A 144,179-nucleotide genomic window follows, 5' to 3' on the forward strand; every position below is an offset into this window, starting at 1 on the left:
TAAAGAAAACCCTAGGGACCTTTGCAACAGACCATACCCCATGTCTCACTCTGCTCAATCCCGCCACATTTTATATGCATGTTTTTAGTGTTGGCTGTCATTTGGGATTTCATTTCATTGGTTTTGCAACAGTTTGAACTCTGTGGGTTGTAGATAACCACAAGTTTAAGTCCCCATGTCTTACAACCAACTGGTTGCCATTCCCACGGTGTATTTCTGTTTTGTCAAAGCTACAGGCGTCACATTGCTCTGCATCAGTTGTTCTTGGCCATCTTTTCTGTGATGTACCAGGTCTGCAAGTGACGCGTTAACCCACCCACAGCGGTATTGCACCGAGTGGACATGTTTTAGCGATATTTAGGAAGGTCTGAAACAGTGAGTCATTAGTTCCGGGACATTCATGTCTTGTGTGTGACTTTTTTCTTTCCAAAGAAAACTTCTCATTGCCTGAAAACGAGCAGCTGGGATAGCACAGAATGTCTTACTTAAGGAGTCGGGTTTAGTTGCAGATCACTGGATTCAATGCTCTTTGCAATAGCGGCCGCTTTGACAAAATGGCAATATTTATTGCTCTGGAATGAGAGCAGACTCATACTTTTCTACATAATGGGTTTTAATAAGGCCAGAAGAGAATATAAAATATTTCAAGAGGAAAAAAATGGTTAATTTTGCAATTTATATGATTTGCACACAGAGCTGTGGGCAAGGTGAGACCTTACATAAGTGAGTTAAGTCGGTGTCAAGAAAACACGACGGTAAACCTTTAATAATGTCGTGTTTGTTTGAAATAAATATGAGTAGCCTTGGGTTAACTGGGAAAATAATTACAGGTTAATCACAGGCTTTGCCAATAACTAAGCAACCATCGCTTTTTCCAAACATTATTGAGGAACGAATTAAACAGGCACCCTGCTGTTGCTGAAAGGATGTGGAGACATAGATTTACTGGTAATAACAACATGAAATATTGCATGTTCCTTCCCTGCATCATAATCTAAATAAATGCCTGTACAGAGGCCAGTTACGATGATGCTAATTTAAAGTCAATGCAGCAGTTGATGTACCTGTACAGTACCTGTGGTGCAGTTATACTGTTTTGTAGGCAAGTGGTGAGGGCATGTTTCAAATCAAGTGTGGGGTAAACTTCCTGATGCAGCATTCAGCCCCCGCTGCGCAGACAGAGCATGCTTATCATAGCGGCTGAGGTGGGAAGCAGCTGCTGGATAAAAAATAATAGAAATCCAAAGGAGAGCTGCCAGTCAAGGCACAAAAGATGTTACACAAGCCGGTGAGATTTAAATGAGAGGAGATGTACTGTCGCTGCCCCGGCTTTCAGATTATGCATGGAAAGCATTAACCTGGCTTTTAGCGTGCCACAATGGGCCCCTTAGCCTGTGTCAACCCACACACAGCTGAGTCCTGACGACAACCACTGCTCTGCTAAAAAACACGCACGCACACACAACAAGCACACATGCACACTGAGCCAGACAAGATAATGAATCAGAGACGAGTGATAAAGCCTTTCTGAAAGCATTTTATTTAACTTTTACTGCGCGCATTTGCATTTTTTTTTTTTTCAGTGGCATTATATGGCGTCAAGTAAAAAAGAATGCCATAGATATTCATATACATTCCTTTCTGTGGGGCTGAGATTATTGCCTTCGTCTAGTTTAAAGTATGTCAGACGAACACACATGGCAAACAAAAGTCAGCTCCCCTATTAATTTATTCCAGCATAAAGAAACGGCGAGCTTGCCCCTCAAGGCCTTGATTTGTTCTTACATCAAGCTCGGATGGGCACAATCAGTGGCAAGGCGGCAGTGCAGCTGAACTGCAACAGCACTGACTGCAACAGCACTGACTGCGCCAGCTACGACGAGGAAAAGCTGAACGGTGCATATGTGACTGATCAAACTGGGGGGCAGACACTTTGCACTTTTGCTTTTTTTTCCAGGATGGCTACCTTTTGACGTATTTTGCAATGACGACCATGAACCCCTTTAAAGCCAGGAAGGCCTGATGGTGCGTCCACAGTAAATTAAATCCTTGTTTGCAAAGTATCTCAACAATTACTGACTGATTGGGATCCATCCTCCATGTACCATGAATATCTGTCCCAAATTTAAATGTAAACATAGGTTCCTTTAGGGACGTTTTCAACCTGCTCCTAGTGTTTGACCAGGTCAAATTTTTCACTTATATCTCCGACCCTATGAGTTAAATTGGACAAAAAGTTTTCTTGATCAAATTTTAGCTTTTAATATGTCTCCACATCGAGCATTGCCATTCATTTTGTATCAGACGTTCATGTCCCTAAAAGGAAAAAGCACTACGTGATTGCTAACCCCAACACTTTTAACACACGTCCAATACTTGCAACATTCGCACTCCTACCACTACCAACTATGGTGCCATTAGCATGCTAATATACCAAACTAAATAACATGCTTATGTGGTTTGACTAAAACACCTCTGCGCCAGCACAACTTTACATAGGCAGCTGCTAGCATATCCATAGCATCTCAGTCTTGACCAATATACCATATCAAGACTCTCACCCAATCTGCGTTGGACCATGAAGACTCAACTGGTATCAGGTTGGCTCTTGACTACTAGGACCTTAGTGGAGCTAAAGTGACCTGTCCTTGTGTTTGCAATCCCAATGGTGCAAGAAGATACTGCAGTTATGACTATATCAGTAAAACTACCATGCTTTTGCCTCCCATGGGACAACATTCAGTATTCACGATGGTGCCCCTAATTTAATACAATGCCTGCTTTTCCATTCCAGCTTATTTTGCATTTTATTATTTTGTATACAATCATTTTGCCAGACCTGGCAACTATTATGCATGCATTGTATGTGAGACTGGCATTACATTTTCCAAATAGCGCATGCTGCCCAATTGGTAACCCATAAACACACGATAGCAAATATGTGCACAACATTTATGCTGTAAGGCAAAGGCAGAAAGAGATGCAGGTAATGGCTAATTTACTCCTCATTTAAACGAGGTGATAAATGCATTCACTGCGCCCTTCTTCCCAATACCAGTGACTCATTACCCGTGTCACACGTGGGATTAAGTGAGCAGTTTAGCTTAAATTGCTTTATCGATTACCTCCCTTAATAAAGCCCCCCTCCCCTCAAGAGACTTGATTACCATATTTAAATGTATGGAGCCCTGCTGAAAGCTGCTAATCTAAGGAGTGATTATCTGTCGCAGTAACAATCGCAATTAAAACGGTATTTGCATGTGCAGCAGGGGAGTTGACGCGGCGATGTGCAGCTGCGGCTGTATCAATTAGGTCCAACCTAATGTTAACCACCGACTTCCTGCCAAGGCACTTTTTTATGAAACCCCTAATTGATGGTGGCGTCACTTTTAATGATTAAAACGGCAACATGTTCATCAGGGGCCTTTGTCATTTAGCAAGGTTAGGTTGACTCAGCCCAGCTGTTATTCTAGCTTCACTTAAAAGTGAGATTATTAGATTTTGGAGAGACGAGCTAATACTCTTACGGTTGAGGTGATGCAACCTTCCTTTAGCCCTTTATCGCATGCACTGCAGTCCTGACACAGTGCAAGCAAACTTTGTACCGCCATGTGCAAAATCTTTGTCATGTTTGATCGAGGCATGTGTCAATGGTTGTAGAATTCAGATCAAGCAAGTGGAAATGTTGACAGCACTGCAGGAGTGTAGCTGCTTCGCACTCCTTGCTGCTGGTCTGTATATTGCTTTCTGCTCTTTCATTAATAATGAGGAGACGTCCAAATGCATGTAGTATTGATGTCGACATCAACACAGCAGTCATTTTTATGGACAGGTTTCTTCCTTCACTCTCTGCACCTAAACTAATGTCAGATGCATTCTCATCTACTGGAAATGCCATGTGTAAAACAGATTTGAGTCTGATGTTGTCAAATTTTTCAGCACTTTCACAGAAAACTATTCCACATCTGCTTGGTTATATAATCAAAAGGTAATACTGTAAAATAGTACGTCCTTTTGGTCTGTGGGAGCCATGTTTTCACGCTACGTACGACACTTGGTCTTTGCTTGGTTGATTTTTCCCGGGATGGAGTGTGATTCCTATGGTCACACTAGTCCAAATGGACTGACACGGCGGGAAGGGATGCTCCTGGTTTTGGAGCAACAACCTCGGCGTAAGTCACCCTTAGAAAATAGCGCAGGACCACACAAGTTAGCATTCATCAAATATGACACAGTCTCACGACTATAATCCTTAGGAATCCCTGCTGGGGTTTCATGTACAATATTTAACACGTAGCTGCTAGTTCCCATAGTCGTCATGCACGACACAGCGTAGAGCCTTGATCAGGAGCACACTGGGGTTATTTTTAAGGCAAGAGAGAGACATGAGAAAATCCCAATCCTCAAAAGTACAGTAAGCGCTCCTCAAGTCAAGGGATTCAAACACTTAGTTTTTCAATCAGAAAGTATCTCCTTAAAGCGCCTGCTTCTCAAGATACTTTTTGGTGCTGATCAAAAGATTTAGAATCCTTCTCCCAAAAATTTTAACACCACTCTAACCTTGGCCTGTGAAGGGAGCTGTCGGCATTCATATGAAACGCTGCTGTTTCTCTCCCACTTCTTGCTGAACATGGCAACACCACCAGATCCAGAACAGAGAGCTCATTTGGAGCTGTGGTTTAAAGCCGTAGCCTTGATGTGGGAAGCTGTCAGCCAGCTGTCTTTGCTTCGCTGTTTTATACACAGCGTTTCTTCAGCTTATTTCCCCGCTCGCAAACATACAGTACATACCTTCCACTGTGATGTTCCTAAACACTGCGATGTGCATAATGCGACTGATCAAAGCCAGCGACGGAGGCAGATAATGAAGTAAGAGAAAACTGCTTACGGGACAGGTATGACTTGTCTAGATGCCAATTCATTTAGAAGTGAAGTGCAGAGCAGGAATTCATTCTCATTTAGATGATAATTCAGCGGCTGCAGAAGTGTTAAGAAGTCACACTGTGCTTGGCTACTGTAAGAGCCAACACATACCCAGAGTTTTCCGCTAAATAGGCATAAACTCAAGTACAGAAAAGTGCACGCTCACATATAGTCTAAAGGATTAGGGGGGTAATACAGTAAGTTGAATTGGACATGCTGTCACAACAGGAATAGATTAGCTAAAGGACGGGTTTACTCAAGGAAACGAATCTCAAATTGGGGTCAAGCCATGATAGATCAAGGTACCTTGCTGAAGGTGATGATAGCGGTGGTCTTTCCTCAATGCTAATACAATGTCTTCCAGAAGATGCACTGCTTTTACAGCAAACTCTCAAGCGGGCAGCAGGAAGTTACGCTTAATCTTGATGTGGTTGGTGATCTTCCACCACAATCAGACGTGCTTATAAAGTGTCTGGAACAACAGAGGAATTGCTGTTTGCTAACGAACCGTTGAATGTTTCCTGTGGGCTTGCGGTAATCCAGAAAAAGTAGAAAACGTTTCAGGATGGCTTGAAAAATTAACCAAGCCGCTTGGAGACAAAGGTATACGTCAGGCACTTCCCCGCTTTCCATCAGGCTGTATCCATGTCCCTCATAAAGTTTTCATGTCGGAAAAATGCTCCTGTGCGTTTCTTTTCTCGTGCATGACGTATGTCATGAGGTACATGAAATCAGCTGCTTTTATTCTTGGAATATGGAGATCCTCATCTATGTCAAGATGCTTTGTACTTTCATGTTATTTACTTTCCCAAGGTGGTCCTCGTGTATGGGGTTTTTGGGATAAATTGAGTCACCTTGAAGCATTGCCACAGGCGTGAAGCCTGCAGGGGCTCTCGTTAGGAGCTATGCTGAAGGATCCACATCACCTGTCTTCTCTGACAAAAGCGGCCTCTCCTGCTGACTCGCATCCTCCTTCCCTCCTCTCTGCCGGGAGACATCCCCGCATGCGAGCAGGATGTGGAGGCAAAGTTTTCCCCCCTGCACCCATTATGTTCCTCCCAGTGAAGAACCTTTAGTTCTTTGCGTAGTTTTGAAACAGTATGGAGAAGTTATGCATTCACCCACTTTTCTAGGATATAGACAGCCATTAAGAACAAAAAAAACTGTTTCAAAAACCATTGTGGAAAGTATTTTTGTCTTGCAGCCAAAAGATTAAAAAAGACAGACCAAAATGACATATATAATAATACGGCCTAGCCTGATATGTAATTTCTTTATTATACAATTATGTATGGAGAAATCAAGCTATTTCCAGCTCGGGAGAAAAAAAAAAAGCTACTGCCAAAGGCAACAGACAGTTTCCGCTCTAATGGATGGAAGTGAAATATATATTTTTTTTCACATGCACTTAAAGAGAGACTTAACATCAGGCTGGAAAGCAATGATTCATTGTCCTATCTGACTGAAAGCTTTAACTGTGAAAGAGCTTAGAGGAGGAAGGGCAGTGACAGAGGTTAATGGCATTAAAATGTTAGTTAAAACACTGTGTAATCTACAAGAGAGGTACAAAAAAAAAGAAAGAAAAAAAAACAGTCCCCCAACAATGCTAGTTCCTGTGCAAACAGCGTTGTACATTACGGTGAAATCTGTTACTACACAATGTTGTGACGGTTCTAAGGTATAGAGTTGACAAAAGAGTCAAAGTAATCAACTAGGACTGTCCTTCACATTCATCTGCAAGATGGAGAAACTGAGCGTTAATGGTTTTACTTGTTATTTTTGAATGTCAAATTGCACAAGTGAAACCAAAATACGACGATACACCACGAGGCAGATTAGCCGTTAGCTGCAACTGTCATACTGAGGAAGTAAAGCTTCTCATGTTTTGCCTTGTGTTTTATTTTTTCTGTTATTTCTGCTTTTATTTTGCTAACCGTTTCCTTTTTGTGTTATCGTTAGCTTGTTCTTCCTGTTTGTTCCCGCCTTTGTGATTGTCTTCCTCGTCCTGATTGCTTTCACCTGTGCCTAGTTGCCCCAGCATGTATATATTGTCTGTGTTTCCCTTAGTCCTTTGCCAGTTTGTCCTGTCCAATGCAGTGGATGTTCAGATCAGGTTTTAGTATTCCTCGACCTCTTGAAGAGTGATTTTTAGTTTTGTCCCTCAAGAAATAAAGACTGAATTCATTTGAACACCTTCTACGAGTCGTGCATTTGGGTTCAAACCTTGTACAGTCATGATAGCAACGGGATCACATGAACTCTGTTGCAGCATTCCCACAAATAAAAAGTTGGATGGAACCTTTTGTACGACTAAATCAACCAGACAAAACCAGACTTAAGTGCGGCGTATTTCAATAGCCTTGCTAGGCCTGTGTAGGCGTGGGGCGGCCAACTTGGATTTTGAGGTCGGTGAGGTTCGTCTGGCTGCACAACCTCTGAGGGTGTTCCATTTTTGGTGGAACACACACCATTAACCTTCAGAATTATAATTGAGCAACTTAACATATTTTGTACACCGGTGGCAAGATCGTGTATGGGATCTGGGCAGTTCATGAGCAAAGGGCTAGATTTTTTTGGCAACTTGCAATTTATGCCATCTTCCCTTAGGACAGTTCAGGGGCAGGACGTCAAGGCTGCCACATCAGTGCTGGAAAATCGGACAGATGCATCTCCATGCAATGCCAAAAAATCAAAATAAAACATTTAGGCGTGGATCATCCACATGATAAGCTTTGCGCTGTGCTTCAGTTTCAACTTTTAACCATGGAGCGATATGAACTGATCACTGTATAAAAGATAACTAGCATGAAGACAGACTGTTTGCAGTGCCTGTATATCAGCAGTATAGGGCTTCACTTCTTTTTATTTTCATTTTATATTTCAGTTTGTTGAGCCCTCTAGCAATCTATCAGCAGTGAAACCCAAGAGTCGGTGCGTTCTCAAAAACAAATGGGAGTTCATGCAACTCCTCAATGCTACTATCCAGACGTCGGTGTATGCTTACGCTAGCTGTCTGCCTACTGTTTAAAAATGTGTCAGCATTTAGTGCCGGAGCCTTGTTTATGTCAGTATACATTATTGATATTTGAAAGTGGAGCTTATGTAAACCGTAGCTCACTGTGGTAAAACTACTAGCCCAGAATTATTCTTCTCTTGTAAAGCATCATGGGGAATTTATAGCTCCGTTACCGTTGGCTTAGTAGCGTAAAATACAACTGAAATTCAACACGGGGATCTTTCGAAAGGCTGCGGCGCGTTCGATTTGTACGTCTGAACAATCGCCACCTTCTGCAGCATACCTGAGGTAATAGATAAAATGCGACGCCGCAGAACCCCACTGCATTTTGTTAGACCACTGAGACTACAACTGCATCGCTGGTGTAGAGAAGACAAGTTTTATCACCCTGTGCTATAGGAAACAATACATAAGCACCAGACTCCATTACAGACACTTCAACCATTTTTCTTTTTTTTTTTTTTTCAACCCAGGTCAAGTGTACCTAACAAACAGATTACTCTGCCTCCTAGAGGCAAGAGTGAATACACAGATTAACAGAAAAAGCAAAGTAAACAGCAAAGCAGGGCAATAGCTTCCATAAAAGCACACCCATCCACTAGGTGCTACATGGCTTTGGTTTTGGCATACCCAGATGCAAATTATTTTACTTTTAGATTAAATCACTCTTATATTTGATTTTTTACAGGGTGTACTTTCATTTATCAAGTCATTGCACTGTCAGCAGTTACTAGAAGTTACAAGGCCAACCCTGTGAATTTGGTGGGCGGCAATAACTGGTTTACAACCTGGACCTTATTTCTGGCATAAAATACGATCGTTTACTCACCCATATAACTTTGGCATCATTTGGAGTCATTCGGAAGATATTTAGATCCAGCGGAGCGCCGCATATATCCATATAGTGGGAGTGACTGGGGCACCGAAACACAGCCTCCAAATAACGCATTATTACTCAACGGGGAATAGCACTAGCGTATCATAACAAAATATTGGTGAAATGAATGAGTTTCACGGCAGATAATGCGTTATTTAGAGGCTGCGTTTCGGTGCCCCAGTCACTCCCATTGTATGGATATACGCGCCACTAATATCTCAATATCTAAATATCTTCCAAACGACTCCAAAGTCACATGGGTGAGTAAACGATCGTATTTTATGCCAGAAATAAGGTCCAGGTTGTAAAAAACAGTAATTCCCCTTTAAGTATTGATAGTTTGATAGTGTGGATGGATTTTATTGTACCAACATTTACGTATTTGCATAGTTTGTATGTACACAGACTGTATCACTGATAAAAAATGTATGCTTAAGGAGTTCACTGTAAATATCAGAATATAACAGTGTACAAAGAACAGTACTACCTTGGCTTGCCTTTGTAGTGCTGCCTTTGTTCTGAATATGATAACATGAACATGAATGCATCTATTATATTACTATCCCTTCTTTCTTTAAGGTTCAGCCTTTATGTGAGTCACTGTCATCTTAAGTTACCTTGCAAGGCAGCTAGAGTGTCGCTAGATTTATGAGATTATGAAATCACAAAACCATACATCTTTGAAGCTGTTAGCTTGTGGTCGATCCTCAGAGGTGTGGACCACAGGTGAGGAACATATAATTTGGGTGTGACAACGGTCCTAAGGGTTCAGATAGATTTTTATTACAAAGACAAGAATTGTCTACAGGAACATGGTGACTGTGTAGGTAGCTACATTGACTGCTTCTGAAGTTCCTCAGACTGTGGCTTGTGTTTAGCTCACAGTGGAGGGTTAAGGATAGATGATTTGTCCAAAGAAATGCCAAGTATTTTTTTTTAAATATTTTTTAAGAAAGTTCAGTTTCCTTGGACAAATTCTCCGAGGTGTAACTAACCAATCTGGTGCAGAATATACGCAATAACTGCTGACTTTGCTGAACTGGCCTTGAAAACGATCGAAACTGATTTCAAGACATAAAAGAGCCCTTCAGCTTTTCACTTCCCGATGATATGATTTGTTCAGTCTGATTTTTTCCGCGCTGAGCCGTTTCAGTTCAGAGAGCTCCGAATGAAATTATCTCCAAACTGAGCCAAAACAATTTGGACCCGTCTTCATCTTCTCGCGAGTGCATTTGCGTTGAAGATGAAAACAATGCAAATGGGAAGAGCGATGCATGAAATACACAATGGCTTCTTGTAACAAAGACGATAACACCTGGCTTCATTTTCCGTCCATTTAATCTATCTCACATAGATTTTATCTGACATCAAAGCCATCCAAATGATCTTTTTTTTTTTTTTTGTAATACAACACTGGCCTCTACCCCTGCTCATTCTAGTGGAACTAATAAGAAACAATAGGGACTTGCTCTACTTCACAATGGTCTGTACACATCTTTAAAAGAGCTACTTGTTCTTACTGTCTCTGGCTGTTTCTGTACAGAGCAATGAATGTTTCATGCACAGTGTGAGTGACACAAGCCTTGGGAATTGAGATTAAGATGAGCGGATATTCCAAAAGAAAAAGTGTTGTGCACTTTTGAGCAGCTTCTCTTATTCTGGTTCACTGTAGCAGTGAATACAAGGTCAGGCTTCCTGAGTGTTGCCAGTTTCCTTTCCTACCAGCTAGTTAATTGCAGTTAATGGCATCCACCTCAGTCCCATATGTGCCTCATTAGAAGGCTACAGTGAAAGCAACTCAGCTCCCTAGGCGTTGGTAACCACAGACTGCGAAGTGATATAACAAAGCCTCTGGTAGACACATCGGAGGTCCTCAGCCTTTGGGCAAGAACAGCTGTGAGTGAGTTTGGGCCAAACAGACTGCAGACACAGCAGCAGTTCGGTGACAGGAATGTATTGGCACACCAACATCAACGCAAAAGTCGTATTTCCCCCTGTGTTTATATTTAGAAGCACACGGCTGGCACCTCCATATTGGCACCTGATGTGTTTTCCTGCAGCCTGCTAAACTTCACTTCTGCTTCATTTTCTGAGTACACTCTAATCTCTTTCCTGATTCTCCCGTGTCTTTTGGTTTTCGCTCAAACCTTCACCCAGTTCGTGTTTTGCCTTGGCGCCACATTCAGTATTTTTATTTATTTATTTTGCTATAAGGAGGAGGGTAATAAACAACCCCAACAACCTTCAGCGCACACATTCTTGTGGTTTAAAACTCGACTGCGGGATCCTTTGACTCTTATCTCCCCAATATGTGCGACGCCATAAACCAAAAGCTGCGCGCCCCAAACGCGTCAGTGTAAGAGAAATTTAAAACACATAATCTAAAGCAGGGTTTTTTTATTTGCCCCTGGAATGACCCCCATTTAGGAGTGGACTCCAAGTCATATTTTACTTTGGTGAAGACGTTTGTAGTTTGTTATAGAATAGATTTAAGAGGTTCCTTAATCACAGTGTGCAAAGCCTTGGGGACCAAAAAAAAAAAAAAGATAACGGCACCATGCTGGGACTTTTGGACGTTTTTCAGCTAAATGTTATAATATGAATCATCCGTTTAACAGTCTTTTATTTCCTTTTTGTCCATGACCAGCGCATGGAGTGCCCTTCTTTCAGCATTCTTCCCTCCTTCCTTATTTAAAAGGCGTCTTGGTAACTGACTGGCTTATCTCATACGGTGCTGAATCATACACACACTGTTACTGCCAAAATAGAGGACACACCTCAACAGCTTATAGATATGATTCATGAAAGTAGGCGAAGTGCATTTTTCAACCCCTCTTAGGGGCAAGGTAAGAACGGCCGAATAATGATTGGCTTCCGCCTATAATGTTTTTTTTATATATTCTCCCAGACGCAAGTGCTTTCTGGCAGGAAGACAGCGCTGTCAACGGCGGGGTGCGCACGGCCATTCACTAGCTTGATGAACATGAAAACCATATCAAACAAATGCCACAGCTGTCTAAACTGCCAGATCTGCACCCGACTGAACACTCCAGGGAAGGGATTTGCTAGATGTTGTTGTTTTTTTTTTTGTCAGCAGCACCCTGCTTCTTGTGTATAAAACTACTTACAGGCTCACATGGGAGCTGCTCGTTATAAGAAGAGCCTCATTTAATCAAAGCAGCTTGGTACCAAATGCTTTTTTGAATTGAACTTGGGGAAGGAGCTGGAATGGTCTGGCTTATTGGCTTTGAGCTAGTTGTTCAACTACCACTCAAACGTGGGTCAAATCTGGTGATGGTCTGGTGGCACTAGTTGGACCCCTTTCTGCAGCTTTTCAGTGTACACCATGCACTGTATGAACAGGGATTTGACCAGCTGATCCAGCAAACTAACTCCGGCCACTGCATTTTGAGGTAGGGGAGAGAGGGACAACTTGACCCACCTCCTGTGCCGTGCAACCCTAAAATCTCCAATCATCATTTCTCCTTGTCAGTAAAGAAGAGAAGCTCGAGGAGGTGATGCTAAGGTCAAGAGAGGAAAAAACACAAGATCAGTCTCAAAAGAAAGATTGGCAGGTCAACCCTTTGCCGATTCATAAAAAAAGGAAGTTAGAAAAACTCAGATGGGGACAGCACAGGGAAAGAGAGTCTTCACAGACTCCACTGTGGCATATAAAAGCAGCAGATCGAGAAAAGAGAGCTTGCAGGCCATGTCAAAATAACTGTCTGGCCAGTCACATGGGCTTACACCAAAATAATTGGAAAGAGAATGGTTTTGTGGGTAGGTAGGGTGTGTAAGAGATTGCATTCGGTACGTCCGCTAGAGCTACCTGATGTTGACGTATGGCTAAATGCAGGAGGTCCATCTCCAAAGACTGAACTGTGTTCTTTTAGCTTGAGTTTTGTTCAGCAGCCTTAAGGCCCACCACCGTTTCTCCTGCAGCATGCCTGAATTATGCTTTATTTACTTTTGCAGGACGTTACAAAGGCTTTCAGTTCCAAATCTGCCTTTAATCTGAACCATAAAAGCAGGAGGGACAGAAAGTGCACTTGAAAGTATGCAAATTGTTAGCTTCTTACACCCTAACTATGCCAGTCGGTTAATGTATCTCCTGCCCAACAGGTATGACTTGCTGATCACTCCTCTGATTCACATGTGCTGTAGCTGTAGCGTGCCAGCCAATGCGGGAATGTCTGAGACTCCACAGTGCAACTTTAATTCCTCACCGAAGTAAATGTGCAGCAAATGTAGGTCACGTCACGCCTCCAGACGCTGGCAATCTCCCTCCAGACTCATAGAACAATGCAACGAGAAAAGTGAACTCAGTGTGTAAAATAAATCGATAAAGTGTCCTTTACACAGCAGCCTAAACACCCCTACATCCACTCTGACCTTCTTTCTTTGTCAGAACATTGCTGAACTACGGACAGCAATTAAAATTTCGGCAAAACATATTTGCTAAAGCAATTTATATGTATTTTGTAGGAGGCTGGTTTGTTCACTGAAGCCCCTAATGCCGTTCAGCTCCAGATCCTGTTACTGCGTTGGAAGCCACAGCGCTACCCAAATAGCTAAAAAGTTTTGAACAATGCCAAATCATGATCAATTAGGAAAAAAGTGTTTGATAGGTGAGAAGAGAGGCTTTGCCCTTTTCTCAGGCAGACAATGTGGATTAAAGGTGGGGTGAGGTGAGCTGGGGATTTGTTACCGCATCAGGGGACACTTAATCATAGCGTTCATAATAGGAACCTCATTTAGTTGCCCCAGGCAATTTCTGGGCTCTGTTGCCTTAGAACAATAATGCGTGAGCAAGGAGCTCTCTTTGAAGGTGACATTTGGAGGAAAAAAAGGTTGCCGCAATGCCACCACAGACTTTGATAAATTATTTTTCATCAGCGAAGAGCACGCTCTGCACCTGTGCCTGGGCCTAATGAAAGAAGAGAGGGCACTTTTGTTCACCAAACCCCGGCGTGCTCGTGTGCCAGTGTCCGTGCGTGTGCGCCCGAGCGGAGCATTGTGTGTTCCGGTATTGTGTAACCCGGGGGACGTTGTGTTTGTCCTTTTGGCTTTCTACAAATGAGGAGAAGTTATTGAGTCAGCATGGGAAACAAAGGCTAAACATGAAATATGAGAGGAGGAAATAAACAACGAACGAGATTTAATCATTTTAATCATGAATTCCTTTGTTTTTAACAAATCCAAATATCCACACATCTGAAGTAAAAATGGTAAGAGAAATCCACATGAATACACTAAAACTAAAGCTTCCTCTATCCTGAAATGTAAGAAAAATCCAACAAGGCAATCACTGTCTCTTGAAAGCTGTCAGCGCTTAAGGCATCTACCCATCAACCAAACTCCTGCTGTGTTGTTTGCTTTTTTTTTTTTTTTTTTCTTGCTGCAGGCATTTATTTTCTCACAGCTTTTTCTTTTAGTCATGCGGCCCCCTCTTGGAAATGATGTTTGCGCGTCGGCCCGCGCTCCTCGCCGAGGCGTTAAATGACAACCCGGCAGCCCAGCGACAGATTTGATCGCGGGGCGCAGCGGGGACGGGGCCGGGCGCCTGCAGAATGTGCTGATGCTCAGCTCCGCGTCGTAAAGGTGCTGCGGAACAAACGTCGAGGGATGAAGGTTGGTGTGATTGCCGCCTCGGGGTACGAGCTTCTTGGTGGGGATCACATGCAAAGCTCCCCTGTGAGGTGTATTACCCCCACCAGCTGCTGTATGAATGCTGAGTATGTGGTAAATTGTAGACAAAGAAAGTGGATTCTTTTTATTGATTTAATTTTTAGCTAAAGCAGAGAATGACCTAACTTGCTTACCTAAAGCAGCATTGTTTTTTTCTTTAAACCCTTTAACCCCCAGAATGCACAAAAAAAATACAACAAGCTGATTAGCCGTACATAGGTAGGTAACATGCTAGCATCAGCTACTTCCTGCATATGACAACATGAAGTAAAATGCTAATAGTCAGTCTCCTTTCAACTTTTGGTCTCCACCAATGCCTGACAAAAAAATTACCAGTTCTTTAGGTGCTAAATGTACAGTGCCGTTTTGAACACTGACATAAAATGCTAAGAATGTTAGCATCCAGTAGCTAAAGACGAAGAACAAAATTAGCTTTAATTCTGGAGTTGTGTTTGTGTCCACATAAATTAATGTTAATCCATTGTCCATCGCCCTTCCACCTCTGTTTTAAATTGCACCAACTCCTGAGGTAAATATATAGTTTATGAACTTGCTACTAACTCGTTAATATGCTCCTTAGTTAGCACTAGCTATTTTTTTCCCCCCACATTTGTCTAGTGTTACTTGTTGCTTTTAAAAGCACACTTTTTATTTTTTTAAAGTTTCACTCATGCTTCACATCTTTGGCCAGTTTCTGAAATAGGCACAGATTTAGCCATTCAGGAGAGTTATGGGTTTGTCCATGCAAAATTGCATCCATTGTTAATGGAAAACTATTGATTAGAGCAGTAGAGCAGCTTTAAATTTAGTTTGAATCAGCTACTTGTTTCACTTTTATATAAGAAGTATGTTACAGTATGTTTGTATACTTACCAATTACATAATGTTATCTTACCTTATCCAGTTCTATGGTCCAGCATAAAAGATGTCCATGATATTGTCTGGCTGCAAGATACCACTGATGGCTGAATCCCTGTGTGAGCAATAGCTCAGGCTTCTGCCTGGATGTCTCTGGCATGTAATGATAGTAAATAAATGTCTCTGGAAAGCTTTTGAGACGCATATTCAATGTGATGGCCAAATTAGTCCTCTGGTCCCACAGCAAATGAGCACTCCGGGAGGAGCCGTGTGTGCGGAGCTCACATGAGTTTCTGGGATGTTGATTCCTTTTGTCCAATCTCCTTACAAGTCCTATACATAACATATTCACCGGATATTTCTTTAAAATATGCATAAGCCGGGTGCTTAAAACAACCAAGGGGCTATTAATTATGTATAATGGGCCCCGTTGTTCCTTCCGGTGTCTCCCAAACAGTTGGAAGCAGTGTCTCGGAATAATAGGGCTGTTATTTATTTTATATATTTTATTGTTGAGAGAGCCTTAGAGTAAAGGAAGAAAAAAGACTGGATGACAGCTTTCAGGTGCAATGACATGTGTTTTATTCCCCAATTTGTGTGAAGAACGTCGAACAAATAGGTGAAGAATGCCACTTTGAATCTGAAGTCTTGCTGCAGAGACAAAAAGCTTTCTTCAGGCAGCTGTACTGTATATAGAAAAGAGCTGCCTTATTTTTCTGATCAAGATTTAACATGTGACTGTGCAATTTTTGACACCAAACTCAAGTATGACAAAGCATTTCTGCTCAAGGTAATATAATTTCCTACATCAGGAAGTCAGTTTTTGACGTGTGCTCTTAACTGAGAACGTAGGCTACAGGCCACATGCACACATTTCAAATATATATATGTTAATGACAAAAAATGCATTGCATAATGTTTGCTATAACATTTGGGTTACTGATACTTATGGTGCCATGTTTGCAAGTTGTGTGCCAACATTTTCACCAACCTTCTGAGTTGTTTGTTCAGCCGAGAACTACTTCCAGCGCCACACGACCGCATTATTAGCATGTATATGTTGCTGTGTATTCGTAGTTATGCGCAGGTTATGCTTCTGCGTCAATTTGACATGGTAGCTACAGTGACAGCCCAGATCCTATGCGGACCCTAGGGCCGTAGCCTGAAGTGCACCTCCCTAGAAATGTAACTACGCATCACGGCGATGCAGATCGCAAGAGCTGCAATTGACCCGCTTGGTAGTTGCGTATTTCTGCTTCAGTATTTCCAGCTGCTTCTCCATCTCCGCAGTTTTCGTACTGATTGCGGTCAATAAAGATCCAAAACAAACACCCCAAAGAAAGATCGACTGAGAAGGTTCAAAAGTACGACTCAAAAGTTTCACTTGCCATTGTTGAATGCGAAGCAGGAAGTGGAAACAAAAGTTAACCTGACTAGTGTTTGGATGGTGTTTTTGCAGAGCGAACCAGAATGATGAGCGTACAAGTATGGCTCGCACCGGCGTAGGCCAGTAGGTTACGGCCTCTAGTCCCGTAGAGGTATAAACCACACTTTATTGAGTCACAAAGCTGGAACTATATTTCAGCATGATTATGGCAAAAGTAAGGAGCCATGTTTGTAGGTTCTATGCTCGTGGCTCCATTCCCCTCAGGCCAATTAATGGGGACGCCTTCAAAAATCAACTGACTCCAGAGACCCATCGTAAATTAACATATTTCATGGCAGACATTTTGAATTGTCACACTGAGGAAAAGAGCATGGCTGTATTAATGATGGCTCCGTTCCATTACGTGTCCCAGTAAACTATGAAACTGTGACAGTGGAATTAATACACCTGTGACGAGTCAAAATGTCCACAGCAAAAAATAAAATAAAAGGTCCACAGAGGCAGCACTGTTCAGTAGCCTGGGTGTTCCCATACTGCTTTGCGCGCGATTTCATTCTCGCTGCAAAAGCAGTCTGGAAACCATCGCCCATATTTTCTCCTGAGATAGGGAACCAATCACAGAACGGGGGGGGGGCGGCGGCAGCAAGACGATGACGACGTCTATGCGCGACACCGAAGCTTGTAGTGTGTTAATCCAACATGGCAGCGGACCTAACGTTACCGTTCGATGCAGCCTTAGACAGTGTTTTAAGTAGCTTAGAACGCAAGTTTATTTTAAAAAAAGAGCAACGTTTGGCGTTGAAAGACTTCATTGCCAAGAAGGATGTGTTTGCTCTGCTACCAACAGGCTTTGGCTATGAATCGCGCGCAAGGCAGCATGGGAATTACCAGGCGCATTTGATAGACATTCGTAGCGCCCAATAAACGGCTCTAGGCATTTGTAAAACCACGCCTCAAATACGAGAAAATAAACACGTAGTTTCCAGACCAGCATCTCATTGAGATGTGCAGTCGCGTCAGCCAGGCTAACTGTTCAGTGGAACTTAACAGAACTAAATAGTACATTTCTTGTTATTTTTAAAATCTAATAGTGACAGAACACTTCATAAACTTTCTCTGGCCTTTGACTGCAAAAAAAATAAAAAAATAATTCTCATTTCTTTATTTCTCATTTTGGCCCGAGTGCTCATTAAAATATATTACCTCGATGCACTATTTAAAGACCAAATCCATAGTTTGAGATGCCTTGCCCCAGAGGAAATCCTCTTTCTGAAACTGGTGAACCGCGCTCGTTCTTCACTGTCAAACTGCTCTGTGCTGACTGTGATAAAACCCCTGCCTGAGTCTACTGCTATGTGTATGTGTGCGGGGGAAGGGAGAGAGGGCGAAAAAAAAAAAAAAAAAAAAAGAGTGTTGCAGTCTTTCAGTTTCCACACCGCACTATATGTGGCGGGAGGGTCGTAAAAACGTGGAGGGATGTGACGGAATGGACAGGCAAATGAAAAATGAAAAAGGCAAGGGGTAACGATGGAGGAGAAGACAACAGCAAGAAAAAAGGAATAATGGACGGATCAGTGAGGAAGGGAGGCAGGTATATTAGGACACTTCAAGGGAGGGACTACCTCGGCAAAGTCGTGCATTGCCGAAGAACACTTAGTGACAACTTGACCCCAGAGTCGCGTTTATGTGCAAGCTAGTAAAACGGCGCCAGAGTGGTCTGTGCTTGGTCATGTTCATATTCCCCTAGCATTAAACGGCCGGTGGGCCTTGAATGCTTAATTTACTCCGCCTTTATACTTTGCAGAGGAAAGCGGTGCTAATGTACGCAATGCTCAAGAAGCAAAGCAGGGGAAAAAAACCCTGCCAATGGTTGCATCAAACGTGATTCTTCCTTAAAAATAAATATGCAGAACAACCAGGATCGCCTCATGGTCAGGCATCTCGGAGTGACTGATCAAATAAGCTATTATTCCACACCCCTTGTGCTAAATATAGTCGTTACTTGTCATGTCCGGGATTTGATTCTAAACCCCTTATGATCAGGACTAGAGCCTGACAAGGAATTTGAATAAAGCCCAGAGAGGCGTTTTCAATAATACCCCTTCAAACAGCTGCTCCTATTTGAAGATTCTCTTTTTTTTTTGTATTTGTTTGTCTTTTCACCCCCCCTCGCTGCCGCCGCCGCTGCAGTCGACGAGCTGCCGCGTTCATCATTTCTCATATTTGTGTCATGTCACTCGGAGGTGAGCGGCGTGGATAATCAAGCGAATCGCAGCGCTGGAGGAGAGCCATTTTTGGCGCGCCGGGTCCGACGCTTCGCCGTGGGTTCTCATGTCGTTGTTTCTTTTTCCTCCTGTGGGCCATTTCTGGACCGCGAGCGCGCCGCAGGGGGGCAATGAAATTACACACTCTCATGCATAACGTACACGCAGAGACACGGAGACAAAAACACGTTTCATCTGTCATCTGCTCTTGTCAGTTTCCCGTTGCTGTCGTACGTCAGTGCCCGCCGAGAGCGTGACTAATGAATAGGTAACGTCCTAAAGTGGGCGATTGCATCATGTTCATTGTCAGCGTTGCAGCCGTGAGAAAGACTTGGTTGTCGTCGTGTAGGCGGCGGCACTCTCATTACATACAAATATAATTTATAGGCTCTAATTCCTAAGCGGCCCCAAGAGTCACTTGTGACATTGCGGACATTTCCGGATCTGCTGATGTGAGAGCAAAACGAGAGGAGGGATCAACCTGTAAGTGGCCACTTGGGCTTGTTTAACAAATGCAAGCTATGTAATAAATTGAGGTTTGCTAAATTCCTCCACTGTCCAGTAGTAGCTTAGCAACTGTAACTGGACGTAGCAGGCCTGTTAAACTTTGGATTGCCCCACATGCCAAAGTGGCCAGGGTAAAGAAGATGTCTTTTATTAGTCTTTCCAAAATCAGAAGTACAAGGATAACCCTTACAACAACTGGTAAACCCTACCTCTGGTTAACTATAGTTCTGTGAATACTCCCCAGTCTTAAAAGACTGTAATCCTTGGGCTGGGGTGGGCAAACCTTTTGGCTCAAGGGCCACACTGGGCCTTAAAATTTGACAGATAGGGTGGGTCGGAAGCAGATTGGGGGCGAACCACATAAATTACATGTGAGTAAAGATGATAAACTCGACTTTAGCGAAGGTATTGCAAGATAAAGGCAAAATTTATGCGGTCATTAGGACACTTTTATAGCAGCACAACAGGCTGTATGTGCCCCCTGGGCCATAGTTTGCTCACCATTGTCCTAGAGCCACAAAATGCCATGCAATATAATAGCACCCGGAGAGATATGGGCACCATCTGGCAGTCTAAGAAAAACGAAACGCCTTAATAACCTCAAGGCCTTAGGCTCACCTCGAGGCTTTGGGCTCAGACTTCCGGTACGTAGGGCATTCACAGTCAAGTGTTCGCCTTCAGCCACTACAGTCTCTTGACGTTGGCCTTATGGCATTCTCAAGATCACTGCACTTAACTGTTTTTTCAGAGTTCTCAGCCATAAACACAAGGAGGAACTTTTCCCAGAATCCTACGAATGTATCAACATGTCCAACAGTCCACACCTCTCCCAGTGCCTGATAGCCAGTATCAGTGCTGTGACACTACCTACAGCAATGCTTTGTGTTACTTCCAAGGTCAAGAAGCAGCCCATACTGCATTATTTTGGGCTTTACAGCCACGGTTGTGTGGTTTTGCAATTATTATTCGATACGTGAAAGCAAACAAGGACAAATTACACGGTTTTGTTCACCAAGCAAACCGATTAGCCATCATGTAGCAGCCTTTCCCTCATAACGTGAGCTAAATAAGAGTCTAACAATATTCTTTAGGGTGACACGACCCATGCATCATGAATAATGATACACTACATTGACCCATAGCTTGTATTAGCTTGTATTTACTTTTTAGCTTTTCGGCTACAGCTGATAAACTCAGCTGAAGACTGTATTTTTATGCCAACAAGAATGGAAAGTGGAAATTAGTCACTGTAACTCTGTGTGCACCTGTCTTAAGCACAGAACAACATCGGCAGTTAAATTCTGACTGGTCCTGCCATGGTGTTGGGGATAATTAATAATTAGAACTAATTACTCACCTCTGTTGTGTCAAGCAACTCGCTAATTCAGGAGAAGCAAGGAGGAGTCTAGAAGCAAGGCCTCCTGCTGTTATATAAAGCTGCAGGTATTTAATTAACATGGTTGTGAGCCTCCTACAAACAGCCGTAAGCAATAAACAGAACTTCAGCTCATATTAACATTCTGTAGAGGGTTAGACGTTGGGGTAGACGTTTCAGTGTGGAACAGACATGCAAATGCATAGTGAAAGAGGCAAAACTTATACGCAAGGTGTCCTTTTGATCCATGTGTGCACACCTCCGGTGACTCTGGATCCACCGGATGTGGAACAAAGCCAGAGAAAAGCCTGTTTAACCTCCAGAACTACATGTTTTTCATGAAGGAGAGCCCGGAGGCTTTGTCCTGTTTGCCGTGAGATCTGTTCGTGCGGTGGGAGACGGAGCCTGAAAGTGGGTGTTTCGGCAAGAAACTCCTTTTTGTCTACGTCTGTCTGAAACCAATAACCTGTGGAAAAAGGATGATACATTTTCCACCATGCATTGGTGCAGTCTATAAGGAAAAGCAGTAAATAAAAAAAGCTTGTCTGTGTGTCCTCTACAAAGAAACATTTGAATGATCTTAACGCTCATGTCCCCAATTTAAACCCTGTGCTATGCGACCAAAAATACAGGGTGTGAAACACAGCCCCTGGATCACAAGGTTAATTCTCCGATTAGCTCTTTTGCCCGTTCATTAATCTGTTTATTCATTCCCAGCATGTTTCCTAATGCAGTCCTCGGGTTCCACCTGCCTCGCATGTTCTCGTGTTGAAAATATGCGCCGCGAAAGTAAATTTCCCTTAATTGGGGTCTGCTGCGAGAGAGCAGGGAAGCCGCCTTGCGAGACCGGTGGAACTTGAGGAGTTGGTTAAGTGGTTTCATCGGGCCTGGAAGAGGGCGAAATTCAGTTTCTGTGGGTTTAAGAAAGCCAGCGAAATGGCACGGCTCGGTGTGCTCAAGGCGTGTCCTCACTATGTTCAAGCTTTTCAGGAGGTAAGGATCCTCGTTTTCAGCTTGACTTGACATGTCCCCTTCCTAGGGGAAGGTTTCATAGGAGTGGTAAGAGTTTCTCGACTCACACAGAAACAGCTAAAGTCAGAAAAATGATCAAAGTGTAGTTTAAAATCACAGCTAAATAAAAGCCAATCCTTTATTTTCAATAATTATGTAATACTCTGAAAATAAGTGTAAAATTGCATCACTTCAGAACCTAAATATTGCCATGAGAAAGCAATTACAGCTACAGTCCAACTCCAAGTGCCTCTGATTGTTGAAACTTTGAAGAGCCTGAGCTACAGGAGCTAATAGGGCTTGTAGACACAAATACAGTGCAACCGAGCAGAACGGCCCTCGCTGTCAAAAAGAAATTGGGCAGATAAGTTGCACGGATTTCAAAAACAACCACTCCCAGGCCTAAACCCTTTTTTTATACCCGCTCAAATACCCCTGCTTCACCCGCTGCACATCCCTTCCCCCACTGTTTCTTCATTTCACGCAACACTATCCAAAAAGGTGTCGGTGGAGACGAGGTCCAATTTTACACACTCCCTGACCAGACTCCGCTCATGTGATAATCAGTTCTTCCAGGGGATGACCAGAATAAGATAGATGAGAAACACAGGTGCACACACATCTGTGATACCCTTACCAGCACAGACAAAAGGGTATTAAGAGGCGCACAGGGGGCTAATGCTTGGGGGCTTCTTCGCTCAGCCTTATTCTTAAGTGGCATGCATCACGCAGCCCATGAATGCTCCTTTCCCTCAGGGCTGAGCGGGCTGTGCCGGAGCGAAAAGTGCTTCCTGTCACCTTCTTTTCAGCCGCAACAAGACCTAAAATGTTTAAGTGCTTAATCCCAATTAATCTGGAGTTTACCGAAATCCTTTATTACTCTCCTGAATTAGCTTAGTGGTCTTAATCCCCGGACAATGAGCGGAGGCGTTGGCGTGCAAACCACATACGCATGCATGCATTTGTGCTTGCACACACCTGGTTTTACAGTACATAAAGCAGTGTTTAAAACGAAGCGATGCAGAGAATTAGCATAATCTGATCAGGAAGAGCCACGTTTACCGTTTCTAATTAAAGTGGACCACATCTTAAATAAAACAAATGCACAAGAATTATCTAAACTGGAACATTTAACTAGATGAAGTGACAGTTCTCACTAGAAAAACAGCAGGTTTGATCATTTGTTGAAACACATAAGCAGCCTTCCATTAACTCTGTTTTTGTCGTTCTACAAATGGAGACATGTTTCATTTCACCTAAAATGAAACTGTACTAACGAACAATTATTTAAGCGCTACGCATTATGAGTCCACTTGATACCAATTTTATGCTGCAGTTATTTGCACAAACTATATAAAAGAAATGGACAAAGCCTCCAAGGCCTCAGTTCCGTTGTCTTTGGCGGAACCTGTGGCGATAAATGGAATTGCAGGAGTGTCTCTTAACGTTGCTTCCGCGGGTGATGGACCATATGTCTCAAGAAATACCCCAAAATGTTGCACAGACATGTCTCCACAGACACTCAGTTCTGAATACAGTAGATGCATTGACTTTCATTTATTTCAATCACTGGGCCATGAGCTCATTCGCCGTTTTGTTACACACAGATAGTGACTAATGAATGCTCTCTTCATTACGACTTTGTGCAATCATTTCCTTGTCTTGTAAGCAGAGATTGGATGCATTTTATTTCCCTGCACAAAGAGACACACATAGGTTTTGTAGGTTTTACTATGCCTAGAAGAAAATATTTAATTACTTTTCATGGTGACGTCTCTATAAATCTTTCAGTTAATCAGGTTAACAGATACAGGTTGGGTCAATGTTGAGTGAAGATTCTATCTTGAGGCGGTTATCTCTGCTGTCGGGTCTCCTTTCCCTGGTGTTCAGGCCAAATGAGTCCCCAGCAGGCCTGTTCACATTTGAAAGGTTCCAAGAGACGCCAAGTGTTTGATTTAGCCGGGGGGCCAGCATGTGCTTTAAATTCCAAACTCATCTTGAATGAGATGTAGCAACTTTGAATGGTGTAAATGTGCCAAGGAATGAAAGTAAATGTAACGTATGTAATTAGTTTGGTCGTATTTTATTGGTTTGATGGATGTGTCTTCCTGTAGGGTTTATTAGCAGCAGCCCTAAAAAGGAAACCAAGTAAAACTCGAAGTGGTCAACAAGTGTGATTGACAAGTTGCTAGCATGTGGGCGAGCATGTTTTTCTGGTTCTGAGCCAGATCTACCCCTCACTCTTCTGTAGCGCCACCCTCTTGTCCTAATATGGCCACAGCTGGCGCCACAAAAAACAAGATGGCGGCAGCAAAGATGGCAATATTTAGGCTTCTAAAAAAGTAGTCCACAAACTAATGAGTGATGACTAATTTCCTTCAAGCCACTGGAATCCAATTCCCCACAATACAAATCAATAGCATAAATCACTGGACCTTAAAATTAGTTTGTAAACCAACCACAGTGGTGGCAGCAGTCATGAGTCATTTGAGGATGAAACCAGCACAGAAATGAATCTTTATCCATATTTATATTAAAATGGATTTAATATAATGTTAATATACTGGTTTAGATTGGTGAAAAATTAACCCGAAACAAATACAGCTGACTAAGCTTTGAATCGCATTTAAAAACAAAATAAAAATCAATACATACATTTTCTTCCAGGTTATAAAATAACCTCCTCAGCCCTGGATGGTGCATACACATCCACAAAAGAACACCCCTCCAGTATAATTTTCTGCTACCAAACGATAATTAACAATATTATGTCATGGCTTATAATTGCCGATGAGGGAAATTAATCACATTATCTTAATTTCATAGTGGCTCAGAAACAAAGACGGGCTTCCTCGTGCGACAGAGCACGTCTATTTAAGTTGGTTTATAAGAAACTTGCTCTCTATGACAAGAGCGCTCATTCGGCCAACCACCATTTATTTAACCTTGTTTACTGTACGGTCCATTTGAATAATCGCCAACTTATGTTTCACGCCGCGGACAGTTTGACATTAGCCGAGGCATTAAGGATGAATTGATGCCGTTATGGTGACATTAATTTCCACCCACCTGCCTCGACCACCCCACCCAACCTGTCTGGATGTTCAAACTGGTGATCAGTCTCTGATTTGATGAAATATATCCGAAGATGGGAAGAGGATCAGCGGGGTACGGTTGAAGATGAACACTTATTTTTTTTGAGCAATAAAACAAAACAACAGATTTAAAGTGACAATCCCATTTTTTTATAGGAAATTAAAATGATATAGTTCACATATGTACATCATCAGGAGGCAATATTTCTTCTCCTAGGCCCGAGACTTGTCAATGACCTTTACGACAAGCAAAAACCACTCAGGTAATGAGTGAGTCCCACAGTTGCTACTTCAAAAAGGAAGCCACAAAGAGTCTGCATGTGCACACACGTCCGAACCATGAGTGTTTTCATAAGATTGAGATTTTTCAAAATGTGCCATGAGACATAGCTTTATGTCTGGTTTTACTAATAGTGACAGTATACCTCTGTAAAACATAAAGACAACAGGACAAAAGAGGTTGATTGGGTAGTCCTTGCAATTTCCATGGGGTCCAAATTAACAAGAACATGTACAGGCAAAACAAGCAGTGGGCTCCCGAAACATCACAATTAAAAAGGTAGGAGCTAGTGACAAAAAGACAAAGACAATGTTAGGGTTTAAAGCCACACAAAACGTGGGACCTTATGGCCGAACATCTCCCATAAGGCTGAAACTATAACCTGGCAATGAGATGGAGGGGAAGCCTGGTAAAGGTTGATTGAACCACTTGGCGCACCACTCCCCACAGCTGACTCAACTCCTGTAATTAAGCACAAGAAAGCATAAAGGAGAGAAGAAGAGGAGCCTCCAGACTAAGAGGCAGAGGGCGTGAAAAGAACACCTCATGTAGAGGAGGCGGAAGGTTGTGCGTTTGTGCCGTTGACGGGTCCGTTGCACGGCTAATGCAGAGTGACAAGCGACAATTTACGCTCACGTAGCAACATACAAATTGCCAATTAACCCTACATGCATGACTTTAGACTGTGGGAGGACGTCGGAGCATACTTTACGTTGTGTTCAGTTCTGATCCTGTCAATGTTCAGTTTGACAAGGTTGGAAACCATCACCCTGGTATCCTCTGACAGCATGAGTAAAGTCTTGTTACATGCTATCAGAAGGCATCCCTAACTATTGCATGGTTCAATTATTGGCACAAAAAGATACAAGAAAAGGTTCAAATGCAAGTGGCAAGGTTTTTATCTGCAATGCCGTGATATCACATAGTGCAGTCTTTGCTTTGCTTTATAAGAACGGCACCTGTTCCCTCAAACTCTAGGAATTGCGACAAAATTCCCTCTACTGACTCTAAAAGCATTAGAGGACAGAAAACTGACAACCTGAATAATACTCCTGTACAAACCAGCCTTGTATCGTCAATGGCGTATGAGTAACGAGTCATGTTGCATGCTCTGAGTAGGTATTTTTGTGTTTTTGGTGTGTTATTTCACACCCTGTAATCTTGACGAATGTCAGCCCATTTCCGCCCTTCGCCCCAATCCTAACCACTTTTCATGCCATGCTCTTACGTGCACAAAAGCTGGCATAAAGGCCTTATCTCACTGTAGAGATGAGTTAGGTATTTATTTAGACACACCTACATGAGTTCCTCTTTACTGAGGTTGTCTGGCACTTGTTATAGTTACTTCCTAAGTGGTTGGGGCAGGAGTTAGCTGGTGCTGGAAGCCTTTAGACTTGTGATGAAAAGCTAACGTTGACTGGAGTCTTTACTAGGATTTTGCTGCTGGAAACATTGCCGTTGTCTCCATGACAACTGTCTCCACAACAGCTGTGCAGCCTACGTCCCTCCCAGTATTTGACTTTGGCCTTTATATTTTGAATGCCCACGCATTGGACGACGAGCAAGAACTAGCGAGCTGAAGTCGCCACGGTTGGAGGCACCTAAGCAGAGCTGCACAAACACACGTGACCTGGCAAAAGTTTCTGCTCACAATGAAATAGCCACCCCTTTTCATCATTCAGGACTGCAGAATATTAAACTGAGGGTGCAATGCATGCTCTTCCACCCCGTCTGGAGCGGCTGCAACATTTCATTTTCTCCACTAAACAGGATTTGGTGTCACATTTTAAAGTAAATCTCCTCAGAGCGGCGAAAGCGTAAAGATAAGGTCATGTGCAGAGTTGGTTCGGCACCTCTCAACCGGAGCTATTGTGTGTGTGTGTGTGTTATGTCTACTGTGAACACAAATATTCCAGAGGATGGTAAAAATATTAAAAGTCCAAAGATGAAGTGCTAATCTGGAATGTCCAGATGTCTCGGGCTGTGTAATCATGTGATTTGCTACAGCGGGGGGAAAAAAATGCTTTAATGCACTTTGAATAAATTACCTGGGCTCAGTTTTTAGAGATTAAACATGCACTTACAAGTAGAGAAAGTTACGTCTGAGACAATGGTTTCGATATTATAAGTTATGATGGACTAGCCTGCACATTTTCAGCGTGCAGAATCATCTGTAATGTGACATCCTCTGTTTTTTGTTTTTTTACAAATAACTCAAATGAACCGAATCACATCTGAGTCAAAAAACAAAGGCCTGTAGGCTTCCTGTTGGCTCAGCTGGCAACCGCACGTGGCATTAGGAGTTTTAAACGCAGCCAGCAACTGGGAAGCCCGTGGTCAGTGCAAACAGGAAAGTAGGACATAATACCGCAGATCTGCAAGCTTTGCACAGCACAACATAAAAGGCTCGAAAATGGTGGTGGTGTCTCCAGCGCTCCATTAAGCCTTTTCCGAAAACAGTGCTTTTTGCACTGGGATTAACGAGCAATTGGGTTGTTGTTGTTGTTTTTTTTTTTTGTTTTTTCTCATTCCATAACCGGATATGGCTGCAGCTCTGAAGTCAAACATATAATGACTACATAATCACAGCTTGGTGAGCACCAGGAAAACAGCAACAACAACAAAAAAGTTGATTCATCTCTGGAACACGCCCCTCATTACCCGAGCAATCCGCGAACACGTCTTTAGAGCGAGAGGGAGCGCGCCACATTATCTGTTTTGTGGTGTCTTGGGAAATAATAGGAGGAGAGGTGTTTTTTTTTCTTCTTCATTTTGGTGCAAAAGGGCACATTTTGTCTTAGTCAAGGTCGGCCCTCATTAACTGATTAAGGTTTTCTTTTTAACGCCCACGCTTTTCTTCAAGGGCGCCAAACAGCTGCTAATTTGCAAATCAACTAACAAATTGGCAGTGATGGAAATAAAATACAATAATTAGCATATTTGCAAATTGAAATACTTATGCTCGACTTGAATATTTACAACTGACTGCATTTTTTATAATACAATATTTTAACATACAAAATAACTACTACTAGAAATAATAATAACAATGAAATACAGAAAAAATATCCAAAATAATATGATAAAATTATAAAAAAATATATGTAAAAATATTAAACATGAAAAATAATACAAATAATAATTACAACATATTATGCATCACTAATTTATCTGAAAAATTTAATCAGAGTTGTAGATACTGTAAGAAATATTTTCTGCCTAAAAATGAAATTGAAAAATGACTTGAGCCATGTGTACATACTGGTTTCCAGACATAAATTAAACATTTTGGAACATTTTTCAATTTTATTAATTCATTTTTGGTTGTTTTTTTTTTTTTTGCTTCCGTCAATGCACTTTTGACTACTTTTGACCACCATACCTGCAAAACGTGGCTTCTGGTAAACTGTGTATCCGGGCCTGGGACATACTGCCAGATGGTTTTCAGGCAAACTGGCAGTCACATTAATTTGTGGTTCCAGTATTCGCAGCAGTGTATCTAACTTGACAAATCAGGACAATTGTGCAGGTGAAACTCTCCTTGCTCGGAGGATCCTCGACATGCCTTATTTAGTCCCTTCATCTATTCTTGCATTGACAACTTTTGCATCAAACAAAATAAGAAAAATGTTCATGTGAAAGAGTGTGTGCAAGATTTGTGCACATAACTGGTGACAAAAAAAAATGCATTTACACGTATTATGTTGAATTAATATAACTTATTTATTTAAGTCCATACATGGCATCGTGCTGACCTTTATGTCGCTAAAATTAAGCTATGATATGTGATTCGTAGCGTGCCCTGTCAAGTAAAGGATCTCAACTATAATCAGATTAATCATTTCTGCTCTCATTCATTCAAAAGTCGGTCACATACTTTTTTAAAAAAATGGGTTATTGACTGTAAATGACAAAAAGAAGTGTAAAACTTTTTACAGATGAGTTGGACTGAAGTCAGCTGAAAGGCTGTAATTTAGACTTGATGCGTTATCAACTGTCAGCTCAGACCAGGAGGAGGAAAAGTCTTAGGAGGCCAATACAAAGGCTCATAATTCAGCATTCACGAGAAGGTTCTGTGCTCTCGGTGAATGTGGGTCCCTATTCACATCATATTGCATTCGATGATTTTCTACCCTTACTGTATGGTTTGACATTCAAAATCTAGACATAGCTGTGACTCCGTAATGCCCCCTCGCACAAAAAATATCTGGCGCAATCACAGGCTCTGCTCTACACAGTGAATACACAAATAGCTCTTTTGTTTGGCGCGGGAACATGCAGTACTAGAAGCAATTACAATACTATTTGGAGCGGTTACAAGATTATTTATAACTCTCATTACGTCCATCGGGAGACGTCTATAGCCAGGTCTGCGTTTCTTTTTAGCCGTGAATGAGGAGCAGAGATATCCAAAACATGGCGTGCTGCACAGAGCTGGCGAGGAGGCAGCGGTTCAAGGCTGGGAGCAGCTTATTGAGCATCCTCCAGGTGCCGCGGCCCTAATTCAGTGTGATGTGTGTTCGCTGTGGCCATCTGCTATGGGAGGCGCGAGTGCGTTCACAGAATCCATTAGAAAAAGCACAGGTACTCCAAGCATGCTCTCGCTGGTTTCTGATTTCATGATGGGTTTTTATTCAGTTTAGTAGTAATTTAAAGGAGATGGTAAAATGACAGTAATACACTGAGACTTGATGGCAAGTAGATGATTAACAAGGGTCTGACCTGGCTCTCCCCTTTGTGTTTAGTTCAAGTCATCACAGAACAGGGATTAAACCCAGTTTACTGCTTTAGTAACTGTCACGGTGTTTACAGCTGAAGCTTTCACTGCACTCTCCTCTTAATCCCCTCTCCTCCTCTCTGCAAAGAGCATACAGAGCGTTGTCAGTCTCGAGCAATAAAAGTGACCCAACTTTCACTTTGATGTTAAAAAGAAATAAAAAAATAAAAAAGCAAGGATCTCCCTTCTCTCATAACCCCAACAGAATCGGGTGCAGTTTTGCCGTGCGCCTGGCGCTATAATAACTCATCAGTGATGTTTATGGCTTGTAAAAGGCTCTGTCTGGGCTGGAATCTGAAAAACAGCCCGCATATAAACCTCATTATCGAGCCATTCGGAGGGAATTTAGAAGGTGATTTTTGACACAGGTTCGCTTTCAGGTTGACAGAAATCCGCTTTAGGGATATCATTTGGCTGGATGCGTTGTGTAACCGTAGCACAACATTAAAGAGTCGGTAAATATGAGTTTCACGGCATTTCCAAGATTCGCTAACATCACAAGTCACTGGCAATACCACACCACATATGATAATGTTTATATCAGTATATGCATCAAGATTGAATATTTTCAGGCTACGGTTCGGTTCATATATGTTCAGACACTGACACATTTGTTACTGTTACTGTTACAAGCGTTTTTATCCACAGTCACCTTTTTTCAGGGGCTCAAAAAGTGATTGTACACTTGACCAAAAAGCTTTCTCCATGGACATGTGTGGGGTATTCTTGGCAAATGTGAGCAGGCCTCGAGTTGATTGCAAGTGTGGTATTTTCATTTGCTGTGAACCCACAACAGGCACTCGAAAGACCTTTCAATGCAAGCGAAACAGTGCTGTCCTTAGGCTACGGAAACAAAACAAATCTGTCAGAGATTGCATAAACATTACGGGGTGGTCAAAAGACTAAAACCATAAAAGGCCTGGATATCTAAAGAAGACTACAGACAGTGATGTATGATGTCAGCATCCTTTCTATGGTAAAGAAAAACCCCTTCACAACATCCATGAAAAAGAAAAACACTCTACAGGAGGTATGCATATCACTACCCGAACGACTACATGAAAGCATACGTCAAAAATAGAAAGTCTACTAGATGAGACAAAACCAAGGACTTCTGCAAGAATTCTGCAATTCATAATCAAGCATTCATTTGACTTGTTTTAGACAAAACTGAAAGCAGAAATACCCTCGGACAAACAGCAATTGAAGAGTGTAACAGGCCGCCCTAAGGCTGCAGGAAAAAAAAAAAAAATCCGTTGGACAGAATGCAAGAACATTATGAGATGCCAACAAACCAAAATCTTAAAAAGGGCATTTATATCCAGGCAACAGTGGTCCATGATCTCAGGATCCTTTCACACCAAAGAAACCCTTTCAGAAAATCCATGCAAACGAAAAACACCCTACAGAAGTTAGGCATACCTTTACCCTTGCCTACCTTTGAGAGAAGACTACACCAGGGCATGAATTTTCTTGAAGGTGAAGAACAGGAATTCTGCATTGGCTGAAGACACCTGTTCTTAACCCGATCAAGCATCCATTCCACTTGTTTTGGATAAAAACAAAAAGCAGAAGGGGCCAGGAACAAATTGGCAAACTGGCAAACTTGCGTCACAAACCGATTCCTTGGGCTCCAGACTTCCGGCAGCCATGGCAAATGAGTGTCTACAAAATGTTAGAAATTAGTAGTTTTTATGATTAGGATCATTTGTCCACTCATATATTAGCCCCTGAACATAGAGATCTGTGTATATACGTGACTGTAATTCCTATGCCTTAGCTTTAATTCTCTCAAGGGACGAAATTGGCCCATAATCATTACATATCTGTAACTACTGTATGCTTTGGTAAACGTAAAATTTTGAAAATTGTGCCAGTACCCGAACACATACGGACTTACCTGTATGTAAAACTCTATGATAATGGTGGAACACAATCAGGTTCTTCTTTTTACCTTTCCCAATACTTAAGACCAGAGGGAAGGCAACTATAAATGCACCTGCACACACAAAGACACAACTAAACACACAGTCAGAGTCACTTTAATTGCCTCTGAATGCTTCACGCAAAATTAAAACTTAAAGCAATCCTCTCCTCGGATAAGGTTAATTATCTGAATTCCTAAAATGTAGTTCAATGAAAGCTAATTATCTTGAGTGACACTTTTTCCCCTTACTTTTTTTTTTTTTATCTCACCTTTTAAAAGCTCCACTCTGCTGGAGGAGCCTCGGTTCTGGCAGAAACCACAGCGGAGCTCTTTCTCCATCTTGTGGCGTCGCCCTAGCATCGCGCTGACCTCAAAAAAAAAATAAAAAATCTATTTCATGCATCATTAACGTGCATCAGCTACTGACAATAATGAGGATAATTGGATTTTAAATGAACACAGTTTATAATTTTCTCTGGAGATTGATGAGGATTATTGATGTGTGCAGCTCCCCACCAGCCCAGGGTTCATCTACCCTCGAAGCTCGTCACTGTTTCCTTGCAGCTGTCCTCAAATCAACCCGACACCTGTGTATTTAGCAAAAAAGACAACTGCAGCTTTAATACTTTGCACTTTTTTTTTTTTTTTTTTTTAGTTTGCAGTGCAGGTGTTGCAATAAAGTAGTCCCTGCAGTGTGGTGATGGTGCAGGTGACCCGTTTAGACGCTAAATAAAATGAACTGTGAGGACGTACCTATGTGTCTACCCAAACCCCAATCAGAAAAGAACTTTGTTGAGCAACTTTGTCGGTCCTGCCGGCTGTGGTGCATGAAATCTGCTGGGAATATCACAGAAGAGGAGGAAAGGAAGTTTGTCTCCAGAACTTCTCTGACTGAATTCGTTCAACAGTCCACCAACCCTTGACAAGTCATTGTTTCGCTTCCGCCACGATTTGATTGATGATTGCCCAAAACTCGCCATGTCACCTAGCGTTTACCCCACGTTCGGGCAACTATGCACAGAAAGGAGCAGAGAGAAACGATCTGATCAGGGGTTAACAAGGGTATAAGACATGAATATATTCACCACCTCTGTCAATACGCCTTTCTGAAAAGGCCGGTCAACAAAGGTGATTCAGTAGGTCAGGCTTTGACTAAATTACATTAAATTATCATAACTTAAGTTCAGGAACTAAACCACACCCCTTGCTAATATATAAAGGTGTCACTTAACCCTCTCTGTTCTCCTTCCATTTCCGGAACCAGGGGTACAAGGAGCCAAAGCTTCTTGATTTTCACTCCCTTGGGTTCCTCTGTGTCTGAAGATCCATCTATGCATTCCACACTTCTCATCCTACCACATCCAAGGTGTGGTCCATATCATGTCCATTCACATTCTGTCCCCCCCTTTAGGGGAAAGTAGGCTGTCGTTCTTTTTCTCTCCAATTTTCCCATGCTGTCAAAGTCCGTCCGTCCCCAACCTGCTACATCCCTGCCCGTCTTCGCCCAGCCAATCATTGCCTCGTCCCTGGGCTTTAAAGTCAACATCATTCTGTCACTCCGTCTTCATTCTGTCCGTTGCACAACAGTCCCCCACCTCTCCATGATCGACCCAGAAGGTCTTCACCAGAGGACTCCTTCAGCCACCTGCCAACTTTATCTTCTTCTCCACCACCAAGAGCATCTAAACTCCAAGGGTCCTATCTCTAAATACCTCGATCATTTAGGATTCCGCTCTTGGGGTCTAACCATCAAACTATTAATTTGCAGTCATTAGCTTAGTAAATGTTCTTAAACACTTGATCTTTTCTTATTGAACCTGCAGTACATGTTGCTGGTTCTGGTCTTTTTTTGAGACTCAACTGCTCGCATCCCTCCATAACTAGTGCAAACGGTAGTGTCCGGTTAAGATGATTTGTTGAACATACCTTGCATTTTGAATCATATACATCTACCTTTTCACTTTTTCCACACAGTGCACCTGCCCTCACAAAGTACAGCCGCTACTGTTGCATGCAGTGTGTGTGAATCGGGATATACTACTGTGTGTATATATCTACATCACGTCAAGTAATTTTGCAAACAATATGGGAAAGAGGTTGTGTTGTGAAAGCACATAAAACAGATCCAAGTCAGTCTTCAGTTGTGAAAGCATTATGATTCCTGTTCTCAATAATAAAAAATGATAGGACAGTGATATATTACGCTGGATTTCTGCTGTAATTAGCAGGCCGAGTATGAAAAAGGCCTTGGCCGTTCAGGTCAGAGAAAGCTACCGGCAATGTTGGTATGAACCACATACTTGGAGGTAATAAATCAATAATGAGGCAGAAAATGTTTCTGGAAAATTTCCACACAAATTAGAAGGTGAGAGCTCATTTATTTTGTGACAATATTACCCTGCTACTCGTGTTGAACCCACATTTTGTGCCTTCTGTTCGGCTGCTGTAAATTTTAACAGACATCCAAAATAATGCTGATCTCAGGCCGTTTTCTGCAACCTTGCAGATTACAGGTGAACACCTCAACCACAACCCGGCTCCCTGCGTTCACCTGATGACGCGGTTTGCTTTGTTTGGTGCTGGAGCGCCCACGTGCATCCTGCAGACCTGCAAACCTTTCCACAGAAAGTGTTCAATCGAAAATAACTACTGGAATTTGTTTCACCGTGTTGCATAGCACCACTCCCGATGCTACTCTGCTATCAGTGCTGTGGCTGATCATAATTACAGAACAAAAAGGCCTTTCAGGGGAACCGAGCTGTGGAGGCCGTCAGAACATCAGTGGGTACAAAGTTATTGGCAAGTGAAAATGAGCCTTGGAAAGAAAACTGTTTATAAAATGACCTCTGCAAAATTGAGAGTGCATTTCTTAGATTGCAAGATGAGAGCAAAGATATTTCACCCACAACATGCGGCGGCTGTTGCATCTCCTCACCTACCTGTCCTTTTGCCAGACTTGGAAGCAGCTTCCAAGTCGAAGCAAACGCTGCTTTCGTTTCTGACCTCGACGCCTTAATGGCCAGTCAGCACTCACTCGCCTCTGTGTGGTGCGCTCAAGATCGAGCCCACGCACATCCTTGAGAAGACGCCGGTGCTTTTTTTTATGCTGGAGAAAGTCTTCCCGCAAGTCTCCCACTTCCTATATCTCCAAGGAGATTTGACGTTGATACGGATCATTTTAACACCTCAGTGATAGACAGAAACTGTGACTGCATAACCTTCTTCTTCATATTCATCTCTGATTTAAAAAAAAAAAAAAAAAAAGGTGTCTTGCAGTGATAGAATGCAGAGATGAGGATTCTGCCTGGTGGTGTTTGATAGTGTGGCTCGACAGCCTGCATAATGGAGTGGTTTGAAATGATAAAGTGCAGCAAATAAGAAAGAAATTGAGGAGGAAAGTCTTTTGCAGAGAAACTCCAGATTAAGCCTGAGAGGGACTATGTTTCTGCTTTGCTCGAAGGTGACCTCTTGTGGTCAGAGACGATGGGGATGACAAAGCAGAGCATTTTTATGCAGGTTTTGTTATGGGCAAAAAAATGTATTAGAGACTTATGTTAGAAAGTGATAGCAAGTAATCATGTTATTGTGTGATAGCAAAATTATTAACATGAAACTTATCACATTATAACGTGATACTGCTTTTTTTTCTGGTGTGGCAGCTGTGCGCTTCCGTATCTCCCATCTCAGATAATTGGCAATTTGTGTAGGATTTTCTGAACATAGATTTCCCCCAAAAATGTGAGAAAATATAAATAAATTTAAAATGAAAATCATTTTTATAATAATTGCTAAGAGTGAGTGGCTTATATTAACTGAAAATGGATTAAGTTAGAGCTTTAAAATTTTAAACAACAACAAACATGCACTGGTCAGGTTGGAGATTTTGGATTATATGTGTTTTAGATGTAATAATATATTTAAAATACACGATAAGGTATTTTTTTATTGTATAGTTTATGCCTATTGTGTTTTTTATGAGATAAATACAACATTTGCATATTTAACTTTAACCATATTTTCTTAACTTTTTATGTATTTTTTTTAAAATTTTAACCATAACTAGTCGTTTCCAGTTACAATGTATGGCACTTTAGTTTAATACACTGGTCTCTGTATTCTAGAGGTTTTTACAAATGTTTTTCATGTTATTTATATCCCAAATTAACTTATTGCTAAAAACGTGGCAAAAGTTATTTTTTTCTTTTAGGCTATTGATAGTATTCTCAGAGTATTTATTCATTTATTCATTTTGAGTGACAAAAAAGATATCCAAAAATCAGTTCCTTAAAAAACTCGTCTTACTCGTGGACTCAGTTTTGAAGCTCAGAGCTGCAGCTCTGGTTGTTGCCATCTTGGCCGCACCTGATTCCGCCCAATTCCTGGCGAAGGTGGATTTGAGGCAGGCAAGCAGACCCCTAGCAACCCACCTGTGACGGCAGCCGCCTGTCCCTCAAAGCTGCCACGCTTTGAATTATGAATTACTTTAATTGTCGAGATAGTTTATGTGGTTGAGCTGCATTTAACATTTAAATAAATTTAACATTTTAAACTGAGAGCTGACTCACTTTTGGAGCCTGCCTCAAGTGTCCATTTGAGGAACTGCAGATTTTTGGCACTTTAATCTGTACACTTATTAGCCATTATAGCTACCTTACAGAATACTTTAGAGCTTTAAACTATATTTTGAATGCCGAATAAACTGCATATGAATGCACAAGCCATGTATTTGATATATATGCATTCTATTTTTTTTTTTTGCTACATTTCAGTGAATTGCAGTATTACTCTTGGTACAGTTGGTAAAATGACACATTATTCCACTTTTTATCTTTAGATGACCCCTCTGACCTGATCTCAATTGCTCTAATGATTAGATTCAATGTAAGTGTCCCCTCTAAAAGAACATCTGGCCCCGACATGTCTGGATCTGCCACTGCTTTACATTCATCTGAATCAAAGCTGCGGATTTGACATCACTTTTCCCATGATTCAATGCAGCAACAGACGTACTAAACACAAGGTTTCTGGCCTACATGCTAATCATAATTCATCCAAGCTCTGTAGATAGAGAAATAAATGACACAATCTATTATGCGAAAATAAAGTCCTGTTTGTGTCTGCGCTGTTTTTTTTTTCCTCTAACCATACTCCAAATGTCTAATTCCTTCCTGATCTGCTAACTGCTGAACAAGACTATAAACTGTAGCTGCTCGCTGTGTGAGCATGTGTGCTGTAAAAGAGATAGAGACAGATGGGGAGTAAAGTTCTCTCAGATCCGAGCTTTCCCACCCACTCCGGCGTGTGGGAGGAATGAGAGGAAGAGGAACAGATTGATAATGACTTGCGAGGGGAATGGCGAGGGGAATGGCGAGTGCTTCTGCGCGCCACGCAAAGCAGATTTTCCTCGGTTGGGGGAGAGAGGAGGCTGGTTTTAGTCAGGGAGAGAATTTTCACAGGTTACGGGTATTAAGGGGGAGAATCGCACTCATAATGAGGGGCGCCCGCAAATAAATTTGAAATGGCTTTGGGTGTCGGAGAAGCTCAGGATTCACTTGGCTTAAGAAGCAACTTAAATGTAATTTGCCATATCGCTGCACCTCTGTTGGTTTAGATTTATCCTCTCCATACTATAAACAAATAGGATTTTCTTGACACTCATGGTTGATGCACAGTTTTTTGAACAAAGCACTCATTTACAAGTCAATATAGTGTGGATTCAAGCTTTAAAACTTATATTGAAAGAGGAGAAATAGCTTTAAAAAACACCAGCCAAATCTCTTGTTATTTACCACAATTATGCTTCTGTGTAGAACCTATACGCTGCTGCTCTGAGCCACATGCCTTCGCTCCATATACACCTCCCCAGAAATGTACCTACATGTCCAGGCAACCATGACCCAACAAAGGTCAGACTCCTAGTAGCTGGAAAAATACCGAAAATAACCCCCTCCTACTGCAGTGATTTGAGTAAAAGCTCAGACTCCAACTCCAAAGAGAAATTGATCACTGCTGACGAGAGAACAGAGCCATGCCGTAAACACTAGCAACGTTGCGTGTAGCAGCGTAGGCTACAATGTGGTTCCCTGCAAAGATCTGTTCCTGGAGTAAATCACATCTTGTCTGGATGAGTCGCGTTTGATCTTAAACTGGATGCACGTGCCAGCCATTTGCAATAAGGGTGTGGAGTATTTCATCATATGAACACATATGAGCAGCAGACTTCACTTTAGGATTGAAAAAAAAAAAGAAAATGCCACCTACAACTACCAAAAAATAAGTGTTTCTTCTGCAGAGGTACAAAATCTGCTTCATAAAGTTCAGCTGCAAAGAAAAGGGCAAAGATTAATCCTGTATTTGCAGGAAACAAACTAACCAGCTAACGGTTTAATCTAAAAACAGTCATGGTGATTTATGCATGCAAATAAAGTTAGATGCCATCAAATAGCTTGTAGTGTTTTCATAGTGCGACACTATTTAAGAATAATTAGATGAAACTGGCCTCTTTTAAAATGTATAAATGAAAGATCAGTGGAGTGCCGATCCAGTACTCACAGCTGAATATAACAAAATGTACAGCCTTGATGATTTAATACAGCTTGAGATATGCATTTACTTTAACCTTGCCTGCTAACTTTACTCTTGCACGTTACATCTTGCTTGTCAACATTGATTTTCTTTTGGATCTTTCATCCGCCTGAAAATCTGCATTGTTTTTCTCCTCTCTATCTGAACCCGCTGTGCCGCGTTTGTTTCCCAGACCGTGATGTAACATTTCAATCTCAGATTGGCTCCAACATCAGAGGGAGAGCTGGACGCCACGCAGGATAAGCTACATTCGAAAACTTTTGGAAGACGGACTTAAATGCAAATGATCCGAACGGTGCGTGGACACGGCGCAGGCTTTAATACGGAGAATATTCCGCTGCTTTTTTTTCTCTAACGCAAACAAGCTTCAGCTTGATATACTGTAGCTTCAAGTAAGCTGCATGAGGATTATACTGCACTGTTTTATTCATAGGATCTTCCCCGGCTCACATTGACACGAGAAGCACTGATCAATCATTATAGACACCATTAATAAGAACAGAACAGCACAGAATTTATATTTAAATAGCTGCTTGTTGAGATGGTGCTTCACTAAGTGTACAAGAGGAAATAAAATACAGACTTGGAGGATCTCTCATACCCCCCACCAGAGGTCTTGGGGGGTGGCATGTCTCTAATGTGGACTGATATATTTAATAAAATGGAAATGTATCTGTCCCGTGAATAAGGTGAGAGAGACAGATACGTAAACGATTTATGATTTCACGGAGACTAGCCGTCTTAAACGGATCACAATTTGAAAACTTTATGGAAAAAGCAACGTAAATAAAACCTTAACATGCTGAATTTCTCACACAAATATTAAATCCTGCACCGCCGCCTTCTAAAAATACGCAGCCTATTTTATTGGCTCCAAACCGGCTAGGAAGTGCAGGAACTGCAGTTCCACTGCTGGCCACTAGAGGTACAAAAGTGCGAACAATAACAAAAAAAAAGGGTTTGGCCTCTTTAGCTAATTTTTCCATTCATAACAATTATAGTGTTTAAAGATTTTAGTGTTGCAGATTTCTTGTACAGATGTTGTTTATACCGTACCAGAGCTTAAAGGTTTGCATTATTTAGGCCGTGGCTACAATTTGAGTAAATAACTGCCTGTCTGTCTTGGCTTCACCAGCACGCCTATGCTCCGCCCCTTTGCCCATTTTTGAATTCGTGAGCATTTGATTAATCTGTTAATGGAGACAAAAAAATAAATAAATCATCAAAATAATGACATTGAATGAAAATGGATGAAGCGGTTAAACGGTGCAATTAATTCGGGATCACTGCCCACTGAAAATGCAACTCTGTGGGCTACCACTCTAAATGATCTAGTATGATTGCACAAGGTAATTTTACAGAACTGGTTCATTTCTCAAAGCAGGACATCTTAACCCTAAAAGAATACCATATTCATTATTGTTAGAATTTTACATATAACTGTGCATCCACCTGCACCAGAAATTAGCTAAAGTTTAAGACTAAACAGAAGAAACCCTGTTTCCTCAGAGCAATATTTTGTTTGCAGGAGACCTTTCTTGGAATCTATTTCTATGACTACAGCATAAAATAAGCAGAGGGCTGCAGGTAAATTAGCATGAAATTGCTGTTTAGGAGCATCCTCCCACTGCTAAATCGAATGAGAATGTGCCTGGTCTCGGAGACGGGCACAATTAACAGACGCTTCTTTTCCGAGATGGACAAAAATAAAAAGTTTTCAGGCGTTCAGGAGTCTTTTTTTTTTTATAGAAACCAGACTCAAGGGTAGAGGGGGAATCTCCGGGACCAATCTGGAAGCCGAAAGAAGCGAAGAGTGAGAACTCGAAGTATGTTGTAACGCTGGTGGCAGACAGTTCCCCGAGAGACTCCTCTTGACCGCTCCCTGTCTGGATCGACACCACCTTTGTTCGGCTGTGAAGCATCATGGGTAGACAACTTGGGACTCCGCTCACGTTCTCAGGGCCACTAGAGAAATGTCAGACCGAGTGCCACACACACACACACACACACACACACACACAAATAACTTGTGTTGGATGTTGGATTGGCACCGGCATTGTCGGGCAGTGAAACTTGCCGGGACTGCAAAGGACTTGGAACGCAGCTGGGACATGCGACATAAATCCAGAGCAACGGAGACGACAACGCCACACGTGTATGTACAGCTGCCAGACGGCAAATGAAAAGCATTAGTTTTGAGGAATGAAGAGGCAGCGGCTGAAACACTGGGACCCACTAGAGTTGACACCAAGAACAACTCTTTCAAAGCATTACGCCAAGACTCTGTTACTTCTCAATCAGCCTGAGGTTGCTGTACGCTTTGCCCCAGCTTCTTCGGCTGACAAATTACTTGGAGATTTATTATAATTAAATGAAATCTTCTTAAAATAGATCTTCTTCTTTGTGTTATTTATTTTGTGATTTGTTATGCTGGTAAATTATGCTGCTTTGCCGAGCTGAACGCATCGGTGGGGGAGACCAAAAATACACAACAGAGAAAATTAAATGTAGTCACCCAACAGACATAGTGCAGATATGTTATTTACTCATTATATCAGAGAAGAAACTGTGGGGGGGGAAAAGCCATTTAATCTCCAAACCACACAGAATCCAATGCAACCACGAGACATTATGAAGGAGATCTACCAAGGAGCCACCAACCTGGCTGAAGTCAGTCACCGCTCGTGATGATGAAGCTAACAAGTTCATATTTTCTTGCCTATTTCTGCTATTTTATTTAATAAATATGGAGATAACCCCTTACCAAACTCTGGCGGGTCATAACACTGCGCTTATAAGCCGTAAAACCGCACCGAGGTGCTAATGAAATGTGAGATGAGGTGTTTGTTCCTGTGTAGATCCACAAAATATGTGCTGTTGCTGCATCAGATGCATTGGACGTGTCACCTCAGACTAATCTATGTGGCAGAGGAAACTGTGACTGACATGTAATGTCACAAAAGTAGGTGTAGAATCCGTAATAATGCTCCTCTGTCAACAGTATGCAGCATATTTAAATCAGACCCATGTGTACGTATCGTTTTTTCCAACTTTGGTACATTGGTCCAAAGGTTTAAAATATACATCAGTATCTATTTCCAGTGCAATGCCAAAACACGAAACACATGTAAGACCAAACATATTAGACTGCACACGCAACATCTACGCCACACCTTAACGTCATGATTCAGAGTTTAATTTCATCGTGATATTCTCGTCAGTCACCGGAACCACAGGAGAGTTCGTGACAAAGGCGCGGTTGCATATATAACCGTTCGGATCTTCATACATATGAAACCAGTGTTTCATCCTAAGTGGCGACTCGGCCTGCTTGTCTCTCACCTGGGGACGCCTCGACGGAAGCCGGCGTCTCTAATAAACACATTTAACCAGCGGAATGCCACCTCGGTTCCCCTCTCTGGGGACTCTAAGAGCCCTCGTGGGAAATGCGCGAGATCACAAACTGCAATTACAAATAGATGATGCAGGTTGAGGGGGGAACGGGCGCAGCACAAACTGTATTACAGCGCCTCATCACGAAACGCCTCTGAGGGACCGCTGATGATGGATACCGTGTATTACAGCGGCAGAGTGCAATGGTTGAATTTTTCCTTTAAGGGTTGGCGTGTTGGAACGGTTCCTCACACGAATTACAGAGCAAAGCTAAACGCCGTTTAGTACTGGTTCAGTCCTGTCATTGTACCGTCAGGTGATTCATGGCACCAAAGGGCCCCTTAGCCAGACGTATCCATTCATTATTTGGTAAAGTTTGAGACCACTGTCCCTATGTCTAACTGGACAAGCCACGGGACCCTGACTACATCATACTCTTTGATTTATCCAGTTGTCCTCAACATGCAAACCATCACAACTCTCCTGTTGCCTTTAACACATTCTCTGCCTTTGATGCATCCAACATCTCATGAAAGAACAGTATACAGGTTCAAGAGAAGAGTCCCAGGCTGTCGTGAACAGTCTTGTCTGAGCCATCTGCAGCAAAACAAAGCAGCTAGTGGTGAACTTCCGAAGACTGAGGAGTACAGTACTCATCTTTCCGTTGGGGAGAAATAGTGGAGGTGGATTAACGATTCCTGAAAGTTAACTTGGACAACAGAGTAGACTGGACCCCGAAAGTCTGCAGGCGAAGTGGGCAGACCTGAGGCTTTGGTCCTCAATTATGTTGCACCATGCTGAGAGTGTTTTTATGAGTCCGTGGTGAACGTCTACCACCCTCGAGAGAGAGTTCTTGTCAACCCGGGGGGAAATTTTCAGATATGGAACAACAAAAAGCTACGCTAACCATCATAGGAGGCTCTTCCTTCCTTCCGTCCTTCCTTCCTTCCTTCGGCCACCAAGTTGTACAACAGCCTCTCTTTTTTCATACATATCTTCTTAATCAGAACCCAGAAAATCAATGCATCCTATTCTGACTATTAGGAAAGGCTATTGGCTCTAAATAGCAATAAATAAACACCACAGGTTAGCTAAATTAAGACCTCAGATCATCACAGAAATTGCAGCATTTATCCAGATAATGCATAATAAATCTATTACGTGTTGCTATAGAACTCAAATTACTTAAGCAAATTGACAAAGTGTCATACATTGAGCATGGGAAATTGTAGCTACAGGCTTACGTCTCATGAACCCTGTGGATTTTCTTCATAATTTCTTGTTTAGCCCATAAATGATTGTTAATAGACGTATATATACATACATGCTTCAGACCAAGTGCTGGAGAATTAGTCTGAGAGAAGCAGTGTCAATTTACATCTCAAATTAAATTGATTAAGAGTAAGTTGACCCTCGGCCCAGCTGCACATACACACACACACACAAGCTCTGTGATGAAACCTAGTAGTGCTGAAGGGGAGTCTGAAGAGAATGAAATTCATCAGCAACCCTTCAATATATATTTTTTTACGTTATGCAAAATGATCTGCCAAGGTGTGTAATTCATGGTTTATTTGAGTACCCTGCTTTCTCTCTCAGTGAGGCCAGGTACGAAGGGAAATGGTCCTGATAAAGGCCAGAGGGTAAAACTGAGAGGTGATGGTCGCGGAGAGTCACTGACAGATTCGAATGAGCAAAAGAAGAAGTAAATGCACTTTGGGTTTGTTGCAAACCGGCCTAAATGACCCTAAACTGGCCCAAATTGTGGGTGGGGTTAGCTTAATTTAGCTAGTCAATGTAGCTGTAAAAGCTGTAAAAAGGGGAATGCATTATGTGCTTTGTTCTATTTCTATTAAATGTTGCATGTTTTAGGTGATTGATTTTAATGGGATGCACGGTACAAGTTGATTGCTTAGGTTGTACCTGCTGTTGGCCAGAAGGTGGCAGTGCTGCATAGTAATAATGTAACAACACCCAAATTCCACCATTTTGGTTTTCGTTCTCTTTGCGTTTTTGACCAAATTAGAGGTGCGTGGCAGACGTGAGACAGTGTCACTATTAAATGGCTCAAAAACTGTACATTTACCTTTTTATTTAGCCATTCAGTTGGGTATTCATGCGTTCTTTTAGCTGGATTATAGTCCGATCCCACTGATTATTTTGCTTTTATTGTGTTGCTAACTTTCCATCAAAAAAACACAGATTACAACATGTCGGGACTTTTAGCCCAAAAATAAAATTCAAAACCGTCCAACTGAGCGTGAAACTGCCCGATTTGGCAACACTGGATGTTACTAAGCCAAGATTAAATTTGTAGTTAGTTGACACTGTTGCACACGTGAGATCTTTGCTATTAGCGAAACTGCAAAGAGTCGGTGTTGCTGCAGCATTTACCCGTGCGTGGTATTATAACTTGATTTCTTTCCTGACCAGCTTGTTTGAGTCTCTTCTTGTCTGCGAATGAGATGCTAAAGCTAGCTAACGTTCCTTGAGAGTGTTGCACTGCGAAGGACCTGCGTGTCCTCAACAGATAGCATCTGCTCTGTCCTTTCTTGAATAGTGCGTCATTGTCCGGTGCAGCTTATGGTCCAGGTGAACACCCAGAGAACTTGTTCACCATCTTAATGTCTATTCCCTGGACTGCCTGGCCCCCAGGCAACACAAATGATACTGAAGTTAACCTCATTGTTTTTAATGACACACTTGCCGGCCTTCTGTTTACTCTTAGCTTTATGCATCCGACAACAAGCCATCATCCTGACGAGAGGATCTCATTTTACACTCATAAAAAAAACCCCCAAAAAACTGTGTCATAGTGCCACAGCCTAGAAGGCAGCTCAAACAGAAAGGCCTGATCAATTAATCAAACTTGTTATGGTGGCCACGCGCATAAATCATTAATACGCGGGCAAAAGCTGACATCAATAAAAATCCAGCAGCCTTAATGAGTGAGAGGAGGAGGAAAAATGAGATGTGAGCAGATGTTCAAAAAGAAAACCTCATCAACAACGGTTATGTAAAAGCGCCGCTCCGGGGCCGAGGCACCGGGTGGCGCTGTTGAACCGGGGAAAGGAGAGCGGAGAGAGTGAGCGAGAGGGGTTCTGTGTGTGAAACGCAGAGGAGAGATGTGAGAGAGAGAGACAGAGAGAGAGACAGAGAGGGGGTGAAGGGCGACAGAGATGCAAAGAAAAGGAGCTGAGAAAGTAGAAGGTAGGGGTGGAGGGGTGGAGGGAGAGGTGGCAGAGAGGCACAACCAGGAGCCTCGGTTTGAGGCATTGGTAGCGAGAGAAGGGTTAAAGACGGGAAAGGCAGCAGTGGGCGGAGGGTAAATGTGGTATAAACATCATATCGGCTTTCCCGCTGCGTTAATTACATCCATTATTGCCCCGCTCGTTTCTGGGTCAGGCGAATTTTTATTCTCGACAACATCCTGGGAGGAGAGATTACAGAAAATCATACCGAATACCTAAGACCTCATTGAGGAAGGCCCCGGCCCTTGTTTGTGGGTAATTGTGAAAAGCAATATAGCACTCTGCAAGGACGGAAAAAAAAAACCCAATAATAATGTGTTTACCACTTGAGTTCTCCCCAAGGGCCCGAGCCACGCAGTGAGACAGGCAGCGAGCATTTGTTTTGGTTTCTTAGCTTCTCTTCCCTTCTGACTACCCTTCTTTCTCTGATGCTCCACACTGCACCCAGACAGGCTAATGAAATTGTGCCCTGCGCATCTGACAACTCGGCGAATTGCATTTAATTACCAGAGGAGAAAGATGTCGTTACTTTCAAGCCGCCGCCGCCGCCACCGCGTGTTCCCACTACCTGAGTGTGCCTGTGTTGGTGTGCGCCCTCGCTTTCTGATGAGCGGACATCTGAACGCCAACAGCTTGTCTGCCGCGCGCGCGGGATTTGCAGGCTGAGCAGACCACCGAGCGGATGATGTAACTCGAGAGGGCGAGGGAACAGGAGGAGAGGGATCCGCACGTGCGGGCGAGGGCAGAACAGACCGCGCAACAGATCAGCTCGCCGTCGATTCGGCGAGACTGACAGGAGTGATGCAGCAAATCTGTAATGACTGCACACCCTTCGACGGGCATGAATCATTTATTTGTGGCCGAATAAATCAAGCGGCGAGGCGAGATAAACAGTAAAGAGGGGGGTGGGGGTGGTCTGTCGGTAACACGGTTCTGCAAACAAAAAGCACAGAAACAGGATCATAGATAAGGCGGCCGTGAATATCTGACACCAGCCTGTTGTTGTTGTTATTGTTGTTGCGCCTCTGTCTGAGGGGCTCTCTTTTTGTTCACCCGGCCTCCGCCGAAGAATATTAAAAACATGCAGCAGATGCTTGCAAATGTCCTGCGTGGGATGGAGAAAGGCAATTACCTGGAGCTCCTCGTCGAAATGGGAATATTCATGCCTCTCCGAAGTGGATCTGAACGCGGCTGTTATCACGTATTCACCTCACCGACTGAGAGGCACGTGCAAACGGGAGCGCATGTAAACATGTCTTTAAATGTTGAGGAAGAAAGGTCGCGCGGAACGCAAGAGTCAAGGCAGCGAATCCGCCTTCTTCCTTTATCGTGTATCCTTGCACTGTTATATTTTGAAAGTTAGAGGTGCTTCCACTGGATAGCTGCACGGAGCTCAGAAGCCAAGAGTGCAGAATATGTCTTCTTCTGGATTCTTTATTCAGTTTCATCACTTAAAAAATAAAGTCTAGAAGTCTTTTCAGTCTGGAAGAAGGTATCAAAGAAAGGAGGTTGGATAATTATGCATTAAGGTAGGAATGGATCACTATAAGCCATGAAGACGAGGCCAGGACCACAAATGAGAAACACACAGCTCCAGGCATTGATAATAATGACCAATATTACACACATTAAAAATTCAAGAGAACACATTTAATGCCTTACTTTAATGTACTCTACTACTCTATTCGTGGTTTTCTGCATAGAAATGCTGCACATATAGCGAGGTACCATGTGGTTAATATTATGTGGAATTCAATGGTCCATACAGTTCAATATACTCAAAAGGATACACCCACCACCATCGCGTGGAGCGGCATCGTCCGCGCTTTACATGAAGGCTGTGTAGAGGAGCAACAACATAGAAAGTCAACCGTATTGATTTTCGTGTTGGCAGTTAAATGTACTCAAAAAAGGACATCCACATTCTGATGCGCCTTTGTAACGAGGACTGCTTTGATTTAAATACATTTGCAGATGAAACATGGAGGCAAGAATCAAAGCTGAAAAATCTACAGAAATTTGTTGCAATGACTAATATTCTCACTCAACTTCCACCGAGATGTTACGAAAGGGAAAGAGCGAGGGATACGTCCTCTCATGCCTGTCCTTACATGGATTTGGATGGGTCACTTTGAGGAAAAGGATTCGTATTCGGTCGACAGTGTCTCTCTTTCTCTGTGCACATTCGTTTGTTACATTGCACGCCGCACAGTAATTTCCCGTTGGCCGAGATGGGCGTTCGGACACCCTTCACACTTGATGTGTCGCTGCTGTTCTCTTGTCCAGGAATCCGAGATTTTAGGACTGAGCGGGGCTTGTCTGGCTCAGCACTGACTGCAAAGGGGAAGGACGTTTGACCATTTTCTTTAACGTAATGGCCAAAACTTCAGTATTGCCGCAGCATGTTATTGTTAGCAGAGTGGAAAGGCATCTGCAACACTATGGTCCTGCATTAAAATCCAGCGTAAGGTTGGTTGGCACCTTACCAATTTTGTGACTTCAGTGTGCGTTCACTAACGGACTAATGGAGTGCTCTTACTGAGGTTCCTTTGAACGAGTTTGAATGTTACCTCCTGAACCTTGGCACGCACTAAATAACCAATTGAAAGGTAAACCCAACATGGACCAAAGTGCTGGGCAGAATACCCGAGCATACCCTGTTCTTCTCATCATAGGAGATTTGTCACGTTGACTCCTTTACATATTTTACAAGCTCTTCATGAGCTCTCAGTTGGTATTTAAACACCATAAAGTGTAGCCTAGCACGTGACTTATATTTTGTGACGTAAGTTACTGAACTTCCAAAACAACATCAACGTTGTCCAGTCAACAACGGTTAGCTTGATGTATTCCGATGAACAAACACCATACGCCTGTTTGTTTTACGTCTTTTGATTTGGCGTTAAAACCATGAAGCAAACCAGAAACCAGACGTTTCCACTATGGTATGGACCAAATGTAATATTTTCTGCATCGGTTCAAAGAAATGGTTGGTATTCCTGGCGCGACTTCACATTCCACCAAGGTGCATGGTGGAGAAAAAGAAATTGTAGAAAGGTCAAAGCAAGTATAAGGAACAACTTTATTAGACCGCCAAGTTTCGGGTCGTGGCCTTCTTCTGGGTCATTCATTGGCCCAAGGTAAATATAACATTTCTGCATTGGGCCAGATCAAAAGAATCAAGAATAAAGAGAAAAAAAAGGTACACAATTGGTGCAACAGGTTGTTTTAATGTGTTCAAACACGGCAAGCATATATTTTAAAAGTGAATCACGCAAACTTCCTTTGTGAGAGACATGTCGGGCGAAGGGGGAACTGTAAGTGCCTGACTGATTGGCAAGTGCCCCATATTCAACAAAGCATTTCAATAAACGAGCCTGCATCGAAGCATTTCTGAGGATAAAGTGGACAAACTGCAGCTAACACGTCGGTAAACACACGCACACAAACTGCCAGAAAACCTGAACTTCTTTGATTTCCCCGCTGACCTGACAATGGGAAGTTTGACCATAGCTGGAGGCGTATTCCGTCAACATCTGTAGACTTGCAGACATAATTGCGGGGAGCATTTGATCAAGCCTCAGCAATGCCCAGCAAATAATCAAGTAATGTGGTAGCTACAGGTGTGGCAAGTAACAACGACGAATTATTGAATACAAGCACATACCAATAAGAGAAAGGAGTCGAATAGAGGCACACGAACAGTTTCATCAGCGATTTACGGCTCCCAAAGTAGCCAGCAATGTAAGCCGTTATGAAAAAATCCCTGGCATGAGACAGATTTGTGTGGAACAGTAGAGCTGTTTTCCTCCATAAAAGAAGTGCTCACATAATGCACTGCGGTACTTTATTGGCGCGGTTCATAAGACATAATGACTCAAAAAGACCCTTTTAAGTCGAGCACCATGATATGTAATGATTCAAATAACTCCCTCTTAAGCAACAAGAAATATAAAACGATCCTAACGGGTCGTTCTTTTCATGTAGCATGGGATAATTGGAGCTCGGCCGCTTTGTTTTTTTTCCGACGCATTGTTCGGCGGCTCGGACAGCTTCGTCTGTGTTCACATAAAGAGCATGTCATGCGCGCCGCACTTTAAGTGTTCGCCGCGCCACGTTGATTGCAGTAATTGACGGATTGACACAAGGGGATGATCTAAATTGTCCATCCACATCCTCAGTCCAAGGGGGGGAGCTAATAACTGGCATTTACTGGTGCAATCCAGGTTAAAAAGTGGTGCGTCTCCGTGTGCTGATAGCTGGGGGAGTGATGACTGTGTTTATATCTGTATTGAAGCTGATTAGAAACCGTCTCCTGGGGTGGATTTGTCATTTAGACAGCCGCCTTTTTATTAAGAATATGCCCCTTTTAGACATTCTAGTTAACTGCAATTCACCCATCCATGTCTTAAATATTAATTTTCAAACAAGCTTGCTTAAACAGGAATATGCTATCTTTTGGTTCCATTTTATAGGGATCTTGAAAAAGGATTACAGAGCAAGTGGCATTTTTAACCCTCAAATGCATCTTTGTAACACGCCCAGGTGGCTATTTTGGGTAACGAAGATCGGACTGCTGTCTAAATGAACAGGGAGGGAGCCATAACGGTAATTTCAGTGGTGACCAGGATGTGAAACCTTCAGTCACGGCTAAATCCAGACCCCTGTAACCAGACCAGCATCTCCGGCTCATCCTGTCCCAGCACTTAAACAAATGTTACATTACATAATTCATGTTATGGATTCAGTAATACAAGAAAATAAGTAAACTTCCACTTAGCCTGTCTGTACTTACTCCCGCCACTACAGATCTGCATCAGTGCAACAGCACAGTTAGCTTGATGTATTCCGGTTTGGCTGTTTTAAAGCAGACAATTGGCTGCTGGATTTCTACTCTGGGTTCTTTGAGTGGTTCATTGCTCCTTTATTATTTGCAGCTTGATCTATGTTACAAAAGTAAATGGACACTCCAATCAGATATGTTAAAAAGATCGTAATGTCTAACAACATCAGTGAATACAAATAGAGATAATTGGGGAAATTGAAATGTTGACCTGATGTTGAATATCAAATCTAAAGCCCTGTCCACATATAAAGTGATTACCCATCACAGTTGGTCACTGGTGGACCTTCCAGGTTCTGGTTGGCTAGATAACCCTCTTGTAATGTTCCAGAATGAAACACTAAAACAAATGTTGAGTTTATGGATGGAGCTAGCTGTCCTTGTGGTCACCGCTCTCAGTTTTAGCAGAAAATGGTTCAAGTCCCCTATGGATGAATTTGGTGGTAGGACCAAAGGTTCTGGATGAAGTTTCCTTGTGGTTTAAGTTTCGAGGGACTTGTCTTTGTGTCACATGTCATTATTGTCAGTATTAGTTGCTCCTATTGGTTGTCGCTTCAGTCGCATTGCCTCAAAGATGGTTGCAGGCCAAGTGTGTCATTGCGTTAGGTCGGTTGGTTTCTCTTGATGGCATACAATCGCAGCACTTGGGCAAGTTACAGGAGTTTGGTTTCTTTTGAAGTGGCTTGATCCATTGTTATTCATGTTCCCACATTCAATATGCAGCAGGAAATAAAGGACAAATCTAAAACAATACGGTACACTGCTCAAAGATATCAGTTTTCATGTTTACAGATGGCTTCAAAGATCTGTATACATGGCATGCAGGTGCAGCAGTATGTATCCCAGAGAAAGGAGAGCTACCGATCATTTATCTGTTTATTCCACAGAACTTTTGGCAGATGGAGGAGAACGAAACAAGAAACACTGCGATTCCATCTGATTCCTTTTGGGTCCCTGCTCATGTTGGGGGTTGAGAGGAACGAGCGGGGAGATATCTCGGCTGAGCGAGCAGCGAGGCGTGAGGACGCAGACCTTCAAGTTCCGATAAGCAAAAGCGAAGCTGAGTCGGTAATCAAATCATATTCGGCGTGGCAGGAGTACCAGGGTAATAGTGAAACAGGGAGGCATCTATACGGTGTATAGGAACAGGCTGGGAGGAAAGAGAAACAGTTGGACATGTAATGCATCAATGCACCAAGCACAGTATAAAGAGAGATCGTCTTTTTGCAGTCGTTGAGGATGATTAGGTGGAGGGGGTTTTCACTCAGACAGATATCATGAAGTTATATCTCAACATTTTTAAAAGAACCAAATTTAGGTAAAAGATTACTTTTCTGTGTAATCTCTTGCGTGACACTCCAGTCCAGTTGGTGGCAGTAATGCACCTCTAAGCTGGTTTGTCAACCACCATTAAAAACAAAAGAAGACGTTCATTTCCTAAATGTCCTTTTGTTACACAGTTGAGCGTAGTTATATTTCGTTGACCTCTTGTATAAGCCTCTTTAAGTTTATAGTTTGGCTGTTTTTTGGCATTTGGCGGATAAATAAAACCCGCCTCCCCCGTCACATGAAGAAACTCTTATGTATTCTGGGAGATGACAGCTTTGTGGGAAACCCTTGCTTTATGGAAGCATAATCGGCCCTCTGTGAAAATTACAACGCATGCAAAACACACTGTAAATCATTTAACACTTTAATGTGCATCTCAAAGACGTAAAGTACATGTATTATACAGGTGAAGCAAATAAAAACGCGTGTACACTTTTTTTTGTTTCTTTGTTCGCTCGTTTGTTTGAAGGATTCATTTCCCCGGCGAGCATCACGCAGTTCAAGGCTATCAATAGCAAACAACCAACAGTCAATGCCAGGGAGCATTAGCTTATTACTTTGGCAGGATGGAGTAGCAGCTCCGTGTCAATTAGGAGGGAATAAATGAGTTGGTGAAAAACTGCCGTTTGATGCTTCGTCGCTGTGGAACACTTACATTTGGCTTTCAGTACAACAGAAGGCTGCTTGAAGGCAAACCTTTTTTTTTACATGGTTTGGTCCTGTGCAAAGGAAAACAGAAAAACCACAACAATAAGAGCTTATCAGATGCACTCTTTCCCAACCAAATGTTCCAAGCTTCAAAGAATGTTTTTCTGCCGTCTGATTGTGGGTCAAGGACTTTTGCCTTCGGTGCCGAGCTCTTGACTGACATGAAGGAAAATATCAAGGGTGGGCTGAGGCCCGCACACACAAACACACTCGGCAGCGTGTTCTGTCGCTGCTGTGCTCTGTTTAGTAACTAGGCAAATGACATTCTTTGAATCGAGCGCGCGGAGGTCTCACACATTGGCCCCCCCGAGCAAAATATTCTCTGCCGAACGCCATCTGTGAGTCTCTTTCTTGTCTCTTCTTTGTCTGACTAAACAATCTGCGTTTTTTGTTTTTGTTTTTTTTTAATACGAGGATCTAAAACTGTGCCTCTTTGTGGAGATAATGAACATTTCTACATGTTGTACACACGCGATAAAGAACCTAAATTAGTCAGGCTAACTAGCAGGGGTGAGTAGCGTCACGCCAGTTAACATAACATGGGTTGTTGCACAAGGACTTCATATTTACATTGCCCACAGCTACTCGTGTGATTATCCGCACAGCTGAGTGTGTTTTGGGTGCAGTGCTGTGTTCTGAACCGTGCCGGCTGGGGTCATTCATTGGGGTTTTATCCCGTTTGATTGTTTGTTGAAACGTTGCTGCGCCACTGAGCAGGGTGCTACGTCGCTACAGTAGCTTATGAAGGTTAAGTTTTTGGTTGTTTTTTTTGCTTTGGCCCTTGGCTCGTCACTTGTTGCTTGTGTTAATGTGTGTTTGTTTGTGTGTCGGTGTCCGGGTAACGGAGGAGTTGCACATGTTGTGCAAAAAGGTTGTGGGTAAAGAGAAAAGGTTTTTTGAGACACAAAATGCTCTGGTGCTACATACAAAGCACATTTAGAACACATTTTGAAACATAGACCTACAAGTGTATGCCAACAGTTGGAGGAATGAATCCAAAGCCAATGTACTAAGAGTGTTTTAAACATTACACCTAGCCTAGAATTGCTGCCAGCTCCTCCCTCCACCCTTTCCCGGATCCATATCCCCCACCGGTGACGTTGTGAATGCACTTGTGACTTGTAACGCCTCCTGAACAGGATGTGTGTAGTGCTTCATCTCTCCACTGGGAATCGCAGTGAACGGGCTCTAGAAACCTAAACGGTTTACTGCCACCAAAGTGCCAAAAGATGCTACCGTTCAACAGAGGCGCTTGAAAAATGTGCATGCAGCATCTGTGCAGCTCATGTTTTGTTAAAAGTGCGAAAGTGTAGGAAACTATGTCTTATGTAATTGAATCACTTATGCACGGGTAAAGCCATCTATATATAGAATCCAGTTGGCAGTCTGCCTCCACGATTACAAGTTTAGAACACAAAACTTTTCAGAAATGAGAAAAACTAGCGGCTTGAGTAAAGTTTACTAAACAATTAAAATGTGCATTAGTTCTAATCTCGCATTTTAGTAAGTGTCTTTTATGTGAAGAATATCTCACATCAATAATCAAAAGGTTTTGAATAGGAGGTGGCAACATGTGTTTGACTGTTCATGTGCAACACATCATTTGCATTACATTGTCTGCAATTAGAGGGCGATTGTGTAGATCTACTTAAGACGACAATAACTGGCCATGTACGTTTTTAAATCCCAATACCGTGAAGATAATTATTGCCAATTATCACACTGATGAAATGTGCACTGTTTGTGAGTGACAGTAATAGCACTGTAAGAAAAATAATGTCCCAAATATACCATCTCTCTTACATCCATTAGTAAAAATCCTTAGTATTTGAACGTACGCTCCATTTGTTGTTGTCTAATGTAGCGGGTTGCTTCTACTGTAGCAGGGTAAATTGCAGTTTTATTTTTCCAACACTGCTGAATTACCATGGCTTGCTGGATTTCAAAAAACTTAAATTGCAATAACTTAAGTTTGGTAAGGAAGCTGGCGCAGTAAAGTACAATAGTGGCAACCGTTTTGCTTGCATGAATGTAGGATTTACTGTAACATCACTGACTAGACTTCCTATCTCAGTACTGTTGATAATAAATAAAATTAAAGTTTTGAATTGTCACTTTTAGGGTATGTAACCTCTGGACCGAAAAATGAAGCCAAAACTGAAAAAACAAAGGATGCAGTTCCTCACATGGCCACTTGAGGCAAGTCCCAAAAGCGAGGCGGCCTGCCAAAATGGCGACGGCCTGAGCCGCTGCACTGAGCTTCTAAACTGATCCACTGGGCGTACAGCTGGTCATGTCACAAAGGGTTCATCTATCTTTATTTACAGTTGATAATTTGGATGGACGGGTCACTAAATGGACTGATGGTTGACAATAACCATTCTACACACAATCATTCATGGCCACGTCGTTTTCAGCTGGACTCATTGCTCCTTAATCGCCATGGAACATTCAAAATAATTCTCAGAGATGTGTTTCTTAAACATTTGAAGTGATAAATATTATAAACCTTTCTTCATTTTCGGCGAAGGCAGTAGTTAGTTAAGTTTTTCAGAAGTTTCCTGAGCTGAAAAGTCTTGCCGGACACGTCTGGTTTGCACAAGCTCAACTTTTGACATGATGCCCGCATGACGCAACCTCTTCCCAAATGCCATGCACCACTACCAGAATGTGCTGGGTGGCTGCGTACCAAGACAATCTGTGGGAAGCACTGAAATGACAGATCCCATGGATACGCACCATTATAGATTATGCAGAATACTGACTTAATCTTATTTAAACTCCTGTTTCACATTGTTATTTTTAAAGCAATACACGTACTGACAAGACTTTCTGTTGTTTATATATTCCAACATTTAGTCTTTTCTACTGACATACTGTAGGTTCATATCTTTTTTGGAATTGTACATCAGCCTGTGTACCGCAGCTACATGAAGCCCTTACCCAGCTGAGCCTCGGCGCTGACTATCGCTCACCTGTCACCTTGCTTTGCTGTTTGCTGTTCTCTAATCGGGTAGACAGTAACGGCAGATACAGAGTGCTTTCCTGGGACTGAGCAAAAGTTGCAGAGGATAACACACTGAAAGCCTTTTTGGCTCCCATTGAGCATCGCGGGTGTGTTTGCTTGTTTGAGGTCCGCGTCTGCACCCCGACAAAACAGCAGTCAATACAGCAAACTAAACTGGCACAGATGAGTTTCATTCAACAACAAATGGGCTGCACGGCACCGGCACGAATGTCAAATGTAAGAAAAAAAATATTTTACAATGTAATAGGGTTTTCTATGAAAGCAGTTTATGCTCAATAGTTCCTCATTCCATATATATTTTTTAAAACATATATTATATATATATTTTGTATTTAAAATGTATTTTGAATGTGTTATGGACAAAAAAATATGATGATGCAACATTTTCAAGCTTCGGTCTCTTGTTTCCTGAAATAAATCTCTGTAGCGAATTAAAAACCCAGGTCAGTGAGCTCCCCCTTGTGGTCGGAGAAGGTGCAGCAGCTGCAAATTCAGTGTAACTCCAGCACAAACCGCAAATATGTTATATATGCACTTATTTCCATGTTCATTAGCTACAATAATGACAACAGATGCATTCTAATATGACAATCCTGCACTAAATTCCCCTCTGTTACTGGTGTAACCGTTTTGGAGTATGGAGTTTGTGTAGCTGTTAAACTGGTTTCGAGTTCTGAATGTTTTCTGTGTTTCCTGCTTTATTTTGTAATCAGTTTACTTGTTGGATTTCAGCTTTACTTCCTGTCTTTGTCTGTTCCTGTTGCTGTGATTTCACTCACCTGTCACCTCATCTCTTTTGCTCCGCCCCTCATTGGTCTCACCTGTCTCTCGTTATCGTATCAGCCCGTGTGAGCGTATATATAACCCCGCATTTGCCTTTCTTAGATGGCATGTGATGTTACCCCTGTTCATCTCACTGTTTGTTTCCTTGTGCTTTCTGGTGTTTCTGTGTTCTTTTCCTGGCTTTGGTCTCTGTTTTTGAATTTGTGTTTTTGGTTTTTACCTGCACACTCTGCAGCGCCTTTGGTTAAAGATTTTGTGAGTTTTTATTAAAGTCTTTTTGTTTCCTGGTTCTGCCTCCCTCTATGTCCTGTGTTTGGGTTATACCACCTTCTCCCCCACTTTAAATCAATGAAAGAAAAGAAACAAATATTTTTGCTGGTTGAGAGCATCCTGTACAAAAATAGGATTACTAGCAGGTACAATGTACCTACAGTGGGGCCATTTCCTTTTCCCAAACTGCAGTGCAGTATGACATCAACACCTCTTTTGTCTTTGGCTTTCTTCCACCCATAAAACTTATTCTTTGAGTCATTTTTAGCAAATGAGCGGTTGAATTTCCCACCTGCAACACTCTTAATATAGTAATATTACGGAGCCCAAAACATATTGATAAAAATAAATAGTTTCATATTGTTGTGCACCATGCATAAAAGCATTAAATTAAAAAGAATGTGACTTTTAAAACTAACTTGACCCGAAATTATATTCAGAAGTATGTTTGGAAAATGCACTGTGAGAAATATAACTTGCATATTTAATTAAATCCATCTGCAATATGTACGTAATTGGAGTTTAAAAAAAAAAATAAAAAATCCGTCTGCCTCCAAATTCATGCTTGAATGCCACCTGTACCTTCTCCCTCAGACATTTCTTCTTTTTTTTTTTTATCAGATCAGCGGCCTCACTGGAAACCGTGAGACAATATTGTGTCGCAGCATCCCCAAAGCCCAGAACACACACGGTTCTGCTGTGTCCTGGCTGTGGCCGCTGTTTGCAGCCGGCGCAGTCTTTGTCTCCGTCCTTATGATGACAGATAAAGCGCTGCGACGCCTCCCTCGGAGGGAGGCACACACACAAACTTAGATTCTTTTGTAAGCTCTCACATCCTTGTTCTGTATCCCCCTGGACGTGTGATCGGTGAGATTGTGTGTGAGTGTACATTTGTTTCCCAAAGCACAAACATGCCCCTGGAATCTTAAAGGAGGATTTTGCATTCATTAATGTTCATTTGTATGTATATAATCTGTATACATTCATCTAACACGAGTCTATCATGGGGTTTCTCGTGTTTGTGTGACCATTATTGACCAAATACTGCACCTGTAGTGAGGGATTTCTAGCATATCACAGCATACTGATACAGATATCTATCAAAACAGCTGAGGCTCGAGAGACGTTGTCCTTTTGACATGAAGTTTTCTGATCCCAGCGTTTGTTCTGCACACAGACATGCTAAGTACCAACCCTGCCATTTTTACATAAAAGGTCCTGGAACAAAAAAAACCCCCAAAAAATCAAATACCTTTCATTACAATGGTGACCGGACATCTCCGCCAAACAAAGCCGCGAATATGCTGTGCAACAAAGGCTTCGCGCAGGTTCAGGCGGGGAGCGTTTGAGAAGATACCGTAGGATTAATGAATTCGGCAGAGCCACAATGGCGCTGTGAGTCAGACGGGGAGGTTGCAGAGAGCTGAGATCTTCACAGGGGTTTCAGTGCAGAGGAAAGAAGAAAAGAAATCCTTCTTGTGAAGTGCTTTTCATGAGAACACAAAAAGAAAAAGGGGGAGTAAAGAGACGTACAGCAGAGCATATAGACATATAGTGTGAGAATTAAAAGAATTGCTGATTTAAGTCATAGCGGTTTCATTTTTGTCTTTGGTTGGCACAGCCTTCCCTCATTAATGGTAGACATCAAGGTTTTTCTTTTTTTAATATCCTGTCTTCCTGAGCTTGTTCTGGCGCCTTTTCTCTGCGTGTGGATTAACGTTGCACCTCCATCAAAGTGTTGACCTTGACCGTGATCTCAAATCTGTTGGTTCTTTGAAACAACGGTTGGATCGGTTGTCACAGCAACACATTTGCGAGATCAATCCGGCAGGTTTCTACAGTGGAAACAAGATTAGATGATGGACTAGCAGCAACGACGCATGACGTGCAAGTGGGAGTAGAAGCAGTAAATCGGGTTACCTCAAAAGTTTCCTGCAGGTTTTCCTTTCTTCAGTTCACTGTGTGAGCACCTTCTTGTTCAGTGTAGATGCACTGACCCTTAACCATGGCCATGAATACATTTTTGTTTGTCTTTCCTATAAATACCAACCTACAACAAAGATAGTTTGCACTGAACACGCACATTGTTTCCTAAGAAGGTAATGTGATTCCAGTGAGAGGAATGTGGACTGAAAACTGTATTTAAATACATTTAATAATTACATTTCAAAACTGTTTTTTTCCCATATCTTTTCAAAAGCTAAGGAACAATTTCTCTTAATTAAGAAGATATGGGGATTAATGATTTGCCCTAATTGTGTGCTCACTGATTTTTGCTGACCATACTATGTACGCATCACTGGCTCGAGGCGCGCTATTAGGTTTATTGCTTTTTATTTGTTATCCATTTTAAATGATTGGAGGCAACATGTGGTTTATAGGTAATTTCTCCAACTGTTTCACCATGTTCTAGTTTTCTGTGTATTTCTATTGTTTCGTCATTATATAGAAATGACTATAAATGCCAACTATTAAATGTTACACCATGGTAACTGAAGCCGTGCAGCATGGTAGTTGGCAGCTGCAGTAAATGGTGTTACATGTCTGATGTAACAAACGAGCAGTTCTCTTCACAGTATCTTTTTATTTTGAAATGTTCACTTATTTCTTGTTTTACATTTAGTGTCGTAGTTTTCATGGTCATTAATGTGATTCGGTTTTCTTTATGGCTGGAAAATCAAGCCAAGACTGTTTCTCTGAAATCCTTAAAGGTACAATGTAAAATGTTTGTCTCCCTCTTCTGGTAGTGGGAGCAATTCAACACTAGCGACAAACAGAGAATTCATAGAACCAAGGTTACATTAGTAACCACCTCATCTTTGGATTCTTCATATACTTGATGCCTTCTTGAGCTCTGGCTAACCTTATATTAGCTCAGTCAGACTTGTTTGGAAGGGGCTCGACCATTCATCTAGTTCATTTTTAGAGTGTATGTCCAACAGTTTGAAAAATAAAACCCTGGAATTTGATAAACGCATTTTTTTTCTCAATAGTCACGCTTTATGGTTTTGTTTTTGTGACCAAGGACTTGTTCTTCACAAACCCGTCAAAAAGGAAAACAACCATTTCATTTAAATAACTCAACCTCCCCACTTGGCGTGGATGACAGTATTCGCTGCATTCACGACTGAAGTGAGCGTAGCTTGTTCAAAGAGAGTCCTTCAGACAGAGCAGCAGTCTGCCTATTGAGAGCTGTGCTACCACCGTGGCATGACTCCATTAACGAATGCAATCTCAGAGATCATAACTAATCTTTGGAATTAATTAAAAATCCCATTTTTTTTTTCAGTTCATTGGCGTAATTGGGCTGGTGTGAGCCCCGGTTTTCGACTGACAAAACTAATCCCATTTTTAAAATGAGATTGAAAATCCTGCAAATCAACAAGATACTCTCCCCCTTCTATTTATAATTATTTCATTATGCAGCGCCATGGGTGTTAACTAGGAAGAATTGATTGTAGCAGCTGGTGATACGGTCGACCTGATGAGGCTACTGTTGACTTCGCTCTGGCGGGAAATTGTCGGGCTCCTGTTACCGACAGCTTTCCAGCGACTCCGAACTACTTAGTCTAATTAGTTTCGTCGTTGTTTCCTCAGGCAAATATCCACATGCCAAAACCTGTCTTTAAAAATAATCATCACCATTACCGTCACATCCCACTGCTGCAGAATTCACCCTGTTCTTATCTCTCTGCCTGCTTTAGCTTCATTGTTGCTGTTAACCTTAACACAGAGATAATGGCAGCTCTTTGCCACAACATGACATTTACCTTACCATCAATAACAACAATAAAAATAGCTTCAGTGTTAAAACCGGAAGGTCGCACCACCATCCCCGGCATTCCTTTCCTACAACATCGGTTTGCTTTTATTACCCCACAACGGCGCTTGATCCTCACCTCGGTATTTCTGCTTTCGCGCAGCAGAAGCTGACACGCTGACACTAACAAGCAGCTCGCCTTTGGATCCCCTCAACCCCCTTTTGTCTGCGGTGCCATAAATGCACCTGGCTTTGATGCACGTCGCGGCAACAACAAGTCATTTAGTTGTTGCGGTTCACTGAGCCTCCTGTTCGTTAGTTAGCCCCAGGGTAAAGTTGTCTGCTGGGGAGAAGAGGAGGAGTGGGAGGAGGCTCAGGCTATTCAGTAAAAGAATAACCCTTATATAATATAGAGCCACCTAAAGAAAAAAAATGATAACGCTGCAAATGTCGGAAAAATTAAGTACAGTGTTAATTTGATGAGAAAGAGATTGCACTAATGTTAAAGCCTTACATCTATGTTCGTTTCAAAATTAATAGTTAGTTCCTCCACACTTGCTTTCGAGCCTATTTAGTGCTTGTCATCATTTTATTATTCACTTTTGGTGTTCTCTTTTACCCCTTGAGACCTTGAGGGAGTTCCGCTCGGACGATCTTGCGCTAAACGAAACATTAAAACCTCAGAATCGACACTTGACAAGGTCGCTGGATAAACAGGAGCAAAACACGCCGGCCTCATGTCCCACGCCTGTAATGAGGTTATGTGGTTTTGTTTTCCTTTGCCGCGCAGAAACGCCGCCCTGCGAACGACACCCATTAAACAATTCTCAACCCAAAACCACATTACAGTAGGATAGACATGTCACCGTTGTTGAGTAATGTTTCCTGTGAGTGCGTATTGCGGGATATTTAACCTTATTCTGCTCGGCGAAGAGGACATACAACGATGCAGAGGTTCTAATTTATTTAAATATGATTCAGCACGGGCCTCGCTCTTTCAGATGGATGAAACGGCTCAGGAGTTTTGACATCAAGGCCTCCGTGACCTTCTGACTTCAGACCATAGATTTTATCCAAGTTTGGGAGAGCGGGAATGCAAGAATGCATTTTGTAAAGCTTGCATATGAACTGGGGGAATGTATCTAAAAGCCTTTTTGATACACACAGTTGCATTGTGGGCACTCTGGGATGTTGATTTATTTTTTAAAGCAAGAGCCCGAAAATCTTGTCAACCTCCTTATCATGACAACAAAAAGTGCAAGCATTTCCAGATTGTTTATATAAATACTGACTGAAGACTACTTTTGAAGCTCAGCGTGGTGGCACAGTCCGACTCCATTTTGGAGTGTCTGACTGTGCCTAACTGTGCCTAAAAGTAGGAGTGTGAGTTGTGCTTACGTCCTTACGTGGCCTACTAGTACACCTAGCAACCTGCAAGGGTACCCACCTGTCACTCAGAGCTGCCACACCCTTAATTATGCATTAATTTAAGCTTTTATATAATGTAAAGATATACGCTAAATAAAACGTCACCCCTGCAGAATCAGCTGGAGATCAAAACTTTTTTTTTCTGAATCAAGTACCTGTAAGTATGTTTATTTCTGCAGTAAAGCTGGACATTTTAACATGGACTCATTTTGTGGAGGGCTCCTCAAGTGGCAGCTTGAAGAACTGCACCTTTTGGCACTTCGGCTTGGGCTTCATTTTTCAGCCATGAAGGTTAATTCCCACACCTAATAACGCCCTCATTTTATTCTATCAGTTATTTTATTTCTAATTCAATTACTTGTGGTCAGAGAGGTCGGCCTCACACACATGCACAGAAACCCAATACCAGAAACAACCTTTATTGTCATTGCACGAGAACATACGAGTATAAGAGTGCTTCTAAAACAAGTGCCAGATATTTCAGTCGATAAAAGTGTCAAAGATCCATTCAATAAAAATGAAAAGACGCACAATACACAATATTAATTACATGAAAATGGAGTAAACGACAGGCTGCCAAGAGCCCTATAATTTATATTATGTAATCAAACCAAGTGGGTAGAAGTTTCTACGGGAGTATTACAATAACACATACTAAAATCTGGCAGTGCATCTGTTCCTCAGATATGTGTTAAATCATGTGCTGTTGAGGTTGTTTAGTGTTGGAACAACATAATTGACCTAATGAATTGTGTGGGAAGTAAAGCTATACCAGCTATAACGTATGTTGTATACATATGTAGCCCTATATTGTTTTTTGTTTTTTTTCACAACATGATTGTGTATACAACGTATTAATGTCGCTAGGTATATACATCTTAAAACCACACAGACCTACTCTAAAGTGCTTTATGGTCCTTTATTCTGCACCGTTTTTGGAACAGCTGCCATGTTGCTGCTGTTGCTGAAAATAAACACTGCGGTCTTGGTTTATCTGAGTCGATTTTATAAAGCTGTTGCAGCCATTAAAAGTGCTGAGCATGGTTGCTGACCTCATATTCCTGAAAAAATTGTAATACCTGTAAGGAAAAAAAAAAAATAAAATAGTAGGCATAATTTATTTTTAAATTAAACTGTCACGATACATTGTTTCCAGTTAGCAACATCAGCCCTCCAGTAAGGTGTTCCAGTTTCAGGTCAATGCAAACAAGGCCGAAGTGTGTACTAAGTGTCGCCCACTGCACCAAATGAGCAGCGTTTTTTGTATTTTCCCATCATATTAACCCTTCAATTAATCACCCCACGTCATATATATGCATGTGTGCGTGCTTGCACCCGTGAGACTGAGTCATCGGTGAACGCAGCAGCTCTCCGGATCATTAATCAACTCAAAGCAAGCCAGCCAAGGGGCTTCCGAAATGTCAGGAGGGGAGGCGAGGGTTTTCGGCGCTCTGCGCTCCCGAGTGCTCCTACACCAGGGAGCTGATCGCAGCACATCACTCCCATCGGTCCCAGATGGTGGGGAAGAGCAGCATGACGGCAGGAGAAGAGAGGAAGTGTATGTATTTATGTGTGTTGGAGAAAACCCAGTAAGTCTGCATGACTTGGCCAAGTAAATCGTAGAAACCCGCCGCATTCTCACAATATTATGCCAGGCTAAAATTAAATTTTTAACAGCTTCGTAAACTGCTTTGAACTGATATCAGAAAAGACGATAAGCTCGATTTCACACTGAGGCAGGCAATGGCTCTGAGCTTTTATTGTGGTGCCACACAGGTTCTAAGCATCTGTTTAACATCACAATACAAGCAGTGTTGAGGTGACAGTTGGAATGGAGAGGGGTAGGAACAATAAGATGAGAAGAGAAGAGGCGCGAAGGGATGGTGTGCAACAAGGCCAAGAACCTGTCGGTTTAAAAGTGGTAAACACAATTTTGAACAGTATTTACTCCCCGCTGTGATATTGAAAATGAAATTGGGGGTGAGAAATGTCATGGACGACCATTTTGAACGGTGAGATTCAATTCTCACTTTCTTTGCAGAAGTTATTTGACAGCTGCTTGACTTCTGTTAAGGAAGAGAAGGCATACAGAGACTGAATGAATATTAAAAAGGAATAAATTAGCTGGGAAGATAGAACAGTAAAGTTTGAGGATTTGGGAAAGAGCAGAGGCTAGGAAGGAGCAGACTTGTCATTTCTTCAAGGTCTTAAAACTAAAAATTCCAGCTTCCAAATATTGAGTTTTGTAGTTTTAGTGCTTTAACTCTAAAAATATATTGAGGTGATTATCTTGGAACTTGCAGGTAAGATGTCACTGGAGGCAAGAAATATGCAGTGTATGATAACACTTGTTTAAAACAAAGGAAGAGGTTAGAAACTGTGTCAAGAGAAAGCAAGTCATCGATACAGCTGAAAATATAGGGCCAAACAACCATCAAGGCTGTCTAAAATTACTGAATAAGCATAATAAAAATGACTCATGAACTAGACAGTTAAAGCTAATAAGTGGAACTTCTGTCTCCCCCTTCTGGCAGTGGGAGTAATTGCACAGACATGTGTATGTTTATAGCCCACAGTCCCTGTCTATTTTGTTTCCCATCCATCATAAACTTTTCCTAGGTTGTATTTCATTTTCCTGACCCAGAAACAGTGAATTCACAGAACCCAAGTTACATTCATAACTATTCCTTCACCATTTGCCATTTGCACTATTTATAGATAGCTAGATAGTAGCCTGCTGCGTCTTTAGCTATGGTTGCTACCCTCTTAAGTTCTGACAAACCATTGTACTGGTGCAACAGCATTACCTAGTGCTAATTAGCTTAATTAGTGTAACTTTTGGCAAGGGCTTAAGTGTAAGGGATGTTCATTTATATTTAAAAGTGCTGCAGTATAGCTTTAATTAATTCATCACAACAACAACTTAGACAGGAATGTATGGTATTTATTTATTAACCTATGAATGTAGAGCACTTGGAGCCAGCGCTAGTGGTCCCAACTGGTCCTAAGCTGAGCATCTGTCAAAGCCAGTTTGGTGATAGGCGTCTAATAAGTTCCCCTCTATATGAATCACTTGTCAGTCAGCAGACTCCTTTCTGTCCCATGAAATCCAGTCAATATTAATAAAGTGAGAAGCACTTGGAGGCAAATCATTTTAAATGCCAAGAAACTTGGGGTTTAACGAAGTGAGACCCGGGCATGGAGAGGTAGGGGAGTGCCGGGTGGAGGGCGCTCTAGGAAGCAGGAGAGCATTAGAGTGGAATAGAGCTTTTTTAGATACAGCATGTCACTGTTAGGAGTACCAGAGTGGATACATAGGGGAAAGCTGTGCCGGCTGACAGCTAGCCTGAGGTGTAGCATAAATAAGGGATGGTTATGCCAAGCAATGCGCAGCTCTCCTCATGTGAAATAACCTACAGGGTTTTAACAAGGCTGTGAATGCAAGTATCTGTATATGTGCTTGTGTGTGTGTGAGAGGATGAGTGGGCTTGGGATACACAAGGCAAAAATAAATGGAAGAGGAGCACTAGCGCTTAGATGTCGGGTCCCTCCCTTCAGGAGACTGCTTGCTCCTCATGCATACTGTACATAAACACACACACACACACACAGATATAAAGCTGCACTTTGCAAACACACACACACACACAGGGATAATGTCTTCCCATAAGAGAACACAAAGCAAGCTCAGCACTGTGATTTTCTTTTACCTCATTCATCAGCCAGGGACATCCACCCACTGCACGTCTCATCTTTGCCCTCATCCTTTGCACCGCAGTCGGCCATTATCTTGGTGCGCCCTTGTTTGAGTATGAAACATTTTCATCCGCTCTGACTCATTACTTGGAGAGCGTGCCAGCTGCCCAATGCCCAAGTGTGTGATCATGGCGCAAAGTGTACGGAGGCAAGCGGTGGCTGGCTGGGATGCCTCAGCGACACACTAATTAAGCTTCTAACAGCAAAAAAAGCAACAGGCTTGAACTGCATATGGCGCGTGAGGGGAAACTGTCATAATATAAGCTTTTCTTTCCATCAGTAACAGACAGGCACTAAAAGCATTGAATGGGTTGTAAAGAAACATTGGTTTGAACATGCGGGTTTGAATGATGCCCTGGATCTGCAATTAACCCCAAGCTGCCCTCGAGTGAGGCTCCCTTCTGTTGTTGGTGTGGCTGCTCATCTGGCCGACACTAGGCTTCTTTGGTTGCCAGGGGCAGCCCCCAGGTGTGAAAGCTTGTAACTGGGTGATTCTGAAGCCAGACATGAGCACTGGCTCAATCCTTTTCGCTGGAATAATGAAGATCAGAGCGATCTGTTTGCGCTCGTCTGGGAAGCCATTATCTGATTAAGTTCAAATGCAAACTCCTGCTGTGCTTTGGTGTAGTGTTGTTTCCTGCTGGAAACAACTGTTTCTTCCACTGACTGATTAATTAATGTCACGCTACTGTTATCCAAATAACATATTGAAAGGCTCTTTAGCGATTCACAACTCAAATTGGCTAAACAATTTCTGAGCTCCTTCTTCATCTCGTTTTGTTTTTGCCATGTAAGTAAAGCATTTCCTAGGCCTGTTATTGCCAGGGGCATGGAGCACTAAAAACTACATTAACTAACAATCAAAGACAATCAACAACACAAAGCAGTTACACAAGAATGGTTAAGAGAGCACCAGCACCATTGGAGGCAGCTTCAAAGTCCTGTATTCATGTCCAGTACAGTGGTATCTATGCGCTCAAAGAATCAATCATCCTGAACACATTGTAGAGCCTGCCGAGTGCAATCTATCTGACTCTTCATCACAATGGTTGCCAGTTTGCCACTAATATATTTCAAAAGGTGGACCAGTTCTTGTAAAAGGCCTCCATTTTACATGTAGACCTAAAGTCAGATATTATATTGGTAGAATGTCATAATATAACCATATGCCAGTCAGCTGTTGTTGGAGGTTTGCAATCTGTTTACCTCGATTTAGCCCGAATAAAAGACACTTTGGATCCAAAAATAGGATCTAGTCTATTCACTACATCTTCGCATTTGTCATTGACGTATTTACAAGTCCAGATGCAGCGAATAAAACTCCCATTTTCAGCTTCAGATTTTACGAACAACTGAGATTTATTGTGATCCATTTGCAGATGGTGTAGTAGCCTAAATTGGATTTCCTTTGTCCTGTTATTACTTGCAAGTTGCCAAACTTGAGGCCAGGTTGCCTCATCAAAGTCCCTGTGCAGACCATCATTCCAGTCCTTGGGCATAAATGCAGGTTTACCTTTGGCACATTTAGAGAATGCTCTATACCCTAGTCCCAGGATACCTTTCTTTCTCCCAACAGAGACTACCTTTTCCATCGGAGAGCAGTTGTAGCACAAATATGAAAATTTTTAGTCCAAGCTTGTTGGGTGGATAAGAATGTACCATTGCAGTAGTTCCTTAAAGTGGTTTTCCGGATTAAATTAGTACACAGTTTGTGGAATTATTCATATTTTACAGTGTTGGCTTATAGATGTCTTCCAAGAAGAAGTAGTTCAGAACGAGGGAGGCACCAGTTCTTGTTAAGTACAAGTAATTTGATTTTGGTGGCAAAGGTTGTCTCTATTGTCTTGATGCCATTGTCTGTTGATCACTGGGGCTCAATTTTCCTCGTCAATTCCTAAAATAGAGCCTAAACAGACAGCATTTTCTCCACATGTCCACATGTGACCAACATGGAGAATATTCTGACCCAAATACGCCCAGTGTCGGGATACATGCCACAAGCATGCAGTTGGTGAGCGCCTTTGATCCTAGCTTTTGCCAGGGTGTCCTGCACCGTTGGCACGACTTGGCAACCCTTCTGAGATTATTTTAGCAAACTAGTGCATGGGAAGAGAAACGTTTTGCATCTTCATCTAATCTTAATTTTGAATTACATTGGTATTTACCCAACAAGACATCTGAACTGAATAAATTGCAGTGCAACTGATTGGCATGTTCAGGAAAAAAGGCCAGGTCTGTTTTTAGTACTTCCTAGCCTCCCATTTAAAAGTTGCTCTTCCATTTTACCCTTTTAAATACAGACTACTGGCACCAGAGTGGTATGAAGAGTTATTTCCTGGTGATTGAGGTAGTATCACAGACAGACATTCGTCGCAGGTAGTTCTTTGATGCTGTACCTTAAAAAGCCTTGCCGGAAATGGGATTCCTGTTAAGGAACAACCAAAGTAGCATTTGGTTGTTGGGATTAAAAAAACGGCTATTGCTGCTAGATTTGATAAAATTGCTAAAGAGAGTATCATTTGTTCACGCTGAGACGTTTTTATCGCAAACAAATTTTCCTCCCTCCTTACAAACTCTCTGCCTGTGTTGTGTGTTTGTAGAAATAAACTTTAGCACCTATCAAAAGTATGCATAACTGTAGATAAGATTAGCTGCTGCTCACATGCTTTGAGGTTTTAGCTCTTGGCATGGGTGTTTGTTCTCTGTGGTCAGTTGTCAATGCTTCACACCGTTGTGTTGATAGCCAATACTTCAAGCATAGACAAACTTTATCTTGCCTGCCAAACATATGGTGCTGTACCTAATCAGTCCATCACCTCATCACTTTGAAGGTAAGGTGTATTTGGCAGGTTGATTAGTTGCTTTTTAGTGCACTTGCTGTGGTCTAAAAAAAAAAAAAAAAAGCCTAATACCTGGCACTTCTTTTTTTTTTTTTCCTTTCCCTGGCCCATCTGAATGTGTGAAAGTTGCACATCTGAGTCGATATCCTGCACAACCGCGGCATTTGACACAGACCTATTTTTCTGGGCTTAACACATCTTAAACGCCCTTCAGATTTCCTGTGACAGTGCGGCAGGTATTCATAGGCAATTCAGCCGTGAGCGAAAGGGCATCAAATCAGCCTCCATTTACACGGTGTACTGTGAAAGGTCTGTCTAGGGAAGCAGGAAGGGGAAAGCGCGGCATTCCAAATGGCACACTGCTCTTGCTTCGGGAAATTGTACGTATTTCACGCGTTCATGCATGCACATCTCTTGCGCCTGTTTGAAGCAGAGCCCAAACATGGCCATGGACTAATATGACTTGACAAGAGTAATATGACCTTTTTAACGCAAATCAGTACGTTCTTTCATATCATCCAGTAGACTTAAATCCTGAATGAGTGCATTGTCTATAATAAATTAAAGAAAACACACATGTATAAGAAAGACATAGACACTGAGGCAGACATGGACACTGAGGCCACAGATAAACTTGGAAACCGGAGTTGCAGCCTTGTATTATTCAGTCCATTATCCTGAGATGAGGAAATAATTTTGACAGTCCCCGGTGTTCATCTCTCTAAATAGCGAATGCACCATCATTTGTGCGGGCGGCCGTGCTCTAAGTCGGCGGTCCAGGCAGTCTCAGAGCTGGTTTCAAAAGACATTAAGTGATCCGACTTTTCATCCACCAAAACCTTTCCATTTCACCTGTTTTGCCTAAATTTGAAACTCAGATGAAAACTCTCCCGAGGACGCCATCTAAATACGAGGCGGGGAGAACGGGAAAAAAATAATCACCTTCGAGAGTGACTCATTTCTCTGTTGGAGGCTTGTCAGCGCTAATGATTTAGGGGTGACACGTCCAGGTCTAATTGGACCTTTGAAATACCTGTTCGCTTTGTCTGGGCGACTTTAATGGCCGGGCACTGCTGTGACACCCTGACGCGGTGCTCCGGCTCGCCCCCATTTCTCCGCAAACATAGGAACCGACCTCCGAGTTCCCGAATAAACAAAGAAATGTGCCCCGCTTGCTCTTACATTAGCCTATAGAGACACTCCGGCTCTCGCAGACATCCGCATGAACACACATGTCTCTTGAGAGACGTTGCCAGGCAACAGGAAGCAGCCCCCTATGCCCCCCTCCTCCCCTTTTTTCCTTTTTATTACATCTTTCTTTTCTGAAGCTGCTATCAAAGGTGAAAGTAAGAAAAAGGCAATAGGGAGATCAAGTAAAAGACGTGGTTCCATTTTTTTTCCGGTGAAGATTGTTTTGTGTGGCATATAGCTCGTCCACATGAGCTCATGGAAAATATGTATTGTATCTATTATTATAGTTTTGATGCTATTTATATTGTCTTTTCTGCTCTGTACCAGTGCATGTCAGCTCATGATGCTGGAAAAGCAGATGCAGACATTTCATTTCAGCCCTGAATTACACATTTGTCATAGTGGTCTGGCACTGCTCAATGGGGGAAATCCAATTTCTACCACAGAATCTCCCATAACAATAATGTTGTTGTTGATTAGTTTAGATATATAATGGGTTTCTGGAGTCAGAATTAAAAGCAGACTTACCAGCTGAACAAAGCCAATACAAGTCTGTAAAAGAGCTGTGTTCTTGCCAATCCAACGGGAATTCTTTATTATAGACGAGACATGTTTAAAATATCAGAACATGGGAGATTTCTTCAACCCAAGTGAAATTATTCTGTTTCCAGATTAACCGTTTACATGGCTGCTTATTCAAATGATTCGCTAAGGTATATCTGTTTGTCACATTAACCACTGGAGTGACGCATTTGGCAGAAATATATAAAAAAAAGATTTTCTCAAAATCATCATTGACAGCATTGAATTTATTCAGTCAAAATATTGAATATAATACATGGACCCATCTTTTCAACACTGCAGCCGAAATTTCATTCTGGCTACCTTCAGCTTTTCAAACACTTTCAGATTATTGGAACAAGTGTTTTCATGGTTTTTAGGTGCTGCTGTTATTTTCCTATCAAAAGGGATAATCAAAGGTTTACCAAGGTGTACCAATGCAGAGGAATAATAATAAGTTTCGCTAAAGGTTTTCTGTGTAGCATCAACATCTACTCAAATCCGAACTTTGTGGCTCAACAACTTCCTTGTGCTGTTAGATTTAAAGGTAGTTTTTTATTAGTATTATTTTTTTAATCGCTTTTTACTTTGAGTCATTAACAATTTTCTGCCATAGCTGGAATATTTTTTCTTTATATTTTTCAAATGACATGTTTCTTTCTTTGATATTGATGTGGGCTTATTTGCTTTTGGGAACCAGTTAGGAGCCAGTTGGGAACCAGTTGGGAACCAGCGACACTTGCATTTAAGCATGATTTGGGGTTGTTTATAATTTAGTGGAGAATGCACTATTGGAATGAAACTCAAAGGAGTTTGTCTTTTTGTGTTGATCAGGTTGTTGTAATAGAAACAAAGCTGATTGGGAGGAAGAGGGAACCAAAACTGTGCGCTGAAAGACAATAAAATGTCCCATAGTACATTTTCTTTAGAACTATAAAAGCAGTGTTTAATTCCTTGTGGTTTAATTTTGAGTCTTTCACATTACAAAAAGTCATATGATCCATTATTTAAAAAAAACAAAACAAAAAAAAAAAACATATTGGCTGCTTTAAGGAGCTTTAATCCTGGCTTTAGAGGGATTTAAAAAAAAAAAGAACTTTTTCTGCAGCCTTTCAAAGTCAGCCACACATGTTTTTACATAACTTTGACCTTGTTTCGCAGCTGGCTAATAAGCGCTGCCATTTAACACAGAGGCATTTCATTTGTCCTGTAGTGCATATTTATCGAGCCATATTAACACGTACTTTACTTTATGCGATGCTGTCACCTTCATATTTTCATTCCTAAATGAATAGTGTAATTATAAAATAAAACAAAAACAGTTGGGACGGAGGTTGTTTTCTCATTTCATCAGTCGTAAAGCAGCCCTCCCGCGTCCTTGAGTCCGTGCCAAGACTAATGACAAGCCTTGTTGTCTCTCCATTTGTTTTCCTCGTGTCCTCTGCTGCGTCGCGACTCAGTCGGAGAGAGATTACAGTTGTATTGGGTGGCGCCTGTCACTGTACAAATGCCCGTCATTAATTTCTCGGGCAGGAGGCAATTTCAGAGAAGTGGATAAGTTCTGATAATGCCGTGAGCTCTGTAGTGCTGTCAAGCAAGAGAGAGAAACATCGGGTCAGAGATGTTTCTTCCCCTCCATTTCAAATTTGCATCCGGATTTCAAAAACACAACGGTTGGCCTGGATGTGTCTCCTTTAATTTTGTCTGTGACAGACCTGTAATACGATATTTGTGTTTTATTCTTGCGGAAAACAAAGTAAAAATGAGTTAAATGACATAGGAGAATGAAGAGAAGGATGATTGGGATAAAGTAGAAGATAATATGAATTGCCAAAAGATTATTTTACTACTGCTTTCTCACATTCTCATATCAATCAGCTCATAAGCACCAGGCTTATAAGGAGTTGTCAGCTTAAATCGGAGGACACTAGTAGATTTGTTTCTCTCATTCAGAGTGCCGCACAGATTCATCCCTAGCTGTGTATTCATCTGATGGGCTGTCTCATCCCCCTGCTCTCCACTCTAATAACTCAGTGTGCGTGATCACATTAGGGCTGTGATAAATGCAAAATAGGAGCACGCCGCCGAGTGCATCAGCACAAATGACTCCGCGGCCATTGCTAGTTACAGATGGGACCAGGAGGGACGTGTTGGGTTTTTTTTTTTTTTTTGAACCGCCTGCGTCACGGCGCTGTTGTTTTCACACCGAAAGCGAGGGATTTCTCCAACAACACGCGGCCTCTAAATCCACCGAGTCCTCCTCTCGCTGTCGCCGGCTGATGAGATTTGTGCCCACTCAGCCCAGAAGAAAATTCAGTAAGGTTTCATATGCTAATAAAACATTTATATGAAATATTCAGGAGCAGTTTGAAGTTTTGTGGAACAATCTTTTGTCTCTTTTTTAGGCCCTAAAACAATCCATCTCGACAGGTTTGATTGTACATACTGCAAAAGATCAGAATGCACTGCAGGTTCAATACAACACATTTCAAGATTTCCCCATCTGTATAGAGTTTGTTTTGGGAATTTGTTTGAAGTAACAATTCTGTTACAGTTTACATCAGTCTTTTTCACTGGTGCATGACTTTCATGGATTCACATGAATACGGAACTATAAATGTGGCTTGTATTACATTCCTAATCCACATCTCAATCCCTCCCTGGGTTTGGCTAAATGTATCTGACATTTCAGACAAAAAAATGTGCAACAAAATCCATGTTTGTTTTTTACATTTTTGTTTCAATGGTCTCAGAGTTTCGGACTGGGCAAGGGTCAAGGCATCACAGCCTAGGCACCAGGCTATAGGCACCACATCATATGTGTCAGGTTCTAGGAACCACAACCTAGGCGCCAGGGTCTCGGGACCAAGGCCCATGCTCCACGGCCTAGGTGCCAGGTTCTAGGCGCTGCAGCCGAGGCACCAGGGTCTAAGGACAACAACCAAGGTGCAAGGGTTAGGCAGCATGGCCTCGGTGCAAAGGTCTATGCGCCACTGCCTAGATGTCGAGGTCTAGGAACCACAACCTAGGTTCCAGGGTCTAGGTACCAAGGCCTAGGCGCCAGGGTCTAGGGACCAAGGCCTCGGGGTCAAGGTCTAGGAACCACAATCTAGGTATCAGGGTCTAGGAACCACAACATAGATGTCAGGGTCTGAGAACCACAGCCCAAGCGTTTCTATGCAAACTAGGTCCACGTGTTTTCAATCTTTTTTTTTTTTTTTTTTTAAGCAATGGTAGCATAGGAAGTTGAGACTAGGATTCCTCTAATTGGTGATCAGCAGACCAATCAGAAAGCCTTGTTTTGAAGATTTCCTTTGCACACTAACTACTTCCCGGAGGTCATCCACCAGCAACAACCATTTAAGGAACGCTCCACAGAAACTTGTACCAAGAGCAAATGTGTCTGGAGGTTCAGAGATGCCAGGCAGTAGAACAAACCAGTGTTCTGAAACACAAATGCACTCCTCTGGGTATGTAATTAACAGAAGTGCTTCCATGCATCATTATATCACTTCAAATGATAAAGAGGTAGGCATATCCCTGCCAGAAATCCACCCATGCTTGCAATCTCTATTTCAGCACTGTGTTACAATCCTCTTCCCGAACTTCCTGTGCATTCGTCCTACCATGGTTGAAAGGTTTCTTGATATGGTGAAATCTTTTTACTGCCATTGTGACAGTAAATGTTCAGTTGGTTCAGACACACAGATTTGCCAAGAGACCAATAAGTGCTGTCACGAAATGTCACCTTTGGAGACAGCAAGGCTCAAAATGTGATAGTAAAGAAAAGGAACTATTTTAGAGCTTGACAGAACGAGGAAAGTATTTTTCTTTGAGATTGAAAATAACTTATTATTTACAGTTAAATGTGCACTAAAGATATGTTAAATATACTGTATTTATTGGCTTGTCTCAAATGTTTCTAATCTTCAAAAACAGGCCGCAAACTTGAGGAAGGGGTGGTTGAGTTCGTCTCACATACAAGTACTTTATCTAGAAATCTATTATTGGTGAAAATCAGGGATAATGCTGAATGAGTCAGAAAGTATTTGGCTGGGGATGGTGTTTGGCCCTATTTTTTTTTTATTTTTTCATCTATGCTTTTCTTTCTGAATACCAACTCTGGGCAGTTTGCCAATTTTCTCATTGCAGCACATCGATAATAAATAATCCATTACACCTCTGCAGTTTTTACGGATACAGCTGAGAAACTCGTCTCACAAATTTCGCCTTGCAGCGGCCGATCGTCCGCCCGACTTCGCCGCGCATTTTAATTGGCTTTAAGTACAACCGCAGCAGCCGAAGTTGAGGTGCTTCGGCAGCCTGTCTCCTGAGCGCCGAGGCTTGCTTTCCTCCAGTGCTCTGCAGATCTACAGGCCTGACAAATCCTTATTACGGGTCTCTACTGTACATCACTACAATACGTATGTTTGTGTGGGTTCATGATTTTGCACTACCGGCAAGGGAAGCCTATTTGACCAATTAAACTGGGATGTATTTGCTCCATATGTGTGTCTTTGTTGGAGAGTGTGTGTGTGCATTTGTCTGGTGTGCGGGTGTGGAAATATTTAGAATCCTCTTGACACCCAATTAGAGAGCGACCCGACATGACCTCCAACTTCAAGAGACACCAAAAAGCTCACTTGAAACAACAACTTGGAACTGCTTGACAAAATGGCCCCACTAATGAGCGCCTGTAAACACAACTTTATTCTTGCTGATTGCTATTTAAAAGAAAGGGTTGAAAGAAAAGAAAAATACAGTGTGTGCAGAATCTATGACTTTAATTACCATGAATAATAAATGCACAGAGACTGGTCATTTTAGCACAGGTCATTGGGCATTTTGACAAAATACTGCCCAGAATGTAATATTATATAGTATGTTATTAGTCACATATTGCTCTCTGGACTCGTTTTTTTCTTTCCTTTTTCTTATATAAAAATCAGGAAATCAACTCCAGGGGTGTAGCGTTGTTTATATGCCGATTCTACATTCCGTTCGTGCAGTGGTTTAATTGATGACCTTTTATTTACAAAATTAAAATACTGCATATTATACAGTATATCATTGTTGATTGATAATTATAAAGCCATAAAAGCCCCTTACAATTCCCTAAAACCCTAAATGTATTGAAATAAAAATATTTGTTGGCACCAAGACCTGATGCCTAGATCTTGGCACCTAGGGCATGGTGCCCAGACCTTTGCACCTGGGCAGCATTGCGTAGACCCCTGCGCCAAGGCCGTATTGCCTATAACCTGAAGCCTAGGCCATGGTCCCTAGACCCTGGTGCCTAGACCCTGAAGCCAAGGTTGTTATGTCTGTTGTGCTGTTATGTCGAGGCTGTGGCGCGTAGACCCTGCAGCCTCGGTCATGGTGCCCAGACCCTGAAGCCTAGGTTATTATGTCAAGACCCTGATGCCCAGGCTGTGGCACCTATACCCTGATGCAACCTAGACCCTTGCATCTAGGCCATGGTTTCTCTTTCACAAAGAATCCTCAAGATTCATTCCTCATCACCAACAACAGTGTCTTGACTCCGGTGGGGTTTTCTTTATTATTGGGGACACCTTATTTAAATGATCACTTATCATGGTGGTCTTTTTTTTATTTCTACTGCTTACAATGAATGTATCTTCTTTCAATTTCTTTATTCCTATTATGAGTTTGTCTTGATTTAAAAAACTTTTTCTGGCCCAACTAAAATTACTAAGAGATTCAATTATAGATATTGGCTTTTTACTGCTTTTGGCTTTTTAATGTAAAACTTACACCAATGGGTGGACACATTTTGGGTACAGTGTACTGTAATGACTACACATCTAATGAAGCAGGGTTGAGAAGCAGATGCTCTGACTTAACGTTTTGGCACTGCATGCACCCCGTCCGAAACAAATTCCTGTGATAGTTGAGGTGCATTCATGTGCTCCTTTGGAACATTTGGGAAGTAATTTTCCCAACTTCACTTTGTTCAGGTACCTTGAAATGTGGAAACAACATGGACACTAGCTATTTTGAGCATTCTACGAAACGGTTCAAAGGAACCTGGACATGTGGTATGGGGTATGTGCTTGTAATCTGTAATCCAACCAAGTTTGAGTTGGTTTACTTACATTTTTTGGAGGCATTCATGTACATTTTGCTAGTCCAACATTCAAAGACATCGAAACTTTTAAATGTGGTCCAAATATTTAGTTAATTCTCTTTAACTCTGGCACATTAGCATCAGATTTCAGTTTAGACCATCATTTGCCACTATGGACAGTGGCAATGCTTCTGTGCTTCAAATAACTCCTTTAAAAAGGCTTTGTCAAATGTTTTTAATTTCTTGTAACAAATCAAAGTCTTCCATGTCATGTTCAGTCAAACTGTTTATTCTCTACAGACAGTGACTCCTGGATAAGAAAATAAAGCGGCTGATGGTTTTGTTTCCTTCTTTGATCAATAAAAATGGTTAGCCATTTGCCTTCAGCTGTCGCATGCTTTCCGTGAGTTTAGCAATGAAAAGCTTTGTCAGTCTTTAATTTCTTTCAATTCACCTTTCAATCATTTGTCAAAAGAATCACTTGGAGTAATGGTAACTATTTTAAGTGCCATGCTACCCACACGTTCCTTCATTTCTTTTTTTCTTTTTACTGTCATGAGTGGATTAAGATGAGAATTTATGCAAGCAGAAAGTGAAAAGTTTCCTTCATTGTAATGGGAGGTGTCCGAAGTCTCGAGAAGTGAGGAAACTGGAGATGTGTCAAACTCCCTCGGACAATGACATGAACTGATTGATCAAGACACACAGAAGGCGGCTCCTCGGCCTCCCGTCAGCACTGCTCCAGGATGGCCGCTCATATCTCCATTGATCACGCTCATGAAAACGAACAAAACTAGTGATCAAAGCAGACCCCGGGAGTTCCCATGGCCACGGTCTTCAGATCACAGAGGAGGAGCACGTCTGCAGGAGGAAGGGAGGGAAGGAGGGAGGAATGTGGTCGGGGGTGGAGGATGAAACGGAATATGAAACATTCAAATGGAGATCAAGTCTGCTGACGACGCTTTTTGATCTCCGTCTGGGCGGCTTCTTAATATATACGACTCCACACATGCAGCGAGTGGGTTGTATTGTCTGTGTGTGTGTGTGTGCTGCATACCGTATGTCTGAACTTTTATATGCACACAGTGTACACAAACAGGAACACAATATGCAAATTATTATTTTTCTTTACATCCATTTCCTACCGTGCATGCAAACCATTAGTCACCTCCTATCAAATCACAGTTTTTATTTTAGACCTTAAAATGCAGATTCTTTGCATGTTTTGAACGATAAAAGAAAAAAAGGGACTTATATGCATCTTGAGGCAGCATGTTGGTAGCACACCTTTAACTGCAGAGTCACTAAAAAAAATGTGCTGGTCCTTTCTTAGAAACACAAACAGTGAGATTATTATGTATCCAGTTTCTTCTTTAGTCACCTATACTCTTACATTTTACAGCCAATTACAATAATGAGTTGTTATATTCTTCCATGCAGCTGAAATTCAAGAGACAAAGTGGTCACACCGCTGTTATTAATCAAGCTTTTATTAAATAAGTGGTAACTGGAGGTAGCCCTCCAAGGTTCCTACGCAGACACGAGACAAATGCTTCAGTTCATACCTCCACGCCACTTCGCATAATGCATAATCCAAGCAACCTGCACTCACTTGTTGGTCTGTGAAAACAAGCCAGCGGACGCATACACATACTCTCACATACACACTGTGCTTAATTATCAGAGTGCTCGGACTTGCTGACGACCGTTTTTCCAATCAACCTGAGCTTCCCAGCAGAACCCAATCGGCCAATCCCTCAGAAAGTATTACTGGTTGGTTTTGTTGGGACCTCTGATACTAGATCACAGACTTAATGGAACCGGGCTTGGGTGGTCCCATTTGTGAAGATGTTTAAGGTGATTATAAAATACTATACGATACGTAAGGGATCATGATTACCCCCCAACGCCTATGTTTCGCGTGGCTCAGTCACATGGGAAACTCAAATTTACTGATATTATCCCTGTTTATGATGTCTCTGCTGCTTTCTTCTCCCACTCCACTAAACGCCAGAGGTAATAGTATACATTTTATACCTCTGCGCTTTTTGACAGCTTTACTTACTTTGCAGATAATAAAAAAGCTATTCTTAAAAATAAAACAGGATGTGATGAGGCCGTATTGATCCCTGGGAGAATTTACGAACTACTTGGCAATCCAACACATCAAGATACGGTGCCACACAGGTCATCCATCTCATCATCCTTTGCAATTTCATACATCCGATGGCGGCACCCAAACCGCTGTCCAAACTTTGATTTAGAACACATCCATCACATTTCTGGAGTGATAAGTAAAAGCAAAAATGCAATCTTAGAATCACAGAAATGCCTATTTACGCTGGATTATCAAAGGACCTCTGCGTTAGGAGAAGTATGTTAGGGAATTTGTGGTGTGATTTTTACTTTCCGCTGGATTAAAATCAAATATTAGTACAAATTACTCGTCGTCTCCCGTTAAAGTCCAGTGCAAGGGGCTTTGGCTGAATCTCAAGGATTTCTATTGAAATAAATGTCTGTTAAGTCATTTATTTCTGTTATTTAGATTCAAAAACACAGCTGCAGTTACCACTTGCTGCCACAGATGCCGCCAAAGACAACAGAACACAGATCTTGGATCTTCGGATCTTGCTGATTTTCCACCTAACAAATTCCAAGTACATTTTTACTCAATGTTTTTCCTGTTTCCTTTGAAACTAAATATGCAAAAACTCTTTTTGTAGACTAAGTGGCAATATCAAAAGTAGCACTGAGCGAAAATAATATTTTATGCTAATAGAAGACAGCTCGTGGGAGCAAAGGCTTAAGTCTGGCAGAAAGAGATCTAATTTTATTTCAGAACGTGTATTAATCAAACTCATCATCATATGATCTCAAAGGCAAAACCGCATCAGTATTCACACACCAGCACATGCAATAAGCACGGGCCTCGCAGGGGCCGCCGTCGGTGGGAGTGCAAACCAGACCGCGCGAGCGGAACACGAGAAGCAAAGGTCGACTCATTGACACCGCTTAAATTATTATGTTTGTTTGTGTTCCTGCGATGAACACCCGGGGTTAATAAGTGTGTGAATTCATCTGGCAATAACGGCCACAACGGGCCGCAATCATTAATATGGATCAGGGGGCATGTCATGTACAAGAGTGTTGGCAATGAAGCTTCCTTCAGAGGGAGATGATGTATGAGGATGGTGCTTTGATGCCCGTTTTAATCTCGTCACGGCACAAGTCTACAGTGTGACTGAAGTGAGCTGAACCCTTTATAGGGCGCTCATGGAAATACTTGGAAATCCAAATTTTAGAGTGCCATTGTAGGGCATAAGAAGACCTTTTTACTTTAGTGACATTTTTCAAAATGTGGAAAATTAAGGTCAATAGGTAAAAAAAGAAAAACACATATAAAGTCAAAGGAACTTGTATTTTAGACCATTAGAACACAAGTGCTGATTCAAGCACTTGTCGACATACACCGGCTCTCTGGCTCGTGGGCCCTTGTCACTTGGTCCTGGAATATCCAGGTTGTGGGTGGGTGGGACAGAGTCACTGTCTGCCACATTGTCATATACTGCCTCCTCATCGTCACCCAACAATAAAACACATGCAATAAAACACAAAACAACACAAACTTATAAAAGTTGGATGCTGCTTTTGTATGCTAATGCTCTGATTGGGTGGCCAGGTGTTTTGACGTGACGAATTATGTGTGAAGAAAAAAGAAAGTCGAAACCGATAATGTAGACTGCCAGGTATTACAACCGGGTGACAAGCTTTCACCGTGTTCTTCACTTGTGGAATTATGTTGAATTGGTGTGAAATGAGAATCCTGTGAGAGAGGCTTGTGCTAGACACAAGAAATAAATGGTGAAAAAAATTACATGGAAAAGGGTAAATAGAAGCTTGGACATGACATTCTCTTTATAGCTTTTGGAGCAAATGCTGCCCCGGACCAGACAGGGGTTAAGTATGTTCAACAAGTGTGGCCACATGGGTAATTTAGACCGGCCTGGTGGTTCAGGGGGAAACCTCATTAACCAGCAGGTTATCCTGCAGCCGCGCAATTTAGGAGCCGTGCCATTTTGAGCAGGCGCTAGGAGAGGGACCTCAAACCCACTGATGTGCAGTCAGATGCTCTGTCTCTGAGCTACTCTACAGCCGCGCACGCAATCAGGGCAGGGACATTAAACCACAGAGCCAATTTTGGAAATGCATCACCCATATCCTAGATTACGCTGTGCGCTATAAGCGACGCACTGCGTTTTCAGAGTGATCCGAGACATTTTGTCTGTGAATGGACACAACAATTACTGAATAAGAGAAGGTTTCCTGTACTTGTACAGTGTATGCATTGTTAGACATGCTTCCATTAACGTAGTTTGAAGTACTACGGAATAAAAAGTTCATGAAAAACCCTACAAAATAAAACAGCCTTTTCTGCAAGAGTCATTGTACTTAATTGAGATGGAAACTAGTTTTCTAAAGAGGTTCTGATATGGAGAACATTTAACTTAGGTGACTGATCAGCTGTTTCTAGAGTAGAAGGGACTCTATGCCATCTTTTTTCTGTAGTCTTGGCTGTTGTGCATTCAGATCACTGCATTTCTTTGTCTTCATCTCTGCAAAGCTTGTAATATGATCAGTGCTAGCTAACGTAACAGAATAATTATACTCTAACTTGCCCAACTAAAGCCTTCTCTCCATTTTACTCTGGAATATGGCCAAGACATTTGGCTTTGTTTCTTCTTCTTCTTTGAGGTGAGGCTTTCAGATTGCAACCTCTACTCTGATTATTATAGTTATTCATAATATACCATGGCTGTTGACATAAAAATGTCCCCTTTGCCTCAGTGTCAGCTTGAATGCAAAATCGTTTTCATTACAGAGCCATAAAGGCCTGATCTATATCAACATTTCAAAGCATTTTTGGGTATACCATAACCTGGACGACTGAGAACCTCCAAGTCCATGCAAAGCACTGTATGAAGTTGAACTTTAGTAAACCTTGTCGTAGACTTGGACGGTGCCGACATTTGCGGGAGTTTCCGTGTCCAAAATGGAGGACGCTAATGCCGCTTATTGGCCGTGTTGCTTTGAAAAAGAAAGTTAACTATAAGAAAGCAAAGTGCAAGCTACCCCTCAACAGAGCTACAATTGGCAAGCACTTATACACCTCAATAGCCAATGGTGCAAATACTCACTTTGGATAAAGTGTGGAAACTTGTTAGCTTGTCACCTTTTTTCCAACAGTAGAAAGTACTCTAGCATGTTCTTGATTTGCTCGGTAACTGCAAGCACGGATAATCACAGTGATCCAAAATGTATTTTAAATATAATTGGCAATTCCCACTGAATAGTGTGATAGCTGTCTGGTAATATGCAACTGTGCTGGTAAAAGCCTCGTAAAAACATTATAAACCTTAGGAACTTAGGCTAAGCCTCAACCCAACTGCCAGTCATTGATTTCACCCTTCATAACTGAAACATCCAAAAACAGATCATGGTTAAATGTCTGAACTACATGCAAGGCACCGACATTACAAAGACTCACGATGTGGTTATTTGATAAATGACTCTTTTTGTGTGCAGGTCATGGAGCAGGGGTAGAGGGGAGCATGCTTGCAGAGCGCTGACAGATTATATGAGCCCTTCCAGTATGCCATCCTGCAGGGTGTGTGTGTGTGCATGTGTCAGTCGGGCTTCACAAAATGTTAACATCAGTAGCTCGCTCTTCACCTAGGAGGGGATGTGTCTATTTTTTTTTTATCCCCCCGGACACCTTTGCAGGGGGTCCTCAACTAACATTTGAAATAGAAGCTTCTGACAAGAGCTATTAATGGAACGGTTCCGTTTAAGCGGTGCATAAACGGACTTTATGCTTTGTGCTGGTCTTTTCTCCTGCTTGTTTGTCATCAGTTCAAATATAATTTGCAAATCATTGGCGGTGTTTGCTTTAATCTGCATGGATCATCAACTGAGTGAGGCATACAACAGGACACTGTTAAATTGACTGTCACAACAAAATATATATGGTACATATAGACATTGTACAGGACATCCAGAATGACAAAAATCATATAAAAAGCATATCCACGTCACTTCTGCTCAAGTGGCTTCGAACCAGGGTCCAGGCAAGTTTCCAGAATTTATACTTGAGAGGTCCCATTCGATTAAAGTCCAATGTGCATGCATATACATGACAAGCACGTATATCATCAGCAAAAGTGTGCATTCGCTTTCAAGGCTCAACCAAGTGTCTGGTGACAAATTAGAGCTCGCATTCGACAGCCGATCCGCTCCGGGCTGAAGGAGGCGAGCGTCCTTGCCAGCGGCGGTGGATTATCAAAGCATTCTGCAAATGAACGACTGGAATTTGATGAATTTCACACGTCCTGACTACATGTTAAATGTTACATAAGAGCCCCAGCCTCCACCTACTTCAAGTATTCATGTGAGAGGAGGCAAAAATGGCAACAGCTTCACTTATTCAAAGACAGTTGGCCTTTAGCACTAACCTAGCCTTGCAACGACATCAGATAACTGGAAATTACCACAATATCAGTTATTTATATTATGTTATGTATGTACTTAAACTTGCATTAAACCACACTGGGGTGATGGCATGAGCTGTACATTCGACATATAGTAGGTTTATAAAGTTATGATGAACATTTGCTCGTGAACCAGAGCCAAAAATTCAGCTTTGGCCATTTCAACTGAAGACGCCTGTAATTCGAACAACCGCACATCTCAAGAAAATGAATTTGTTTTTGTATCTCTGCTTAATGACCGGCTTGTGTCACAGTGCACCAGTACTGTCTCTTTCTCCCACCTCCCACCTCTGGATTAGCTTTTCAACAGCGAGGACCCAGCTGAGACCAAGCTGAGAATTCAGTGGCGGCGTTGGGGCATGCACATGCCTCATGTTTGTGTGTATTTATTTGTCCCCGAGCCAGTCTGAGTGCAATATGCCCAAAATGGTATCATTTTTCAGGTAGCACTTCCTGTGTTCTGGTTCTACTTTTCTAGTGTGTGTATACATGTGTGCACGGCTCATATGTGCGAGAGAGAGAGAGAGAGAGAGACACTCTGTAGCGGTGATGATTAATGGGGGAAAGTCTCAGCGCTGATTCTATTCGGATAATACTAGCCAGGCGACAAAAAAGACAGAAAAAAAAGCAATCTTACTTGTCGCTCTTTTCTGCACAATTGATCCAAAAGAGAGAGAAAAAAAAATGGTCTCTCAATTTCTGAGCCCTGTGTTTTGATTGTATTACAGCACGCACGTTTTCAGAAGGCAGCGGTCACTCTCACATCGGATCCACGTGAGCTCACGGGCCGCCAAAGAGAATGAACCAACCCGGCACAGAAACCAACTTGCAGTAGCTACTTTTATATTCCAGGCTGATTGATTTGGGTATTCGGCATCTGGCATTTGCACTTTTTTTTTTACCCCCCCAATTCTAATTAGCTGCTGATGCTGACATAATTAGTTACCACAGATGGACCGAGGATGTCTGGCTGACACTATCTCACTCACACAGGCTCGAGGCGCACTTGCAGCTTTGCATTGTGACTTTGTTTGAAGGTGTTTGAATCTGCCTTTATTTGCTCTGAACAGCATCAGTTGGCATTTTTCCATTGCGTAACTAATAATGGAATACTCTCCTGTATGTAGGGCATTAAAGGTTCAGATGTGCATATTCTAATAGCTATTATTTTCTTTGTTGTATTCTGACATGATGCATTGTTGAAATGAAACGAATGATTGGAGGTAGGTGAAATACCTTGGTACATAGGGATGTGTTCAAGCCAGGCATAGTTTAGAGTCTTGAATTTCATCATAGATAGATAGATAGATAGATAGATAGACAGGTTGATGTCCCTGTCACTGAATGAGCTTCTCTGCCTGACTATGGTGTCACGTAGAGGGTGGTGGACATGGTTTATGATGGACCGGATTTTGTTCAAGGTATTTGCATCTGCCACTACCAGATGACTCCGGCTCTGCCCCGGGACAGAGCCCGCCTTCTGTATCAGCCAGTCCAACTTGTGATCCAGATGTAGACCCAAGTACTTATAGGTCTGAACCACATTCTTCACACTCCTTGTTGATGGTTACAGGCTGCAGGTGGGTGGTGGACCTTCTGGAAATCCACGAAAATCTCTTTGGTTTTAGCTGTATTGATCAGAAGGTGGTTTGCTCCGCACCATGGACGCAATTGGATAGTCCTACAACCAATCAGAGCAACGAAGTATGTGGCATTCTTGATAAATGCCTTAATTGCTTGGGGACGCTTTGATTGGCCTGGCAGATCTTTGCAGGAGCATAATTAGTTCCCAACGGAGAGACTCCAGATCAAGTTGGTCTGGCTTCCTGGCTAGATGTGTTCAGACTTAAGGCATTTTCACATTAAGTCAGTATTTATGGTATGTAGGAAAAAACTGAACACCAGTCCATTCATCAGCCTATTCGTTGTGAAAACTTGCAGTGTGAGACAAAATGGAATAGTTGGAATAATCTTGCGGTTCTCTTACCTCTTGAGAGTAGTCCATCCAATTCTAAGAGGACGTCAAAAGCAAGAAGAGTTTCATCTGCTGACAAAGGAGTCGCAAATTATCCAGACTGTTTCCAGGTTTACTTAAGGTTGTCACTGGTCAAGTTTCATACACAACCTGCAATGAAGGGAACAAACATTTAAAATACCCCCGGTTCCTACAATGCAACGGATCTGCGATGGATAGGGGTTATCAGCATGTCTTAAGTAGGCAAACTCAGAAGCCATTTTGCTTTTACAGTGGCTCCAGTTGGTTTCTAATAAGACTTTTGACTGATGTGAAAAACACAGAAAATTGAACTACTTCAGAGAACTTCAGTCGACACAACAGGCTGGATGTACTCATCGCTAATCATGCAACAATTTTGGACGAACATATACAAACAAATACCGGCTTGGTCTGTGAATTCCTTTTGCGTCACTGCGGCTTGAGGGCTTTATGTAAAGATGGTACCCAGCTTTCAGAATGCACCAGAAGTCTGCAGCACAGATTGTTTTTTTGCGTGGGTTGATAACACAATCCATGTCACCCAGATCCTTGCGCGACCCTTGGCCGTCTAAACCGCAAACTGACCTTTACGGGAGTAAGTCTGCGAGGCCGTCTGCTGACCGGAACTCGGGAGAAGTTGGGCGATGCGGCAAGACAAGGAACCCGAACATCAAAGCAAATCTCCTGCTGAATTACTTCAAGGAGCCTCAGCCAGAGGCCAGGATTCAATCTAATATAGATGCTGTGGAATGACCTTGAGAGCTGCTGCACCAGCTGTGTAACAGACATCCTAAGAAATGTGGCTGAGCTGAAGGAGCTGAAGGCAATTCTCAAAGTAAAGAACGACCCCATATCAAGGATGCACAGCTCCTGGAAATGCTTGCTAGTTATTGCTGCCAAAAGGAGGTTTGACCACTTATTTAATCAAAAGAAAAAAGGCTCCCTTACTTACTTCATTCACCAACACAGTGGATGCTTAAATGGTATGCTCAGTGGCTGTTATAAGCTAAAACGCAGCATCTTGTGACTTAAGGCTCATTTGGAGTACTGCGGGACATAGCTGCTGTAACCTATGCACGTAGCCGACGCACGTAGCCGACGCACATAGCCGACTGACATAGCCGACGCACGTAGCCGACGCACATAGCCGACGCATGTAGCCACTGCTAGTGCGAGCCATTTAGTCTGGCTCGCTCTGTAAAAACGCCACCCAAACGCTATTCACCGTTGTGTCTTTTTTGCCAGTTGAGTTCATTTTTGTTTCTACTTCCTGCTTCACTTTCCACTTCCTGCTTTACTTTCCACTTCCTACTTCACTTCCAACAGTGGAGACTGAAACAATCGCCAAACTTTCGCTGAACTTCCGCCAAAGACGAGCCGTGCAAATGTCTGGCCTAACCTTTCCTTGATGTGTTCCATCTTTATTGATCCAAAACAATCAATTCGAAAATTGCGGAGATGGAGGAGCAGTCGGAAATACTAAAGCGGAAACAGGCGACTACCGGGCGGACCACAGCTCTTGCAGCCTGCGTCGCTGCTGCACGTAGTTACATTTCTGTAACTACATGCCCTGGGCTGTTGCCTAGCTTGACGCAGAAGCCTAAATCGCCTATTAGATGTAGATCAGATCTCGCTTTACTGCCAGTTATGGTAAAAACCTTAGTCAAAACTAGAATTCTCCATTTACTTCTCACAGCAAAAATATGTTTAAATCCTCTTTATATCACTTCCAGACAAAATATAGTTTAGCTGCATGATTGTTGAATGAATGTTTACACTATTTAGAGATCTGTGTCAATCCAAATTATTTACTGCGGTTTCTTGTTCTTTAAACACGAGTTGAGTCCCAACTGCGTGTTGGTTCAGCCGACACTGTTTGCTAAGAGGAGCCGCATTTCTGCCTGAGAATGGATGACTAAATTTGACACGTAATATGTAATCCAAAAATAAATGGAAAACGGTGTTTGCACAGAAACATATAGTACCTCGCCTAATGATGCTTTCATTTAAATATTTAAATTACTTAAATAATTATCGTGTTTTGTTTCCTACAGAAGAAAAAAAACAACTCATTCCCATTCTAATGTAATAAACTGAGGCAACACATCATGAATATAGAAGATGGAACAGGGGAGACAATCACAAAAGACGAGAAACGGTCGTTGCCAGGTAGCAGATCTCCAGAACACGAGATTAGAGAGACGGGGTCAAAGTGGACGCGCTCTCAACTCAGACCGCGCCGAATGAAAATCCGAGGCGCAAATTCTACAACAATGCCGGACACTTTGTTCTCCATAATGTGCTTTTTCTGGATTACAAGTTCCCTAAGAGCTTTTTTTTTTTTTTTTTTTTTTTTGCAGCAAATCCAGTTCTTGAAGAAATTGAATTGCCACTGAAAATGACAAAAGTCTTGTAATGAGGAGCCCTCGTAGTAAATTGTCATTCTTTGGAAGAATATTTCTCATACAATTCATTTTTTTTTCTTAGCGTCCAGGCACATATCAGAGTGGTACAAGACAGAAGTAAATACTCTCCATTAATAAATTAGCGCCTTAAATGTGGATGTCAGTAATAATGTTATCAGGGTTGCTTTTTAGCCTGAAAGTGAATATGACATCGAGATAAGACCCAGCGTTTCAGCCAATGACGCACGTCACCAAACTAGTTTTTAATGAGGGCTCGGTTGACTCGGTAGTAGCCAGACAATTAGAGTCGGGGCAGCTGTGAGTCAAGGCCCTAATTGGCTGCCGCGCGATCTGCGCTGGTTTCTTGTGGCATTGTAGATCACATAAACCCTAAAAGTCCACATCAAAACGCTGTCTGTTCCTTTCTCGCAGAGTTTTCAGTGGGCTGTGACGTTTTTTTTTTTTTAGTTTTCCTTTTTAAGCTGTAAAAATAGGCAGAAAGTTAACAAAAAAGGCGGCGATCTGATGCAACGAATGCCTTGCCGACAAGAAAAGCACCATAACTGTGATTTCTTTTTATTATTATTATTCTTTCCGGCCTAAACCTGATTGGATATGTCACTGGAAAGAAAACAACTGAAATTGGGATGTTCATCGGTTCACGCCGAGTGGAAGGAAAGGGGCGGGATGCAACGTGCGGCCTCCAAAAATCTGCTACAGGGTTGTTATGACTTCGCCGTTATCCGAGAGCAGCAGACGCATCATCGAGACGCTGCAATATTAATTAGCTTATCACGATGCATCACTGTCACTGGCGCCGAAATGCTGAGGCCACCGGGAGAGAGGGAAATTTGTATTGTGTTTTTTCCACTTGAATTCTGCTGAGTTAAAAAAAATAAAAATAGCTAAGTCAAACTGGGATTAGGGCGTGATTAAGCTTTAAAATAAAGGTCAGCACCCGAGGATGCAGAAACATCTATTTGGAGGGAAATAAAAAGCAGTTTAAAGATCACTGCGAGCGATTATTCCAATACTCCTCATGGGAATAACACAGTGAAATCAGTGTTAATTTTAAATGACTGCTGATGTCATCAAATAGGAGCATTTTTGCACACATGCAAGCACACACTCATTAAAAGAGATAAGGGGGGGGGGTGACAGTGATAAAGCAAGCGGCAATCATCCATTCAGCAAGCGCATTCTTTGAATTATTTCATTCAGGATTGGCCGTGGCATTTTGTTTTGCAGCAAAGCCACGCGTGACATGTGACGGTGCTGTGTCCTCACAAAGCCTGAATTACGTGAGCGGAATAAAATGCTGCACCGGGCCTGCAGAGCACAGAAGACTTGCTCATGAGACACTTCCATATTGTAGGTGAGGTATTTTATTACAGAATGTCGACAAGCCTCCTCTCAAGTGCTTTTTTTTTTTGTTTTTAAATCTCTGGCAGGGTTAAGGCTCTAAGAATATGCCATAAAAGTACTTTAATTTTATTTTCAAATACATCCTCAGTGGGACTGAGGTCTGCTGACTGCAGAAGGAAATCTTCACAAGTCAGCTCTTCCTCAAGACTTCAAATGGACTTTGATACATGTTTAGGCTTACGGCATGCAAACTGTAGAACTGAGTGAAAGTTCTCTTTGGTCAATGTGGAGTTGATCCTTTACAAACTCAAGTACTTCACAAAAGTGGATACATGCTTCTCTTTTTACTAATCTTTTTAAGCATTGCGTTGACCTCCTAGAATCTCTTACAGCTGTCTTCCTTTTCTCCCTGTTGCTATCCTGAAGCTACCACTTTTAGGCGTGTGCTTGTTGATTGCAGAATGTTGAAAGCTTTGAATGACTAGTATGTGCTCATGCACTAATGGTTTGCTTTGATGAAAACTCCAGTTGGAGAATAGAGCACTAAGTGTACCGAAGAAAAGTACAGCAGCACAGGCTGAACTTGAATTTCAAGGGGACTGCATGTAAATCTGTTTGTGTATTTATTTGGATTTCAATTACAAAACTGTGGCAAGAATTTATTTATTATATGTTGTGGTGTGAAGACTGATACATCCACCATGCTGGCCACTATGGAAACTATAGAGCTTCAAATACTCCCAGTCTGAGGAAAAAGATTGAGGAAAAGCCATAGTGTCGGACCATTTAAGACAGTCAGTGCCAGGTTTTAAATCTGTTTTCTGTGGTCAGAACGATGCACTTTCTATCAACCAGAAGCTGTTCTTTGCCACAAATGAAAAGTCGAATAATTGTAGCAATAGGGATGGAGTATCCTACAGCAATTAGAGTGCGATGGACCAGTGAGTTGAGAAAGGAAGGTTACAAATGTAACTTGGGTTCTATGAATTTGCTGTCTCTTGTGGTCAGGATGAATAAAAATAAATCTGGCAAGCTTTACACAATGCTGTTTAAGCCAACCGGTGCCAGGTAACTCTTTCTGTATTTTACAGTAGCCTAAACAGTTTTAAATCAGTTTTCTGTGGCAGGAAAGATGCACTTTATGTCAACCAGGTGTTGTTCTTTGCAATAGATAAGAAGCGGAATAACTGTAGGAATGAAGGCGGAGTTAGAGTGTGACGGACCTACAGATCGAGAAAGGAGTTACAAATGTAACTTGGGTTCTATGAATTTGCCATCTCTGGAGGTCAGGGGGAATAAAATTGAATCTGGGAAGCTTCCATGAAAGGTTTTGGTGTCCCTTTTCCTTTTAAGAGAGCACTGAAAGAACAGAAGGGACTGAGGAAATTCTATTGCATTCACACCTTTAGCTTAGTCTTTACTGTGTGAACTTGTTTAGCAATCAGTGCCGGGTAAATCTGCTTGTATATTGCAGTATACTGAAGTTTCAAATCTGTGTTTACAGCAGCTTTCCTGTCCCTAGGTCTGGTACCAATGCAACCAATGGAGACAGAATTCCAGCTGTAGTTATATTATGTAACTTGGGTTCTATGAATTCACCATTTCTGGTGGTCAGGCAGATGAAATAGGACAGTGTCCAAGAAAAGCTTTGGTATACGCACATGTCGATCGCGTTTGTGTAATTAATGTCACTGCCAGTAGGGGGAGTCAAAAGTTCTACGCAACAGCTTTAACTGAAAGTGTGTGAAACCAAGAAACATGCAATAACAGGAAGTTCATTGTCATATTGAGACAACCAATAACAAGGCAAGCACATTAAAACATGCAGTCACCATTCAAAAATATCCGTCCCAGGTTTTTCTTGAGCATTTAAACATCCGCTCTGTCACAGAACCCTTGGATTATATTTGATGTGACAGTGAACCTAGTGCCCACACATCACATGCGGCACCGGGCTTGTAAGGATCATTCACAACTCTGCGAGTTCTGCGGACTCACACGTTTCAAACACCCGTGGGCTGTTTTCTCGGCTCCGTGCGAGCATCGGAGCCATGTCAAGTGTGCTCACAGCCACAGCTGGAAGGAGATTCAAGTAGTTCCAGACTCTAAGACTCCAAAAAGAGACACTGACAGGACTCAAGGTTCTGACTGTAGCTGGCATCTTCAGAGTTACTCGCTGTATACATACTGTACTCCTCCAGTTCCTGGATGGAAGAATCAACTACCTGTGCAAACAGGAAGGCTTGTGTTATCCGTGTTCACCTCATCCTTGGGAAATTCATTCCAGCCAGGCTGGCCTGTTCAAGCCGTGTCACATCTGGCATTTTTATTCTGTTCATGCTAATATCCTGATAATTAGCATTATTGCCAACGTCTTTGCAAATCCAACAGCGATCATTTCAGGTGATTGATTATTCACGCTGCCCACCTTTTTCAAGAAGTCCTATTTTGATCTGAAGTACACAGACGCAAGAACATAAATGCATCCGGCATGATGTGTGCACACAGTAAGATAAGTGGAGCAGTAGACCTTGGGATAAATTAAGAACATGTATTTTTGATTCCCTTTTAAAAGCTTGAGGAGATCTCGCTGACAACCCTCGCCAGCGTGGCTTCGTTATCTCAGGATTAGGGTGCACAACATGAATCAGTCATTCAAATGTCTGTTTTACATGCTTTAATCTGAAGCAGGCAGCTGTATTTCATTAGAATCCTCACACGGAGGAGCAGAAACGCGGACGGGTTTAGATTTGCCATTTGGAATTAAAGTCTTCGGTAATTAAATGCCGAATGTGTCTGTGAAGAACGGACGGGGTATTGCTGCATTCGGCAGGCGCTAGCTCAGGCATCAATTTTAGCTCGGCAAACCTGGAATCAATTATTTATTTGGCTGTTCGAGTGTTGTTGTTTTTTTTTTGCCTTCACTTCAGCTGTGGATGGCAACCATGTGCCGTGAATAAAGGTTCCAGGTGATTTTATCAGAACTCCCTCAACTGGAGAGGAACCAATCAATAAAATCAATGTGTTCTGCTGGACTGAAAACACACACACACACACGCATAGCCTGCATTCCAGTGCACATACTTGCTGTGCAGAGTTTCTGGTATCGATTCAGTAAAACACATCAAATCATCAAATAAATCAGTTCAAGATACCAAGTGTTGTGGCTTGGTGTGGCTTGGCTCAGGTGTGTATACCAAGCCACCGGTAGATGTAAAAAAAAAAAAAAAGTTTACTCTGAAGAACTAAATCATGCATTAGCATAAAATTCTCAGATATCACACTCCCCTCAGGGCTGCAGAAAATTCCCAAATATACCCAAAGTCACTTAGTCAATGAGGTGTCGGCTTGCTTTTATTATTTGGGCTAGCCATGCATTCCGCATTATCCACTCAAATTACCTGCTGCTCAACTTTCCGAACCTGCTGCCCCCCTTAGCAGCATTAGCCTCATTGCCAGTCGTCCCATTATCCCGTCTTTTTCCCCTACCTGTCACTCCTCGCCTACCTACCCGTCGTCTGTCTCTTCAAACGCTCCCTAAACTCGTCACCCTTGAATCCAGCGGGGCCACATTAGCCCTGGGGTATAAATTGCAGCACGCAGCCTGCATTTACTTTGGGTCAGGTTGTCGGCAAGTGCAGAATGTCCCTTATGTCACCTTTAAAAATCTCTCGGTATACCCTTCGTATTATTTTGTCAGCTACCGTTAGGAGCATCTGAACTTTAGAAACGTTCCTAATGTGCATTGGTTTAAGTGGTTCAACTCAAGAACCATTAGATTCTTGTCAAGTCATGGTCTTTCAACTTCACTTTCCGTTCACTTCCAGCCTTCGTCTCGAAGCCTGAGTAATTCAAACTGCTGTGTACGGTCTTGTTGTGGACTTTTTTTTTTTTTTGTGGCACAATGGCTTGTGTACGCCTCAACATCCAAGGTTCACCATAATCAATAGGTTGTCCTTGCAATGTCTTTATTAATCCGTCAGGTTGCGTTACAGCTTTTGCACTTTGTGCACGCTGTGAACCACTTTGGGCTAAGGATCGTAAAGATGTGGGTTTGTGCATGCCTCATGCAGGATATATAGGAACTCTTTGGAGTGCTAATGAGCAAATTGACGTCCAACACTATAGCGTCACCATAATTTGAGGGGTTATGCCCTGAGGTGAATCTTTTAAAGAATGGGAACAGATAATGAGGGGCAACAAGTATGTCTGACTTCAGAAACAAAGCTGAAAACAAAGGTGTTGTCATGGTATTGACTTTAGAACCTTTTTCTGTTCATGAGATCAAGTTTTGATCAAGTTTCTTCCTTGGTGTTTTCTTTCTCTCTTTCCTTCCTATGACTTTCCCTCCATTGATTGTTTGATTGGTTTCTTCTTGTAAGCTACACCTCTCAGCCTCACCTGTGCCTCATTAGTCTCAGTGTGTGTATATATAGCCCTCGCTTTCCCTTTGTCTCTGCATCTTTCTATGCCTTGGGTACTTTGCCCCCAGTGTTCTTGTTTTCCTTTTTGTGTCTCTTTTTTCCTTGGGTACTGACCTTTGTAGGCCCCCTTTTTTGTTTCCAATGTTGGTTATTTTAGTTTAGATTTCCCTGCCTTCAAAGTTCAGCTCTTTCTGTTCCAGACTCATAGATTTTATTGAAGTTCTTTTGTTTCCTGCCCCCTCTCGTGTCTCCATTTGGGTCTCACCTCCTTGCTGAACATCCTAACAGGTGTTACGCCCCTGGAGTACTTGGGATCTCTGAGGTTGCTGGGGACGGTAGCACATCAACCAACAATTCAGTCAGAATGTAGTAACAATTACGGGCTTTTATTGGTGACACTTCAAGCTTAAATAGCTTTTTCAAAACCTGTAGGTGGGACAAGCAGTTGTGCCAAATTAAATGATAATTACAGCAAAACTAGGCATGTTGGCTACCTACAATAAAAGGACAACCCAAGAAAAGGCTGACTCACTCCTTTAACAAAAGGCTTATGTAAATAGAAATTCAGTGGGTGGCCCCAAACAACTACTCCAGTGTTTTTAGACAAATAGCTACACAAAGAGAAGTGAATGGGGCACGCTAGACTTAAGAAAGGTTGTCCAGCTTTGGCAAAAAAAGTGTAACCAACAGGACCAACTGCTTTTGTTTCAGATTTTTTTTTTTTTCAACACAAAGAGCTGTATTCCAACTATTGATTTCTTCTGATACCCTATGACACTAGTTTCTGAAAAGTGAATGTGTAAAAAACTCAGAGAAAGAATAAAAACTCCTCCAAGAGTTTTTGGAGGGAACGCTGCCTTTTTTTTTTTTTTTTTTCTAAATCCGTCCCTCGTTGCGCTCTCGGGCCGCGTTGCTATTCGAGGCGCGCGTGTCTTCCAAACTACGGTCTCTGATCAATTAAATGTGCCTCTCGAGATAACTACGTTAATTACAACGCTGTTTGCTCGAGTCCTGTTGCGCTGCGGCTCACTTGAGACTTCACACTGAATGGGAGGCCAGATGGGAAGCATTTCCGTGGGGCTCAGGTTCTTGGATCGTTATGTATTCTTTCTGCTTCTGTTACGAGATCAATTAAGCCTTGTAAAGTGTTTAAAATCTAATCAAATAATGTCCTTTTTTTTTTTTTTTTTTGGAGTGCAAGCCAATTATGTAAAAACACATTTCATGAGCCATGATGAGCTGAAGCTCCAAGTTAACTGCTTACTGTTTTCTTACTTGTTTTTGTTGCTGAGCGAAAGTAAAACTTAGTATTTTTGATATTGTGTAGAAGTTGAAGAGGAGGAAAGGAGGGAGGGAGGGGGGTCTTTCTGAACTGTACACAGACTCCGCTTTGGGAAAACAGCCTCAGCCAGAAGTGCTGAGTAATGCACCAGTTCTAGGCCCCTGCAGACAAACTCTTACTCACAGCCGCGTGCACGCACACAAACATTTGAGTCAGCGCTGCCCTGCAGTCTGCATCAAAAAAAAAAAAAAAAAGCAACCCTCAAGTGATAAGCTTTGCAGAGAAGAAACGAGGATTCCAATGCTAATCTCCTAAACATGATTTTTCATAGCGCTTTGCACAACATGCCTCCGGATTAAAGACATTCTATTAAAGAGAAGGGGCTTAACATATGGAAGGGGGAGAAAAGCCAGCTGTACTTGGCTGGGTTTAGCCGTCTGAGCTACAGTTCAATAGTCCCTTTTTTTTTTTAAAAGTGCATTTGCTCTACACTATGTACTGTGGGATGATCCCTCCGAGTAGTATAACATCCAAGAGGAGGTGAGGAGGGGAGGGGAGGGTGGGGCTTCTGATTGACCAAATTTTACATCACTATTTACAAGGTGTCAGACTTCAGTTGTGCTTTAAGTTATTTTATGAGAAGCCGCTTTAAGTCTCTTAACACAATATAAAACGGTAACAAGAGCAGTGTGGCGAGTAAACAATGATTTGAAGCCCATTTAGAGCATTTTGAGCAACACTTCCTTCGCAGTCTGGGCTTTTAAGGTGGTTATTTTATCCGCTGTATCAGACAAAAGCAATTGCAGACAGTGTCTCAGAGTTTATATGCAGAAAACGAGGGATCAAAGATTGCTTTGCGGTCATGCCCAACCCCCTTCCGCCTCGTGGGTCGGCCCAAGTGGATCCGATTATGTGTGACGCAACCAAACGTTAAGTGGGCTGCGATCAATATCCTCAATTAGAGGAAGTGGCTGTGCTTTGGATCGTTTGTATTCTTTAAGTTTGAATTACATTTTTTCACAGATGGAACCACATGGGCCATATTAGGCTTAGGGTATATTTGATCCTTACCCTGCTGTAATACAAGGACTTGGACTTAGAGCAGCAGGTGGTGGAGGGAGAAGGTGGATGGGGACTCGGGTGTGGAGGTTCCATCCGAGTGTGCTTTTACACTTATATTTCGTGGTCACGGAGCAATCAAGACAAAGATCTGACGTGCCCTCAACACTTGCAAACGCAATTTTCATGGGAAAGATTGGATTTCAGGGAATCGGCGGCTGCGTCCACCCTCTCTAACCAGTCTCAGCCCGGTCCATTTGTTCCGGAATGGACTACGATTGCTGCGTTCACACCAGCCCGCACGAAACGACCCGAGGGTTAAATGTTTGGAACAATGACCTAGCTGTGAAAGCACCCTAAGGCAGTGGCTGGCTGAGCAAATTACGGACCCAAATTGGTGGCTGAAAAGAAAAGAGAAGGAGGGAATGGATGTTGCTGGCAGAGTGAAACGGGTATAAGTAAGCTAGAGTGAAATTCGTAGTGGTTAAGGGGTGGCCCTGATCTTGGGTGAACTTCATTTCTCGCAAGGCTACAATGCAATTTCATAAAATGGGTCTAAATTTGGCTTTAGTTTTCACAGTAAATGAAAATGTCCTTTTAAATTCTGCCATTAAATATAAATTGCCGAGCTAATTACACCCGAAGGAAATAACACAAGCAACACACATCTAAATGCTGGGAACATTCCGCTATTCGGAAAATATTACAGTCTCTGGCATTTTGTCTGGGAGGCTTAATTCTTGAATATCTGAACACAGGTGAAGCAGCGTCTGAATCCCACTTACACTGCTGCAATGTTGGACGGCAGGAGCCTAGAAAAGGGGGTTTAAGAGTACGCCGTTACACCGATCTTGTTCCTGCGGGCTATGTGTGGCGGTATGCAATAAATGCACCGATGCTCTTGTAGTCTATAAACTGTCGCACAGTATATACACATTTCTCCAAGGCAGAATTTCAGAGGAGGAGGTAATTTCCTCTTGGTGGTTGTGTGGAGCTAGGAAAGCACATCATTGTATAAGATGTCAAGCTGAGCAGCAAGGTATTCTGGTCAACAGAAGTGCACGTTTCTTTGTTTGATTCATTTATTTTTCCTTCGGTGAAATGAACATTGCTCAGTTTATTTTACTAATAACTGCTGCCGTCGTAGAAATCTAGGGCTACCTAACAAGTGTTAACCCACACACTGTTTCCCTTTGCTAAATTCTCCACCGTTATCCATGTTGGCTCAGTGTAAACTGTCTCAACGGACATATGAGAGAGAGACATCAGTGCACCGCAGCTTACAGACCAGGGTTCAAACCTTATGTGTTTGCTCAGCCGTTAAAGCAGCTCAAGATTAAACATTCCAGTGCATATCAACCCGAGAGCCAGGGTGATCGAGACCTTGTGATCTGCCAAAGATCGACGACGCAGGTCTCGGCTCTGTCGTGTCAATATGTCGAAGCCGTAACGTGAGAGGGAACACGTACAACTAAAGCCAAATGCCGAGACAGGTGTCTTTAATGTGTCCCCCGTGGCAGCGTCCAATGATGATGTTAGCTCACCTTGTGTAAGCCTGGCAGGAGAGAGGGGTTCAAAGAAGCTCTCCAGCGCTGAAGTGAGTGACTGTGGCTTGTCAGCGGCCTTGACCCAATTATAGTTGTCAAACTCCAAAATTTTGAACAATCTATCAGGTTGCTTGGGTCATCTTTCTGATGTGCAGCGTTCTGATCTGGCAGAGGTGACGGAGTCTAGTAAATCCTTTCTTGATCCTGATGTTCCTTCATGGACTCTTCTGCTAATGCGCGTTATCGACTCACAGCCAATAAAATGGCATCCATATCGCGTTAATCCTGACAAACTTTGCCTTCTCAAGGAGCAGGTAGAGTACATGATGGCTTTGCTGATCTCAGGTGTCGTCCGTGGAGTTCTCCATGTTTGCTTGCTTGCTAATCAATGTTAGTAGCGGTGAAGATGCTACCAATAGCGGGGTTGGCGCTGTCCTCCTACAGGAGGGGTCTGATGGTATCGATCTCTTACTTTTTTGACTGCCCAACATCAAAAAGGAGGCATTGGTGCTTCTAATGGCTCAAGAGGATGTATCATGTTTGATGGTCTTTTTCTTTCTTGGTCTTATTTCAGATTAGGGTTCAGTTTGTCACGTGTAGGGTTAGCGTTGAATCCATTTTGTTAATTTAATTTCGACTTTATATGAGAGGCTTCGTTTTGCCATGGTAGACAAGATGATTGGTGCGGATGGCTGAATTTCTGCCTTCTGACATTTGCAAAAGTGTCAAGCCGTGATCTTTCTCTAGAACAAAGTATTTTTTGTCGCTGAAATCAACCAAGCGGTTTAGTTGCCTCAACATAACCAATCCAGTTCTAGAAACTGCAATCCTAACAAATAGAAGGGAATAATAAAGCTTTTCTGCGGGAAAATCCTCCTCCCCCCCTTAGCCTAGAGGCTTCTCCTTTTCCTTGTGTGTCTGCCTGTGTTGTGCTTTGATTGCAGCACTGGAGTCAGGTGGGTGGGCCTACCAGCTGCCAGCTATTCGCAATCTTCTCCACTTAAAACACCGGGCTTCGACTCCTCCATGCTGCCAGATTGTAGACACAATTTTCTTGGGGTTAGTCTGTGAAAGTGATGCAAACTTTTTGTACCTTGCACTAATCCTGTTTTTTTTTTTTCATTGCCTCGGTCTTCCCCTTCCCACGGACTGAACCCCTATCGCATCCACTGCCTCCTCCTCTGAGGAGCCCTTTAAATAACTGAACTCAGAAGAACCTTGCTTCTTTGTTTCAAGGCTTTTGCATTCTCTTACTAGCACCCAATGGCATAATTATTGGCCTGGCATTTCATTTGCGCTGCTCTTTATACTTTCTCTCCTGCCTTTAGGGTCAGGGTTAGGGTTAGGGTTACATAGTAGGTTGTCGTCTGCAAACAACAGAACGGTAGATGCCGTCACATTTAGAGGTCATAGTGCCTCTGAGTTCGTGTCAAGGTTTCAGTGTTCACAACATGCATTTATGTAATCAGAAGCGTTACATAAACCACTGTACATTGTTATGATCTACCTTATTATTCAGGAGTGTGCATCAATAGAACGCTTCAGTGGCTGTAGAATTAAATGCAATAAGTGCAGACCACGAAGGCATCAATAGTCATGGGTGTACCCCATTGTATTCTGTTCCTCTAAATCTCTGAGTAGTTATTTATTGAGGTGGAACTGGTTTGAAATATGACAGTGAAGAGGCGTTGATTCATATTCATAGAGTTAGAGGGTGCAGTGAAATATTAAGCAGCAGAACATCAAGTCGGCTCTTTTTGAAAAGAATGATCCGTGCAAAAGCTAACCTGCCTTAGTCACACTCTGTGATCAGTTTTGACTGCACTGTGAGCCCGGTGGTGGTACTCCTCCTCCTCCTCCTCCTCCTCCTGCTTCCATTGATGAGTCACCCCGCACGCCTGCCTCTAAACTGCCCCGGCTCCTTCTTCGCCTTCCATTTACTCTACCCATGAGGCCTCCAAAACGAAGCAAAAGGACGGCGACGTTAGAGGGTGGGAACTACAAAGCCTCATATCAGAATGTAATTATACGACTTGGCATGCACGCCATTGTAAAAAGTGTAATTACTGTGCCCTGGAAATTCAGATGTGGAGACTGACAGGTTAATGCAGTCAGAGAGGGAAAAAGTTCGAGGGGGTATTAGGAGTCACCTTTTTAACCAGCCTCCGAGCATTTACTGACTATTAATTAATGTGGCCCTCGAAACCCCTTTAGTGAGTTTGATTGGCAGCAGTGCAAGCACATTTCCTTCACGTAACTGCCAGGAAAACAAACAGCGTGGAGGCTTTAGCTGTAATTGGCAGCCACGCAGGCCTCCAGAGAGAGGGAGCGGCATTATTTCCACGGCAAACTTCGCGGGTCGCGCCTTACCTATATGACAAGCAATTAAAGATATAGTGGTATGATTATGATATTGCTTTTTTGCCACAAAGGCGTGATTGGCATTTTATGTTGACTTGTGTTTTAATTGGGATGCTGCCCCCGTTCAAAGAGCAAACTCATTATTTCTGCTCCCACTTATTTACGGTACCTCCGCGGATCCTGCTAAAAGTTAAAATTGCTTCAGTTAACCTTATCAGATTTATTTCCATCTTCGCACCTGAAATGAACTTATTAACTCTCATTGTGGATTATTGCCACAGAGGCACCATGACTTACATCTTTATCATTATGCTATACCTGCGACCTTAGCTTTGAACCAAAGAGAAATATCCCAAACATCAGAGATGCATTACTTTTTATAAAAATGCAGAATTCTGTCGAAACAAGCACCACGTTTCTTTCTTTGGTACATTGCTAAGGTGGAACTTAAAAGCCAAACACTAAAATAGCTGATTTCCATGTGGAGGTTACTTTCTTTTATTGGCGAATCGGTGGAATGACTCACGGTTTCTCCAGATCAGCAGTACTTTATCGCATCCCCTACTTGGTTGTCTTTAATATGCGGCCGGGGGAGGGGGGTTAATGCACTTAATTAATTTAAGCTGAAATCATCAAAAGGTTGGAACAGGAAAAATGAGCCACCAGAGAAAGACAGAATGATATGCTTTAATTAATTGGAATTTAGATTTAGAATTCAGGCTTTGCAATCAAATTTTATTGACTTTGCTTTCTGTACAATGAAGCCTCACATGTTGATTGACCGATTTGGATTAATACCTCCTCACGCTGTGGCTTGGCTGGGAACATTATTGTTTTCGCCCAGTTTGGCAGGAGGCGTGGTTCAAAGAAATGTCTTCATCTGTGGTCTACTTCTAGGACCATTCATAAGTAGCCTCTTTAGCCTTTCATTGAAAGAACTGAATGAGTGTAACGTTAAGATCCATTTTGTCTCCGAAGCTAGGAATGATACCAGCACGCGGTTAGCAAGATCAGTTCAGAACAATGTGGAATTCTGCGCTTGCAGATGGCGCATCATCACATCCGTGATAAAAGTCGGACAGGACTGTGGGTGTGAATGATTTGATGAAACAAATGGAGTTGATGAAACATAACCAGAGAGACGACACAGAATGCATTCATTCACCACCTTATTATCAATAACTTAATGATGAATCACGCTCACAAATACTGTCCAATTAAAATGCTAACTACATGAGAAGACATTCCCCCTGTACAATGAGGCTGTCAGCGTCGCTATACACTGCGGAAGCCAATTTCCATATCGTGGCTTTCAAGCTTGGCAGTCCTGACAGAGCCGTGATAATGGCAACTTCACAGACGAGCCTTCTGAATGTAGATGTGGCCGAGGAAATGTCATGTGACACACTGTTGGCGTGCGCTTAATGTGAAAATGACAACAGAAATATATAGGGCAGCCAGATAAGGAGAGTCCCCGATGGGAATCCGCAGATTGGGCCAATTCAGCCGTCTCGCCGAGGCTGAGCTTTGCAGCCAGTGATGAAGTGGCATTTGAAAAAGTACAATGGTAGCCCATTTTGTGAAGATACTGCAGAGTAAATTGGTCAGAAAGGGATAGCACGAGCAAGAAGACTCGGAGGCAAGGTATGTGGCCAGTGTGAAAACTGAGGCTTTTTGCTAGGTCTTGACTGTGGAGTCCACTCGATTAGTCAGACTGACAGCTTGACAGATGATAGTTATGTGTTAAACAAACATAGCTTGCTTCATAGCTGTTATGTAAGGTAATGTGTGCCCTGCAGTTTGCTTCACAGCGGCTGATTCTTAGCCCCGACACCGTTCATTACAATCATGGAACATATAAAACTCCTATTATCCAGCAAGGGAGCAGATGTTGGTGTGACTTTGTTGTGGCATGGACTCTCATTATTGTTTTTACAATTCATTTGCAAAATGCCCCTGGAATGACTTTGTTTGAAACCCAAAGCAGGCTCTTCTCCACTTGCCCCTTGACTCTCGTTGTCTTTTCGTTAATTGCTAATTTATTTTCCTGAGTCTGGCTACCTGCTCATAAGTGACCCACAGAGGCTGCGACGGACTTTTAGGCGAGGCGCCTGAAATGAATAAATCCTCCTCTTTTCTGCCTCCGTGTTAGATAACACCCTAGGTAACGTCTTACATCACTGTACTTAAAAACCAGCTATAACCTGTGGAAATCTTTTAAAATGGTACGTTTACTCTATGGAATGTAAAAACCCATTCAACTTGTGAATTGCTCTCCACCAATGTCTCCTGTTCCAAATGATCTGTTTGGTCTGTGTCCGTAGCTTTAAATGCAAATAAGCTACTTATGCATACGCCCCTTTCCAAAAGAGGGCAGAGCCTTTTCTTTCTATATATGTATGGATACTGAATCAGTTTGACAACACTTTTCTGAATGTTTAGTGGATTTTTTATTTTAATTTTTTTACACATGTAAAGTGTACTTAAAATTGTATTAAGTGGCTAACATTTGCTTTCTCTATTTCCCATTATTGGGACCGAGCTGAGGCAGTGCTAATCCCCTTATAATGCCTCGCGGGGTTGCAAACTTAAATGGCTCGTTCCGGCGCGCTCTTTATGATCATCTGAGAAAGGAATTAAACAAGAAGATGGTGTTTTCTTACATTTTATGGGTCTCTTGTCACACTTGGATTTTGGTAATTGTAATTTCTAATTAGGTTCAAGTGTGTTGTTACATTGCGATGCAACTTACCAGCCGATCCCTAAGGGCGACGGACCTCTGCAGTTTTATTAAGCCATGGTTGGATTACATACAGTCGCCATGCAAAAATTTTCCAAAAGGAAATAATGTATTCAGAGATGCACAGATGTCTCTCTCTTGGAGATTTATACTTGCCGATCTCACTTTGAAATTACATATCGCACATGCACACATTTTGATTTGCAATATGAAACACCCCAGGCCTCAAAAAAAAACAATTTCATTTACTCTTCCCTGGCTCTCAACCTAACAAGGCACAGATTCTAATATGATCAAATACATTAATATAAATCATCTTTAGGGGTTCCTTAACTAGTTTCCCCTGCTGTTATGTCCCACCATATGTGTTTATTCTTTTTTTTTTTTTTCTCCCCCTCTCTCTCTCTCTCTCTCTCTCTCTCTCTCATTAAAGCTGGGTTGGGAGTAGGAGCCCGCAGTGTCTCATGTTTTATTTATGGCGGAGATGTGTCGGCTCTGCTCGTCTTCAGCTCGGGCTTTTTGATCTTCTTTCATTAGGAGGATGTTCAATATTTATCAGTGCTGTTTCCCATTATTCTGCCCATGGATAGGTCGAACTCTTTTACCACTTCACAGTCGCGCGACTATCATGGCTTTCTCGCAGCACACATTTGTTAGGGAAATGAAACAGTAATCTCTCTGAAATGCTCCTTGTGATGCGGAAAGAGGGGTTCGTACATCTTGATAGCATTTTGCTAGATAGATGGCAACTCTTTAAAGTCCATAGAGGACATTCTGCTGAAACTAGACCCAATATATCTTCAAAGGTTTTAGGTAATTAAGGTCATGTGATGCACCTTATATTAATAATTCTCAATTCATCTTCTGCTCTGCTTTGCTCTTTTGTGGATAATAAACTACATCTGTGATGCTCGTGTTCGTTTTGATTAAATTCTACTTTTTTTTTAACTGGCACAAATAAAGTTTGGAGCCGATATGCGATCCTCTTTGACAAAATGTCAACTTTATTTTGGTGTGAGATATAATAACGGCCCAGCGTCATTGATATGAGGCCAGCTTGTCCACTCTAACCTCTCTACATCAGGGCCCTGGTATTGCTAGGGGTATCTGCGCCTCTCCTTTGTTTTTGTGACACCGCGAGGGCACCTCTCATCGGTACGAGCTGTCGCTAGTCAGCCTGCCATGTTAGCAATCAGCCCCAGCTTGCCGGGCTTGACAGCGCGGCCCCGGCTGAGGTCAAGCCTTTCAGCATGTCGCTGCGGGCCGAATGTAAAATTGCAGCCCCATGCAGCGATGTGAATGGAGTGGTATTTTCGCTGCTTTCTTTTTTATGTGACATGAAAGCCATTACGGAAGTCCAAGCAGGCGCTGTCTGCGAGCGGGCGAAAGTGTAAAATGAAAGAAAAGTGTAATCCCTGTGAAGAACATAAAATTATTTGACCTATTAGGAATTATTTTTGGCGTCGGTGCACCTGTTGTGTGAGCTGCAACGTGAACAAATGTGGTTTTGTCACAGTGACACAAAATAATTGTGTTGTTCACACTGAGGGCACATTACATGCGCTTAATGTCACAGTAAATTAGAAGTAGGAACAATTTTCTGTTATGTAAGCTCACTGGAATATGCTGGTGGTGGTACTGTTACGATAGGGCATTGATCAAATGCTTCACAATTGATTGACGGCACAATACAAAGTGTAGCCATCTCTTGGTCCAAGGAGGTCAATGGATGATGACCAGATTAGCTTTCAGATGCTGTTTACACTGCCAAAGGACTTGGTCCAGATCTCATGGCATGTACAAACCAACCTATGTTCATCAGAAAGTACTAGCTGTGTGCCTTTGTGTGAATGTGTGTGTCCTGGCCAAGGCTGGACGCAGCATCATTGGTAGTTAAAAAAATGACGGAGAAGCTTGTGCAATTGGTCTCTATTAGCACGTAAAAATGATCTTTTTCTAAATCTAACAACAGTTTTGGTGGCTAAGCTTTGAAACGGTCCAACAACCCAAGGACCCAGGCCGAAAGTGAAGCATTTGGCTTATTCTTCTATCCACCTCCAAAAGCCAACTTGTCTGTATCCAAACTACCTGGCTGTCTGCAAATGTGTGCAGCCAAGACTTCATTTTGGAAGTCACCAAAAGGAATGAGTTGAGGATTTGTTGACTACGTCGACCCATTAGCTAAATGATCAAATGACCCAAACAGCTGGCTAACTCTTTTTTGTATTAAATACATTTATCATTCATTGTGAACTCAGGTGCGTGCATAAAAGCCAGTTAAATGTGGAGAAAATATATGTATTTCTATATAAAATGTCAAAAACTAATTAATTCTGACTTGAGCTTTACCCAGTGAGGGGAAACCTTGACAATATTTCCAACTCTCTTCTCTCCTATCAGTGCTCGACATTACAAGTACGCCGCACATACTCCGATGCAGTTGTTGCTCTACAAGTTCCATTCGAGGTCAACCAAAGTCGAAAAATGTAATATTTATTTTTGCATATGCCAGCGAGCACAGCTGACAGACAGGAGCTGCGGGGAATTTTGCAGCAGAATAATTTGAGATGTCAGCCGATACACAGTCAACACAAGGATGAGGAAGAGGTTAATAAAGGGATTTAATCTGGGCCTGCCTAATATGCAGAGGCAAAACCAGGAGAACTGACAGAACCGGGACAACCGGAGACGAGTGGTCTCCAGATCAGACGGATATGTCGGAGCCAGACCATTTAGTGATTTGTATGTAAACACTAAAATCTTGATCATCCTAAAACGTACTGGGAGCCAGCGAAGGAAGGCAGCACGAGGGAGATTTGTTCTCGTTTGTGATAGGTGCTTGGCTGACACCAGCAATAAGGGCATTAGAGCAGACGAGACGAAATAAAAACAACCTTTCTGATTTTTTAAAAGACAAAAAATACTGGTAATCCATCGTCTAACCTTTAATGTACTTGAGACGGTACAGGAATGCTTTTAAGGAGTTAGCATCATTACGTTTTACCGGCAGGTAACATTGTGTATCATCAAATCAGATTCAAATACTTTGATTTTGACAGTGAAAAAGTCACAAAGCATATTACTGCATGTTCTTTCCGCTGGGAATATATACGGAAAGAACCATGCAGGAGACCACAAGTGGTTAAAAACTGAAAATGCTTGACTCGCAGCAGTGAACACATGCAGTCCTGCATAATCTTGAAATCATTCCCTTTTACAGAGAAAATAAGCACCACAGTGGCGTCTCTAAGATTCCAAAGGTTTACAATAACAACTTGACAAGGTACTTTAGTGTAGGCCGCTACGGCAAAGACCTGGGATGGTTTGGCTCTAATGCATTTTATAGAGGAACATTGTAGATGCACTGTATAGCTGTAATCGATTTATAATGATATAGGTGGTCTTATTTCAGTTCTATTATCAGCAACACATTGAGCCAGGAAAGATAATCAGCAAAGTAGAAAAGGCATTTGTTATTTAAAAAAGAAATCCTTACTAAAAGTTTTTTTTTTTTTTTTTCCCCGTTTCACTCATACCCGCCTTTCCAATGCTGAAACGGAGTGGCAGCAGTACAAAGGCTGGCGAGGCAGAAAAATAGATCCAACTCTTAGCAGAAGTTCTCTGATGTCTTGAAAGGCTTCTCTTGGAAGTTCTCACAGTAACTCCTTTCCTTTGCGGCTAAACAGATTTGATGATTACCCCCCGAGATTCAACCGCGGCACGGCGCAGGAGGAATTTACTCCTCTCATATCACACGTGTCAGCTGCTTTCCGTCGCGGCGAAATTTCCACTTCTGATTCGTCCGGAGAGCGCGGATGCCGGGATTGTCACAAATTGTAAAGGAAAGGTCTTTTTTATCAAATCATCTGTCGAGGTAGAAACTCGAAGCACAATTCGGCGGTAATTGAAACACTTGCGCGGAATAGACTTTTATGAAGACAATGGTGTAAAACTAATCTGCGGTTTCTGACATTTCCATTTCTTGCTTGATTTATTAACGCCTTTTGAAGCGAAATTACAGCATAGCCAAGGTATGGCGTCTTGATGATTTGAGGTTGAAGTGACCTTTACAATTTCCCAAAGACTGGGCGGTCTTATCTGAATTGCTTTAGAATTATGAAAAGGAAATCATCTATATCTTTGTTTTCAATGGAGATAATTTATGATGGGGCTGCTTGAAGAGATGAATGGATACTCACTCTAAGGAGGGAGCAGCCTTGAAAGACATTACTGGGTATAATTTTATTTTTGGGGTGGTAAATTTCCTTTTCAAACCTGATTTCATTGTCTTCACCGTAACAGACAAGTCCCAACCTCCACCTCTGTCTGCCAGCACACGCGGAATCCGCGGCGCTTCCCTCGTCCACCCTGCAAGACAAAAGAGGGGTCAGTCGGAATCTAATGAAACAGCAATTTCATGTGACAAATTGAGTCCCGATACCAAAAATTCAATTTAAGCACGGCGAGGCTACGATGGCTGAATGTCTACAGGTGATTATGGCGTTCTCCTGGTAGCCCGTGAGACCCGGCTGATGTGATTGGATTTGAGGATGCGTACATGCGCGCGCTCGTATGGCGGCGTTATTCAGCCGTGCCGCAACTTGAGGCGGCTTTTATTGGACTTTAATGGGTGCTTTCCCAATGTTGTTGTGTAAACGCGCGTGGACGCTCGTGATCGGGCGTGCATTGTTGTACATTGGACGACTGCCTGAAAATGAGTTGATCTTAAAACTTATAGGATAATAATTCCTGTGATTAAATCAAGATCCATTCGGATGATGTATTGGACTCCAAAAGAAGCTGTAGAAGGAGCCCTCAATCTCGAATAACTCAAAAGGAAATGTAACATTTATATGCAATCTGTCCTTTGCAGGTGGGTGTTAGATCTCCTGAAGTGCCAATACTGTTTGGAGATTGCTCAGTTTTCATATTTCAAGGCAGAGCAAACCTAAAATTGAGAAAGGTACTGTACGCAATGAATCCCTTTCTTCTTTTGTCCATACTAATGCAACCAAACTGTACAAATGGCAGGAAAGTGTGTGACCAAATAGTGCTAGAAAAGTCCAATCACCTTCTGTAGCACTTATTTAAATATGTACCAGGTCAAGCTGAAGTTTAGATGAATATGGTAAGATGGAAAGCTCTGAATAAGGTTTGCTCATGCCTTAGCTCATCCTAGCTGGGAGGCAAAGGGGACGTAAGGACAAACAAGCTCTATTCACCAAATCCTTGCTTTCTTCAGAGTCATTTCAAGGAGACAGCAGCCACTCATAGAAATTACTCGGCAAATAACTGTTTGAAAGGCAGACAGCTGGTGCCTGGTCATCATGGCTGCCCAAACACTGATCGCAAGGTCCATCTCGGCATCCCAGACATCAGGGGAGAAATAAAAAAAAAAAAAAAAAAAAAAAAAAAAAAAAAGGAAAAAAGCTGTTCATACAATCTGTAACCATATTGATTTTATGCCCCAGATGTTATTACAGAACTAATTGCCGAGCATGTGTAGCTGTATCTGTCCGTAGCCGTCGCTGCACGTTTTGTGGTTTTGGTGCTTTGCAATTTCACGGCGTGTAATCTTGATGAAACGCCACCTCTCCACCCATCCTTAGCCCTAACTCTAATCATCTTTGGTGCCATTCCGCTACGTAAACTGACTCAAAAATGTGTTGCCCTGACATGCGAAATGTCAAAATTGACGTTCCATTTATGAGTAATGGTAGTAACAGTTGCGCTGCAATTACAATAATCCAGTATTAAAAAAAAAAAAAGGGTTTCCGGGTAAAGTTAACGAAAGATTTGCCTTTGCATGTACATGTCTTAGGAGCTTTCTGTCCATGACATTACCATACTGCTGCAATATTGACCCTATGTCTGTCGGTATGCGCACAACAGGCTTGCCAAACGGACTCAGGGCATGAGCGAACGTGATCAACCTTACTGTTCAATCTTTCCCCTCCACCCTACAGTAGACGATGCCGACCCTTGATCAAGTTCCGGGACACGGGCCAGGGAATGGGACGAAGAATCATCAGAATAGAAATTGCCCTATGATGAAGCAATTCTGCTCTTATGGGTGTATTCTCCACCAGACTCACAAAGCCTGTATCCATAGGCCTAATGGTTTAGCAAACTGCAGCGTGTAAGAATTACAATCGGTGACCAATCTCAAATTATCTGAAGACAACAGACTTTCAATGGGGAAATATGTTTAGGAATAATGGTGGTCATTTTCTTGATGTTGGCTTTTTTCTGTAATTTGACTTGGGTACGTGGGCACAGCTGTGCTCTGTGGCGCCCTACTTAAATGCCAAGGTCACACGTCAGAAGCTCAGACAGTCAATGTCTTGCTCGGGGACACTTCTGCATTATGAATCCCCGCTGAAACAGTGGCTTGAGTCTGCTCCAGCATGCATTAGGAGGAAGTCATCCCAGACACTCGCGTTTGTCCCCGCAGTTTCCAATCAATCTGACTTTGAAAATGTAGGAAAGAGTCCAGGGAGAGCAATCAAATTCCCCACGGAAAGAGCCGCAGATGGCGCTGGTTCCTGCGAGGTGATAGTGCTAACCAGAAAGCCACCAGCTGCTGCGACAGAGTCAAACCGCTTCTAAATTATTTTGGCTTCGACACCTGAAGACCTTCTATTTCTTTACTGACACAGCAGCGAGGCAATCAAACAGTCATTCGATACATTGTGTTGTTGAAGGGGTCTCACTCCTGTACAGAAGGCTCTCTGCACATTTTAAAGCACTTTAAAGAATAGGTGAACTGCCTGACCTCCACCTCCACAATTAGTTTTGTTTGATGCAGCTCTCCCTTGTATTGATCCAGACTCTCGAGTGCAGGCGGAGAGGGAGTGGATGAATGGCTTCGGCTTGCTTACTTGTTCTGATTCCTGTAACCTTGTTTGGCTCAGATGCCCACTCCTTTTCTGCAATTACATCAGAATGTATCTAAATCTACATTTTACCTCAATTTTAAACTATTAGCAGTGCATTTTCCGAACAATATAGGCCTGATCATGCCCGGGTCTCGGCTGTTCTGTTTTTTTGGGATTATAAGTACCGAAGTCAGTCAGGTACAAACACCATTTGCATCCTTTCTCATGGACTTTTCTTCCATTCCATTTCATTGCAAATTTTATTCAGCAATTCTCTTTGTTACGGCACAACACAGCACTAGCACAGCACATTATGTGTTGACTGGTGGATTTTTTAAAATGTTTTTATTTTTACTTCACCCTTCCACCCCGGCACCTATAAACTACTAATGCTCTTGTTGTAATGTAGCCAAGCAAATGGTGCATTAAGTCAGATTAATATGGGTGGATTTTTCTTGGCTGCAGTAGTTCAAACATGCAAAGTCCAGCGATGCAAAAGAACAGAAAAAAAGAAACTGCAACCACATACAGGCTGACATTTTCTTCTTTTGGATTAAATTAAATGAAAAAGACGGCATTTTGCTAATGCAATTATTCCAAAAATACCGGGATAAATGCTTTCCTCTATAACTGTCTACTTTTCGAAATTACTTGCTAAATTGTTAGTGCCATTAAATGGAAATCATTTAAAAATACTCATTATTCCAAATGTTTATTTCCACTTAACACAATGTTCCTTTTGTTGCCTTCTCCTGAGTAGTCAAGGTCGCTTGTTTTCATTTCTGTCGAATCCCATTTCGCTTAAAACCGAACATTTGACCATTTTGTGTCTTATCTAGTCAATGCCAAGTGAAGGAAATCAATATCTGTGTCAGGATGGCCGTCCTCTACTCCAGGGTCTTGCATTAGTCTGAGATGGTTCTGGAATGTTTGGGCAATAGTTTCATTACCCCAGCCTCAGTTCTAGTACATTAGATGACTCAGCTGCATTTGATGATGGAATAGAAACATCAGTCTTCATTTGACTGAATGACAAATTTTGATTTGGGCCGCTGATTACCATAATTACCTATGATGAGGCGGCCTCAGCAGAAGGCATGAGAGGATTACGACTTCCCTTTATGGACTCAATTAGAGCAAATGAAAGTTGGAATATGAGACAGTGATCAAAAGGCACTTTAGATTTAGTGCAGATTTTGATGTATTCCAAATATAAATGTTGCTCCACAGGAGATGAACACAAAAAAAATGATTTTGACATCCTAATTTATTTTCACAGACAGATGAGGTTTAGACAGACTCTACTCTTGAGCTTTACAGCCAGTAAGATTATGCAACTTGACATCCGCATCTGGAACTGATATGCATCGTTCATTTTTATAATCCTATGCTCAAGGAGAGATCAGAGGGCGTAATCACTAAGTGTCTAATCTTACTGTGACAAGTTGGCACGAAAGGTGCCAAACCGAGACTTTTCTCTTCAGATCAATTAATAAAGCTGGTGCAAGAATCTCTGTCACAATGTGAAGCAGGAAGGTAGGACACAAGGCACAAGGGGAGACAGGAACAGGAAACAAAATAACTTAAAGGAAACTTTTTCAAAAGAGCTGTGGTGATGAGCAGGTAATTCCAAAAACAAGAGTCATACAAAGGAAGACATGCAAAGGAGAAATTAAGGTAGAATCCAAAAAGAACAAAAGGCAAGGAAAGAACGCTGACAGGAAATAAAGCAAAGACACAGGAGAAGACAAGAAACAAAACCAAACACAAATACAGAAAAGGTTCTAAAACAAAATATCATGACGCTGTGTTAATGATTGGGCACCACAGACTTCTTTGCTACTGATAGCATGTTTCTTGTACTCCCAGTGGTTCTCAGACAGTAGATAGAGAAGCAAAAACAGGTTGGTATGATCTGAGTAGTTCCTAATATCTTGGTGAAGGACCGCCTACATCTGTCCTGGGCCCTTACCATAACCATCTTGGGGAAGGACTGCCTCCCTCTGTCCTTAGCCCTGATCTTAACAGTCTTGGTGAGGAACCGCCGACCACTATCCTTAGCCTTCTCCCTATCTGTCTTGACAAAGTATACTCTACCTCTGTCCTTAGCCCTAATTTTAACTATCTTGGTGAAACACTGCCTACCTCTGTCCTAGGCCCTTACCATAACCATCTTGGTGGAGGACTGCCTACCTCTGTCCTAGGCCCTTACCATAACCATCTTGGTGGAGGACTGCCTACCTCTGTCCTTAGCCCTAACTTTAGTTATCTTGGTGAGGGACCGCCTACCTTTGTCCTGGACCCTGACCTTAACTATCTCGGAACCTCCTATCTCTATCCTTAGCCTTCTCCCTAAATGTCTTGACAAAGTATGCCCTACCTTTGTCCTTAGCCCTAATTTTAGCTATTGTGGTGAAGCACCTCTGTCCGAGGCCCTTATCATAACCACTTTGGAGAAGGACTGCCTACCTCTGTCCTTAGCCCTCTCCTTAACCATCTTGGTGAAGGATCACCCACCTCTGTCCTTAGCTGTAACCATCTTCAAGGTTATTAATACCGTATGCAGCACACGACCAAACCCTAAAAGGCATGAAACCATCAACCTCAAAATATGCTATTTGTACAAAATTTCTATGACATAGGAATGAACAAATATACATTTGAATTTGTAAAAATCCTTTCCTTGATTTATACTGTGTTTCTGGTTGTTCAAGGATCCAAGGCAAGGAGAGCGTTAAGCCTTGCCGGAAACTATAAAAATTTACCAAAAAATATAGTATAGTAAAGAAATCAGAAAACGTTAGCGGTCAGTTTCTAATCATATATACTGTATGTGATACATACTGTACACTGTAAAAAGCCTCTCAATGGCATTGTCGATATGACTTTATTTTTAAAAGTATATTTACTCCAACAAATTGATTTCTTTTTGTTTTCTTTGTTTTTTGAGTTAACCCTAAGTAAAACGTGTGTATGTTTTCGTAACTTAATATTTTCTATAATAAAATTAATTTCATTGGATTTGACCATAAATTAATTTCACAAAACTCAGTTTTAAAGCTTATGTCAGACGTAGAATGACACGCCCCGCCCACCTGCAACGGAAGAACCAGCCCGGACAGATTCTTCATCTTCTCTGAGTGTAGCTTCGCACGTTTTTCACTGAGGCTGAGGATAAAAAATACTTCACCCACCTCAGGTAAGTAACTATTTGTATTGTTCAAAGTTAGATTTTGTCCGAATTAACATGACTGTATTGCGCTTGTTGCAAAGGCATTACTCTGTTTCATTATGCTAGCTACATTAGCGGCCGCCAACGCCATTTCAAATATACACAACAGTTCGTGACCTTCAACCAGTTAGCTAGCTAGCTAGCTACCCTCTATACCTGTGCGCGTTTTATGATAAGCAAATTATGTATTTGTGCAGTAGTTTATTTCATACAGATGGTGCGTAACTTCTAAAAAAAAAAAAAAAAAAACATTATCGTTGCTTAGACTTCCTCACTTCTGTCTGGCACACACACACACATGCTGGTGGTGACTGTCACATACCCGATAAACAGTGGCGAATATTACCGTTTATCCGCACAATGGCCCCGAAGGGTCGGCATTTAACAGTCATTAGCTTGTGGTGAGCAGTGCAAACTACCACGGCGTCCCGGCACCATAATACAGTCTAGTATTCTCAGCCAGCAGAGCTCCTGCACCTTAGCACGTAGCCACATTTCCCGCCTGCAGTAACAGATAAACAGTAGTGCTCCTCCAGGTGTCCTAACAAGAAGCTTTGCTATGGATATCCAACAGTATCTGTTGGTCCCACTGTGGTACATTCACACATTTGTCAGTCATCCCAGTTGTTCCACTAACACACCTTTTCACTGAGAGGCCCAATCGGCTGCAAACATGGATTATCAGCACTGATTTGAATATACCAGTTTTACAGCTTAACAAGTGTATGTTCACCATGTACTGTACGCATAATTCATTCATTCATTCATTTTATGTTAATCGTCTGCTTATTCCTGTTAAGGGTCGCAGCTGTCATCGGATGAGAGGCGGGGGTCCACCCTGGACAGGTCTCCAGTCTATCCCAGCTGTCATTGTTCTAGAGGTGGGGTCCACCCTGGACAGGTCTCCAGTCTATCCCAGCTGTCATTGGTCTAGAGGGGGGGTCCACCCTGGACAGGTCTCCAGTCTATCACAGGGCTAACACAGAGAGACACTCACACCTACGGCCAATCTAGAATCACCAATGAACCTAACCAGCATGTCTTTGGATGGTGGGAGGAAGCTGGAGAACCTGGAGAGAACCCACGCAGACACAGGGAGAACATGCAAACTACACACAGAAAGGCCCAGTCAGCCCATGGATTCGAACCCGGGACCTTCTCGCTGTGAGGCATCCGTGCTGCTAACCACCTCACCACTGTTCCACCCCTGTACGCATAATTTCATTTTTCTGTGTATTTGTTGATTGAGAATGCCTAACCCAGATTTCTTGATGTGTATTAACTTTGTTGATACGTTTTGAAGCCATTTAAGTTAGATTTTTGATTAACTTGTTATTTGCATTACCATCCTTCCTCTTGATATTTTAATTAGTTAACTGCCACGTAAGAGCGCTATATGATGATATCCTCACAAAAAGTCAGTGGGGGTTTTACATGATGTTTTGGATTATTGCCTAAAGTTGGATCCGTGATGAAGGACCTTTGGACACAGCCACGCCTTGCCATGCATTCATTTAGATTGCCCATGTTGTTTTAAATGCTCTGCTAATATCTTTTAAAGATGTTCTGCTAATATGAGGTCAGATGTTCATGCTTGTAAATTGTTGCAAAAGTGTTAATGTTAATGTAGAAATGTTTTTATTATGTACTTATGGTGTTTTCCTAAGCAGCACATTATAAGCTCATGTTCTTTTATGCACTGAATATGGATGGACTTGGTTTTTCTACTTACCACTGTTTGGATATGGTAGTGATTTAATAAATGTTCAAAATTGAGATCTCTCTTTATTTGTTAAATGTATGATAATGCTAACTAAAACAAAGAAATAATAAATAAAAAATAATAAAATAGAGTACATGAGTTATTCATTTTTAATTTCATGTTACTTAATTTAATTAAGTTTCATATTCTGATGCTTTTTCATTGATTTACTCAATTTCTTGCCCATTGTTTGCAAATGCTACTTAATATTTTAGCATACAGTCAAATGCATATTATTAGGTTCTCCTTACTCAAATTATTAGTTAGTTCGCTAAACTTCGAAAAAGTGGTTGGAAAATGTTGCCTTCATTTTTTTGAGTTAGATCTAAGTGACAGTTTTTACAGTGTATGTACTGTGAATCTGCCATTTTGAACAGCCATAGAGCTGAGGGTCGGTAGCAGTATCACAGTTGTGTAACTTGAGACCTTTGGCTCCAGTGCATATGAGGGGAAAGATCCTTTTGTTTGAGACACATATATCCTCTAAATTGCGGTTTTGACAGGCTAATTTTACGCAATGGCTGAGCAGTCTCATGTAAAATTGGACGGTTTATCGTCATCTCACCATTATGCCAGTCAGTGGGGAAAATTTACATTAATTCTACTTGGAAGCACAGCACAGTGACCCAAATGATTCATTTAAATTGCAGAACTTCAACACAAGTGATTTTTTTGATGGTTTGAAATTTAGCAGCCTCCCCAAGTTCTTAAAGTGGTCATTTTTTATGGATGGGTAGGAAATTCTATGTTGTTGTGTGGGTTATTATGGTGAATCCTAACCAGAGGCATCTGTTAAAATGTCTGTAAAGACAATTGGATGCAGTCTGAAAGTTGGGTATTGTGAAATTTACGTGAAGTAGGTGTAAATAACTGTATTTGGCAAAGCAAAGAAAGACTCTTTGCAGCTCAAGAGAAAGAGCTTGTCCTTTGTTTCCCTGATTGAGCTTCTTTTTATTGGATACAAAACTGCAGCTGAAAGTCCCACTTCTGCAATCGCATTTGTCGTATTGCAATTATTCTGGAATTAGATCTCGTTTTGTCATTACTGTCACGAAAACAAATACAACCTGAGATTGTTCACACGAGACAGTTGTCGTTATTTGTCGGCGCCAGCTCCTCTCATTGGCGCCGCCCATTAGCGAGCAGAGCAAACGGTGCGACGGCGGAAATAAAAAGCTGATTGCCACTCGGGGAGGTTTCCTCAATTTGGCCGTGACAAGTGTGCTGCAAATAAGTGGGAGAAGAGCGGCAACTAAAATGGATGTGACATTTTTTTTTTTTTTTGTTATTGTCACTATATGCAGACGTGCGCCGTTTAAGCTCGGCTGTCAGTTTTTGTTTAGGCGCTGGGTGACGGCCTATAACAAATACGAACAGTCAACCAGGCGATAGGGTGTGTTTAGAGCCAAGACTCTTTTTTTTTTTTTTTTCCTTTCTTTCTTTTTCATAGCCGTATTCAGTTCTTTGAGGTTTACTTAAAAGCCTAATGGCACCTGCTGCTCTATAATCAGTGTTCACCAAACAGGATTAGGCCTAATTTAATGGCTGCTGGCACTATTAGCTAGAGTTGTAATCTGATTGGAAGCACTGTGCCCGGTCAGTGGGAAATTCAAAATTCAAATATTTAATTTGAAGTTCTGCATGACACCGGAGCGGCACACTCAAGCCTTTCTCGGCTTCTAAATACCTCTCAGCTTCTCACTGAAGTGTTGCAGTCGTTGCGTCCCACCATGTCAGAATTGATGCTTTTATTATTCCAGCTGTTTTGCTGATTGAATAATTATGACCTTTTGAGAATTCCCACCATCCATTCCACATTGATTTTGTATTAGAGCTGCCCGTATTGGCGGTTAATACATCACAGTTAAAACACTCGAGGCCGCTTTGCAGATTTTGGAAACAGGCCAAGGCTCCCCAGCTGTGTCGGGACCTTCGGCGAGTGCAGGGGGAAAAAAAAAAAAAATCCAACGAGGGCAAGAGACGCCCTGTAAAGGTGTGAAGACAAAGGGCCAGAAAGGCGATCGGAGGTGAAGTGTAAAATCGCCATAATTATGCTTTGATATTAAATTACCATGCATAATTGAAATAAAGTTGGCGTCACAATCCTCTCCTTTAATAGCGGCTACACTGCTCGGCTCTGTTAAATCACCTGCTAGTTATTGCCTGTCCTGCACGGAATTGGAAGTCAAACCGTCATTACGAAACCCATCTACTCATCAGCCTTCTATATTAGATCCGGGCTTCGCGCACGCTATGGTTTTAATTACAGCCAAGTGCGTAATTCGTCCTCTGCGCACACTTATGTGCAGCAAATAATTTAGTTAGAGCAGGGTGTGACTTAAAGGGATGTGAGTGAACTACGAAAGCACCTCTGACTTTATTAACCAATTGCGATTGACGGAAACAATGAGGTTGCATTATAAAAGTGGGAAATGTAAGCTAATCATTGCGCATCCTGCAGTGTTATCTACATGTGACATAAAAGCATTGAACGCCTTAAACGACTGGTGTTACCAGAGTAAATAAAACTGCGGCAGCAAGTGTATGGAGCCGTTTGCCAAGAATGTGTTTTATTTAGTAGAACCTTTTTTAGTAGTTTTCAGCTGTAACAGGATGAATGGGTTATTTCTTACATAGTCTTTTGGGCTACTTTTTATTTTCCACTGCATTTAAAGGGGCGATACCTTAGAGACCAGGGATTTTACCTCACCTCTGAAAGGTAACTAGGCTTTATTTTACACGGGCGTATATAACAGGCAGGTAAATCCCAATCCCCATTCCTGATTTGCCTGTGAAAGGTACTGCTTTAGTTTATTAATACAAACTCAATAGCAGCATTTTTAAAGTGGCGTTACTGGTTAACACAGACACAGCTTTTTACTTACTGCTGTTTCTTTTTGTTTGTTTGTGGAAATGCATTGATTTCAAAGGTAGTATTGGACACCTTCTCCGTAGCAAAGTTTTGAGTCACCTAAGCTTAAAGTTCTAGCTGGTGGAGCCAAACTACAGTCTGCATGTTAATATATAATAACCATATTGCAATTATTGTTAACATGCATCCTGAGAATCTCTCCTTTTCATTTTTTTACGAGGCTATATTTTGCTTAATATGCTATTCCACCATTGAGATGTTTACATGCATAATATACAAAAAAAAACTGTATTTTTAGATCAATGCAGCCACCACTGGATATGAATATCAGAAATGATAAAGATGAAGGACAAAATCAAATCTATCAAATTAAAACAGGCCGTGCTTGTAATCGTAATAATCTTGCCTCGCAATCGCGGTTAATTATTTCGTTATCTCAGACAGACTTTCTTAAAAAAGCAAGAAAATGTACCTCAAGATCCGAGATCCATCGCAGAGCAGCTGAAATCCTCCTTTAAATGACGAGCACTGATCCGAATGTTATAGTTTGCCTTCGGGCCTTTCTGGGAGAGAGGATTTCTGGCTTTGTAACGCATGGTTTAACATCGTGAAAGGATGTCCTTTGACCGAAACCACGATCTTCGGTGCTTATTAAACCGAACCACGTCTGAAAACTGTTAACTTGTGATGGGTTTTTTTTTCTCTCTTCCATGTCAGCAACTTTCACCCAGAAGACCAGGGGTTTGTTTTCTATGTTTAATCCATTCAACCAGACTTCTTTTTAATTATTTTTTTTTATTCTTGACTAAGTAACTTTACTTTCGTTGGGAAAATAAGCTTTGATATCTCTTTCAAAATAATTATCTTGCAATAACGGCATCAGAACTTGTGTATAATTAAAGTTTCTGTGTCTAACGGTATTTTAAATCACCTAAAGCAGTTTATTTGCATTTGTTCTTTTTTTTTCTTTTATTCCACATGACAGCCAGTTGTGAATTGTACAGTTTATCATTCACAAGGTGTGGGGATTCTGTTGCACTTAATGATATACCTGTCAGGTCTGTTGATGTACTTATAGAAGACAAAGGAAAACACTTGCATCGACGAGTTTCGCTCCTCACCTCTTTAAGAATCTCAGTGAATATAGCCTGGGTTTATGGAGGCGGCTTTAAATTAGAAGCAATCTGGAGGGGATAATTTTACACAAAAAGGAAAATGCTTGCATTGTGCTTATGGCTATAAAGATCTGCACAGTCCCTGCAATGCACAGAGTGCAGCTGGTCAGGCAGCTTCTATAAATGACTTTGCGCTCTTGACAAATGCATAGCGCTCGGTGTGCACGTGGGTTGCTCTCATTTACACCGCATGCTGTTAGGATAATTTGAATGTTTGCTGAAGTATTATTATTATATAAATATAAGGAAATGATGCCACCATGAGAAAATGCAGTGGTGCAAATGTTTATGACCTCCGGGTACCCAGACAAATTCTCTAATAGAGGTGTTGTGCAACATGCACACAGGCACCAAGCCTTTTTAGGAATGCATCTCATTTCCGCGCCTCTGCTCCACAAGGTCCGTAAAAATCTTTATCCGTGAATGATCTGCTGTCCTCTTAGGAGTCGAACAAAAACACAGGAATACTGGTTAGCCACGTTCGCAGGCTTGAAAGTTTCACAGCGCCGGGCGCAGCTGCCTGACGGTGTTTCGTTTTTGAAACATACATATTTTAATTTGCCCGGAGCCAGTGGAATACTTAAAATACAGATCGGGTTCTGCTGATGCCATGCATATTTCACTTAACACAGAAAGGCATCAAACGTGCGAAGTGTGCATTTTTATGTATAGTGTCCATAAGAATGGTGCAGCTGATGCAAAATAGGACTGTTTTGCAGCTTTGAGTTCCTGAATTGATTGTTGCGTCAGTGAGTGGAATGCGTACTGTGGAAAAACGGTATGACCCGCAGTTGACAAACTTGGCTGTTGCTGCAGCTACAGCCAAGTTTGCCTCTTCTGCCTGTCACGATGCATGCACGGTCCCCATCAGTTTTTGTCTATCACAGTCAAGCTGTAGCAAGGCAAGAGCCAAGTGTCCACTGGTGAGCAGTGGGAGCGCATATTCTTTACAAAATATCCCCAAAGTCACCTTCTGCTAGATGAGACTGTAGCACCGTGCTACATGCTACTCGTAGGAGGTGCTAATTGAGCCTGTCGGCGTGTCTTGCTGGGGTCTTTTGTTACTCAGGTGGAGCTCAACCGGACTGTCTTTCGGATAATCGGCTTATCATCGCCTACCGTCCGCTTCTTTTAGGCTTATTAGTGTTTGGCAAACCAGCCTGGAGGTGCATCTTTGTCACTGAAGCAACAGCAAACCCACGTAGCTTGGTTACATATTGTAACCCTAGATTCCATGAGTATAACTGTAGTACCTTACCTTAAAGTGGTATCTGGTGTGGTTGAAGCTAAAGTATACTGTTACATCCCTTTAAAAACATGCAAGATAAACTACATTTTAGGAAACTTTTATCATATTTCAAAACAGCCCAGATAAACAATATAACCATTATTTGCATCCCGTTTGTAATATCGGATTATTTCATCTTATAATGAGTTTCTTTCAAATGTTTGAGTATATACCCTTTAATAACACGATTAATCTTTCAATAAAATGTTATCTTTTAACATAAATGGTTTAGCCTGTGTTCCTGCATTCGGGTAGTGAGACTGTGAAGGTAGATAAAGGAAGTAATAACCGCTTCCACAGGCTTGTCGAAATGATGCAATCGCAGAGTGTAAATAATGAAACTAAAATCCATCCATTTGCAATGCCATCGATCGCATACCCGCAGTACATCCATTTCTTCCCCCCTCACCTTCCCAACCGAGCGAAAAACAACTTCAATCGAGCACTGCCCCCGACGACGAGGGTGATTGACAAGCCACAGTGTCAATCATGCCTGCAGGTGACGCTGTTTGCGGGAAACGGCGATAACAAATTAGCATCTGTCAGAGGTTGTCAGTCGGAGTGCCACAGAGCTGGGTCAACAGCTGCCGGGGAAGTGATTAAAGTGGCTGCCAAGTTAACATAAAAAGCCTCGGAAAATAGACTGCGACTTAATTAGAAAAGCATTACCAGCAGATCCCTTCCATCCCGGATGGTGACAAAACATTTCGCAACACCATTGACAGAATTATTCTTTATTCTGTTCGAGCTGCAGTGTTGGTTCCAATCTGAATAACAATAGCATAATCTCTTCTGACTTTGAAAGTGCAGACTTGTAGGAGCACTGGTTCAGTTTAGACGCCGTTTGATATATGAGGTAATCTCCAATTTTAGGATGAGCTTGGTCGTAATGCCTCCTTGAATTATTTTCAACCCTACATTGTGATGAAGAGCAGATGCCATGACTTGTCAGGGTCCTTGCAGTGTTTATGGTGACTGATGTTGGAGTCCCACGCCTCGCCGGTCACTCAGAGAGCCTTCTGTCTCCCTGTAACTGTGTATCTGTTCACCTCCCCCTCATGTTCTTTTTTTTTTTTTTTTTTCCATGTATTCAGCGTCTGTGATCGGAGGTCATCAGCCTGAACTGTCAGCGTGCAATTTCATGCGGGAGAAATTGCCGTTTGCGGCGGCAGACGGACGAGCAAATGGAGTGTCCCGCCACTTAATCAAGCAATCAACGAGACATTCGACGTGTAACTGCTAAGTGCCGTGATTACACGGAGGAACGTCTTTTATTCTCGTGCTTCACGTTGTTATGTGTTTAATTCGGAGCGCAGGCTCTACAATGCCGTTTGAAGTCTGATTTCAGCCTCTTTAGCACGCTGCAGCGTTTCTCAGAAGATGATCTCAGATGTAAAGTTGTGCTTCTGGCCGTAACGAATGTGCGATCGATAGCACAAGGGGCCGCATTTTAAGATTCTGTAATTCTGAGATGTGTAACTATTGATTGGTCTGCACTGTGGACAAATTGAAACACGTGTTGTAATCCTCCATGTTCAAATTTTCTTCTTCTTGTGAATATTAAGGAACGCGTACCGCTGCCTCCTATAATAATGAGTCCAAAGGTCAAAGGTCAGCCACAGAGCAGCTACCATGAACCTGTCCATTCTGTGTCTTGTGCAGTTTTAGTTCTTTAATACATTTATCCAATTTTTTGTATTAACTGCACAAAGAATACCAAGAGAAGAGTAACAAGAGGAATAATTACCCACTGTCTAATCCAGCCATGTTGAAGTGAACCAAAAAACGCATAGAAGGTTAACTGTCAAGCTAACAATGATCCAAATCCTATCCTATCCTACAGATTTGAGCTGATGCTACTAGCACATATGTTGCATTTACGGCTGCAAGCTGTGGGAGTCACGAATGGTAATGGATGAGGCGTGAATATGGTCAAGCTGAGCTGCTGGGGCAGAGGTGAAAAGAAGGTTCAATGTGAGGTGATGGTGATGGTGATGACTCATTAGATGAAAGTTGAAATGGGAAGACAATAGGGGTAGCATGTATCGAATGCAACCGGTAGGACACTGTTGAGGCCTAGAATCCACCGACGCCAACAGGTATAGCAAGCTAACAGTATAGCAGGCAACTTAATGAAGTAAATGCAAAGGCTTAATGAAAGGATCGGGGACCGTTGGGGATATCATCCTTTTTCTCACACACAATATAACATTTTGAAAAAAATATACAACTAAATTGCGACCAGCCACCTCCACCTTTTCTAAAGCAAACCTGACACAACTCCGAGCCCACTGGAAATCACTTTTGAGATTGTATAAGAGGGTGCCATTTGTATGGACTTTTCTCAACAACCCAGTAATTTCATTTGAAGGCAGCGTATTACATTCCACCACGAGCTGATGACAATCAATCAGATCAATGAATTATATATCCCCGTGGGGGGCACCAATTAAAAAAGTGGCAGTTGAAAGGCTAGCAAGATGTCAGTGTAGCTAGCTAACTATCCAGTTAGCATGCAAGACAATTGGGGTGCGATCTTGCGATCCAAATCTTACAAGAAGTTGCCTGAGGTTTGTTATTTTTCAAAATTGCCACCCATTTTTGCAGCCAACTTGGTCTTGCTTCCAACACGGCAACAGAAATAATGTGTTTCAGGGACAGAGAAAGGGCAGGGTGAAAGAGAACTCCGGTTACAAGCAGCGTGACTTCTTTTTTTACCACCGCAACCCCTAAGAAAACCTGTTAATGTGGCTTTATTTTGGCTGTTAGACTCCGCAGAGCCCAGCGCTCTCTGCAGCACAAACATTAAGATACAAAATGATGACAAAGTCCAGGAAGCAGGCCAGACATATCCTTTCAGATAAATTGAATCAGATAGTTTGCTGATATATCGGCGCGGGTAATGATAACGCAGTGTCGGACAAAGAAAAACCTGTGTTAGAGGGAAACGAACAATAAATAAAGGCATCGCACTCCACCTCCACTTTTAGCCCCGTCTCAGGACTTCTATATGAATGCATGCATTGCTCTGCGGTGATTCATAAGAGCAGGGCATTTTTTAATCCTTTGTGGCGAATTAACAAAAAAGAAAAGAAAAAAAGTGCATTAGCCGGCATTCATTATGCAGAGCAATGACTCAGAAGTAATGTGCAAAATTACCGGGACTTTGCAATCCATTATTTTGACTGATTTCCACACTGGCTGAATAGAAAAGAGTAGAATGAAATGGAAAAAGGAAGAAGATAAGGCGAGACAAGGCATGTATTTAGCAGCCACATGGAAAGACACACACAAACACACACACACGTCTCCAAGCTATCTTTCTATGAATATCTTTTCACCGTGAACATTGTGTCACTGTTCTTCTAAACCAGTTCTTCCTTGTTTTGCGATCTGATGTGGCGTGTGAGCACACGCACCTACTGTACGTTTGTGTGTGTGTGTGTGCGCCTGAATGCAATTGATTCAATGTTCACATTCGGTCGCTGTCATTTATAAGCTGAGCCAGACTGCAGCTTCAACCTGCTGGAGGCAACGCGAGCTATTTAAAGAAACCGCAGCCACACCAAGCCTCCAAATGAAGAAGGGGGCGAATGAGGGCAATGTGGGGGAGCGGTGGGGGGGAGGGGAGCATGGGTAACGGAGAGTAGTGCAGAGGGAAGGAGATGACAGGGTGAGGTGGGAAGAAAAGGGGGAGGGAATTGTGGAATTGGTGGGGTGAATTGAGGTGCTGAGAGAAGGTGCAAGGACAAGGAAGGAACTGGGAGTCACAAATGGGGAGAGAGGAGGAGGCAAGGCAAACTACCGGCATGATGTGAAAGAAATAAGGAAGTAACCATGTATAACTTGGACATGAATGTAAGAGAGACAGACATGAAATCCAAAAAAAAAGGAGCTACTGCAGTGGTGTGTAGTATATTGTCGAGAAAGGTGCTCACTTCAAGTCCTACGCCTCACACAGCTAAAATGGTATAAAATTGGAGAGTGGCAACATTTATCTCGGTGGTAGAAGCACTGCCAACAAGAGGTACAGACTAAATTGAATGGATCCTCGCAGTCATAGGCAAACAGTGGCTGGTGGAACAAACCTGGCACTGTGTGACAAATGTTCCGCCTCATATGCAACCCTGTGACAATTTGGTTTTGCCGTTCAACACCGGTTAAACATAGGACAAAAGCAACAACTGACCCAAGAATGAACCCAAATGGTCACCCCTGGTCTGCAGCCACACGAGGGTTTGTTAGTCACTGCAGCGCTTTGGGCTAAATACTAATACCGGCAAGCTAACTTGCGTTGACGTGCTGGCAGTGCTTATCATGTTAACATCGAGAACAAAGCAATAGCAAAGGCAGCTGCAGTTGTTTTGAGTTTTCTTGGCGATTTGCCAATCATCCAAGTCTCTCTGTCTTTGTTTCAGCTTCGTTTTAGATATTCTATGACTGGGACGGCTGAGGATCTTCAAATTTTTTACCATGTACACCATCGTATGAGTGGTGAAAAATGGAAAATCAGCTGGCACCGTTGCAAAATTAAACCATTGAAGATTCATCCTGTGCAGAACTTCAGAAATTCAGAATGGCATGGCTTTCAAACAGTTTTTAGCAAATTTATGAAGTTCTAAAGCAAATCTAAAGCTAACTTGGAGTGAATTGGGATTTACGTCAACTGGTTTGGAGAGGACACTCTAGGCTCTGTAGTTTTCAGAAAGTGGCAGTATAGGTATTGTATATTAAGCATTGCACATCTCTCTGGAGGCTCCTGCAGAGACCTAGGACTATTTGACAATGGCGTGCACTGTAGACAGACCCTTGACTTCTTGGTTACTTGAGAGGAACCAGATAGAGATCACCATGCACATTAATATATATCCAAAATGCCAACACATCCCTACAATCATTCTTGTAGTTGACAAGTAATTGCAGTCTTGACCAAAGTGAACCCATAATTTCCCAAAGCACAATTAGAAATGCACTCGTTTCTCTCCACGGTAACACTTCCCTGTTTGTTTGCCGTTGTCAAAATGCTATTTCCAAACTGCCGCAGCCTTTGTCAGCGGCAAACGAGACCCCAAGCCAGAGATGAAAATGAAATGGGGTCATTTTCTTTTGTTTGAACTAAAGTTGCAATTAAGTCACGTCTGCTCGTATTTAAAGGGGATTCAAATGACGGCATGTCTCATAGCCCCCAGATATAACGCGATTCAACTGACTTCATTTTAGCAGCAAGATGAGAAATTGCCCCCCAGTAGCTTCTTGTTGCATTTCACTGATTCCTTGAAGGAATAGAATTGGAGCGACTGGTGTCTTTTTGTTGTTCCTCTGACACACTGTATGTTAATGATACCCGCCTTTAATTTCTATTGGCATGCAAGCCAATCTGCCGATGCAAGCGCCAAAACAGTTTAACCTAATGCTGAGGTACTCCTAAAATGGCAATGAGCTTTCAGCGTGCATATATTTTTAAATTCTACCTCGGTCGTACCTCCTTCTGTCGGAGCGTTGTTAGCACAGTCTACTTCTGGAGCACCCGCTAATTAAGCAATGATTAAGATAACAAGCCAGTATAGCGAGATTAATGAGAAAACTCTTTCCACACTGCTGCCGAAAGGCCAAGGGAAGCAACTTAAAGGAAAACCCCTAAGCCGAAAAGGTGGGTCTGCATTATGTACTGTTTGAAGATGAATGCATGACCTTTACAACCCTAACAAAAGGAAGTAGATTGCGCATTACCCTTATAAGGGTTTTTAAGCAATTTAAGCAATACATTTCCCTGTGTGTGTGCTCTGTTGACCAAAAAGTTGTTCACTTACACTGCTTACATGTACCAAGATCCATTACACATTTGCACATCTTTAAATGACAAAAACAACTTCCCTCTCAGCCCTCTGCTGATATTGTAGTGTTTCCAAACTTCTTTTTGCCAAAAGTGCAGCAACAGTTCCCCTCAAGGATGCCATTACTGACGGTGTCCACAAGTTGCTGTTTGCCCACTGGCAACACAGTTTCTGGACGACCCCCGCTGGGCTGATCCTCTTGCTGAGTTAATGCAGCTGCAGCCTCGAGCTGTCTCCACTGGGTTGCTTCATGTTTTCAAAACAACAAAAGAACAAAAAACGCGGCTGCCTTTGCGAGTCCCCAAAAAGTATCCTTATCTGTAGCAACCCCTTATCAAAAAGATGCCATCTATCCAAATTAGGAATGCTGCTTCAAGGTTGTAACCTTTTCGTCTACACCGCTGGTAGTTACTACAGGTTGTAACAGATTGAAATAGATGCAACGATAATGAACTGTAATTAACTCTGTGTGCTTTATTAGATTGCACGCAGTACGATGTAGATACATCACATTCAATAGTTGTCCAGGGTAAGATAGATAAAGAGCACAGAGAACGGAGGAAAAAAAAGGTGGGGAGTACAGAAATAGAGAAACTGAGGCAGGAAGAATATCCCAGTTAATACTGTGAGCCAGCGAAAATCAATATTCCCATGGAGGGGGTCAAGAGATTAGTTAAGGGCCACTGACGCAGTCCTGGGGAGAAACCTTTAAATGATTAAGGAAATGACAGGGAAGGTTCAAAAGTGGAATAAAAATATGGACAAACAGTAGCTTAAGTCCTCTCGACAAAGGAAGACGCTCAGAGTGCGGCGAAGCACACTCTGCAGGGTTTTGACGACTTGATGTCTTCCAGTTTTTGTTGCGAGCGCCGGGCCACATTATCGCGGCTGATTCGGGTTTGCTCGTGTTTGTTGAACAGAAACATGTGGCAGAAACGGCGCAAATTAACATTGCCCCTGAATGATCCCAGTGTGCGGCAGCGTTGTGGCTTCTTTTTTGCTCCGCTGCTAATTGAAAGCCTCGAACATTACTCTCGGTATTTTCACCGCACTTGAAGACACACAAAAAAAAGCATTGTTATACTGTAATTAATACAAGTTGGAGGCATAATTGAGACTAATTTAATCCATCTGTGCGCTGGTGATTGCACAGGGGAGGCCTTGGAATAACGAGCATTGTGTATGATTTAGATAAAGCGTTAATATCCAGCCGTTGGCATATCTGAAGCTGAAAATGTTTCAAGATATGATGTTAAGGGCACTTAAGGGTTGGACCGAAAGGGGACCCACACACAAACCTTTAACACACCTGCAATCCCCCCCACCTCCAAACAAGCAGCAGTAATAGGACAAGATAGGAGGATTAAAGGGGCAATATTGGAGGGCTTTTTAAATGGCACCCATGGGGCTGGCCTACTGAGATACAAAAGGATTATGGGAGTCCGGTAGATTTGTCCAAATTGGACGACTTACATGGAAGGACACAATGGCTTTGCTAATAAGAGCTTAGGGTTTTCTTTCTGCCATTGTTTCTTTGAATGTTTTTAAATCAAAAGGTCACATATAAATGTCATAGAATTATCTAGCACCTGGTCACAGTCCTTAGACCACTGTGTGCCTACCAGTCACCTGCTCATGTGCTGCTGGTTCTCTGGTACTTGACATTATCTGGCAATCTGCATTCAGATTATGGCAAGAACCATCCGTCCAGGTTTGCCTTTTCAGTTGAAAGTAGGAATCGGGTCTCGTCGTACCGACAGCCCACGTACTTGTCAACCCATGAGAGGAGGCTCCAGCAATGGCGCTGTTTTTGGTACGTTTTAATCCACTAATGCGGCATTTCCGTGTAAAACAGCCCGCTCTGCAGTCTCAAACCTCCGCGTGCTAATCTCTCCGTAAGACCTTCCGTGTCCGTGCATTTAATATGAAGTACTTTCTCGAGAGTCTCTCGTGCACGTGGAGCAGGACCAGCACGCCCCTGCAGGACAATTAACAGTTACTACACCGCCGCTGCACATTTAAAATGACTGGATAGCTGTTGCTGAAAGAAAGTTCTTACAATTGATAATGATTTCAATCCTTGGTTGATTCGTAGACACTTGTATTCTCTGGTGTCGTTACCGGTGTTTGGGCAGCAAAACAAACTGGAAGGAGTTGGTTACCTTGCTGAGAACTCGGCAGCGTGAAGGCCTGCAGCCTTTCACCTGCAGCTCCTCATCTAGCAGCTCACTGTTGCTGCTCCTCCTTACTTGGACGGCCCTTGCCTTGTTTTGTAGATGTTTTTTTTTTTTCATGAATTAGTGCTTAATAATAAATGTCAAGCAGTTAAATGTTTTTAATTTGAACCTGCAGCAGTGGGAAATATTGAGTATGCAGTCCAGAACCAGAATCCAGATATCTGTTTTTTGAGGTTACATGAGCAAAAAACAGTGCATATTGATGTAAATTGTAATTATATAAACCATATTTATTGCAGAAAGAATATACATAGTTATATAATGATTACTGAACAACTGTCCATAACAGTTATCTTGTCTAGCTAGAAGGGAATAGTATTATATAACTAATAAATATAAAAGCATAAAACTTAATAAAAGCATCGACTTCCTGCCATCAAAACAGCAGCAGGTGGTAGCACAAACATTTTTTGAAATAAACCAAGCCCCCCCCTCGACTAAAAATAGAAGCGGCACACACGCGGAAAAGAAAAAAACAACACAGCGGAGTTGAATCGAGGAGAGAACACAAGATGAATCACAGCAGGCCTAATGGCATGTGACAGGGTCACGCCTAACTTCCCGCGTCCCGAAACGACACGCTGGATCCGATCTCCGGCGCGCTCCTCGGATGAAAGAACGGCGCGGCGAACAATCGCAGCGACGCCCTGATTGAAATGCAAAGAGGAATAAGCGCTTAAACGCCGGGTTTCTTGGGAGACCTGCGTGCCATGGAAAGATGGGAGCGCTCAGGGACGGGGGACAGATGATTAAAATTTCTGTCTTATCAGTGTTCAAGTGGAGGAAAATAGCAACCGTGCTATTATTGTCGGTCAAAGGCACTCCCTTGGATATTATTCTGATAAGATTCTGATGATGTTGCATGTATAATCAACTCAAGTGCAAGTGTTGAATACACATAACTTTTTTTGCTCCAGCCGCTGTATTAAATTGCAAATGTAACAAGCACCGAGGGGCTCGTTCTATTGTTTTTCTTTTCCGTCTCAAGGACAACTTAATGATATTACCCGCGCAGCACTCCAAGTCTTTGTTTGATCTGTGTCATGTTGAATAAACCGCCGGTGCAAGTTTGCATAAAGTCCCGGTGAAAGTCCTCCGTGCGCGCGCGAGCGAGCGAGCCAGCCCTCCGCCCTCGCACACGAGCGGTCCCGCGAGGGAAATTTTTCCTCGCGCGCTGCAGCGCGGGGGCAGGCGTGCCAAGGACGGCGTTTAGCTGCGGCTTCGCATGCGCTAACTTAATTGACTGCAGCGAAACACACTGCTCTTTTCCTCTTTAATAATGTATCTGCAAGTCAAATGCATTTACCGAGATTGCAACTAAACAAGGACTTTCCCACATTATTACATTAATGCGGGCCCTTTTCAAGCTTATGTTAGGGAAAGGCCATGCCAGTTTCACCCTGATTGTGATAAGACAATATTTACACATTGTTTAGATTTCATGACAGCCATAGGTCACCCATGAATGAGTAATGACTACTGCATTAAACAACAATCCGTGTCTATTGACTGCAGTGTGTGGCCACCTGCAGATCAAATGGAGCTCAACAGCTTCCAAAGCCAGAACACCAGCGACCGTAATTGCAGAGCAGCTACGCCGCGGCTTAATTAAAGCTGCGCCCTCTGAGCCTGTAGCTGCTAACTGAAGCACTTTGGCCCTCTGAAGTCACATCCCTTTCAGCCTCGCGCGAATGCTGAAGTGAGCTTTTGAAGTGCTTTAAGATCTCTCCCCGTCTCGGAGCCCTAGAGTATAATGACAGGGTGTGCGTCGGTCATGAACCTGCAGCTGTGGACTTCGGCTGCAACAACCCACGTGCGATAAATGACGCCGACCTAAAAGATGAGAAGCTTGTGGAGTTTGCCCGCACTTGGAATCCAAGCTGCGGCATTTACGCCTTGTTCAGCCTAAAAATATGAAAACATCCATTATGCATTTAACCACTATTCAAAGAGCCTAAATATGATTTCTAATTAGTGTACAGCTTGCAAAGTGTGACATTTGAATTTCTAATGTGCGTCGCACAATCTCATCTTGTAGCAAGACGAATGCAACGCGCTCCGGCGGAATTTGTTTTGGACAGCACGTTGCACATAATTGGAGGCAACAAACGCCCAAACAATTTCCAAAACCACACTTCCCTCGCTGCTTTGCACGGCGAGCAAATGCTCGGCCGCGCGTTGCGACGACGAGCGAGGCTTGTTCTTCGCTAATGAAACATTGTTGGAGAGCGGTGTAAAGCCTAGCCGACGGTGCCTCGCAGAAAGCTGCTTGCACTCAAGTGAGGACGATTCAGAGCGGAGGGAACGGCGGTGCGACGTTAGTCCTGAAATTTACAGTGTTTTACTGCTTTTTATTAATATTATTATAATTAATCTCTGCAACAGGGTGAAACAATATCCTGATTAGGATGATTTCTTCATAAAAATAAGTTAATTTTGCATATTTTTTTACCCTCAAATAAGTGGTGTTTTGAATGCAAAACAACTACCAGTGCCACTGCTAATAATTCAGCACTGGACTCTTACACAGATGCAGGTTTTTTTTTTTTTTAAATAACATTAATGGCATTCGGCTGCAGCTATTAGTCTGGTTATAATGACTGTTTGTACAGCAGATTAATCTCCAGGCACATTTGCATGACGTGTGCATGCTCAAGTGCCCGTGTGCATGCTTCCAAGTTTATGCAAAAAAGGATTTCGCACGTGGCTTCTGCAATGACATTTACACATGTGCGCAATGTTTATGATAAATGCGCTGTAACTGCATCCTTGTTTTCTCAAGAAATGCAAAAAATAAATGTTTGTGGACGGGTTTGTGTGTCTAAAAGCTAACTTGATGACTGGATATGTTTTGAACTTCACACAAAAGGCCCGGCAGACTCCCTTTGTTGGAGTGCGGGTAAACATGCAGCCGTCTCCGGATTTCTATAAGTTCAGAATGAAGAATGGCTCCAGTTAAATGTACTGCAGGGAGGGTATTTTCAGCACAAGAGCAACAACAACAGCAAGGAAAAAGCACTTTGATGATCCTCGCAGCGCGCCGAAGGATGCAGAACGAAGGTTGCCGCTGTCCCCGCCGCGACCTACCCCGCGTCTGGGGACATGAAACTCCCCGGGATCGAATGATTCAGGCGGCATCATTCATGCTCACTTCAAGTTATCTGCCGTTATTAGACACGGTGACTCGGTTGACCTTTTCATCGCAGATGGAAATACTGAGCGCTGGCAAGGATAGTGCACATTGGCCATTAGTCAGCGGCACTGAGAGGTGACAATACAAATGCTTTTTTTTTTTCATCCGCGCAACCTTTTGAGGACTGTATTCTGCACACACCCAGACGCTACATTATATACCCTACGTGCATGGCTGCTTACATAACGGTGTGTTACACCGCTCTCCGCAGAGCGCTGATCCTCACAGCCACTCTGCTGTAATAGGTCGTCAGCGGTAAAATGCCAACTGCAGCGTGTCCTTTCGAGCATTTTACCTTTCATGTTTACAGTCAAGTCAGCTTTGGGTTTGCCGCGATGACACAACCGGAGGGAGCGCTAAAATCAATAAGAGTCTTATTTAGATAAACCAACGGGTGAGCCTTCCCTTCCGGCCGCCATTGCGCCATTGGAATTGCTATTCTATCATTCGCTGTTATGCTCCCTAATAAATCATTTTGCTGCATTGCTGGTTCTCAGTAATCCGTGACTTGGCTTAATTTACCAGCCCCAGATGTTGCCCCTTGGATTTTCAGCCCCTTTGGATATCAGGCGGTGTGTTGGCCGCGGTATACTCGTCAGGAAAAGATGGTCGGTGGAAGGTAGATGCAGTATTTTGACCTGAAACTTAAAAGACACATTCAAGGCACAAGTGAGACTTACATTGTTAAAGAATGGGTGCAGTACGGGGCCCATTTCTAGGTCCAGAGTCTGGGCCCGCGATGGACCGCCGTTGCGGCTGATAACAGCGCCACGCAGGTTATAGTGGTCGGATGCTGAGACTGTGATTCTCGACCATTTGTGCAGCACCCAGCAAAGTTAAATGGCCTTAGCCGAACATCCCCTAGGAATTCATATTGCAAGGGCTCGAAAATACTATCGGTCGGAATCGCAAAATCCAGTGTGTGCAAATTGCAAGGAAGCTGTGATCATTTCAAAGAGTGGAGAAATTACTCCAAACACGTCCATATCGACTCCTCGGGGTGCAGACGTGGGAAGCGGAGAAGAGCTGGCATCAAATGAAGGAATGAATAAAATAGTAAAATCAATGAAACAGAAGCAGGAAATGGAATAAGGGCTTCTTCTGTGGTGTAAGTGGAAATATATGTGCAGCTCACTGTACGTCTGTATTACTGTGCCCAATTCTGAACACTTGGTACCAGATCCGAGACACAAAACATCACATATGGTCTTCGTAGAAAGGTTGTCCGATGCCAGTGTTCTGCCTTTGGCTAGGTTTATGGTCCACCACTCAACGTTTGTTGTACCTTCCACATTGAAGCAAAGCAGTTCTTTTACTCATTCTACGTCTTTCAGCTCTCTCACAGATAAACAGCATCTTTTATGCCAACAACAAACACAAGTGCCTCTTTTTTTCTTCCCATCAAGTTGATAATTATTCCCTGTTGTCTTGTCGAGCCGACTCCATCCTCAGATTTTCACCGCCGGAAAGGGATGAGATAATTACAGACCTTCAGTCTCGGTAGAGGTCTTCTCTTTTCTTACCCCCATAACCTCTAGTGACAGAGCAATTTAGACTGAAGCATTGAGCACAGCTAAGACCAAATTATAGCAACAGCCCTGGAAACCAATAACCAATTTTCACCTTGTAACGCAGCCGCTTTGTTCTCAAACTCATCAAATGGTAATTAAGCTTTTCCGGCTGGGGTTCACAGCTTACTTTGAGGAGACTAGACAACAGAGCACACAACCCTCTGAAGAAAATGTTTTCACAAATGGTGAGGTATATTCAAAGAACTGATTCCATCTTTACTAGCGTCGCACTTTCTCCCCTAACCTTTTCTTTAAAAGTTGTTTAACTTTCCCCTTGGAAAAAGCTCACTCAGCTGTAACATTAAGTTTCTCAAGTATCTATTACTCCACCTTAGAAGTGCTCCAAGCAAAGGGATGCAATGCAATTCAGTGACAGACTCTGTCAGGGATTCACAGAGACCTTCAATCTTTAGATATCAGGCTCTGGCAGCGAGCGAGACTTGATAAATGAAAAGAAGTAGAACAAAGTGTGAAAAGCACTCCACTGAGTGCCTCCTCCTCTGAGTCCTTTTGACAAGTCGACAGCTGATACTCAGACTGTAATGGGGGTTCGACATCGGGCTGATGGGCACCCAGCCTTGCAAGACTGGGGTGAAAGGCTGTCCCATATGCCTGCTGTAGATGTGGAAGGCGGCTGCACCTTTCCTACCCGCGTGGTAGTCTTCACTCTGATAAACCGCTGACAGGAACCAGGCCGGGTAAACTCCCTCGATGCTGACAAGCTTAGCAACTTTAAAGTTAATTTCTTTCTAAATATACCACAGCAGAATTATCTATATCCCTACAATCGTAGATCTGATTGATAAATTGTTGGTTGTGGGACTGTTGGGTTAGGGTTGGACATACTGTGAGCAATAACGAATGGAGCTTCCAAGGCAAAGCTTGACCTACCACATGTTTGACAGAGCAACAGGAGTATCTGGTGATCAATATGGCATCTCTGACAGAATTTAAGCTACGGTTTGTAATAAGGCTGGAATTATTTTCCTGTTTCGAAGGTGTACCTCCAGACCACCACACACCAGACCGAAACGATCAGTCAAACAACCCTGCTTATAGCAGTTGTCGTACTGGTCCTTTAATAACATGAAAGCAGTCTGATGTTATCCTGAGAAAATCTGTCTGATCCCCTTGGATCAGACACTTGAGCAGCCCTATGATGAAAAGCCTAGAAACCGACAAAGGCTGCTTGTTGGTGTGACACAGTCTTTAGTATTTTGTAGGCTTTTGCTCAGTAGACAGCTTTACAGTAGACAGCATTTGCCTCACTGTTTTAAAACTTAACAAAGCATTGTGTCTGCAGTTTAACAGCCTGAATGTCCAACTTTGCTTTCAACTTGCTACTTTTTCTCCCCCCCTCTTCCCCTCCTTCCCGGGCATATCATCTTTACCCTAATGCCTAAAACTTTGAACTATCTCTGGGATCATTTCTTTTATCTCTTATATCTTTTTTTTTTTTTTTTTCCACAATATGCCGAGGCACAATTAGGCAGCTGAGAACTAATTTATACTCAGTGGTGACAAATGGTCAGTGAATCGTAAAACGATATAATTACCTTTCAAAAAATATGGCGGACCTCATTTAACTGACATTAATTAGTCAAACTGTTTGAAACTACAGTTGAAAACCTTCCAACTGTGAATGGTCATGCAACTCCTACTTATAATTAGGCTCTCCACTTCTGCAGATATTATCTTTAAGCCCAATATGTTGATAGGACTATTATCCAGGGACTCGCCGCCCACTCTTTCGGCATGCCCTGTGAATAAAGTATGGTTTAACATGTACTTGCTGCAAACTTGAGCAGGCCCAAACACTCAAAGGACATGCTTTGGACGTCCTCTGAGCCCATTGTTGACAAGGGGAAGACTACTTTTTCTGTTTAACGCCAACTATATCCTTTTCATGCAACAAGGATTTGTGCAACTAATATAAGACTGGATTCAAATGGTAAGACTTTAACATTTAGCTTTTTAGATGGGTCAAAACCTTGGCATTGAGCTTACCGGCTGACTGGAGCCATTATTAATTCAAGCAATTACTCCTGTGTTTGCTTGCTTGCTTTGACATCTCAAAATATCTGCCTTGAAAAGGGTCTTTTCAGTGCCATGGTATTCACAACCTTGCAGCCAATAGAGAAGCCTTGTTTTGTAAGCTAATGGTTGGGATTTGGACCGTTCCACATCCTCTGGAAGCGGTCCATTTGATCCACTGTGTGGTGCATTTCGCCATGCCTGCATGGATATGGAAGTTGCCACTGTTGCTAATTGTGCTTGAAATTGTTATGTGGTCATGCGCCATAGGGCGTAAGGGTGACATAGCTAACAGTGGATTCTCAGGGAAGTCAGGCTCAGGGATCGTGTAGAACCTAACTGGATTTCTTTGGATGATAATGATGAAAAGGTATTAGCTTTATATGGAAATGATGGATCCAATGTATTGTTTTTCTCATCTTAAAGATATGCGCTACAAGACATATATAATTAGCCAATGCCAACATATCTTATCTTATCAGTCAGGCTCTGATAGTGGTGTCATAACCTTGCCATTTAGCCCTACAAATGTTGAAAACAGCCCATTAGCCCCACAGTGAGGATTCATTTGTATTCTAAACGGCAGCAGACGCATTAAGATCTGAAAGATTGTTTAAACACGTGAGGTAAATGATTTTTGTCTCTGTTGCCGCTAACACCATTTGCAGTCTCACATAGTGCCAGGTGGCCTCATGTAATAATCTGTCATAGCTGTGTTGAATTTGATTGCGTTACGCTCCAATTGTCAGCGAGGAGCCGGCGTAATTGGCCGTGCCGTATGTTTCCCGTGTTGCACGGTCACCCACGGTACAAATTAAAAAAAAAAAAAAAAAAAAAAAAAAGAAAAAGGCAAACAGAAACTACTCAGGGCCCTCCATTTTCCTTTAAAGGAATTAAGTTCATCTCTGTGACTGTTAAAGCAGAAGAATTCTTGACTTATAATACAGCAGTTTTCATATTTCATAGTCTCCCAGCACTGATGAGACTCATTTTAGGTGTCTGCTATGATTACCCCTCAGTTGGCATCCATTACAGGGGTGCATGACTCTCATCCTCAGCAAAATCATCCTTTCCTTGCACCCGGCCCGCCTATTACATAGCCACCTAAATCTATTCCCTGTTCAGTTAAATCACAATGCTGCAGGTTTGGAAAGGGAGGGAAACCAGCATCCATCAGCCACATCCGCAGCTGTGTCTAGCATTTTTTTTATTTATTTTTTTTAGCTTTTATTTCCATTTTTTTTGCTTCCTCTGTACACAAATGATGTGTGTAAACAGCACAGAGGGGGATAATGAATTGATGGCTGAGGACATTAAAACGAATGTGTCCCTTTAGTAGCTGCACTCTTAATGTAGAGGTCATTAAACTGCTCAGCCAGCCCCTTCTTATATCTATCAGGGTCGCAGTTCAGTCAAATCAAAGCACTGGGCTGGCACTAAAAAGGCCTGAAATAGTTAGTGGAATTTAGAAGAGACCGGAGAAGATTGCAGCGAGCTTTTGGTCTGTGAATGTTTAGACACAAGTCTTTCCTGTATCCTCCTGAGACCTGAGCTTTTGTTTGGTATGCATTTTTAATTTCTCCAAGGTATTTGGAATTAGTAGGACCTACAAAGAATAACAACTAAGCATCATCTTCTTCACTGTGTCCTCATATGTGGACACGGGATTATTTCACTGTATATAACAATAAAGTCATTGATGTGTAACTAAATATAAAATGTTATGTTAATGCCTGAACATTGCTGCATGAAAACAGAATTGCAAACAAACAGTGTCCAGATCTAAAACTATTCAAAAGTGTTGTTTTTTTGGTTTTTTTTTTTATGCCTGAACATAGCTGTGACACAAAGACAGAATTGCAAACAATGAAGTCCCAATGTCCTCAAACGAGTACTTGCTAATTACTTCGTTGTTGTAGCTTTTTAACATTGACATAATTTGTTAAATTTGTGTGTCATATCAAACTGGAAAAGTTGATAAGCAAAAATAAACACGTTTCAACGGTACAATGTGATGAGGTTTTGTACCTTGTCCACTTTTGTGCCGTGATTGGCTGTAGAATGAATCTGCTGGAATGTCCGCTCATGTTTTTATGACAATTAGTGCCACCTCTAGATGGCAGACAAACACGTCCACGTATGGGGACAACAGGTCTAAATGAGGCAGAATACAGAAGAAGTTGCCACAAACCTAAAAGTGAATGTCCCCATATGTGTACGTAGGGTCTCAGGAGGTTAAAGTGGACTTAGGATAGTGGTATGCCAACTTCCCGTAGAATGATATCATCCACCTCTACTGTGTTCTTTTATATTCTCAGAAAGTATCAAACTGTTGATTTGACAATGTTTCTCCTGTTTCTTTGATGGATTTGTTCCGATTTTGCAGATTTAGGATGGTGCGCTTCCCTTGCATTGTGTGCCTATTTGAACACCAGTCGTGGGTTTACCGAAATTGTTTTGCACTTGGAAACAACTACAGACCTTTTACCTGCTGAACTAATGAAGACATAATGAAGAATTATACTGTATCTGTCATTAAAGCAGCTCTTGTGAAGCATCCAATCACTTTTGAATCCCATGAAGTAAGGAACTGTGTGCAAACAAATCGTTGTAAACCTATTATAAACCTATTATACTATATACCTGTAACTTGAGCCCATATGTTGACCTTATTGGATCTTGAGCAAGGCAGCAAAACCCACATGGCACCTCAACTCATAGTAATCAAAATCTAGGTCTGCAGAGGTAAGTTTTCCCTATGGAAACCAAACCTGAGTAAATGTGTACGTCCTTGTGTATTTGTGCCTCACCAGGCAAGTTACCTCACTTCTTCAACTTCGTCCCAGTTAGTTATTTATGAGCATTGTGGCGGCGAAATGGTTCAAATTTACTCCAATCAATGCCCCCGTCACAGAAATGTCTCGCTGGGGCTGTTGTGCCGAGAATAATTTTCCTCTCTGCTTTACATAAATGTCGTGGCTTTTTAGCGCGAGCCGGCTGAGACCTTGAAGCAATTTAGACAATTTTAGATTACTTTGTTTGCTTCTTGCTTTTGTGAGGGGAGCGTGTTTATGTGCGCGCGTCTCAGAATGGACGCGCCAAGGAAAAGAAAAATAAAAAATGCCGGAGATGGAAAGTCGGTGTCACCCTTTTAAAATATTGCATCAATTGACTTTCTTTTTTGTTGAGTTTTGTTTGCATACTTGGTCTTTGAAGAGAACTGCAACAAAGTAAAAAAATAAGAAGACTAAGATTGCAGTTTATGTGTTTATTTTTTGATAAACTGTGCACGTTGTGACTCTTGTGATACCCCTACTGACAAAGTGTTCATAGAAAAATACATCCAGCCTAACCTTGATGCTTGTCAAATCAAAAAGAAGTCCCAACATGCAGCACATACAACTCTGCAAAAGTGTAATTTAGCTCCATGGTGTCCGGGGGAACAGACACACAGGTCTCCAAGGGCATTGCTGAATCAATAAAGACTCCGGCGGCATCAAAGCAGAAATATTCCAACTGCAGAGCGAGGGGAGGGGGTGACAACACAGCCACGAATCAAAAGGCAATATGCTTCCCAGCTTGTTCATCACTGAGATAATTGTTCTTCTAAGGAGCACCGCAGTACAGGTTGCACAACAGATTTATGTTATAATTGCACAAACAACAGACAAGCGAGCACTCTATCTTCGACACACATATGTGCTATGAAAAGGTACCCTTGGCAGTTTTGCGAAATAAATAAGAAGAAAGGAAGTCTTCAAGTGTGTCCATGGTAACAGAGTGGTCGCTTTCCCACACTTTCCCAAGGAAGTGTAATCCGTCGGAAGACACTCTAAATTGGTTTGAGGTCTCGTGTTCGCACTAAGAGGGAGTGCATGTATTTGTCAAACAAAAACAGGTGAATTATTTCTGCAGCAGCGCTGAAACGTTTGTGACAGCGCAGACGGAGGCGCAAGCGGCGCGGACGGGGGCTAAGACCGGCCACTTGCTGCATGCGTGTTCCTCGGCTAGCGCTTCAGCTGCTCCCTGTCACCTTGATTCAACGTGTGAGGTGGTGTTTAGCGGTGTTCAGCGGCCCATGAAGGGGATTAAAGGGCTGGAGAGAGGGGAAGACGGCTCAGGACAAAGACATTTTGCATCTATTTATTTGCTTGAGTTTGCCTTTACCTGCTCCTGCTCTCTAATCAGTCAATTTGACGCTCTTTCACTGGCATGCCAGCCAGAAATGAGCCTGCAGTACATGCTACATTTTTTGAGCATTTGTACGCTTACACAGAGTTGTACTTCAGAAAAAACAACAAAAAAAAAGCCACTGTTGACCTTTGCTTTTCATTTGATGCCACCCATGTGGAAAGGTTTTCACCACGTCTTTAGGTCACGCATCGCTTGGCATTAAAGTGTGAATTCTCACAAGGAATGTCACGCATCCCGCTGAGTTATGTATTTGATGTTGACTTTGATGTCCGCTCTCTTTGTGCAGCCGCAGATGTTTGTGCTCGCCTTTTTTCAGCCGAAGTGGGGCTTCATCGCGGCCCGGAAAGCCAACCAAATCAAATCATTCAATTGTCTGTGGAGTGGGGGAGGGGCGGAATGTTTGTGTGTGAATTTTTTTAGAAATCAAACAAAAGAATAGCTTGAAATATGGTGATATCAAACCATCAGTATCCAGTGTCTTGTGATTTGACCAGAATGCACCAAAAATAAGTAAAATTAAAAATAGATAAATCAAAGTTCGACTACAAAAATAAGGGGTGCCCTGATGTGCACAAAAATTTGGGAAAATGTGAAAAAAAAGCAGAAATAAATAAACAAATAAACAGATAACCAAATAAAAAAATACAGAAAAAAATTAACAAAAAATAGAGAAACTACTATAAAGTTCAGTAAATACAAAAGAAAATTAAAAACAGAAATATAAATTCATGTCGCATTTAAAACAATAAATTGATGCCTACATATATTATTATGGTTATCATTGTCCATTTAATGACACATTCATTTATTTACAGAATCATTTATGTGTTTTTGATATTGACAGTAATGGCCCTCCATACTGTCAAAGGGATTCAATACTAAAACCTCTCATTAAATGAATTTAACACTTTACTAAAATGCTAATGTAGTTACTAAATAGAAAACTTGGTTGTATAACCACAAAGCAAAATAGTATTAAACACAATGCAATAATGTGCTGTACCTTCCCCTACCACAAGGTGGAGCTCAATGCTCCGGGCTTTTGAGCCACTACAGAGATTTTTCTCAGAGAAAAAGCAGCACACTACAAGACGTGTACGAAAAAACCTTTAACTTGCTCAGTAAACTGGGTTCGTCCCGTCAGTGGAGGATGATGACTGTCTTAAAGTTGGCAGATACAAAGTCAGCATTCAACCCTAAACGAGAACTCTGGGGACGGTGAGCAGACAGGAGCATATTTGACATGTTCCTGGCATTAGCTGGGATTTCAGGAAGTGACTGAGGCCGGCTTCTTTGTCCAAATAATTTGACCTTTACTGATCCAATAATTCAAAAGAATGGATCCGTGTCCATTTGGGAATATCTCCCCGTCAGTGCAGAGAGAAGAAAATGATAGTGGGCTGAAAGGCAAGGAAACTGTCAATATTGAATGGTGCAAGAAATGGTGGGGACCCATGCCCTAGCCCAAGACCACTGGTTGAAGGTAACTTAAAGTATATTTAGCCCTGCATGATATGCAAATGCAAATGTTAATGCAGTTTGAGGAATTCTTCCTCAGTAATTGCAATAAATGGCAATCATTTAGTTGCTGGCGAATGATGTTGCATTGCACTGTCGCCAGCTTTATTTTTAAGGACAATCCTGCATTTTTTTATTTTTTTATTTTAGACAGGGCTCTCCTCTACACTGGCATCCTCACTGTGCCAGCATAGTGGCCTCATTGAAACAAAACAGCGGGTTTCATTATTTTCTGCCGCGCAATTGTCCGTCTGAATGCAGCCTCGGCCGCTACCAAGCTGCTACCAAGCTGCTACCGAGCTGCCAGTTTAAAGAAGCGTCACCGTTGTCTTCGCACTTGGCAGGGACCTGGAAGGAATGAAAAATCTTTCATACATTTGAAAAAAAATAAATAAAAAATAAAATCAGCCCAAGTTTGCACATCCAAGTGTCCCACGGTAACATAAATCATCCGTACAGTACATTCAATTTGTTCTTGGCAGCGGCGCCTTCCCCTTTTTCTGCAGCCGGTACAAAAACCTGCAGCAGAGGAGAGCTTAAAATAAGCAAAAATGATAACAGCAGTCATAAATATAAGCTTAATAGAACTGTACGTGTTTACACTGCTCTAGGGTTGTTTAGCAGCAGCATTTATTGGCTGGTCTTGTGCCGACAAATGATACGCCATTGAAGGATTATAACACAATTAAGTCGCATTCGGCGTGACAAAGTTTGCTAATATTTTCTAAGCAGTTAATTTCCTGTTTCTCCGCCGCTGATAAGGCCTGAATGCAATGATTACATTTCATCTGGTAGAAAGGCCACTGGACAGACAATGAGAGCTCTGCATTTGTGCTAAATGAAATGCATTCGGAATTGATCCAGGCTTTGATTCATTCACAGCCTGACCCCTCTGCAATCTCCAATTACACACACGCGGTGCAGGATTACACAACATCCGCCACCGTGTCCTCTGGAATGGAGCAGTGTGCATTTGTATATTGTCGGCTGTAATGCAAATTGAAATTGCCCCCCCCAATCCCTCCAGGGTGGGGTGTGCATCTTTCTCAATTTCAATAGAAAGTGAATCTCGAGAAAAACCTCGATCACCCTTCCCCTGGAAAAAAAAAAGAAAAGAAAAAGGAAAAAAAAAGCTACAGATGAGCCACCCGTTTTCTCGGGGCCTGCCCGACATCAATCACATTCACTGAAGGTACAAAAGGACCTTTTTAAATCTTCTGAACTTTGCTGCGGCACACGCTGCTACCTTCTCCTCAGCGCCCTGTCACGATGAATTGGGTTGCGCTTTGGTAAACATATTTCCTGCTCTTACTCTGAACACCACTTTCCCTCTTTTGTGTGGAGGGGTTGTTCAAAGTTTGTGTGCTTGTGAAAGTTGCACAAAAAGTAATTATTTCCTCTCTGGAGTAAAGAATAATAATCAAGATTTTTACTGACTCATGCCTCTATTATCCGTGTGCTATAACTCAATATAACGCATCCCTGCATATAATAAATGGCTAATTACGACTTAATATCCATTTGCTTAACTTGGAGTAGTATATATGTTATGTGTTTGTGCCCTTATGCATCCAATCACGCTGCATTAACATGAATCCTCCTCTTGATTTCATTGGTTCCATTAAAGGAATGAGGCTGTGGGCTAGCAAGATATCCTTGTTAGGTAGGCAGAGAGAGAGAGAGAGAAAAGAAGGGAGGGAACAGGGGGCGGAGTGAGGTTGGATCTCGCGACATGGCAGAGGGCCAGGGTCGGTGACGGCTGACTAATGACTTTCACTGAGGGTGTCAGCCTCAGATTTATGTCCCTCCCCCCCTTCGCCCGGATCCACTCTGGGGTATCTTAAAGCAAGAGTTATTCATGAACTATAGGGGCACGTATGCAAGCGGAAAAGGCACCCTCGGAGATTTAGAGCTGGAGCTGTTTGCCAAAGAGGATACGGCGCACGCGGCCGGCGATGTAGCAGTAAATAAAACGTCGGGCGCGCTACAAGCTCCAGACGGTGATCATCATAAGGCATCAAGACCACAAATATAAACAAATGTCACTTACAGACGGGGGGGAGTATTAATTTATGCCCTTTCCAACCGCGAAAGGGATAGATCAAGCATTACAGAGGTTGCCCTGACCTTTAAATGATGACAGCATGAACATGGAGTATCATCCACAGGCTAAGATGCTTTGTCTGCTGTTAAAGTACTATCCAAGCAATCCAAAACTCAGTACCTTATGACGTTGAGGACTCAGAAACAGATCAAATCGAAGCAACAGGGGTTTAATGAACACACTGAATATAACTGGATTGCTTGGAAAAATGGCCACAAATTCCAGAATCCATACCTCCAGGTTCCGTCCCTGGATTGTAACGCCCATGCCGAGATAGGGCTGGGTCACATGGGCTGGATTAAACCACCTTAAACTTAAAGATTTTGTGGGTGTCAAGGTTTATCACTGTTAATTGCAAACTGAGAGGAACACATGTACAGCAACTATGCAGCGGCTGTTGTAACTTAGCGACTCAGCGCTGGTGTATTTTACTGGTTTCAGTGGAAGTACGAATTGCGGTAAATCGTAGGAGTAAGTACAAAATCATTAGGGAAATCGGTTGAAGGTTTTTACTTTTGACATTTGGTGATCTGTTGGCGACAGAAATGCTTGATTAAAACACTTGATTAGATTTAATCAACACAAAAAAAATGCTTAGTTTAGACAATAAAACCACTTGCTGAGGCCCGGGCAACAAAATCCCTTGGCTAGGCATAGGCCTTAGCTATGCTAACACTTGGTGAGGTTTTGGCATCTACAACAGCTGGTAATTTCCAGGCATAAGCAAAGGTTATTAAAACACTTGATTAGATTAAATCAACACAAAATACCTTGATTATGTTGGGCAATAAAAACACCTGTTTCGATCTTGGTAACAAAAACACTTGGTGAAGCCTCGGCAACAAAAACCCTTGTTGAGGTCGACGTCTTGGTTACAATAACTCTTTGTGTGGTCTTGGCAACTAAAACACTTGGTGATTTCTAGGCAACGCTTGATTAAAACACTTGATTAGATTTAATCAACTCAAAAAAAACTTGATTAGGTCTAGGCAACAAAAAACATTGGTCAGGTCTACATTTAGGCTACAAAATCAGTTGGTATGATCTAATCAACAGACGCATTTTCTGAGGTCTAGGCAACAAAAAAACACTTGATTTGATCATGATTAGGTTTAATTAACACAAAGAGTTTGATTAGGTTTAGGCAACCCCAAAAAAGTGTCTATGCTTTGCCAACAAATTCATGTGGTTGGGTCTAAGAAAAAGGAAACAAAGTTCCTACCAACTGAAGTCACTTTCAAAGTTGTGCTCTTTGTCATACAGTTAAAAATAAGGACAAAGTGCGTCCAAGGACACGAATCGCTTGAATTATATTTCATGACCATTTCGCAACGCCCCATGAGACTGAGCTGCCTGAACCTGATATGTATCCCTTCGCTACTGTACACAGAGAAGTGTCTTATGAAACACAGACATCACAGATTCTGTGAAGGTGGGATAATCACTTGATTTGCATACAGTATGTGAGTCAAGCTTCTCATGCTGCTTACTAGCTAGATGCAGAGGTGCCTTTGAGCATAAATAGTGAGAGACACAGAGACGGAGAATTTCGCACGTCACACACGGCGGATGCTTTTAATCCAAATAGCTTTACTGTGCCCTGAGTGCATAGCAGTGCAGAGAGTGTGAATGAGTTGAGGGGTGTACCGCGAAATGAGGCGGGTGTTGGCAAAGACATGATGAGTCAATTATCTAAACTCTGTGTGTGTGTGTGTATGCATGTACCAAGTGTCTGGTTCACCGAGCCTTCCCCTGCTGATGGCTCCTGTTATCCATGCAGGTTAAATGCCAAAATGCTAATCAAAGTGGAATGGTCTCATCTCCAGCCTAATCCAGACTGGCACCAAGAAGCAGGCAATCTAAATGTTTTCACTTGGTGATCATCAATCGCACCGAGGGCCCCCACAAAGAGACACACACATTTGCGCCGACAGACTCATTCATACAAGGAGATTAACTGGGACGCAGACACACACACCCCGGACAGATTTGCGAACATTTCCACGGAGTGATTATCAAGCGCATAAGGACATTTGAGAGTAGGGAGCTGGAGAGCCCAGCCGGTTAGAATTTGGCAAGGAAGGTAGGGAAACCATGATTACAGTCTGAATGCTATTTCTCCATCGACCCCCAGATGGCTAATTGAGGAAGGTTTAATGCCGCCATCATTTGCGAAAAAGGAGGGAAACATAACCCTCCAGGTATGCAACAAAAGGGATAGCATGTGCTGTTTTTGATTGGCTTCCATTAGATACGAAATGTCATTGTATTCTTAAAAAGATTTAAAAGTTAACATTTAGCTATTTTGTATTCATGTCTCATCTGACTAAATTAGCATTTGAGTGATTGATGTTTCTATAGATTTAGTGTATAATATAGGTTTGGAGGGCATGTGTTTTCATTGAACGGCACATTAGTCAGTGCACAAATGCTGTAGGCTTTCTTTCCACCACTTAGTTAAGCTACTGCATTCTCATGGTACACATGAACATGTAATATTGTATAGCTTATAAAGTTTTATTTTTGTCTGATGTACTCCCAGTGGAGTCTGGAGTCGCTCTGTTGGGAAGTGATTATATGCTGGGCCAATCAAATTGTTTGGACGGGCTTTAAGTGTTGTGCACTGTAGACTGTATATAAATATGCACAATGCATCTCCACTTCCTTCCATTGGTCAAACTGATGGTAGAAATACAGGGATATGGATGGTGATTAAACAAACATCACCACTATATTAAAATGACAGAAACCATCCTTGAAAAAA

The sequence above is a fragment of the Chelon labrosus genome (genome assembly GCF_963514085.1).
Source record: "Chelon labrosus genome assembly, chromosome: 24".
NCBI lineage: Eukaryota > Metazoa > Chordata > Actinopteri > Mugiliformes > Mugilidae > Chelon > Chelon labrosus.